Consider the following 125,189-nt stretch of genomic DNA (forward strand, 5'->3'; position numbering starts at 1 on the left):
CATAGCTGCTCCAAGAAATAACGATCGCCAGTGAGGGCTCCTGCCTGTGTGCATATCTGTTGTAATTGTGATTTGAGAGGAAAAGAAAGGCGCAATAACTATCTCACATATTATTGGACACCTCAACCAAGCCGGGAAGGAATGGAGGAAGTTTAAAGTTAAAGATGAATTACACAAAAAGAGGCCGTAATGCCGGTCAGCGTATCTCTTGGCTTCACACCTGTTCACCACAACAGCCCACAGATGCGCACGCGGTGGCTCCGCGGTTAAGGCGCTCGGCTGCTGAGCCGGAGTACCCGTGTACGCAACAGACTGTGGCGGCAGCGTTTCGATGGAGGCGAAACAGAAATCGACGTCCATGTGCTGTGCGATGTCAGCGCAGGTTAAAGATGCCCAGGTGGCCTAAATTATTCTACAGCCCTCCACTACAGTATCACTTTCTCTCCAATAATTCCCACTATCCTGCATTCCCTACGACACGCTTTGGGTGTCCACCGAGATGTGAGACAATTACTGCACCATTTCCTTTCCTAAAAAAACAAAATTTAAAAATTCTATCGCGCATAACAGGCGCTGGCGCGGTAGCGGCTCCATGACATATGTTGTCGCTCCATGCCTTGTACAAAACTGACGCATATAGCCTAGCGCCCTAACCCCTGAGCCACTGCGTCGGGGAGCCCGGTGGTAGCACGACGTTTTGGGCTCTGCGGGTGGTACGGCGGTTGCAGAACTTCGCGGCGTAGTCGGGCTTCAGACGGGTAGGCAGCCGTGAGCGGACGTAATATTTGGTTTTTGGGGCAAGGAAATGGCGCAGTATCTGTCTCATATATCGTTGGACACCCGAACCGCGCCGTAAGGGAAGGGATAAAGGAGGGAGTGAAAAAAACAAAGGGAGAAGTAGGTGCCGCAGTGGAGGGTTCCGGAATAATTTCGACCACCTGGGGATCTTTAACGTGCAGTGACATCGCACAGCACACCGGCGCCTTAGCGTTTTGCCTCCATAAAAACGCAGCCGCCGCGGTCGTGTTCGAACCCGGGAACTCTGAATCAGTAGTCGTGATCCGGAGTTCCCGGATTCAGGCCCGACTGCGGCGGCTGCGTTTTTATGGAGGCAAAACGCTAAGGTGTCATTGTGCTGTGAGATGTCAGTGCACGTTAAAGATCCCCACGTGGTCGAAATTATTCCGGAGCCCTCCACTACGGCACCTACTTCTCCCTTTGTTCTTTCACTCCCTCCTTTATCCCTTCCCTTACGGCGCGGTTCGGGTGTCCCAACGATATATGAGACAGATACTGTGCCATTTCCTTTCCCCAAGAACCAATTATTACGTCCGGTCACGGATGCCTGCCCGTCTGAAGCCCGATTACGCCGCGAATTTCTGCAGCCACCGTACCACTCGCAGGGCACAAAACGTCGTGCTACCACCGGGCTCCCCGACGCAGTGGCTCAGGGGTTAGGCGCTAGGCTACTAGTCTTGAGTTCCTGGGTTCGAATCCGACCGCGACGACCTCACTTCAATGGAGGCGAAACGCAATAATAATAATAATAATAGTTGGTTTTTGGGAAAGAAAATGGCGCAGTATCTTGCTCATATATCGGCGGACACCTGAACCGCGGCCGTAAGGAAAGAGATAAAGGATAGAGTGAAAGAAAAAGGATGATACAGGGGGCGTAGAGGGAGGGCTCCGGAATAATTTCGACAACCTGGGGATCTTTAACGTGCAGTGACATCGCAGAGCACACGGGCTCGTTAGCGTTTTGCTCATAAAAACGCAGTCGCCACGTTTTTATGCAGGCAAAACGCTAAGGGGCTCGTGTAGTGTGCGATGTCAGTGCGCGTTAAAGATGCTCAGGCGAAACGCAAGGCGATCATGTTAAATATCACCAAGTGGTCGAAACTATTCTGGAGTCCTCTAATTCGGCCTGACTTGCTTCCTTTCTTCTTTCACTCCCTCCTTTATACCTTCTCTTACGGCGGGGTTCAGGAGTCGGCTCATATATGAGACAGATACTGCGCGATTTCGTTTCCCCAAAAACCATTCTCATCACCGGCTTCCGCGTTCCGCCCGGGTGATGTCTTCGAAGATTTCGTTAATTGCCCGTCAACGAAAATGAAAATTGGATTTTGGGGAAAGAAAATGAGCAGTATCTCTCTGGCTTCTCGGCGGTCACCTGAGCCGCGTTTTAAGGGATGGGATAAAGGAGAGACGGAGAGAAGAAGGGAAGAAAGAGGTGTCGTAGTTCAGGGCTCCGGATTAATTTTGACCACCGGAGGATTTTTAACATGCACTGACATCGCACACCACACGGGCGCCTTTGCGTTTCGCCTCCATCGAATAGCCGAAACCACTGAGTCACCGCGGGCGAAATTGAAATCCGCAATACCTGTGCGGTGTCAGTGCACGTAAAACAACCCCAGGTCACCGAAATTACCGAAGCCCTCCACTACAGCGTCCCACATACCCTGAGTCCCCTTAGAATGTAACAATTGGAGGTTTGCTTAAGCTTCACCTTTAAGAGTGGAGCGCGACAGCGTGTTGCAACACTGCCAGGGAGTCGAGGGAACGCCATCGGAGCGTTCTCGGCGCGACGTCTTTCCCGTTTGACAAATCGCTATGCTTACTACTGTGAAACGGACGCGCGGAGCGGCAAACCACGTAGAAGCGCTGCCAGGCGCCTTGCCGAAACGCGCGGGACTCAAATTGCAGTCGCAGTTCGTCTGCACATCGTACTCGACAAACCCTTCGATCGAGAGATTCAACTGAAGACAGTCCAACTGGCCGAAACCACCGCTAGGGTCCGAGGACTCCTGGCCATCGTCTAGGTGGGAAGGCTTAAAGCCTTCCCTACATCTGTTGGACAAATAAAGTTTTACAATCCAATCCAATGGACAAACCCGATGCCACGAGCACTAGCATAGCTTCCGCGCCGAAAGAACGGGCAGAAAGCCCCAAGCTTCGTGGTGAACGCTCTTAGGATGTGCACTGCGTTGTTCGCCGTTCACCGAGTGTTTCCTGCGTGCCCGCACGGCCCCACTGCGACCGAACGAGACGAGCGGGAAGCGCTGGAAGGGGCTGCCGTCGCGCGCTATCTGTTGGACGGTGGGGTACATTGCGAGGTTGGTTGGTTGGTGAAACTTTATTTCCAGCGGATATAGAGGAGCGACACGAAGTCGCCCCCCGCTTAAAACGGCGGCCGCTATCCCTTGGGCAGCGGCGGCGTCTTCAGCCAGCTGGAGGAGCTTGATCTGTATCCCCGGGTCGGGGCTGAGCAATAGAGCCTCCCAATGAGCAGAGTCGGTAATGAAGTGACTCGCGGGTAGGGACTGCGGGCAGTTCCTGATCATATGATTTAGATCGGCTTTCGCATCACAATTTTTGCATTTGTTTGAGTAGAGTCCTTCCGAATAGAAGCTACACAATTGGGGATTTGGATAGGTGTTAGTTTGAAGTTTACGCCAGGCTTTGGCCTGTTGCTTGGAGAGCGTTTTATCTGCTGGGGGGAATCTGAGTCTTGCAAGCCTGTAGTGCTGCAGGATTTCTCTGTAAGAAAACCAACCTGTCCTTGCCAGAGTATAGGGCGGGTGGGCTGCACGACCCAGCTCGGCGGGACAGTTCTCGAGCTAGGTTATGAGCCGCCCTCATTACCAGCAAGGGAAGCATGAGCAGGCGTCCAGATTAGGCGAATGCGCCGCGTGGGCTGATAATTTAGCAGAATCCGTGCTGCTTGTGGGAGATTCTTCAAACGTGTAGTTACGTATTGCCAATTTTGAGTCGCTGAAAATGGTTTCTGCCGAGGATCCCACAATGGCTAGAGCAATGGCTGTTTCTTCTCCAACATGTGTGTGCTGAGTGCGTATAGTGCCCCCAGTTATGAGTGTACCACGTTCCGTGGTGACCACAGCTACATTGCGAGGAGGAGGGATTTTTCGCTCACGTCCAACGCCGCCGATGCCGACACCGGCTTTTCTGCGACACGAACTCCTTAACGCTATCGCGTTAAAAATCCTTAAACCTAAATTCAAACCGAACATGCTCATAACGACTGCTATTATACCTCACTGCAAGCTATGGGCATTTACTTTCTTCCGTACGACATAGATGGCGCTGCTTCTTACAGCTCATTAGGGTGCCTCGATGCCAGTGTCTCCTCGGGTGGAGACACCTTAAGCGACGCCGCCATAGTGAATCACAACTTGCCTCTCCCATGTACCGCGAAATGCTCGACTGGTAGCCAGTGTAGCTCTCGCTGCAAGAGGCCGTTCAAGTTAAAGCACTTTCAAGCGCGCCGAGAGCACGAACGGCTCCTTCACAAACGCTAGCGCCGCTGATCCCGTGTAATTCAATATGGCGGCGCCGCTGAACTTGTCTCCATCCGGCGGCGCTGCCATCGAGGTGCAGAGCTCATGGCAGTCAATTGGAATCTTTTATAGAGTAGAGCGCAATCTCCGTTCTATAATTCACACACTCATTATCACTCCCGTACGCCTCAGTACACAAAACACCTGGCGAAGTCAAAGGCAACGACGCGTTATCTAGGTCAACTTTAATTCATTTCAAACGAACTGGATCAGTCGGGCCGGAAACCGGTCAGGGTGGTAAGGGTGGTGTAAAAAGAAAAAAGAAATTACGCTAATCTTCGTCTTTGAGGAGTGTGATGCGAGAGTGTTTTTCAGCGTTGTCAAGGGGTCCACGCAATTACATCGGCCGTTCGGCAAGATGCCTTGCCCGCTGAACAACTTAAGCAAAGGAAATGGCGCCTGTCTCACGTATCTCTGTGGACACCCTACCTGAGCCGTAAGAGGAGTGAAGACATTATTGCCCAACAGAAGGAAACGACCTTGTATGTTCCGGCTTTCCCTCTAAGTCGAAAGATGAGGGCCAGGAGGGATTGAGGTGGACGGGGTCGCCGCGTCAGATGCTCTTCTGGATTCCGTGGAACCTGGCGGCCTCTTCAGCCAGTTGGACGGCGAGGAGCTGCAAAGCAAATGACGCAGTATCTGTCTCACATATCCGTGGACACCTGAACCGCGCCTTATGGGGAGGGATAAAGTAGGGAGTGAAAAAAGAAAGGAAGAGGTGCCATAGTGGAGGGCTTAGGAATAATTTCGACCACCTGGCGATCTTTATCGTGCACGGACATCGCACAGCGTAACGGCAGTCTTAACGTTTGCCCTGCATCCGAAACGGAGCCGCCGCGGTCTGGTTCGAACCGGGAACTCCTCCTGCCTGAGGATTTTGTGCGCTCCCAAATGTTATAGTCGATGGTCCCTCTGGCTCCACATTTCCTACATTTTTCATCCTATATTACCTTGATAATATATTTAACTAGTACTGAGTGCGCTTTTATCATTATTTTTGGGGGGTGAGGGGCGAAGGAAATGGCGCAGTATCTGTCTCACATATAATTGAACACCTGAACCGCGCTGTATAGGAAGGGATAAAGGAGGGAGTGAAAGAAGAAAGGAAGAAAGAGGTGCCGTAGTGGAGGGCTCCGGAATAATTTTGACCACCAGGACATCTTAAACCTGCACTCACATTGCACAGCACACGCGCATCTTAGCGTTTTGCCTTTTTGAAGTCGTTTTTACGCCGCCGCTTGCTTATTAGTAACTTCACACTAAGCGGGGAAGTTGCCAGCGTGTGTTGCCTGTAATAATAATTGGCTTTTGGGGAAAGGAAATGGCGCAGTATCTGTCTCATATATCGTTGGACATCTGAACCGCGCCGTAAGGGAACGGACAAGGGAGGGAGTGAAAGAAGGGAAGAAGGAGGTGCTGTAGTGGAGGGCTCTGGAATAATTTCGACCACCTGGGGATCTTAAACGTGCACTGACATCGCACAGCATACGGGCGCCTTAGCGTTTTTCCTCCATATAGACGCAGCCGCCGCGGTCGGGTTCGAACCCGGGTGCTCCGGATCAGTAGTCGAGCGCCCTAACCACTGAGCCACCGCGGCGGGGGCCTGTAGTGCTGACTTCTTGATATAATATGTTGCCCTTGTCTTCTGTGGTTCTTGAGGTGAGGCGCTTCTTGAGCTGCTCGGTGCTGGAGATCTCGAGCCAACTTATTGGCAGCCTCGTTGCTACTGACATTCGTGCGCGAGGGTCCAAATTATGCTAATTGGCCTGTAAAATTTTATTTCTTTTAAAACTTTGGCTGTGACAAGAGAGACCCTCCCTCTACCGAAATTTTGAATTGCAGTTTTACTGTTGCCGCTGCGTTAGCTCAGTGGTTAGGGTGCTCCGCTACTGATCCGGAGTTCAAGGGTTCGTACACGACCGCGGCGGCTGCGTTTTGATGGAGGCTAAAGGCTAAGGCGCCTGTCTGCTGTGCGGCCTTTTCAACGTTTCAGCGTTAAAGAGCTCCTGTCGCAGAAAAGCCGGTGTCGTCAGCGTCGGCAGTGAGCGCAGAATTCCTCCCCCTCCCAATGAGCGAAAAATTCCTCCTTCTCCTCTTCGCAATGTACGCCACGGCCCCAACAAATGGCGCGCGACAGCAGCGCCTCCCGCTAGTCTCGTTCGGGTGCAGTGGGGCAGGGCGGGGACGCGGAAATCACGCGGTGAACGGCGAACAACGCAGCGCACATCCAAAGAGCGTTCACCACGAAGCTTGCGGCTTGCTGCCTGTAATTGTTATAGATAAAACGGACCGCTTTTCGCTGCAGTGACTCGAGCATAGCTGTGTCATTTTGCTCGTACGAAAACCAAACTTTGTTCGGTCATTTCATGCCCCGCCGCGGTGGCTCAGTGGTTAGGGCACTCGACTACTGATCCGGAGTTCCTGGGCTCGAACCCGACCATGGCGGCCTGCGTTTTTATGTAGGAAAAACGCTAAGGCGCCCATGTGCTGTGCGATGTCAGTGGACATTAAATATCCCCAGGTGGTCGAAATTATTCCGGAGCCCTCCACTACGGCACCTCTCTCTTCCGTTCTTCTTTCACTCCCTCCTTTATCCCTTCCCTTACGGGCGCGGTTCAGGTGTCCAACGATATTTGAGACAAATACTGCGCCATTTCCTTTCCCTCAAAAACCAATTATTATTATTATTATTCGTGGCATCGAGTTTGTCGGAACGATGTGCCGACGACCTGCGAGTGCAACTGGAGTCCCGCGCGTTTCGGCAAGGCGCCTGGCAGCGCTTCTACGTGGTTTGCAGCTCCGCGCGTCCGTTTCACCGTAGTCAGCATAACGATTTGTCTAAACAGGCAAGGCGTCGCGCCGAATGGCCGATGGCATTCCGTGGACTCCCTGGCAGTGCTGCAACACGCTGTCGTGTTACACTCTTAAAGGCGAAGCTTAAGCGTCCCCTCCCGTTTTAAAACCGCGATAGCCTTAAGGAGCTCGTGCCCCAGAAAAGCCGGTGTCGTCGGCGTCGGCTTCTCCGGCCGTGAGCGAAAAATGGCGCATCTCGGTGGACAACCTGGACCACGTCGTAACGGAAGGGATTTTAACGCGACAGCGTTAAAGATGATTGATGGAGTGATGGATTGCATAATTGATTGATTGATTGATGGATTAGTAATTATTATTGTATTGCTGATTGATTGACTGATTGATTGATCGATCGATTGTTTGGTTGATTGATTGATCGATCGATCTATTTTTCCTTCGCTTACGGCGTGGTCCGGGTGTCCAGCGAGCAATGTGAGACAGGCGTCATTTCCATTCCTTAAAAGCGACTTTTCATATCATTTTCCGACCACTTTCTTACTTTCTTCTTTCACTCCCTCCTTTATCCCTTCCCTTACGGCGCGGTTCAGGTGTCCAACGATATACGAGACAGATACTGCGACATTTCCTTCCCCCAAAAAACCAATTATTATTATAATTTCATTTTCCTTCTCTTACGGCCCGGTTCGGGTGGGCCGCCGAGATATGTGAGACAGGCGTCCTTTCATTAGCTTGCCCAACCGGCCACGCGTCGCGCGAACGGGCGATGGCGTTCCGTGTACTCCTCGGCAACGCTACGACACGCTGCCGCGGTTTACTCTTAAAGACAAAACTTAAGCGTCCTCCAATTTTTTTCTCTTTTGTAGCGGGGGTACACTGGGCTACCAGTCGAGAATTTCGCGGTACATGGGAGGGGTCAGTTGGGGCGCATGCACCGTTACCATGGCAACAGAAGAGGAGCAAAGTACGGCGTGCGCTTCACATGCGAGGCCGCGCGCCCGCTCCACTGTCAAACCCGAGCGCGACGTCACGCGGATGAGCAGTTGTACGCATGCACCGATACCACGGTACCCAGAGAGGCTTCACAGCTGCGCCGCGTTTTTCGTCGCCACCTCGCCGCACGCCGCTCTAAACCTTGCGTCGCATGCGCAAAATTGCGTATAAAAGACGGAGATGTAGCGGGCGTCTGTATCGCAACGTTTGACACGCATACAGAAAAGGAGAGTCCAGTCGCTGCTAAACAGCGTTATAGACAAGTGAAGAATAACTGTTCCGATTCTGAGTTTGTCGCCTAGTAGTTGGCTTGAACAGTATAAGAACGCTGAAGTCTGTGTGCACGATAATGGTGAAGGCTGCCGTGTTCGGCTTCTGGCAAAGCGACATTATCACCCATGGAGCCTACGTGGTACCGGGAACACCTGTCAAGCAGACGATTGATGCGGTTGCACGTGTATGCCAGCTTATGGCAATGGTTTCACAGCTGTGTGTGAATTTGAGTGCTTTCAACAGTAAACGAGACTATCTAAGTGTGTGAAATAAAAGTTTGACTTTAATTTAGCTTCGGGCCTTAACGTCCAGATTACACAATGGGGAACTACTATATAGTTTGTGTACTAAAGATGCTCTACCATATCGAAATACTGTATCGACAAAATTGAGACCACTGCTTGCTACTTCACAGATCACCGCGCAGTCTACGTCTTTGTGAAGCAAAATGAATAAAGATGTGTATACCCCATGTCTCTAATTGCTAAGCTTACAGTGACCACAACAAGCTCAGCCAGAGAAATGTACCTCTTGCTAGGTATATCCCGGCATAGCCGAGCTCAGCCACTGCCAATTTTTTAGCCCTCTCTTTTACTTGTAACCCTTTGATTAGATTGAGGTTCTGCATCGTATATTCCTCCAGCTTCCTGATCGGAGCTCTGTTCTGCCCAATCGAAGGCATGTGCAAACCTAAGATTCTGATAGTTTCCGCTGCGGGTACGTTTCTGTCCCAACTAGGAATTACAATTTTGAAGGTGGCTTGTTCCTCAGTTCCTTGTTGTATTTCTGGCGCGCGGGGCCTACAGCCACTCAAACTACGACGCCGACTGCTTTTAGACCGAACGAGCTGAATACGTTGTCGCGCAAAAAATTATCCGCGGTTTAACTGCTTCAGAACCTGGTTAGAGCGAAAGCTGTGATCAGGCAAGTAGACGCGGCTTGGCGTCTGTAACGTTAATTGTGTTCCGTTCCGTGCACTAGATAGACAACGCGTCCATCCTCTCACCCTGGCAGGTAGAAGTTATATTAATGGTTGGTCGCAGAGGTTTTCCTCCCAGTGAACACGGCAGCCTATTGCTGCAGTGCTGCGTGTCTGCCACATTATCAGCGCTAATGCATGCAGCCCTCATCTCTCTCTCACTCACCACCGCCACGTACCTCAAGGCGCGACTAAGGCATCCACTGAACAAGGGAGCAAGTTATGCGCCCTTCCATTCCTCAAAATCATCGGATTCTGCATAGTTGTCAGTGCCAACGGCAGTAAACACAATGAATGGCGACGGCCTATAGAAACAGAGGCGAGCACTCGGGTTAGCAGGGACGGCTCATTGACGTCATAGCTGTCACGTAGTTTCTACTACATGCTGGAGTCGCAATCTGAATGACCTATGTTGAATTCTCTTTATATCCGCAAGAGTTTTGAGTTGATGGCTTTTATGTTGCAACTCCCAATGCAAACAACACCCTAATCAATGAGCCACCGAGACGGATCAGCTCGTGTTGCAGAAAACCTGGTTTGAGCGCTGTTGGGTTGTTGGCTAGGGTGCTCGGCTGTCGGTCAGGAGTACGCGAGTTCGAACCCGACCTCGAACCAGGCCCTTTGGCATTTGAGGCCTAGAAATCCGAGTTACTCCTGATCGACTGCGGCAAGAAAAAGAATAAGACACTTTTGCCGCTCGCTCCCTCTATCGCTGTTGCTGTCCAGGGCATGAGCATTCCGATCAAGAAAGAAATGAAGATCCTGGGAGCCATCATACCCAGCGTCAACACTAACACGACTACAATCAGATAGCTCCAAGCCTGCTCCGAGCAAGTCGCTAGAATGCTACGCCGTAAAATTTTGTGCGCGTAAAACGAAGCCAAGCCAGGGTGAAAACAAAATTCATTGCCTTTTGCAGCAGCCTGCATTTGTCGTCTTTGGCAACTGCCATCAATGCCAGCTCAAAGAATTCCCTGGATGTTTTTTTTCTCGGCAAACACGCACAAACCGGATATGCCATTTAGGACTATTGTTAGCGAGAAGGGCTCGTGGCAACACAACGTCAGCCAATTCTTGCTCAGCAAGCTTAAACACATTCCCGTTGATGACCCCTTTCTGATTAAGAAGTCACAAGAAGTTGCCGATTTTGGTGCAGACGAACGATCGGATGGATTTAGCCTTTTCCATTGATATACAAGACTTGATTTATTCTGTTCCACATCCTGAGCTGTTAGCTTCGGTCAGAGAAAGCATTGAATGCTCGGCGGCTGTGGCCTTCCAGAACTCAGCTGGAATTTCGGTAGATAATTATTTAAGATTACTAGAATACTACTTGCAGGTAACTTTTATCTCACATGACAACCAGTTTTTTCTGCAGCGTAAAGGTATCTGTATTGGCTCATGTGTAGCTCCGATTTTATGTGACATATTTTTATCTTCAATTGACCGCCTTCTTGCACAGACTTTTCAAGGGGGGCCAGTTTTTAAAGTTTTTAGATATGTGATGACTTTTTAATTATTTTAAGACCAGGGAACTCTACATCCCTTGACCATATTGTTTCACTTGTTTTAAATACTTTTAATCGACTCGGGAAAGGTTTAGTTTTTACCCATGAACTCCCTGAAAGTCAGGCGTTGCGTTTTTTAGACCTCAACCTTATGTTGCCGAGACCATATTTGCTGGATGTACTCCCCCGAAGCCAACAAAGAGCTGCTTAGCTACGACTCGGCTCATTCCAAGGTGGTAAAACGAGGTATTGCGTCGCTTTGTCTGGAGTCTGCGCTTCAAAAATCTTGCCCTCATAAAATGCAACAGGGTGTCAATGATCAGGTTGAGCGACTTTTATCAGCAGGCTTCCCTGGCCCTGTCATTTCAGCTATCGCTGAAACCCTCCTACAGAAGCACAAAGGCGCCCAAAAAAGATCTGAGCCCCCTTCTTCGAAGCCAGTGGTGGTCCCTTATGGACACCAACTCACGCACGCACAACCTAAAAAAAGTGGCTGGCAGGCACCGTGTGCCATTGGTGTTCTCAGCACCCAACAAACTATCTAAGCTATGCCCTCGCATCACGGGTTGTGTCGGTAGGGGCTGCTACAATAAACATGGGATCGCCTACATCAAATGTGCAATAGGAGTGGTGTACTGCATTCCCCTCTCATGTGGGGCTTCATACGTTGGCCAAACTGGCCGCTGTATTAATGACCGGCTACGGGAGCATGCCAAAAACATAGAAAATAAAGACACTAGTGCTAATCTCGTGCGTCACATTGCTTCGAGCACGTGTAGGGCAAGGTTGGAGAAAACCACGGTTCTAGGCAAGAGCGGAAATGATAAGGCTAGGCTCGTTCTAGAGGCTTATTATATCCGAAAGCTGTCTGCTCGTTGTGCCAGTGACACGTCTGTACACGTTTATTCATCGGAATGTGCCTTTTTAGATTCTTTTTTGATTAACTTGTGCGCATGCCTGATGTGCGGTTTCCGTGCCTTTTCCACGCGCATGCTCGACAATCTATTCCTATATAACCCCTGTACCACAGCATGAATAAACAGTTGGTAGTAACGCTCGTGAACCTGTTTTTTGTCCCTTACTCTGTCCGTCGTCCGGTATTTTGCGCTTCCTAGTTTACAACTTCTTGTTTGACCCGGCGATCGCTGGAGAGCACTCCCTCTCATTGCCACGCACTCGGGTTTGATATAACGGGTACCACGTCTATCTTCTGCATGACCACGTTATGTGATACATCATGGGTGTTTCGTGGCACTAGAGGCATTTGTCATTGTATTGTGTGGGATACATTTTGATGAGTACTTTTAGGTTCGGGTACGAGCCCGTATGTAGCTGCCTCCACGCGACAGAGGCCTCTTTGCTAAGGGAGTTGTGCGATGGTGGATCACACTTTCTGCAGCCCTTGTAGCAATTTAGTATCGCCGAATAATCTAGGGGTACAGGTTCGGTCCCCTCAAGGTCGCCTACGTTAGATGCTCGGTAATATGTGTACCCTCGAGCTATCCTGTCCGCCTCTTGGTTCCCTGCCACTCCCGTGTGTCCCGGCGTCCATACTATCGTATGCCTAATTGGTACTTCGGTTGGTTGTCGTTGCGTTATGTGGTCTTCGGGGTGGAGTATCCGGAGCGCTCCGTGCCCTATTCTTCCGCTTAGGTAGTTGCGGCACGCCGTTTGTGAGTCTGTAAGGATCATTAGAGTCCGTTTAGAACGATAGCCCTCCGCTGCCGATAGAGCGACTTCCACTTCTTCAGTCTCGACTATCGTACAATCTTGTATTGATGCGCTGGTAATCTCGCGTAGGTTCGAATCAATCACCGTTGCTACCGCGTTGCTGTTGCTCTGCCCCGCTGCACTGGCGTATGTGGCTGCGTCCACGTATAACGTCATTTCTTGGTGTGCTAGTGTCTTTTCTAGGTATTCAGCCCTCGCCTCTGCGTGTTTTGGGTACGTTCGGATCCATTTTCATGGGTATGGGTGTTACATTTATTGTGTTGCGATACTCGTCCGGAATTGTTTCGGTCCTAAATATCTATTGAAGTTGATTGGCGCAGCCTAGTTTCTTCAGGAGCTCCCTACCAATGAGGTCTGCTGTAGTCTGCGCAGTTGGAAGATTAGTTGCGCCTCTCTCAATTCCTCGAAGGTGCTTTGTAGTCCTAAGGCTAGGAGCGTTTCGGCTGAGGTGTGGGGAAGGTGGAGTGCCTGTTGTAGGCTTTGCGTAGAATCGCGTCCGCCTGTGGTAGCTCACTCTTCATGGAATAGTATTAAGGGAGGCTGTATGCCACTCGGCTGACCACTAGGCTTCTGACCAGCTTGAGCATGTCCTCCTCTCGCATGCCGTGGCATCAGAGTGAGATGCACATGATCATGCGGGCCACTTGTAGGACGGATGCCTTGAGTAGGGCGAGGGTGTGGGTGCAGCGTTGGTTTGCCTGTATCCACCTCCCCAGGATTCTGATGAGCGTCTTTCCGGTATCGCCTTCCCCTCGAGGTAGACGTTGAGATTTAACTCGTCGCTGGTGGGGACTGTACGGTATTGCTTTCCTCTCCAAACTCTCAGGAGCTCTGACTTCTCAGATGAGCACGCTAGCCCTCTTGCTCTGACGTAGTCTTCTACGCAGGTGGCTGCCTCTTGTAACTTCTTTCTCTCTGAGCGAGCCTGTGTTGACCCAGATGGTGATGTCGTCGGCATACACGGCATGGTGTATGCCGTCGATTTCTTTTAACTGTTTTGCCAAGCCAATCATGGCTATGTTGATAATCGTGGGGGAGATGACGGATCCCTGAGGCGTTCCTTTGTTTCGAGTAACGAACTTTGCTGATCGAAGCTCTCCCAGGCCAATAGCTGCCGTTCTGTTTGAAAGAAAGGCTTTGACGTAGCCGTAGACTCTCCTCCCGCAGTTCAGGTCGTTCATGCCTGTGAGGATAGCCTCGTGGCTTACATTGTCAAAGGTCCCCTTGATTTCCAATGCCATTATTATATTCTCTCTGCTCCTGGGAACGTTCCCGAGTAGTTCGTTGATTTGAAGCAGTACGTCATGGTTCGATAATTTTGCTCTGAACCCGGACATGCTGTGGGGATACAGTTTGTTGTCCTCCATGTACTCCCAGATTGGAAGAAGGTATTGATAGCAGAAAAGATTTCGAAGCCCTGCAGCTCAGCGAATATCCCGCTCAGAAGAAAAAATTCAGGGGGCACTTTGTTGGCCTAAAGTGCGGTGAGGCGAAGCCCTTTAGCCCGGTGTTCCTGCTTGTATCACTGACGTTTTTTATGTTTACTGTAAATAGTTTGTACATATTACTTCTCCCCCTGCCCTCTCTTCCTGACCCCTCACCTCTTTCATTTCATTTCTCCATTCTGCCTGCTATCGTTTATTTCCGCTGCCCCAGCTCAGGTGCTTCAGTATCAATGGCAGATGCCGGGGCTAGCAAAAATCTTTTCCTTTCTTTTTACAATTATTTTTAATAAAACCACTACCACTACCACCACCACCTTTTTTATGTGATTATTAGGGGCTTAATGTCTCAAAGCGATTCAGGTTATGAGGGACGCCGTAGTGAAGGGCTCCGGAAATTTAAACCATCTGGGTTCTTTAACGTCCACTGACATCGCCCAGTACACGAACCTCTAGAATTTCGCCTCAATCGAAAATCGACTGCCGCAGCCGGGATCGGACCCACCTTTTCGTGCCACCACACCACACCGTCACGAAGGAACAACAGACTATACGGAGGCAACTCCGGTCCAGAACGTTTACTTCACTGCCCTTTCTAGCACTAGTACACCCGGGTCAATAAAAGCCCGAATGCTGTCTTTGTGGGCCTCCGAGAGCAAACTTCGAACACATACTCTTCATATGCCGCGAACTACAACCACCATCTCGCTGGAACCTCACAGACCTAGCAGGTTGGGAGATCGCGTACTCTAGCTCAGAGCCGGCCTCACAGAAGACGATGGTAGAATGGCCGCAGAAGGTAGCCGGAAATCATGGACTGATGGCCGCCAACCGGGATTAAGATCCAAGCCAACCAAACCTACCCTAAAGCCTTCCCTTACTTGGTTCTCCAATAAAGTTTTTACCTACCTACCTTCGGGTCAGCAGCTGATCGCCATAACCACTGAGCCACCGCGGCGCCTGTGTCACTGATGTGCGGTTAAGATGTTGATTAAGTATCCAATTTGTCGTGAATCTTAAATGCTGGAGACACTGGAGGGCTTTTGGGAGGCATCCGTCTGATTCGACGCCTTTCCGCAAACACTATCGAGACCCCTCCTTTAGCGGCAGCTGCCCACACTGTAGACGGTGTCTTCTGACACCTATCGCATTGAGTGGGCCTGCGCTTCCAACCCGGCTATTCCCCCCTTCTCCAACCCAACACGTGAGGACTGGGAGGCGACCCTGCACGGCTCTCACGGCTTACAGGCCTAACAAGCCTTAGTCGGGCGCGCCGGGCGGCTGCCACTGGCACTGGTGTCCCAAACTAGGGACCTCCACCTAGTCCTTGTAAGGATCGGTCCTCTACGGGCTGATCCAAACATACCTCCTGTCCCTGCTTAAAAAATGTTTTCACCTCCACCCACCATCCTTACGCTAGAAAAAGATTATTGTGACAGTGTAAAAATAATGAAAATAAAGCGGTCCTTGCCGCCAGGCATATATTAGGTTGGGGCAACCTTAAAATATTAAGAAACAGTAAGGAGAACTACATACGCGTTAGCAGGAAATAGCGTAGTAGGAAGACGAAACCGTTCTGATCAGCTGTGTGTTGAAATGCTTCTAGGTGGAAACAGCGCATAGGCCGTTGGCCGAGGTCTCCCGACACCTGAAGTTGCCACGGATTCGAACAACGTAGTCCTCCCTCGACTTACTGCCGGTAATTTGTCCTCAACACCGTCTTTCATCATGCAGACCTCAAGGGTCGCCCATACCGTGCTCCCGACTCACTTCTGAGACGCGCTCGCACAGATTGTGCGCCTCCATGAGATTCTGTGCACTTGCCGGTACCAAATGAGCCACGTTTAGATGGTTACCTGCGAGAGCAGTTAATCAAAACAGAAGCTTACTGGCAAAGCAGAGTTCCACGTCAAAGGTCCAAAATGTATCGTGTTTGACCCGTACCAAAAACGTGAAGCTTAAGATTTATTGGCTCCTGCGCTATATGAAGCACCGGAGGATTGTGGAAGCTTTTGAACCTTTTGTAACTGTACAAATTATCGAGCGTGAGAAGTGGCGGTAACCAGGTTAACCGTGAAATTTTGCTCATGCTTAAGTACGGAGTGTCAGCAAGTACTATTCCTCACACGCGCGAAATTTTCAGGGTACATGCTTTAGTTATGATTCCAGGCAGGCCTCCACTGTGTCTTCATTGTTGTTGTGTAGGTCATGTGCGGCGTCATTGTCGTACGCCTCGATGCATCCAGCGCCGACGCATTGGGCACACAGTGGACAACTGTGTTATCAGTTATGCTGACAGGTGACGCCAGGCCAACTGTACACATGAGGATGAAGTGGTGTCAAAACTCATTTAGATGTGTCGGATGTTGTGGAAGCGTCGGGAGAACTCAGTCATGAGCTCCCAACCGAAGATGGACCCAAGTCGTCTGCACAAAATAACGGCAAGAGTCCGCCTGCAAGTACGGACAGGCCGGAATCCCCGTCTCCAGAACCAAAGCCGCGGGACCCGGTTCTGCCCGGGCCTGCTTCTTAGAGAACTGTGCTTGCTTCTCAGGAGCCATCTGTCACCCAGCGATCACAAAAGCAGAACACCCCCCTCTGTAGAGTCAGTGCAGGCGCTACAACCAGTGAATGTGCGACATGCCTTCTGTGCCGGCGATGCCCCTTCATCGCCGGAGTGCAGCAGTGTGTCGCCTGAAGTGCCAGCTTCTAGTGTGTTCGGTGCCCCGTCGGCTGTCAGCGTGGTTGCGAACAACGTGGTCCACTCGGCTTCATGGGCTGAAGCCTTGGCTTTCTCAGAAGAGGCAGTGGACAACAGCGCACCTTTGAAGCGTTCTGCAGACGAGAGGTGTGGGTTGATGGCGATGACCAGTAGGCATTTCGTGTGGTGGCATTGGGAAGGGTAACCTCAAAACAAAAGGCGATGTCTGCCCTACAGGCCGCCGATTTGCAAGCCGCCCACCCCAGTACAGGGGATGGTCTTCAATAACACAAGCACTAAAAATGGCGGGCGTTGAAGCATTTCAAGTCGCAACCCTTAACATTCAATGAAGTGAAGTAGCAGTCACTGACCATAGTCGAAAAAAGAAAGAAGTTTCGAAACCCGTACGGGTTTCTTGTTCACAGTGAGCAGGACAAGAGCGGTGGCGAATTTATATCCGGAGAATGTGACGTAAAGATCGGGCGTAGATGCCTGGCATGGGGCCAGCGTTCTTGTTTATTGTTGCTTGTGATGTTTGGATGAATAGCGATTCCAGCAGAAGGCGCGTCGTCAGGTTTCTTTCCTTAGATAAGATGGAGGCATTGCCCCAGTCAATCTGGTGGCCAGTGTCGTGTGCATGACCCGCCAGCGCATTTGTGGCATGCTTTTTGTTGTTCACATCACGTTGGTCTTCTTTTATGCGTCTTGAGAACTTCCCTGTCTCACCGATGTAGGCATGATTGCAGTTCAGGCATGGTATTTTGTAGACGACTCCTGGAAACTGCTCATTTGGTAGTCGGTCTTTCACATTCATTAGCTGATTCCGCAGCTTGCTGACAGGCATGTGGGCCACGCGTAAGTCGTATTTTGAGAACACACGAGACAACGCTTCGCTGATACCAGGCATGTATGGAATGCCTGCTCGTGTTCGATACGTCCTACAATCAGTGGTAGCTGGATGTGCAGCTCGTTCTTGTAGCTTTGATATGAAGCGGCTCGGATAACCGTTGGCTGACCGTTCCTCGTGAACTCTTTTTAACTCCTTTTCTTGATCTTCTCGGCTTTTGCAGACACGTGTCGCACGTTTGGTCAGTGATGTGACAACGGAGGCTTTGTGCGCAACTGGATGATTTGAATGAAAATTTAAGTACTGGGCTCTGTGCGTAGGCTTTCTGTACACAGAGAACGAAAGGCGATTGTCCCTCCGCTCGACCAGGACATCCAAGAAGGGAAGGCGGTTTTCTTGCTCAAACTCGGCCGTGCACTTCAAGCTTGGTTCGACACTGTTTAGTTCATGTAGAAACCGCGACGCGTCCTCTTTCCTTAATATGCAAAAACAGTCGTCGACATACCGGTAGAAGACCTTGGGTGCTGGAGTGAAAGCATTCAATACCTTGTCCTCTAGTGCTTCCATGACGAGGTTTGTTGTGGTGACCGATATGGAAGCGCCCATCGCAGTGCCTTGGGTCTGTCTGTAGAACTTTGAATTAAAGGAAAAATACGTATTGCTTAGGCAGAACCGTAGCAGTGTGCTCAGCTCTGGAACGTCGAAGGGCGTACGACTTGCCAGATTGCGGTCCTTCTCCAACGCTTCCTCGCACGTGGAAACGGCTAGGTCAACCGGGACACTGGGCCACGCGTAAGTCGTATTTTGAGAACACAATACGACTTACGCGTGGCCCACATGCCTGTCAGCAAGCTGCGGAATCAGCTAATGAATGTGAAAGACCGACTGCCAAATGAGCAGTTTCCAGGAGTCGTCTACAAAATACCATGCCTGAACTGCAATCATGCCTACATCGGTGAGACAGGGAAGTTCTCAAGACGCATAAAAGAAGACCAACGTGATGTGAACAACAAAAAGCATGCCACAAATGCGCTGGCGGGTCATGCACACGACACTGGCCACCAGATTGACTGGGGCAATGCCTCCATCTTATCTAAGGAAAGAAACCTGACGACGCGCCTTCTGCTGGAATCGCTATTCATCCAAACATCACAAGCAACATTAAACAAGAACGCTGGCCCCATGCCAGGCATCTACGCCCGATCTTTACGTCACATTCTCCGGATATAAATTCGCCACCGCTCTTGTCCTGCTCACTGTGAACAAGAAACCCGTACGGGTTTCGAAACGTCTTTCTTTTTTCGACTATGGTCAGTGACTGCTACTTCACTTCATTGCATCACCATGCCTGACCAGACGGATTGCCGTCGAACTCTTGACTACAACCCTTAACATTAGAGGTTTGCGTACCCGTCGAAGCCAACATCAGTTACGCGTTCTTTTATACAAATGGGGTGTGAGTGTGGCAGCCATCCAAGAAACCAACCTGTCCTCTGACGAGGACATTGAAGATGCTGTCGAGCCTTTTTTTGAATAATAATAATAATAATAATTGGTTCTTGGGGAAAGGAAATGGCGCAGTATCTGTCTCATATATCGTCGGAGACCTGAACCGCGCCGTAAGTGAAGGAATAAAGGAGGGAGTGAAAGAAGAAAGGAAGATAGAAGTGCCGTAGTGGAGGGCTCCGGAATAATTTCGACCACTTGGGGATCTTTAGCGTGCACTGACATTGCACAGCACACGGGCGCCTTAGCGTCTTTCTTCCATAAAAACGCAACCGCCGCGGTCGGGTTCGATCCCGGGAACTCCGGATCAGTCGTCGAGCGCCCTAACCACTGAGCCACCGCGGCGTGTGCCTTTTTTGTCAGAATTGATGGTTTTCGTTAGTCACTCGAGAGGCTTATCAGGAGTGTGCATGATTTTCCTGGCCGACGCATTGGGGATTACTGCCTTGTCGAATCGCAAAGATGATTACGGGAGACTGATCTGCTCTGACCTCGCAATTTCGGGAGCACAGTCGCGAATTTTTTGTGTTTATGCCGCTGCAAAGCAGCGTGATAGAAGGCCGTTTTTTGTCACTATTTGACCATATGTGTACTAATCGTAAAATTATACTGTTGGATGATTTGAATTATTATTGTAGGGATCACGACCGAGCAGTGTTAAGTAAGCATTATGACTCTCGTGCTGCTTTACTTAGTGATTTGGCATGCGAATACAACCTGGCGAATTTTGGGCAACATAAGAGACATAACATTAATTTCACTCATTTTCAGTGCTCCTCTAGTGCTCGGCTTGACCGGATTTACGTTTCAGCAGACATGTTGTCCAGCGTTTTTGGTTACTGGGTGCGGCCCATACTCTTCAGTGATCACTGCATGGTGTCTCTTCAGATAGGGAGGTACAGTCGGCGCATACTACATCCTCGATGGGAGCTGTGGAAGCTGAATAGCTGCCTGCTCTCAGATGAAATCTTCAAACGTGCTGTATCTACATGCTTGGAGGACAAATGTTCACGCGGTGGTCTCTCAATTTTGCAAAAATGTGACTTATTTAAACAATAAACAAAAACATTGCTTCTGAAGCCTCAGCAAGAATCGAGTTTTTGTAGAGACGTCACATTCGAGAGCTCGGCTGTATTTTGGTTGTGCTACATGAGATAGAGAGGATTAGCCCAGGTGCTTATGTGGAAGATATCGCTACCATAAAAGCAGAGCTTCAGCAGTTTGAAACCGAAAGACAAAAAGGGGCCTTGATAAGATAAGGCAGTATGAAGAAGGGAAATGAAAGAGGTAAGGGGACTGCAAGAAAGGAGATAGGGAGAGGTCATATATACACTATGTATGACCTCTCCCTATGTCCTTTCTCGCTGTCTGAAAATACAAAAAAGAAAACGAGAAATATTTAATTAACAAATAAAAATAACATTGAAATCACAAAAACTAGTAAAATTAAGAAATTAAAAAATTTAAAATGAAAACTGAGGCATAAATAGAGGAAAGTAACAGCTTTTCGCATTCTCGCTCTTAATCAGACAAGTGCAATCCTGTAATTTTTATTATTATTCTGTCACCATAAGCCTTCCACCCCGACGCAGATTGCTCAGTGTGAAAGGAGACGAAGACGCGAATATGAATTGGAATATGAAAATTAATTTTTGTGGAAAAGAAATGGCGCAGTGTCTGTCACACATATCGGCGGACACCTGGACCACAAGCCACACGGGCGCCTTCGCGTTTCGCCTCCATCGAAACGCTACCGCCGCGGTTGCGTTGGATGGCAACAACTTTTATTAGACTAAAAAAATCTTCCAGGGTGGTCCCCTACTTGTCCAGGAGTCCACGGGCTTGTGCTTCACACAAAGCCCGATCCACCAGCCATTTCGGGCTGGCGGGCTGAGTGGTCCGAAAGCAGCCTCCCAGGAAGAATGAGTGGGATTGGGGATGGGGTACTGCCTGTGGGGAAGGACTTTCCCAAAGGTAGAGGAACATTGTGAATCTGGGCACGCCACAGGTGTTAAAATAAAGAGGAAAGGTGGGCTGGAGGCATGAGAGACGGTAGGGTCAAACAAAGCAGCCTGTCTGTAATTGCCGCCATGTGGCGGCGATCCGGTTCGAACCCTCCGGAAACTCCGGATCAGTACCCGAGCGCCCTAACCACAGAGCCACAGCGGCGGGTGCGCCTATGAATTGAAAATTGTTTTTTCTTCTTTCATTCCATCCGTTATCTCTTCCCTTATGGCGCAGTTCAGGTGTCCAACGATATATGAGACAGATACTGCGACATTTCCTTTCACCCCAAACCAATTATTATTATTATTTTGGGGAAAAAGAAATGGCGCAGTATCTGTCTCACATCTCAGTGGGCACCTGAACCTCGCCGTAGAGAAGAGATAAGAAGGGAGTGAGAGAAGGAAAAGAAGAAAGAGGTGCCGCGGTGGAAGGCTTCAGAAGAATTCCGACCACCTTTGGTCGACAATCGCCCCGCCGCGGTGGCACAGTGGTTAGAGCGCTCAGATAATGATCCGGAGTTCTCGGGTACGAACCCGGCCGCGGCGGCTGCGTTTTTATGGAGGCAAAACGCGAAGGCGCCCGTGTGCTATCCCCAAGTGGTCTAAATTATTCCGGAGCCCTCCACTACGGCCCCTCTTTCTTCTTTCACTCCCTCCTTATTTCCCTCCCCTTACAGCGCGGTTGAGGTGTCGAGCTCATATATGAGACAGATGCTGCGTCATTTCCTTTCCCCAAAAAGCAATTATTTTTATTTAGGTAATAATAATAATTGGTTTTTCTGGGAAAGGAAATGGCGCAGTATCTGTCTCATATATCGTTGGACACCTGAACCGCGTCGTAAGGGAAGGGATAAAGGAGGGAGTGAAAGAAGAAAGAGGTGCCGTAGTGGAGGGCTCCCGAATAATTTCGACCACCTGGGGATCTTTAACGTGCACTGACATCGCGCAGTACACGGGCGCCTTACCGTTTTTCCTCCATAAAAACGCAGCCTCCGTGGTCGGGTTCGAACGCCGGAACTCCTGATCAGTAGTCGAGCGCCCTAACCACTCAGCCGCCGCGGCGGGTATTATTATTAGGTCGAAATTCGGTTTGAACGCCTCGGTTTGAATGCCTGTCTTGAGTTAGCCGCCAATCTAAGAGACGTAAGGTACAGGCAACGAAAAATCGTACACGCCATCCGCAACGGTATACGCAGTGTGGTTCCGGCCCACTTTTGATGCCGTCCCTTACGGCGCGGTTCAGGTATCTGCAGATATGTGCGACAGATGCTACGCCATTTTCTTTCCCTAACAGCTAATTCAAATCCAATTCAATTCTATTTTGGTACGAAAATACGACTGTGCAAAAGTGTATAGCGCACAATCAAGGGTAGGCAGGGGTAACCGGACCTGTGTGCGTCATGTTTTACGCGGGTGTCAACCGGTGCAATGTGATGAAACCCGTACCGCCCAAGCGCCTATGAAGTACGCGTCCATGCTCTTGTGGTCAGCGAGCTCGGAGCCAACCAGAGACGGAGGTGTCGATTACAGGCCTTCTTTCTCTTTCGCAGCACCTGTGTAGCAAGGGATTCTGGCCGACAGATAGGAGCGACGTTGGAGATGAACTTCACTCCTGTTGTTAATTGACTGCTGTTTCAATAAAGTTGTTTCTCTTTCCCGCACAGCATGGTTGATTTGTCCGCTGATAAGCGAGAGGGTTACGCGATGGCTCAGTGGATAAAGCCCTCGGCTACTGATCCGGTGTACCCTTGTTCGAACCTGAATGAGGCGGCAACATTTCGATGAGAGCGAAACACAAAAGCACCTATGGACTCTGCGATGTCAGTGCATGTTAGAGATCCCCAGGTGATCGAAATTTTTCCGGAGCCCTCCACTACGGCGCCTCTTCTTTTCTTCTCTCTGTCACTCCTTTATTCCTTTCCCTACTGTGCGGTTCAGGTGTCCGCCGACGTGTGAGACGATACTGCGGCATTTACATTCCCCACACTATATTCTAGATACACTCTATTCTGGACACCAGGATACACCGTAATAGAGGGAATTATGAGGGCTGATAGTGTTGCTCACGAGCTTACATACCAAGCGGAGCTAGCAATAGGCGCAATGATCTATATGACGGCAGAACCGATTAATGAAGAACTAATAAATTGCCACAGAGACAAAATATTAGTATATCCGCCGCCACACATATCACTAACGAACCACGAAGCAGTCAACTGGCGAAGATTGCAAACCGCAACCTTCCCGAATTTACAGACACTACTCAAAATGTATCCCAATCAATGTAGGGACACATGTCCGTGGCGCGGGGCGACACCCTCGCTATATCACATTACATGGGAGTTCAGGAATAACTTCCCACTTCACAGATTAGAAAATCTGAGTGCGGAGCAGTGGTAGAGCTTGCTCTCCAGCGGCGAGTCAGCCTTCCAGAGAAGACTGCTGCAACACGCTTAAAGAGTAGCCAAGCTCAGCGGCGCCTTGGAATAGGGGCGCTCACTACATGGAAGGGAAGATCCTTCCTTAAAATGGAAGGTCTCTGTTAGCCGCTGAACAACTCTGTAAATAGAGCAATAAAGTTTTTCAATGGCATTCTATTCAGGTGTTCGCCGAGATGTGAGACAGATACTGCGGCATTTATTTTCCCCAAAAACCTATTTTTCTAAAGACTGCGTCCCGGCTTCGAACCCGACCGCGGCGGCTGCGTTTTTATGGAGGAAAAACGCTAAGGCGCCCGTGTGCTGTGCGATGTCAGTGCACGTTAAAGATCCCCAGGTGGTCGAAAATATTCCGCAGCCCTCCACTACGGCACCTCTTCTTCCTTTCTTCTTTCACTCACTACTTTATCCCTTCCCTTACGGCGTGGTTCAGGTGTCTGCCAATATATGAGACAGATACTGCGCCATTTCCTTTCCCTAAAAGCCAATTACTATTATTATTAAGACTAGCCCGATGTATACGTTGAGGGGCAGCGCTATGCTTTAAAATACGAAGATACCATGCACTACCTCGAAACGGGCTCTGAGGGGCAAAATCCCATGCGCACAAAAGACGACATTCCGTTGTGCCGTCGTAGCACGACGGGTGCGGCACGGAATCGCGATGAGTGATGTGTGTGACGGATGCGGTGCAGTGGAAACACTAGAACATCTGCTCCTTCGCTGCTCCGCGTTCGCCGATGCTCGTCGCGATATGCTCGCGGCCTATAGGGCGCAGGGCATACTACCAGACTCCATCAAGACGCTATTGTGGCCGCAGGGCAGTGCGCGCACTCGTGAGCGAACTTTGGTGAGCCTCTGTGCATTCCTCGAACACACGGGCTTGACGTCCCGTCTGTTGTCCGTCAGGTAGTTACACGCAGTGACCGAACGCTCCGCGAGTTCTACCTTGAACGATTAATAACTGGACGCCCCACTCCAGTTGTAACCTACACAGTGCTGTGCGCGTGTGTGATTTAATTCCTCTAAACTGAACTAATCACGCGCACAACCTGGACATATTACTTATTGTGTAAATAGTTTGTACATATTACTTCTCCTCCTGTCCTCTATTCCTGTCCCCTCACCTCTTTCATTTCATTTCTCCATTCTGCCTGCTGTCCTTTATTTCCGCTGCCCCAGCTCAGGTGCTTCAGTATCGATGGCAGATGCCGGGGCTAGCAAAAATCTTTTCCTTCCTTTTTACTATTATTTTTAATAAAACCACTACCACCACCACCACCGTGTGCTGTGCAATGTCAGTGCACGGTAAAGATCCCCAGGTGGTCGAAATTATTCCAGAGCCCTCCACTACGGCACCCCTTTCTTCCTTTCTTCTTTCACTCCCTCCCTTATCCCTTTCCTTACGGCGCGGTTCAGGTGTCCAACGATATATGAGACAGATACTGCGCCATTGAAGCATGCAGCGATGGCGTAGAGGTAGAACATCCGCCTCGCGTGCAAGAGGACCGGGGTTCAAATCCTGGTGCCGCGCAATTCTCCACCGGGTTTAAAAAAAAATCCGCGTGTCGATGGAATTGCATAAACAGGCCTGGAGTGCGGCCTGATCTCGGTGACGAAAACCGACAACGCACTCCCTCACTAGAGCAGGATTTGGCCAGCCTGGTGTAGTACTTGGCCACAACCTTCTATGATCAAACCAATTAACCCTCGGCCCTCAGTCCCCAGCGGCTGCAGAGCAACTGACCACGGCGGCGGTCAGACCTGTGACGCAGCGGAGGGTGCTAAGAATCTCTGGCTCGGACAGGCCACCATTGGAATCTGAACCTGGCAACGTTTAACGCTGGAACTTTAGCTAGTGAGGCTAGCCTAGCAGTGCTGCTTGAGGAACTAGCGGGAATTAAATGGGATGTGATAGGGCTTAGCGGAGTTAGGAGGACCGGTGAGGCGTATACAGTACTAAAGGACGGACACATACTGTGCTATCGCGGGTAAGAGGATAGATGAGAACTAGGTGTGGGTTTCCTCATTAATAAGGATATAGCTGGTAACGTAGAGGAGCTCTACAGTATTAACGAGAGGGTAGCAGCTATAGTAATTAGGCTGAATAGGAGGTACCAGCTGAAAGTGGTGCAGGCCTACGCACCCACATCCAGCCATGATGACCAGACCGTTGAAAGCTTCTATGAGGACGTAGAACCAGCAATGAATAAAGTAAAATCGCAGTACACTGTACTGATGGGCGACTGCAATGCGAAGGTGGGCAAGAAGCAGGCTGACGACCACGGAGTAGGTGACTATGGGATAGGCTCTAGAAATAGCAGGGGAGAGGTATTAGTCGAATTCGCGGATAGAAATAATTTACGGATCATGAATACCTTCTTCCGCAAAAAGAGAAAACAGGAAGTGGAAATGAAAGAGCCCCAATGGTGAGATTAAAAATGAAATCGACTTCATACTATGCGCTAAACCTGGCATCATTCAGGATGTGGCCGTCCTCGGAAGGGTGTGTTGCAGCGACCATAGAATGGTAAGGTGTAGAATTAGCTTATACTTGATGAGGGAACGGGAGAAGCTAGCGAAGAAGAAGACCATTAACGAGTTAGCCGAAAGAGGGAAAGCACAGGAGTTTAGGATAGCGCTGCAAAACAGATATTCGGCTTTAACTGAGGAAGATGATCTTGATGTTCATTCAATGCACGATAACCTGACATCAATAATTACGAAGTGCGCAGTAGAAGTAGGCGGTAGGACAGTTCGAAAAGATACCGGGAAGCTATCTCAGGTGACGAAAGATCTGATTAAGAAGCGCCAAAACATGAAGGCATCTAACACTGCCGATAGAATAGAGCTAACGGAGATATCAAAGTTAATAAATAAGCGCAAGGTAGCGGACATAAGGAAGTTTAACATGGAGAGAATCGAGCATGCTATAAAGAACGGAGGTAGCCTAAAAACAGTGAAGAGGAAACTAGGCATAGGTAAAAACCAGATGTATGCATTAAGAGACAAGCAGGGCAATGTTATTAGCAATATGGATAAGATAGTTAACGTAGCCGAAGAGTTCTACACAGACCTGTACAGTAGCCAATGTAATCAGAGCGCTAATGAGAACAGCAGTGCACAGCAATGCGTCATCCCGCCAGTAACGAAAGATGAAGTGAAGAAAGCCTTAGAAGCAATGAAAAGGGGAAAAGCAGCTGGGGAGGATCAGGTAACAGCAGATCTGTTGAAGGATGGAGGGGACATCGGGCTAGAAAAACTAGCCAAGATGTATACGCAATGCCTTATGACCTCGACTGTACCAGAAGCTTGGAAGAATGCAAACATTATCTTAATTCATAAGAAGGGAGACGCCAAGGACTTGAAAAATTACAGGCCGATAAGCTTACTATCCGTTGCCTACAAAGTATTTACTAAGGTAATCGCTAATAGAGTCAGGGCAACGTTAGACTTTAATCAACCAAATGATCAGGCAGGCTTTCGTAAAGGATATTCCAAAATAGATCATATTCACACTATCAATCAGGTGGTAGAGAAATGCGCAGAATATAACCAACCTCTCTATATAGCTTTCATTGATTACGAGAAAGCATTCGACTCAGTGGAAACCTCAGCAGTCATACAGGCATTGTGTAATCAGAGGGTAGAAGAGCCTTATGTCAAAACACTGGAAGATATATATAGCAACTGCACAGCTACTATAGTCCTCCATAAAGTCAGCAATAAAATTCCAATAAGGAAGGGTGTCAGGCAAGGAGACACGATCTCGCCAATGCTGTTCACCGCATGTTTGCAGGAGGTTTTTCGAGGCCTGAATTGGGAACAGTTGGGAATAAGAATAAATGGAGAATACCTAAATAATCTGCGATTTGCAGATGACATTGCCTTGCTCAGTCACTCAGGAGGTGAACTGCAAATCATGATCAACGAGTTAGACAGGCAGAGCATATCGATGGGTCTAAAAATTAACATGCAGAAAACCAAGGTAATGTTCAACAGCCTAGCAAGGGAACAACAGTTCACAGTTGGCAGGGAGAGCCTAGAAATTGTGCCGGAATACGTCTACTTAGGGCAGGTAGTGACAGCTTATCCGGATCATGAGAGGGAGATAACTAGAAGGATAAGAATGGGGTGGAGCGCATATGGCAAATTCTCGCAGATCATGAGTGGCAGATTACCAATTTCCCTCAAGAGGAAAGTGTACAACAGCATAATCTTACCGGTACTCACCTACGGGGCAGAAACGTGGAGGCTAACGAAAAGAGTTCAGCTTAAGTTAAGGACAACGCAGCGAGCCATGGAAAGAAAAATGATAGGTGTAACGTTAAGAGATCGGAAGAGGGCAGAGTGGGTGAGGGAACAAACACGGGTTAATGACATCCTAGTCGAAATCAAGAGAAAGAAATGGGCTTGGGCAGGGCATGTAATGCGAAGGCAAGATAACCGCTGGTCTTTAAGGGTAACGGAGTGGGTTCCAAGAGAAAGTAAGCGTAGCAGGGGGCGGCAGAAGGTTAGGTGGGCGGATGAGATTAAGAAGTTTGTAGGCAAAGGGTGGATGCAGCTGGCAAAGGATAGGGTTAATTGGAGAGACATGGGAGAGGCCTTTGCCCTGCAGTGGGTGTAGTAAGGCTGATGATGATGATGATGATGACTGCGCCATTTCCTTTCCCCAAAAAACCAATTAATAATTAATAAAGATTGCGAGCCGTTTTTTCTGCGGCCAAGGCGTCGCGCCGAACGGGTTATGGCGCCCGTGGACTTCCTAGCAGCGCTGCAACACGCTGTCGCGTTCTAATATTAAAGGGTTGATACATAAAACTTTGTCTTTAATAATCTTGTGATGGGCTTCCTTTGTATGTAGGGTCACCCAAGGCGAAGTATTGGATGCAACAAACGCTTAAAAAATAGAGGACGTTTAAGCTTTGATAGTCGGACGCGACATCGTGTTGCATAGCTGGCGAGGAGTCTAGGGAACGTCATCGCCCGTTCGGGGCGGCAAATTGCCCGGTTCGTAAAAACGCTCGGAGTCTCTAGGAGGCCTCTCAATACACAGACGCTGTTCAACACTAGCACTCGTAGACGGTTGCGGTTCCATCAGACCTGTTCAGAAACGGACGACACTACTCCGACTCAGGAAGATCGATTACGCGCGCGCCAACTGCCGGACCAGCGCCGTGCTTGGAGAAGGGGGTTTTAGCGGGTCCCATACGATGGCGCTACGACTGCACACCAAGACCGGAGGAAATTTACCGGAAACAGGCCGTGGACCGGCATACCCGAGCTACGGTAGAGAAAACTGGTGTCCCGGAATAGGGACACCACATAATATCGTGAGGGGATGGCCCTCTAGGGGTCACCTCCTAAACAAACGAGCTCTCTGCATATATAATGTTTTTCACCGCCACCACCCTCTGAAAATGGTTCGGTTTGGTCTGGTTTAGTTATGGGGCTTAACGTGCCGAAGCGACTCATGCTATGAGGGAAACCGTATTGAGGGGCTCCGAGAAATTTCGACCAATTGGGGTTATTTAACATGCACTTACGTCGCACAGTACACGGGCCTCTAGAATTTCGCCTCCATTGAAATTCGACCGCCACGGCCGGGATCGGACCCGCGTCATTCGGGTCAGTAGCCGAGCGCCATAACCACTGAGCCACCGCGGCGGAAGCGCTTGTTAATGGCGTCTTGTATGGAATGCCATGCCTGTATCAGGGTCACACGGAGGTACTGTATAGTCCACGCTCTACAAAATCCTTTATAATACAGTTGTTTCTTTCTGCCCCCCCCCCCCCCCTCCCCGTCATGTCACCTTCACCTCCGCCAATCGGAGAGCGCGGCTCTCCTCCCTCCCTGCTCCTCTTATCCACTCCACTCTCGTTCTGGCACCTGTTCCTTAACAAACGGCGCGGTGGCTCAGTGGTTAGGACACTCGGCTACTGGGAAGGAGTACTGGGGTTTGAACCCGGCCGCAGCGGCCGTGTTTAGATGGAGTCAAAACGCAAATACCCACCGCGGTGGTTTAGTGGTTAGTGTGCTCGGCTACTGACCCTAAGGACGTGGGTCCGAATCCAACCGCGACACTCGTGAGCGAACTTTGGTGAGCCTCTGTGCATTCCTCGAACACACGGGCTTGACGTACCGTCTGTTCTCCGTCAGGTAGTTACACGCAGTGACCGAACGCTCCGCGAGTTCTAGCTTGAACAATTAATAACTGGACGCCCCACTCCAGTTGTAACCTACACAGTGCTGTGCGCGTGTGTGATTTAATTCCTCTTAAATGAACTAATCACGCGCACAACCTGGACACATTTCTTATTGTGTAAATAGTTTGTACATATTCCTTCTCCCCCGGTCCTCTATTCCTGTCCCCTCACCTCTTTCATTTCATTTCTCCATTCTGCCTGCTGTCCTTTATTTCCGCTGCCCCAGCTCAGGTGCTTCAGTATCGATGGCAGATGCCGGGGCTAGCAAAAATCTTTTCCGTCCTTTTTACTATTATTTTTAATAAAACCACTACCACCACCACCGCGACGGCGGCGTTTCGATGGAGGCGAAACGTAAAACGCGCCCTTGTGCTGTGCGATGTGTGTGCGCGTTAAAGATCCTCAGGTGGTCGAAATTATTCAGGAGCCATCCACTATGACACATTTTTCTTCCTTTCTCCGTTCTTTCCCCTTATCCACTCCTTACATCATGGTTCGGGTGTCCACCGAGAAAAGTGCGACAGTTACTGTGCCATTTCTTTTTCTCAAAAGCCAATTTTCATTTTATACCCATAAAATTAGCTGTAGTTTAACTACCGCTGAACCTGGTTAGAGAGCGAAAGCTGTGCTGTATCGGTCAAGTAGACGTTGCCTAGCGTCTGTAACGTTGAGTGCGTTCCGCACACTGGACAGCCAGCGCCCAACCTACCGCCCTGCAAGTGGTACTTCATCGCACAAGGTTGGACGCCGAATAAGCGATGCGGTCTACTCTACCACCCTCTCCCGGGGAATCGAAAGGTCAAAGGTCATGTAGTGCAACACCATGGTTTGACCACATAAGGTAAGGTCTATAGCCACATTTGACTTTTGGCTCACTTGAGGGTCAACCGGCAACGCACGGCGAAATCGGCCTTACTTAGCGTAATGAAGCTTTTGCTTCAAAAGGCACCCGTGTGCTTTGCGATTTCGGTGCATGTTAAAGATACCGAGGTGGTCGAAATTATCAAAGAGCCCTCCGCTACGGCTCCTCTTTTTTTCTTTCCATTTTCAATCCCACATTCCTCCCTTCTCTCATGGCATGGTTGAAATATACACCAAGAAGTGAGAACGTTACCGCGCCTTTCATTTTGTAGTAACATATTTTCTTTCACAAAAGGGTTCATCCCGACATGGACACTTTTTTCGTTAGAAAGCTGTTCAATTTTTGTCGCTGTAACGAAGAAGGTGCATATGTCAGGATGAAGCCTGTTAAGCAAAAAAAAATCGAGATCACTGCGGCAACCCCCATTGCAGTAATGCGAAAACATTGACGTCTCCTGGGTACTCGCTGCCTCTCCTTTCTTTTCTTTAATTCGTTTTTCCTCTCTCCACCTCTTTTTAAATGTGGTCTTGAAGTTGAAGGTGCACTATGCAATGGCACAGACGGCCTAAACATGATGCCACACGCCCACACAACGCGCAATTAAGCCCCACGGCGTCAGCGCGCAAACACAGCATCTGCACGCGGCAAGGGGAGAGAGTAACTTGCTTACAAGCGGTGCGCCGAAGCTAAAGGGGCGGTATAATAATAATAATAATAATAATAATAATTGGTTTTGGGGGGAAAGGAAATGGCGCAGTATCTGTCTCATATATCGTTGGACACCTGAACCGCGCCGTCAGGGAAGGCATAAAGGAGGGAGTGAAAGAAGAAAGGAAGAATGAGGTCCCGTAGTGGAGGGCTCCGGAATAATTTCGACCACCTGGGGATCTTTAACGTGCACTGACATCGCACAGCACACGGGCGCCTTAAGTTGTTCTTTTGGTGCGCCGTTACTTCGTGCGTCACACGTGATCGTGACGTCACTTCAGCAAACCGACAATGGCGTAGGAGCGACGCGTCGAAGCGGACGGGGCTTTATACTCATTTCACGTTTGGCGTGCATCGCTTCGCGCCGCACCGTTGCACCATTAATTCCCTTAATTCACCCTTAATTGACCTTAATTCTCCATTAACACCAATAATTCTTCCTTAATTATTCATTATTAACCATTTTTTCGCCATGATTCTACGCTTAACACATTTCATAAATCATTACTTAATTGAATGTATTTCGATTAACTGCGCATTTTCCCTCGCTGCCTACGACTCGGAACCAGATAATTCAATCAGAGGCGTGCTCTACTGTGCATACAGCTACGAGACGGACTTAGACATCTTTAACGAGTAGAAAACTCGTAACCCTAACCTTCCCATCGCGGCGGGACGGTGTTTGGGCCAGACTCGATCGTCACTTCATGATTACCTTTGCGAACACCACATTCCCCTGCTACGTCGGATATCTGAACTTCACACTCGAGGTCTTCCCATTTCGAAACAGACTGCAGGCGTGTTTTAACTGCCGCAAAACGGGACATCGAGCAGACGTCTGCCCGTAGCCAAGGCACCCAACCTGCCACAGATGCGTCATGGAACATGTGCCACCACAAGAAGGACTGGAACCCACATGCCAAGCGGTAACCATAGTGTGCGAGGGTGCACATCCGACCAACAGCAGGAGCAGCAAGCACCGCTTCATAAAGAATCGCAGTGGCAACTCGTCTCATCAGTCTCAGTCGAGCTCAAACTCCTGCTCAAGTGCAGACACAAGTGCCTGAGAGCCAGGAGCGTCAGCGAGCCAACGTCCCCCTCGATCACGGGTCAGCAGTCGACCGAATTGGGAACCAAGGGAGGACTCTTTTCCGCATATAAGTGGACGCAGTGGGAGCGCAGGTAGGACCACATTCTCATCTCGGAGGAGCAGCTCTCAGACCAACTCCAATTCCGGAGCTGGACAGACAGACCTGCCAAACATTCGGCGTGGAAAACGACACTTACCGACAACAAGCAACGCCAACAAGCATCCGACCCAGAGGAAAGGGAGCTGGCAGAATTAGTCGAACAGCGTGCGTCAATACATAATCAGGAAAGCGCCTTCATCTCAGCCGTGATATCGGGAGTTCACAGGAATCTCCAGGCAGCTGTTTTATCAGAAGAACTATATTATTTTTCTCCAGGTTCTAACTCCCGCGTTTTCATCAGAAATAATAGCAGATATACTCTATTTCGAGTTAAGTATTTTTAGGTTTGAGTGGCATGAAACAGCACTGAACTAAGGCTGTAGCATGCAGGTCAGAAGGAAGCAAGGGCAAGTTTTTATCCATTGTGGCTCCATGTTCTCTACGGAGCTTGGAATGCATGGAAAGTGTGGGTACCACTCGCTACCAACGACAACTTAAAGAAATAGCGCTTGTTCAAGAGGCTCATATGAAATCTTTTAAAATGAGTTACATTTAAAGAAAATCACTATGACCGTCCTTTACAAATATCGGCTATGCATTTTAACTGTGCCTATAGCTACCATAAGCAAGGGTGGCGCTAGATAAAGTTTATATTTTTATGAAGGACAACATTCTGGTGCGAAAACAAATATAATATTTTTTTGTCCCTACTGAATTCAGGTAGTGATACCGCGCAGAAAATGAAGGCAAGTGCATAAATGTGTAACAGTATTATAGTTCTAGCGTTAGGTTGCAGTAAAACAATGTCAGTGTCGTTTTTACTGCGAGGTAATCCGAACGAAGAAGAACAATGAACACTGATCCAATGTAGCTTTATTAATGCTTTGTGCTCAGTCAAATAATTTGAGTGCTTGACCTCCATGGCGCATCTGCCGTTGGATTTATTGGCCTGAAACGTAAAGAAGCAGCTACGTCTGACAATGCGCACCGACATCATCATGTTTGCACCATTACAGAAGTGGCAACCTTGATCAGAAGAAAGAACTTAGTGACATGCAGTTATTAGCACTTAAATTGGGCCTAGTTGGTGCATGATAATAATACAGATTAACGATGTGCGCAAAACATTAGACGAACCACGTACACGGGAGAAACACAAGGACTGGCGCCAGTCCTTGTGTTGTTCCCTGGTACGTAGTTCGTCTAATGTTTTGCGCACATCATTCATCCGCATTATCGCCATGCAGTAAATCTGAAGCGAAATGTGCCCGAATCGCTACTTCTCTGAACTTCAGTACGAAACAACTTCGGGCTCTTAGACTGAATATAAGCAGACGACTTTTCTGTACACGTAGCATTAAAATCATTTCGACTTTCCTAAGCTAATTACGAGGAAATGCGGACATAAATTTAAATACACTTTGGCGACGAAAGGCTTCGACTGAAATGCATCCCTCTGATCCAAATACTTTCCGCCGAAATTATAAACCACAAGGACAGTAACTGCTTACAATATATTCTGAAAATATGTGGAATAAATCACGTGAAAAATTCTAATCGCAAAAAGATCTTGGTCTCTCTGCTAGTCCTACTGTCATAATATGACCATTTCTAGCTACCAGGGTCACCTAAACTGAAGCGATGCTTTTGTTTTTTTGATCATTTTGTAATGTAAATGCACTGACACATTTACGATTAAGGTGGATATTTAAGCAATAACTGTGTATTCTGTATTTACTGCTCTAAAGCCAACATTGCAAATTAAACACAAACCACACTGTGGAATCAACGGGTGACGCAATCAAGTCTGACCATTCCGTCCCCCTTATAATTTATGTTCAATTTACGGCAGGCATTAGAGAATTTCAAACACCAAGGTCTACGAACTTGCAATACAATGAGCTTAATACGTTTGCATCCCTGAATGATCTTCCTTTCAACTACCAGCCCGAGACTTGCCGCTTATTTAAATATTTAATAATATTAATAATCCTGTGTCTGGCTAGCTCCCGTCGACAATATAGCCGTCCAGTAACAGTGGTGACAACGACACACACACGTAATGTTCGTGCGGCCACTACAACAAACAGGGCAGGTGACCTAAGGCTCATTTTTCATGAAAGGGGCACGCTGCATGGATATTTTGTGTATACCACAATAGATTCTGAAAGGTGCGCTCCACTTTAAAATGCCTCCGGTCCATCAGTTGCAAGTATTGTTTGTAACATCAGCATGAAATGTAACGCAAAGTGCGTAAGCGAAACACCAACACAAGGGCATGAAAATGTTTTCAGTGGGAAAACAAGTACAGCCGGATATCCGTTAGCATTTCACACAGCAGGTACGGTGCGACTGAAGTGTGAACCAAGTTGAGTTGTGTTCAGTTTTGTTCCATTAAAATCTTCTTGTTTTGATGTTCCCGTTACAAGTGCCTTTTTCACGGTTTATTAGTGTTTGGCCTTACATGCACTCGTTCATACTGTAGGCTTTCCATTACTCTAAACAAAGTAAATTTAGGATACATTCGGGGGCTGTCGAGGGAATCCCAGTTGCGAAAATTGCTAAATCACACAAACTTAATATCTGCTCCTCAACATTTGTGCCACTACAATGCGTAGGTCACCAAAACGTACCGTAGTTGGATGCTGCGAAGTGTGCTGGAATGCTCTTATGAACGTAGCTTGCGCTGCCCACGTACGCTGGAGCCGAATCTAGACAATTCTGAACTAGCAAAATATCGTTCATGACTCCAAGGGCTCATTAAAAATTCTCCTTGACGACAATGTGAGGTCACGCTAAAAGAGTCATGTGCAGGTCACCACCTGATAATTCAAGACAAATGCCAAATAGCGGATGTTCTGTTGGCGCAGTGCCTACGGCGGTGCCACCGTAAGACGGTATGCGATTCAGAACTCACGAATTCTGCAGTTTTATACACATATCTCTTCATCACTACATACGACTATTGCATGAAAAATCTGATGAAAACGTCGAATATAGGCGCGTATTCTAGTGACTTTCCGCATACTTACATGTTGCTCTTGTTAACTGCCTGTACATAATTGGCCCCACGAAAAACACGTTGTCGAATATAACTCTGGTGCCCCTCAGTATGTTGCACATAAGGTCTCGGATGTTATCCAGTGGGGACTTATCCATCCAGTCTTTGACCATGCACTGGAAAAAGATAGGTCACATCAGTGGAAGATTAAATAAGGTTTGGTTTCACTTATTGGGGTTTATCGTTCCAAAGCGGCTCAGGCTATGATGGACGCCGTAGTAAAGGGCTCCGAAAATTTCGACCACCCGGGGTTCTTTAAGGTGCACTGGCATCGCACAGTACACCGGCCGCCAGAATTTCGCCTCCGTCGAAATTCGACCGCTCGGCCGGGATCGAACCTCGTCTTTCGGGTCAGCAGCCGAGTGCCATAACCAATGAGCCACCGCCGCGGTGGGCTGAGATAAAATAACTACAGAGAAAGCTTACCAGATTTGAGTGAGAACGTGCAGATTTTCGCTACTTAAAGCGGCTCTGAAAGGGGCTCTAATAAAGTTGCAGCATGGCTTGGATCTTAAAGCACGCCTCTTCATGAATACTGCCCAGCAAGAAGTTTTCTAATGCGCTTTTTAGAAGCTGAGTTATCTGTAGACAAAAATTGAATTTAGGCGTCTTCGCGCCTTTCCGTCTCCTCTCGCCACTTTTTGCACGCTGGAAGGTCAGCGCTCCTCCGTCGGTCCCACCTCCGGGAGCGGAGCTTTGTGACCTGCCGAAGCTACGCGGCTAATTGGCCGCGGCCACGGTAGCTGCCTGACGTCTGAAAGAATCTAACCAGTAGCCACCTCTCAACACGTATACGTAGATGCGAGCGACGGAGGAGGGTGCGAGCATTAAAAAGTCGCCAGGAAGGGCTCGCCAACTTTCGCGCATGATTGTGGGTCGTCTGCTGCGTGTAGAAGTGTATTATTTGGCTCTGGTTTTCATGGAAACACAGTGCAGTGATTAAGTGAGTTAATGTGCTCTCCTCGAAAGGTGTTTCAGAGCCGCTTTAAGAAGACTCCGATTAGCGGGTAGCGCCGCAGGGGGACTGCTCGCGCTAGGGTAGCTGCGAACAGACAACGCGACAACGGAAGATTTTGCTCAGGGCTGGTTGAAATCGGATTAGTTCCTAGAGAATAAAAGGCTGTTACACCGGCCAAATTGCCCTCAGGTACGTTGGACTGGCGCTCAGGCAATACGCAGTGCATGAGTTAAGACTCCGCTTTCCAAAGCTGCTCCTGAGAAAATTGCGTCTTTCGTATAAGTGGCAAAAATACAGAAAAGGCGAAACTACAGATCATGCACAGTCCTTGCATTAATTTCATTCCCTGGAAGCAGGGGAAATCACTACAAAACATAGACATAAGGCGCCTATAATATATACAGAAATCTCGATCAATGGCGAAAACAGTCGCGCGCTGCTGCAGTCCTTGGATACAAACTTTGGCGTCCCCCGTGTGAAAATAATAATAATATGCCGATAACTGCCACTGCTCAGTAGAAAGTTACTCCTAACGTATCAGTGATGGTATGTTTATAATATACATTTTTAAAGTTTTGAAAATGCGTATTTGACACCTAAATTTCCTTCAACATTTACCCCTTCAGAGCACATAGTTTGCCGAGCTTTACTATGACATTTAGAGCAAAAATTTAATAAATATAATCTCTCCTATCTTTTGATATCACCTAATCAGTCACCTATTATCTCTAGTATTTAGATTGCGCTTAGAGCACTCTAATTCTCCAGAGGTCTCACGGCGGCATGGACTCTAGTTCGCACAATTGCCAACGCTTCTTTTTAAGTACGGCTCGCAGGGCGATGTTTTAGTCACAAGATAGGATATGGAAATAAAATGTGATACCTCACCGCAATTACATTTATCTCTCGAAAGTTTCTGTAAATGCTGTTCAAAAATAAAAATAAAGAAATTGAAAGATGCTCCTTTCACTGCACTGCTACGATAAGCCACTTTTTAATGCTAGAGCCTCTGAGTTGCTTAAAAAATTAGTTTTTCTAAAAATAAAGCCGCACCCGCCGCCCTTTGATTAAACCTCGCTGATGAAACCTCGCTGTCATTATTAAAACGAAAATGTGGCGTTTTTATTTACTTTTTTGCGCAATCTTGGCTGGAAAAAGCTTCAAAAATTGTACCGTATTCGGGAATGAACTCCCGACCGCGGCGGCCGCGTTTCGATCGAGGCGAAACGTAAAGGCGCCCGTGTGCTGAGCAATGTCAGTGCGCGTTTAAGATCCCCAGGTGGTCGAAATACCAGAGTAGTTTTAGAGCAGATTCTCAGAAGGTAATTATAGATGATCAAAGGCGAAATAAACAATTGAATATTTAAAGGAACACCGAAGACAACTCGAGGCACTTATTGTTCTCGGTAGAAATGAATTATGAGGCTGTTTCCAGCATTCGCCGCAGTGGCTCAGTGGTTAGGGCGCTCGGCTACTGATCCGGCGTTCCCAGGTTCGTACCCGATCGTGGCGGCTGCGTTTAGATAATAATAATAATAATAATAATAATAATAATAATAATAATAATAATAATAATAATAATAATAATAATAATAATAATAATAATAATAATAATAATAATAATAATAATAATAATAATAATAATAATAATAATAATAATAATAATAATAATAATAATCAATCAATCAATCTTTATTTTTCGGTGCCCAGGAACAACCCAAAGGTCTTGGTGCTGGTACACCATTCACACGCACAAAATGTACATTTGTCTTCCACAAAGGAAGAGACTCACGGGAGGTAATGCAGCAGTCAAGGCGATAGAAAAAAAGACACACAAACTAGGCGCGACAGCAAGCATGAAACAAAAAAGTGAAAACAAGAAAACAGCGAGAACAGCGGTAAATGAAAACAGCTAGAACAGGCAACAGACATATAAATAACTAATAAAACAATAAACAAAGAGAATGAACACAAGAACGACCGATAACAGCCAAGTACAGCATATATCAAAATACAAACAAGAATAAAGCCAATACTAATATGAACGAATAAGAGATCTCTGAAATACAAGCTAGAAATACAATCATACACAATAAGAAATGTAATTAGTGAACGCGTTACAGACAATCAGGCGTGAGTACACAGTATTAAAGAAATAATATTAATGAAAACAAGTACACGTGATGTACAATTAAGGAGAGAAAAAAACAATATAATACCGGTGCAAACGCACAAGTGTAGTAAACACAAAATGCATGAAAGGGGAAGTTATGTATGAGAAAAAGAGTGCTCAAAGTGGAACGTCACGGACATACAATATAAAGGAAGGGAGAGAATTTTCGAATATATCAAGGTGAGGACAAAGAGAATTAAACAACTTTTGCATTCTTTCCAGAGGGGAGAGGGAGTGCAGGAGCGTAGAAACTTGAAATGGTCTGAATTCCCTTATGCTCTTTCGCGGTACACGCAAAAGGATACGCGCTAGGAGCTGAGGGCATAGAATAATAATAACAATAATAATAATAATTGGTTTTGGGGGAAAGGAAATGGAGCAGTATCTGTCTCATATATCGTTGGACACCTGAACCGCGTTTAGATAAAGGCGAAACGCTAAATCGCCAGTGTGCTTTGCGATGTCAGTGCACATTAAAGATCCTCCGGTGGCTGAAATTATTCCGGAGCCCTCCACTACGGCACCTCTTTCTTCCTGTTTTCTCTCACTTCCGCCTTTATCCTTTCCCTTACGGCGCGGTTCAGGTGTGAGCCGATATGTGAGACAGATACGGCGCCATTTCCTATCCCCAAAAACCAATTTTCATTTTTTTCTACCCGCCGCGGTGGCTCAGTGGTTAGAGCGCTCGACTACTGATCCGGAGTTCCCGGGTTCGAACCCGACCGCGGCGGCTGCGTTTTTAAGGAGGAAAAAACGCTAAGGCGCCCGTGTGCTGTGCGATGTCCGTGCACGTTAAAGATCCCCAGGTGGTCGAAATTATCCCGGAGCCCTCCACTACGGCACCTCTTTCTTCCTTTCTTCTTTCACTCCCTCCTTTCCCCTTCCCTTATGACGCGGTTCAGGTGTCCAACGATATATGAGACAGATACTGCGCCATTTCCTTTCCCCCAAAAACCAATTATTATTATTCTTTCCTGCAACCGTGACGCTACCCGCCGCGGTGGCTCAGTGGTTAGGGCGCACGACTACTGATCCGGAGTTCCCGGTTTCGAACCCGACCGCGGGGGCTGCGTTTTTATGGAGGAAAAACGCTAAGGCGCCCGTGTGCTGTGCGATGTTAGTGCACGTTAAAGATCCCCAGGTGGTCGAAATTATTCCGGAGCCCTCCACTACGGCACCTCTCTCTCCCTTTCTTCTTTCACTCCCTCCTTTATCCCCTCCCTTACGGCGCGGTTCAGGTGTCCAACGATATATGAGACAGATACTGCGCCATTTCCTTTCCCCCAAAAACCAAGTATTATTATTCTTTCCTGCAACCGTGACGCTACCCGCCGCGGTGGCTCAGTGGTTAGGGCGCACGACTACTGATCCGGAGTTCCCGGGTTCGAACCCGACCGCGGGGGCTGCGTTTTTATGGAGGAAAATCGCTAAGGCGCCCGTGTGCTGTGAGATGTTAGTGCACGTTAAAGATCCCCAGGTGGTCGAAATTATTCCGGAGCCCTCCACTACGGCACCTCTCTCTCCCTTTCTTCTTTCACTCCCTCCTTTATCCCCTCCCTTACGGCGCGGTTCAGGTGTCCAACGATATATGAGACAGATACTGCGCCATTTCCTTTCCCCCAAAAACCAATTATTATTATTCTTTCCTGCAACCGTGACGCTACCCGCCGCGGTGGCTCAGTGGTTAGGGCGCACGACTACTGATCCGGAGTTCCCGGGTTCGAACCCGACCGCGGGGGCTGCGTTTTTATGGAGGAAAAACGCTAAGGCGCCCGTGTGCTGTGCGATGTTAGTGCACGTTAAAGATCCCCAGGTGGTCGAAATTATTCCGGAGCCCTCCACTACGGCACCTCTCTCTCCCTTTCTTCTTTCACGCCCTCCTTTATCCCCTCCCTTACGGTGCGGTTCAGGTGTCCAACGATACATGAGACAGATACTTCGCCATTTCCTTTCCCCGAAATCCAATTTTTTTATTATTATAACCGTGACGCTCGTCCGGCGGCGAAACACGGAGTTATTACCCAAACATTTCGTGGAAAATACTCTTGTCAGTTCGGTAAATTCAAACCAGTGGCGTCCATACCGAAGCGAACGTTTTGGCATTATTTCGGAGTGACTGGCGGTGTAGAGTAGCCTGTGGGATACGCGTTTAGAAATCATTGTCCACAAGTGTTTTTTTTTCATGCGAAACCCGCAAGAGTAGGCTACCTGTATGTTTCGTCTCATGATCTTTTCTAGCAAATGGTAGTTCTACTTTAAACGATAGCTTTACTACTCCAGCCAGCAAGCCATTTCGGCTCGTAGCACTGTGTGCCATATGCGTGGCCCACGAACGAACTTGAGCCGCCGTTGCCTAGCAACACCGCAGCCGCGCTCCAACAGATGGAGCCGACGTCGACGCCGCTTCTGTCGCCGCTCGCTCCACCAGATGTCCTCCTCTGGGTTAGAGAAAGAGGTGGTGTCGGCTCGCTATGGTATATATATATATATATATATATATATATATATATATATATATATATATATATATATATATATATATATATATATATATATATATATATATATATATATATATATATGTATATATGGAGAGAGAGAGAGAGAGAGAGAGAGAGAGAGCTTTGCCTCAGTCTATAATAGTCGTTATGGAGAGCGCGAAAGAGATGCAACTACAGAACGAAGCGAAGAGACAACGCGCTCACGAGAGAACGGTCGTAACGAAGATGCGGCAAAAAAAAGAGGTCGTGTGCCACGTACCGCAGTGACTCTAACTCCGGGAGAGACCGGTTTGAGTTCTCGAGAGCGTCTGAATGAGACGCGGCGTAGACGACGCGCCGAGAAAACGAAGCTTTCGAAACGAGCACCCCGACCCACGCATCGCAGGAGGTGAGCGCATCGACAGTATCACCGGCTGTCGCGGACTTATACGGTCACAACGTGCAATGATCCTCCGCGCTCATTGGCTGCGTGTGTCCCGGGGAACGACGGGTGCGTCACGGAATCGCGACGAGTGATGTGTGTGACGGATGCGGTGCAGTGAAAACACTAGAACACTTGCTCCTTCACTGTGCCGCGTTCTTCGATGCTCGTCGCGATATGCTCGCGGCCTATAGGGCGCAAGGCATACTACCAGACTCCATCAAGACGCTATTGTGGCCGCAGGGCAGTGCGCGCACTCGTGAGCGAACTTTTGTGAGCCTCTGTGCATTCCTCGAACACACGGGCTTGACGTCCCGTCTGTTTTCCGTCAGGTAGTTACACGCAGTGACAGAACGCTCCGCGAGTTCTACCTTGAACGATTAATAATTGGACGCCCTACTCCAGTTGTAGCCAACACAGTGCTGTGCGCGTGTGATTTAATTCCTCTAAAATGAACTAATCACGCACACAACCTGGACACATTTCTTATTGTGTAAATAGTTTGTACATATTACTTCTCCCCCTATCCTCTCTTCCTGTCCCCTCACCTCTTTCATTTCATTTCTCCATTCTGCCTGCTATCCTTTATTTCCGCTGCCCCAGCTCAGGTGCTTCAGTATTGATGGCAGATTCCGGGGCTAGCAAAAATCTTTTGCTTCCTTTTTACTATTATTTTAATAAACAACCACTACCACCACCACCAATTGAACTCGGGTTAATGAGAGCCAAACCACACCCAGTTGTTAGTGAGTGTGTATTTAGAACGCACTACCCTCTCGCATGAGGCGAGCGCCTCGTTCTCCCCAGTGTTCCTTTAGTGTTTATATATATATATATATATATATATATATATATATATATATATATATATATATATATATATATATATATATATATATATATATATATATATATATATATATATATATGAAGGGACCCAACAGTCACCGAAGCCATGGTGCTTAGAGGAACGTTCATTTTTTTTCGATGTGTTATGCTTATCGGTGAGATAATATTACTTAGATTAATAAATCGCTTAAAGAAAATTACTTATAAAGCAGCAGAAAAAACAACCATGCCGCCGGTGGGATCCGAACCAACGACCTCCGAATATCGCGTCCCGTGCTCTTACCAACTGAGCTACGGCGACGGCTGTCCAATCTGCTGCTATCGTGGGTATTTATGTTTACTGGGTGCAAGCGAGCCATGAGAGTGTTCACCAGCGCCACCCTCGACCATAGCGGTGCACGTAGCACGTCCTGTAATACCGCGAGCGTGACGTGGAACGTCATCTAACGGCGAGGGCGGAAACTGTGCGAGAGCCCTCTTATGCTACCTATGGCATCAAGACTGCCAAAACCGAGACCCTCGTTAAGCTACTAGTATACAAGGGAAAGGAAATGAGGGGCCCGTTTGACAAATTTGTGAAGGGAGCCAACAGTCACCGAAGCCAAGATGCTTAGGGGAACGTTCATTTTTTTTTCCATGTGTTATGCTTATCGGTGAGATAATAATACTTAGATTATTAAATCGCTTAAAGAAAATTACTTATAAAGCAGCAGAAAAAACAACCATGTCGCCGGTGGGATCCGAGCCCACGACCTCCGAATATCGCGTCCGGTGCCCTTACCAACTGAGCTACGGCGACGGCTCTCCAATCTGCTGCTCTCGTGGGTATTTATGTTTACTGGGTGTATATATATATATATATATATATATATATATATATATATATATATATATATATATATATATATATATATATATATATATATATATATATATATATATATATATATATATATATATATATATATTGACCGTGAGAAATCATTACATCTTCACCGGGAGGTATCGTCGGTAGCTGTCGGCAAGGTAGTGGCCAGCTGGACTCATTCGAACGTTCATCAGAATAATGCAAGTGAGGTCTTTTGTTCCAACGCGAAATTGGCATCAGAGAATTGGCAATTTGTTTTGAGGAAAATGGTCTTAAATGTTTGTTAAACAAGAAAAATAGGGCGGGTATTTGTACAGTGAAGACACCGCAAGCTTGGAAGGCAATTATTCAGCAGTTCACTTGTGACCACTGGGCACTCTACCGGGAGGCCGGAGCTGGATATCTTGTATATTGTGAATATAGGGTGCCAGTGTTTTTTTTTCTAAACAGACGGCTGTGGTAACGTATGTTGGTTGGAATAGAAGGTGATGATACCAGTTACCTCACTACAACATTTTCTTACAAAGAACCAGAAGTAATTGAGATATCGTGTGTACCTAAATGCTTCTACGGCTACGGCTGACGATGAGCTCTTGGAACGAAATGAGCGGTGGCGTTTATGTGTAAAAACCTATGTCGTAAAGAACCATTGTGTTAAATAAACCACTTTTCTACTAAGAAATATACCGTCGCTACATTCATACTCACCAAGTTGTAAGATTCCAAGGAGCGCACAAATGACACCTGAAATTGTTAAAAGCACAATTAAACATTTTGACTGAGAAACTACATTTTTGACACAACGCAATGCATAAATAAAAAGAATGTGTTCAAAAAAAGAATCCATTATAATTCTCAACAAATATTGGCGTAACGACACTCCAACAAAACTCCTGAGCAAAGCAAGTCTCGCCACTAATAATATCCGTGCTGAAATCTCGTGCCTCAAGTTCGGATTTCTTCTCTTTATCCACGCAATAAAGATAGATTTGGCCCTTTACTTAGCTCCCTCACACAAATTAACTACCTATTACAAAACATTTGCAGAATTTAGTACAGTACCATTTTTATACTTACGCCTGTCTTTTTTATTTTCTTCCGCAAGTGATCAGATAATGGAATATATTACTCGAGAATGTTAAGTCTTCAAAAAGTTTTCTTCGAAACATGGCATGATTCTTTTTTTAAAGCATTATATACTAGCCCTGCTTTTACTATCTTAAAATAAATTGTGTTTTCATATTGTGCGATTCGTCGACTTAATATTACAGCATGCGTTTTTAGACAGGGGACTACTGACTTCCTACGTTGGTATTTCGTTTGCGTGAACTTCCTTCTTGCAGGCTATTTTTTGTTTTCTTTTGTGACGTGTCAAAAAACATCGTATTGTAACCGAATCCTGCAAGAGCCTCGAAAGTGGCAAGAATTATGTTCCAAGTAAAATAATAACAAATCTCCTACTGCAATCATAATTGGCCATATATTCCAACACACTCATACCAAGTCTGTATCTCGCCCGCATTAGCGAAAGTTTTTTCGCTCGTGCATTAGAGCGAATGTTTTACAACATACGAATTTCTGGAAATTCTTTGTATAAAGCGCTTGTGCATACAACACTGAGAGCACTGTAACTCTGATATCAGGCCCAGAGCATTAGCATTATCTTTTTATTGCGCACCGGTTAAGTTATGTGTCAAGCACAGCTTGGAAAACCGTCATGCTTGTGATAATTATCCCTGTAATGAAGTCTCTCGTTTTCGCAGTATTAAAGTATATCTTACCGTAAAGCTATAAACAACTCATTAGATGCTAACAAAATTTTCAATCTCACTTCAAACCTTTTCTTGCTGAAATGCATTCATGCATTCTTTAAAAGCAGCCGGCTAGCTTGTGAAACAATAGATTTGATCCCAGTTCTGATTATGTATTAAAACTGTATACAAAAAAAGTCTTGGGGAAAACAACACGTATCCCGCTTTTCTTTCGCCATTTCTCTTTAAAAACTCTCCGTGTGCTTAATCACGATAGGAATGTTATATTTTCTGTACTCACGTCGACAACTGTTCCATTGTCGCAGAGCTTGAATGTGTTTCCCAGGCACTAAAGAAGGCAATAAAATTACGCTGAACCAAAAAGGCCAAAAGTGCAGCTCGTGCACAACACTATAGAAAGTAATGTGATTTAAATGATTACAAATATTGGCACTGCTCCTTGAATCACCTTTTCGGTTAAAATAAACTGTAGAAAGAGAGCCAATATAGAACAAGTGAAGGGAGGCATTGTTGCCACCCCGTCGCAGTAACATTTCGTAAAGAACTCCTAGTGTTTATTTGTGTTACATTGTCCTTAAAGTATTTCAAGGACATTACTTCTACTTCATTTGTGAATATGTTAGCAAACTTCACCATAATGGGATATCCAAAAAACTGTTTGACCCCTTAATATTACTGCTTTTAAAGACTTTTGTGTCATTTCTTCTCCATTCTTACGCTTAAAAAATTTTCTCCTCAAAACTGTAGCACGGTGATGTTACGTGTGTTCGCCATTTGCAAATCGTACTTGTCTTTGACAAAAATTGGCAATTCCATATATCATACAAATACTTAATATGATGTGTATAGCCGGCTTCAAGCCAAACGCACTGCGTTTTACTTATCCCGTGCATACACACGTTCTATAATTGCTTAGCTACAATCTAGTCCCTACCTTTCTCCTCAAGCACCCATATTCGGGGGTAACGGGTACGGACTGGGGTTAGACCTATCATAATACTGTTTGTTTTTACATTTATTTTGTTATTGTTGGCTTATAACACCACGATGGGTAGTCAGATGCCACTCGGAATAAAAAAACGCAGCTGAGAATGTGGGGATTTGGACGCAATGGTTGAGCAGGGCACAAAGAAATGTGGGAAACGTTCAACATGATGTGGCACGTGCAAATGAAAATAAAAAAACACTATTATGTCGGCGGCAAGTGTGACACATTTCCTGTAAACATTCAAAAACAGAGGTGCCTCTCGCACCGCAGTACAGAATACGACGTAAATTACTACGATACATTATAACCTAGAAATATATGAGTCACTCAACACATGCTGGGCGCCCCTTTGAAATAAGCGGCATAATTTTCACTATAATTTGTAATATTTTTGCGAAAACTAAATTTTTTCAAATGATGCGCACAGTGTGAGGGCCAGTTTGCAAACAAGAGGCACTATGCCATTTATGAAGCATAGAATATGCTTCAAACTATTGAAAATTTGAAGGATAAAGTAAACGTTGCGAAGTGCTTCTTATTCGCAGCAGTACTGCGTGCAAAAAGACCAAAATTTTGCCGCGGAATATATTCCTGCAGGGCTTCTGCCTGCCAATAAAGACAGCCTAGGGCATGAGCACGGGGTAGGAATACCATACATTGGATGCTGTACATTCTCTGAGAGAGGGGACATACCCAATGACATAAGGGAACGCAAGATTGTTTTTAGGTCACAAACGCGAGCCCAACGGGCCTCGACACGTAAGACACCGCTTTCGTGAGGGACAGTCCGCGGTGTACTGTGATTGTTTTTGTTCCTTTGAACCGATGTGTGGTATTCTCAATGTAGAGGACCGTTTACTTCAAAAGGCTTTCACATATGTGACATAAGTCAGACACCCGTCAGGTAACGAGCAGGCCCTTCCGGGAGCGCGTTACTGTGCTGCAGCTTCGTGCACGTGATCTCTCGAGCGAGACTCCGCATAGTTATTTCATTTTGCATCTTGAACCTGTGATCACATTAAAGTGGAGGATGCCGTACAAAGACTGCTTTCCTTAACGCCAGCCGTTATGTATAGACGCCAAGTTGGTATGAAAATGAGTGACTTGTGTATATTAGTAACACAGGCTCGGATGGTTATGCGGGTGGAGACATCACAAAGGAACAGACTGCCACTTATGGGCACTCACTAAGTCTTAAGGCTTAGGAAGAAGCTGCGTTCAGAAAAGGCTGCCTAATAACCAGTAGCAACTAGTTCTATTCAGTTGCGCTGTGAAATAGCAGCTGACTACATTTTGGTAGTCCCTCGCATTTATAGCACCATTCAGTTCATTCCGCGCACTTTTTAAAAAAGCGGACAAGAACCCATTAGATGCAGCAGGGGGCCTAGACGAAATGACTTCACATTTTGTCTTTTTTTACAAGCTATAATAAAACGAAAAACGTTCAGCTTTACTTCCAGATTATGCCAATATTTGTTGCTGTATTTTCCTCTGAGGAAAAACTGCACTCCTCTACGCTCGCTCAAGGAGCACCGTAACATTGAGTAAAGGTGAGCAAAACTGTACAGCCGTATGGTGACTGCACATAGGATGGTGTCACGATTGAGTTTATGTTTTGGAAGGAATATAGTAGGTACTATTCGTTGTAAGAAACGTCGGGACACGGACTGAAGGATCTCCTCCAGCCGCATTTGTGCATGCGGCATTATGAGAGCGCTCCTCCAATGTTTAAACCGCTGCACATACTCAACTGAGGCATTCTGGTGAGCCGGATTACCCGGGTTCGAATCTCGCCGCGGCGGCCCCGCTTCGATGGCGGAAAAACGAAAAAGGCGCCCGTCTGCTGTGTGATGTCAGTGCACTTTTAAATCGCCAGGTGGTCGAAAAGAGGAAGAGCCCTCAGCTACAGCACCTCTTTCTTCCTTTATTTATTAACTGACACCTTCCTCATTTCCCTTACGGCGCGGTTCGGATATTCACCCGTGTATCTGAGATAGTTACTGCGCAAATTCCTTTCCTGAAAAAAACAATTTATTCTCTGCATTGTCCGGGACAGGGCATAATAATAATAATAATAATAATAATAATAATAATAATAATAATAATAATAATAATAATAATAATAATAATAATAATAATAATAATAATAATAATAATAATAATAATAATAATAATAATAATAATAATAATAATGACAATAATAATAATAATAATAATAATAATAATAATAATAATAATAATAATAATAATAATAATAATAATAATAATTGGTTTCTGGGGAACGGAAATAGCGCAGTATCTGTCTCATATATCTGCCGACACCTGAACCGCGCCGTAAGGGAAAGGATAAAGAAGGCAGTGACAGAAGAAAGGAAGACAGAGGTGCCGTACTGGAGGGCTCCAGAATAATTTCGACCACATCGCACAGCAGGCGGGCGAATTAAAATTGTGACGGGATACGGACAACTACGCCAACGCCAAATCACCGGAGGGTGGTTAAGGCAGCTAGCGCTTGAAAGTCAAACCCTTTTGCTTGCAATTATAATGAGCTTTGATATTTATTTATGATGAGCTGACCCAATGACAATAATCTGAAAAAAGCAGTATGAAAAACAGGGCTGGCTTCCACAAAGTATATAAGACAGTCTGGTTCCTATTCTAATCTTATCTAAGGTTTAAAATTTCTTAGAGAAGCCTTAGACCGGGCATAAGCTAAGAAGTCCTCTTATACTTCTTATGAAGTCCTAGAATAAGCGCTTCAGTTGCCAGCATTAAGTCGGCGTTCGTAGGGCCCTAAGTGTCCACCGAAAACGCGAATCAGCTATGTTCCTTTCCTTTTATCAGAACGGAGAGAGGTTTTAAACCACGAATAATATTACACTGCCAACTAGATTGTCTTAATTGCTATGTGAAACCGGGCGGGGAGTATAGATTTTGCTTACTTTTCCTCGGGTGTTCGGAAAGCCGATCTTGATAGCACCACGACACATGTTATCTTTGATGCTGCTGCTTCCGAAGCTCAGGGGCGCTATGAAAGAGTCCAAAGCTCGGCCAACTGAAATCACGGCAGCAAAATTGTCATTCTTTTTATTTTCCAACCATCAAGTGTGAGGCTACGCCGATCTTTTGTTTTCTGGTCATATATTCTCTGTTGTGCGGGCATTTTCACGGAATTTTCAGATCTGTCGCAATATTACAGAGCTATGAAGTGCTGCCCTGTAATCCACATATAAACTACGAACCGTTGTCTCACAAAATATGTTCCGTTCCTTACTTAGAAGTCTTTGTAATAGTTTCGCTCCGTGTTTTAGGCCTTGGCTGTTTGTAAATATAGCGCCGATAGTTACACATGCCTGAAGCATATATCCAGTTATGACGTCCGACTGAGCATTGACACTCTGACTCTTTGTGCTGACTCCCATGTCCGTGAAACAACGCATCGGCATCAACATGAACACTACAAAGCACTTGCAATAAATCTCTTATAGCTTTATCAAATGTTCTCAGCAGGAGAAAAGCTCAAGGCTTGTGCCGTCCACCGTGGCAAAATGGTCACTTATCTGTGAGCAGCCTGCGCACTGTGACAGGTGGCCATGGATTGGAAAGTTCAAGAAAAGCAACGCAGCTGGCCCTCATCACGCGAGCAGAAGAAGTCGTCCCCGACTAGAGGTCACCCTGTACTAATTCCTCTCCTTTTGTGGGAATAAATTTGAAACTACCACCACCTCAAGGTTTGAGGACAAACGCAGTCTCTCAGCCTGACGGGATTAGTGCTGCTCCGTTTGACAACCACAGCTAAGAAATACAAGTGAGACACCTAATTTATAAAGAAACTGGGCCTTAAACGAAAAAATGTAGTGAGAATAGTGGAATTGATTGAAGTGAATAATGTACTTTATATAGAATGCGCCGTCTAACCCAACGCCGGTCACCTAATGTGCCTGTAAAAAAGTACGTCTTTGATAAATATTCCCACACCAGAAAAGAGTCGCAGTTTTCAAAACACAGTCAGAAGAGGGGAAGTTTTTTTTTTCTGGTTAAACGAATATCGAGAGGATGCAGCCAAGTATCAAGTCTGTTTTCTCTGCCTAAATCAAACCATTCTAATTTCCTTTTTTATTAGGGCCTACACTCCAGAGTGGCAGTATTTAAAAATCATCAGCAGGCAGTAAAAAGTATTAAAATATGAAAAAACTTCGCTTCACTATCGTTTGCTACTTTAGCCGTACATGCGTAAGAAGTTATTTAATACGAGCATTTATTCCTAGGTTTGAATCTACCTACAGGTTCTGATATTTCTCAAATCTCACACTTTTCAACGCCGAAATTTTTGCTGCGCCAGTAAGCTGTCTGATGCACACTTAATGAAATGATAACAGGAAATAGCACTTAGGTTTCATTAAAGGAACACCATGACGCACAATATACTTTCTTTTTGACGTATTTTGTTCTTGAGCCCATGGTTTCAAAAGTGCCGTGCATCTCCTTCTAAAACTGGCTGCTTCTTAAATACATGAAGCTGTAAACGCATCAGAAGGTGCAAGAGAACCTAAAAAGTGTAGAAAAGTAGGTGACCATCAATCAGAGGCTGGATGTGTCATTTGTATTATGATGATAAGGTAGATTCCTTCACCGGTGAAAGTGCACAAAATAATGGTCCGCTCTCCTCCTTGCTTTGAGCTTGGTAGTGGAACGTGTAGGAGTGTCGTCTTCCTTTCTTTTTAACTAGATTTCCAGAAGTAGCCTGCAGCTTCAAGTTGTGCATGCCGAATGCGCGCATATGATCACTTGGACCTTGTACTGAGGAAAGCATTAATTCAGCTCTAGGAAAAAATGGCTGGTGTCGAATAGCACTTCCTACAATCTCTCGTTTTGCCTTCGAAGTTCAAATGAAGCGCTGTAGTGATCTGCCTTTGTAGTGGTAGGTACTGGGTGGCGTTTCAGCTTTTTTGCTGTCATTATATATGGCAATGATAGTACATCTTGACTGGAGTGCTTCATTTACCAGCTGCATCAACCTGCATTCTCTATGTCTGCAATAAATAAACTAAGCCTTGCGCACATGGCTTCCATGTTTTACTCTCTTAACGGCATTGCATGCTTGTCTAGCATATCAAGGGTCTCTCTTTTGCTTACACTAGAGAGTTTTGATAAGGTGGCCTATTCTACAAGATGCATCATTTCTTGATGCGACTACAAAAATGAGAACGTGTGGCGACCTGTCAAATGCTATCATCACTGTGTCTCACAATGTTGTTTAAATTCTAAGCACTGTCCGAGAAATGTAAGCTATAATAATGGTGGCTGCAATTCCTCCACTTCTTTAATTAAGCGATAAAGAGCACCAACGTTTTTCAGTTCTCTATCACATACTTATTTTATTACTTTAGCCATATCTGCCGGCCATCAATTTGGTACAAACAGGAGGGGCTATGCATAAAATTACATGCAGCGATGATGCAACAATAAATGTCCAACAATGTATTGAAAACATATATCTGGTTCATTTAAAAAATGACCCCAAAATCATTGAATTGTACGAGATCAATAAGGATAAAATTTAAATCTGAAACCAAGTGCAGCCTGAAACATAACTGAATCTTAAGGAAGCCACTCAAGATATTGTTTTTCAACGTTGACAAAATCTTACTTACGGACGGGGGAAATCTTGTACGTGATGGTAACAAGTAAGGATTGCATGCTGCTGAGTGCATTGAGTGGGCTCAGATTTCTGAAGATGCCTTGTGTTGTGCACTGCAAAATGTCGAGATGTGTAATTTATAACGCTGACCAATAGCAACTAGCGATATGTAGTGGCCGCCAATAGTGACCACCGCGCCGCTCAGTTGCGATATTTTAAAATTTTAATTTTGAGCAATCTGGAGTGTCCCGAGAGAATGTGCGCGAGCATGGGGATTAACATGGTGATATGTTCCGCCTTGTAGAACATTCGGACCTTTAAACGGCTTTCTGCGCTCACATCAGTTAATTGCTACGGTTGTAGGAAATTATTGGCATGCAACAAACATGCAAAATCCGATTCCTAATTTTGAGCAATGCTAGCGGAAGCATAAGTCCAGATTTTTTATTCTCGCATTTAAGGTAAGTTAAATTTGCTTAGAGCTCTTCTTAAGCTGAATTTGTCTAATTTTTAGTCTGAAGTGCGAAATTATTCTCACTTTCAAGCCCGCCCTTCTCTTAGCAAAATATTATGGATGTATTCCTAGCATAACGCAGCAGTTAAGTTAAAATATAAGACAGCATTTCATTTCTAAAATTAATAGTGAATCATTGAAAGTTCCACACTCATTTTGTCTTCAGAGGCGCGTTCATCAAAAGTTCAGACATATGAAAAGAACATGAACATTAACTACGTTGAAACTAAAAGCACACTCTACTTCTAGTCTTGACAACGCAATTAGGAATCTCATGTCTGCACAACCAGCCGCATTACCATTTGCAGTTAAAACATGTTAACTCACTTTCGTGAGCATTAATGCTAATTTCGGGGTTACTGTCTGCTGGCCTGTAGTGTCTGCCAATATAAACAAGCGCTGATTGTGTAAAGAGAAGTCTATATTATCCTCTGCCGGCACATTCCCGCATACGTGTGCCGGCTACGTGAGCGCTTCGCGTTCTCTTATTCCGATGTGATGTTTTCAATTTTCTAATATTCCTCCGTTCCATTTGCTTTTTTTGTAGCGTTGTTTGCCTGTTTGATCCCCTCTGTAACACTAGCTTCACGTAGAGAGTAGATGCAGTTCCAAACGCGCAATGTCCGCAGTGCCTCTTCTGATAACTTTAGTCTCAAAGCAGTCTGCCGAATCTTATTTCATCTGTGCTGTCTTTCCAAGTATGGCAGCTCTCTGCTTAGTGGGTTAGTAATTGCACATGCCGAACTAGGTATTAGTATCTAGCATACCAACGTAGCAGCTTTCTTAAAATTACGTTTTTCTCGTGTTAATGTCTCTAACATTTGTTTGTCCCTGTCTTCCTTCCACTACGAGCAATATGTGGTGCTTTCTTATGCCTTAAAAATTTAACATAGAACTTCAAGAGTACGTATAGTTAGGCGAAAAGAAAGCCCTGTTTTCAATTTTTGCAGAACGTTTTCGGAGCGCGTTTTGATAGTTTTGGCGCCTCCTCGAAAGCGTCAAAACCAATGAGTGAGCGGGAAAAAAAAGACTACCAGATCCCATTCAAAAGTTTGAAGCCACTAAATCTCTGAGCAAATTTTTCTAGTTCCACTAACGCTTTTACAAAGAGAAACACACACATGCTATCTCTAAAACGTTTTGAAATGCTCGAGAAGTCAAATCAGGGAACCGGGTTGTTTTAACCCAATGTCGTTTAGGCTCCACGTCTGCAGAAAATCTCATTTCGTCGTCGTCTGCGGTAAGCGAAAAATTCCCGGAGCAGCAACATTTCTGGGTCGCCTAGGTCACGTGACATTGACGTGTCACCACAAGCTCTCCACCAGGCTGCGAGAAAACTGCCCACGATAGTAGTGGGCAGTTAAATCATTGATTTGTCCTGAGGAGTTGCTCGAGAAGAGTCTGCGTGGCTTAAACGCATGCGCCACTACGACAGGAGTGAATGAGGACCCCCATTGGTCTACGAGCGAAATTTCGAGAATGACCGCATCGTCACTTATGGATATTAAAATATTACTGCTACTACTCGTGCCCTTTTTCCTTTCAAAGTTCGATCATAAAAGGTGATATCTATTTAATTTGGTGCAGGCTGCAAAAGGAAAAATTTGCTGGAATTATTTTGCGATATTCTAAAGACACTACATACAGCGTGACAGTACACGTGAGACATTATATTTTGCTTAAAATCTCAAGTTAGCCCGACATTTTTTATGCCTGTAATTCTCCTAAATTAAATGCACTGATCTCCTCAAGCTTCTCTTCTCTATAGCGATCTCATATGTAAACAGGCACTCGTCTTCATTGTTTATTGATAGGTTCTCGTCATATCAAGAAAGGTCTTGTGATAAACAAAAAAAAATATATATTCGCCTTCAGAACTTGTACGCACTCACCCTAGTGAGGGACATCGTGAAGTCCCGTAGCGTCTGCAAAATGAAAGCACATGTAAATAAATGGGGCTTAAAATTATTATAACTCTAAGAACGCCACTTGCAACGAAATAAGGATTCTGCATACATATGCAACAGACATCTGAAAAACTATGAGAAAATGCTCCACCGCTAATATTTGGGCCTAAAATGTTCATTTGTGAAAAGCGCAATATATACAGGACCTCTTTTTGGAGGCTGTCAGCAATCTTTAAAATATTCCTTTTCAGTCAGAACAGCACTGCTTTTGCTTAGTAATGTCAAGAGTGGAGTAGATCAGAATACAGCTAACTTAAAATAAATATTAAAACAATTAACTAATAATTATTTATAACTGTATAACTGTTACAGTCTGGCTCTTTAGTTATGGCGAATTGCGCAGCCCACCGTATGTAATGTCTCCAATAAACTTCACAATTCCAAGACGTGATTACCCTCGCCGCCATGGCTCAAGTAATTCGGGGCGTTTGTCTTTCCATTCGAATATTGCGAGTATTCGGAAATCGAAGCGAACATTGAAGTCGAGCTTACCGCGTCATTCCGGACCAGAGATGCCATGTGACAATCTGTGCCCCCGCCCCACGCTGGAGCAGCCAATTGGTGAGGAGCTATAATCACCGCTGCCGTAGCGGGGTATACTTTCACATGGCATGTGCACTTTTCAGTGATAATTATTGATGGTCGTCCCTGCTAATTGTCCACAAACGCGCGACTTTGGAATGGTTCGAGGAATGTCCTTATTTTGTGAACTCACAGCAGTGGGAAAAATCGCGTTTCTGAAATTTTGTACAGTAATATGGATATCATATGGTGAGGTGCACGCCACTCAGCAGTTAGGGAGACTGATGGTAATATTTAAAAAAATGATTACGTATTAGTTAACATGACAGCAAGATAGAACGTCTCAGCTGCAGCTTATGACCACAACGCTTACAATTTTTTGCCAAAAAAAAAGCGCTCTTTTAACTGAAATTGGCTTGGGCGAAAAACATTTGAAAATCTTTTCTGAGGCATTCAGTATACAAAGAAACCAACAGGCTAGAAGAACCCATGACCCGTTAAAATTTTATAATGCCAACTATTTCAGAAAAAGAAATGTATTATTTAGGAAAAGTTTAGAGATCTTAATCTGTCATTATTGAGGCACAAGGTAAGAGGCGAAGGTCTGTTAGCGACCCTCTAAAAGCACTTGAAAGTGAAACGGCACGCAAAGGATACAAGAACGCACAATGGTGGCCACCATGGTAGCGGCCAAGATATATGCACAGACAGTAGACGGGAAGAGACGGATGAGAAGGTATGACAGCATTACTTTTTTTAAGAGTGATAGTAGACGGGAAATATTGTTGAGGCAGGTTTCTAGGCAGGACCGAACACGGCTTCCACTGGGTGGGCATTTATGCATTTATCTCAACAGCTGGCCGCCGTGCCTGAGCGGGCGCCAGAGGGCGCCGCAGAGAATATATTGCATGCGTCGACCGAAGCGTATGTGTTCTGTATATGTATATATCTGTTCTTCTGTGTCGCCAATATCTATTTTCCTCTTATAAAATATAATCGCCCAGGATTATTAAACAACAACTCTAATTATTGTGAACGCCCCTGATGCAAAATTAATGAATTTCGTCTTAACTCAGTAATCTTCTTTACGAATGATCTAGTTCTCGGTCGATCTACTTTTTACTTACGCATGTTCAAGAACAATATGCGGTCGTTTTTGAATAGCCTTGATAAATGGCGCTCTCTGAGATGTTTTCTTTTAGTTTTTTTTGCCCCTGTTTAAAATAAGCTGCAATTGATTGCTTTCATAGAGATTAATCATTATGTAGGGTGTTTTCAAACAACCACAAGACGTGCCTTCCTCCGTATAAGACTGAGGTTTCATTTCCTGCATTTTTACGCCATAATTTATCTTTATATTTTTCGGTGATTCTATACAACGTGTACTAAAAAAGCGCCTCACAGCAACAAAAAAGTTATGGCGTATATTGCAAGCTGGCGCTGAAGTTAATACATTTTGAGGTGTCAGGTGAACATACCTCTTTCCATTAGATAACAGTCAATAAAATTGAGGGTGTACAAAAGCCTACTACTTTGAAATGAAATGGGACAAATGCAATGGGAGCAATTCGTTACCATGTCACGTGTTGCTTCGAAAACGCAAAGTGTACTATACCACTTACCACACTGTAGCCAGCTTAGAAATATTCGGCCATTTTGAAAACTTTGGTGTACGCATGTTCTAAATTTAAACGGATTATTCAATTGCCTAAATATTCCAAGGCAAACTCTACCCACATACATACCTTGTCATCGGTACATAGGTTGAGGTTGTCTCCGAGGCACTGCAAATAGCGAGGAGCTTGACGTTGAAAACTGCACAACAGTTACGTGCATTTTCAAAAACTATTGAATTTCTACCATCGACGAGACTAACAGTATCTTAAAGATCTGTAAGGTTCGGTGTTGCTTGTTCACAATGCGTCATTTAATATAAAAAGAAGTGCCCTAACTGCGATTTGTTTGAGTTAAGCGCATGATAACCATATATTCTTATGTGCCGCTACACCCAATCGAACACATAAGTGAAGGTATTTTGTGTCAGAATCTTTTCAGACAGCTTCGTGGAGTGCTAACAGCTCAAGAAGATCGGCCGTAAAAGTGGCAGTGGCGGACACATAACCCCCTCTGTAACTCGAAAGCCTTGAGGGCAAAATAAATGAAATGAAATGAAATGAAAGCAGGCGAAACAGAACACCGGCAATGCCTTTGTGGGGCGCTTCGTTAGGGCACATTTCAGAACCCTGTAAGATAGAAATTGATACGGACCCATTCGCTAGGCTACATCTCGTAGCCTGTGTGCAGATTTAGGACAACAATGCCCTACTTACATGGCACCAATCCCCGGGCATGACCGAGTGCGGTGACTTGTGTATTTTCTCACTGTGCACATAGCATCCGGAACTCAAGCCTGCATGGTGTCACACATGCTTGCCTGTTCTGTTCCTACCACGCTTTTTCGGGCGTTGTTTCATTTCCGTGGTCAATAGCTAGGTGACGAGTCTGCGCACAATACTCTGAGCACGTTACGTAAAAAAAGAATCTCTACTTGACGCCCCTCAAATCCGATGCTGTGTTTGACAGAGACAGCACATCTTCAGTACCACCTAATGCAACATCAGAGTGATCCTCTCCGGTCACATCGCAAGCAAATTGAGCAAGATAAAAACGTCGTCTCATTAATATGGTCAAAACAAATATTGTGCAGTAAGGCTTATGGAGCAATATTGGTCATGTTTTGAGTTGGAAACACGTATTGCGGTATACATACCTCTGCTCTTTGTTCCGTTGAGACCTGTTAGTTTTGTTATGTTTTGACGCTCTGACGCCTGCACGGCGCTTTTAAGTATCCATGAAACTGAGATGCATGACGACTCAGGCAGGTGGCACTCTTAACCGCTGTGGCATCAAGGGACAAACATATAGTCCTCGCATACGCAACGCTCGGGATTTTTCCTGCTGAATAAAGGTAATGGCTTGTCATTTGTGTGTATGTACTGGCAAAACGCTGTGTGCAAATCAGAGCGTAACTACACTTTTCCTTCACAGAAGTCAGATCAAATATGGTGTAATTAGAATGGGGTATCTTTTCTGTAGAAGCTTCGATTAACCCTCCTCTATCGTAACGTACTTCTGAAAAGATGCATTCCTTTCCGATTTCATTTCAGTCTAAGGACATGGGTGTATTGATTAGCGGTGTAGCCTTGTAGAATGGATCCAAATTTCACATAAAAATCAACTAAACTGCTTGTCATGCTCTGTAAGACAGTTCAGCAAAACCCAGGATATTTTATATTTCGCATGCGAATGATTCGTTTGCGGGAAAAGCTACAAGATATAATTAGAGAAATGCAAGAAATAGAAATGTTTGGCTCTTAATCTGGCGGTCTATGCTTGTTCCCTAAAAAAAATGTTCGTTTTTTTCTCACCTCGCTCAATCCAAGAACGTTAGGTATAGACGCCTCGACGCAGGAACCTTGGGAAGATGTTGTCATTGTTGTTGGTGACGCCGCAGTAGTAGCAATAGCCGTGGTAACCGTGGCTGTGTCTGCAGAAGTGGCTGGTGCTTGAGTTGTAATCTCAGCGGTAGGAGCCATGGTCAGTACTGCAGAGGTACCCGCTCCTTGAGATGTCCCTTCAGATGGCGATGGCGTGGTTTCAACTGTCAGCGTAGTCGATGCTTGGCTTGTGGTTTCAGCTGAAGGAGCTGCAGTTGCATTTAATGGAGTAGTCGCTCCTTGGGTTGTAATTTCAGCTGAAGGAACCGTCGTTGCGTCTGCCAGGTTAGTCGTTCCTTGAGTGGTGAATTCAGCCAAAGGACTTGCCGTTGTGTCTCCCGGGATAGTCGCTCCTTGGGTTGGGGTTTCAGCTGAGGGAGCTGTGGTAGCATCATCCGGAACGGTCACTCCCATGGTAGTGGCTTCAGGTGAAGGAGTAGTTGCTGCAATACCCAAATGTGGAGTGCTGTAGCGTCAAAGCAAGACGCATTGCGCGGAAAAAGCGTCTCCCATATCATACTGCACACGCCGATGTTCCCTTCCATCTATAGACGTATTTCTTTCCAATTTCATTCCCCCACCTGATTATGTGCCGCGGCACATAATCACAGAAAGTAAGCGTGCTACGCTTACTTTCTCGTGGAATCATCTCTATTGCCCCAAGCAGTAAACTGCTCCCTTTCCTTCACATTTCGCTTCCTGCAAAATTCCTGTTAATTCCCTTGATTTCAACAAGATCCAATATAACTCCCGTTTGTTATCTGCACCTGCAATTTTAGTATCAATATATGGATGCACTTATCGCAATTTCGGCCCCTAAATTTTCCTTCGCCTTCGAGGTTATGATCAGTAAACGAGTACTGGCAAGCCAAAAACGCTATTTGTTTTTCGTTCGAGGATCGCAAGTAAGCTGCTATTGTTTACCATATAGTACTTAGCAAATGCACTCCACCCTATTTCTATTCATCTGGCTGTATGATTCTCAAACCCTCGTACACTGCCACCTACTAGGCCTAGGTCGTAGATGCATTCCATACTGGTGTCATTTCTTTACTGGTTTTCATTAACTGTTGTTTCCTGCCTCGACATTGCTTGACATTGCTTGAAGGAGATTGTTTATTGGAGAGATAAGGCAGAGGCATTTCTCGTTGAGTAAACATAGTTAGGCTGATAATGGTTGGTAATGAAGTTAATTTCATTTCATTCCTTCTCAATGCGTAGATCACCAAGTTCGGCTAACCAACTTTGCTCTTGACCAATTTTGGTCACTGTCTGTTATTGAGAACACGCTGGGTTCTCTTCATGTCCTGTTTCATGTCAGTTGCCTTGCGCTTAATTAGGACCTTTGACAGTTGTTACAGTTATTTTTTTCTCTGCGGATAGGCGCTTCCATATGTATGCGTTTCCTAATCGGAATTTTCTATTCCTGCGAATGCTTGCCAGAATACAGTTTAGGTACCCTACGCACTGCTTGTAGGCGCAAACCTTAATTCATTTATTATATTCCTTTTCATCAACTGAGCACTAAGCTCAACGTCGTCGATTAAAGCGCAATATCGTTTACCGAGCTAGACCTTCGATTGCAATACTTTCCCACTTACCATTTAGTTGTTCGCGGGGTGCTTCCCTACAAGTCTGCTCCGCTCCTATTTTGAAGTGTAGGCTGATTCTATACCTCAAGAATTTAATGAATGCAGCCTCTACATTATGCTTCTACTTTCATGTAATGCGCTTATATTCCATCTCAATGCTTAAAAGAGCGTCTCAGAAGCTAGGAGCTGAACCGGGGTGGTGATGGAGGTGAAAACCATTTAATATTATTTACAGGGAGGTTGACAGAGAGGCAGCCTCTAGTGGGCCGCTCCCCTTAAAATACTAGGTGGAGTCCATTATTCAGGGACCCCATTGGTCTGTACCGCCACTCGAGCTCTCCGAACCAGGCCTTGTTGGGCTGTTGGTCCAGGCAGCCGAGCAGGGCCGCCTCCTGGTCCTCTCGGGTAAGGGAATGGGTTAGGGGTGGAAGAGAAGTATTTTCCTCGCATGTCCAGACCACGTGGAAGGCGCCAGCCGCCTCCCCACATAAAACGCAGAGGCCAGAGAAGGAAGCATCGAAATGCGCTAGTACTGCTGGCCAGAGTAGAGTGCTAGGAAAGAGTCTAAGAAGTTTCTACGGTGATGCTCTTCTCGAGCACTCACCAAGTAAATCTTTGCGACTGAGAGGCCGCTAGGTCGTAGCAGTAGATTCCACATAATCCTAGAAGTATACAGGTGAAACACAGCTTTCATAAGACGAGGTCTAAAACTTTCATAAATAGAAGAAAACGTGTAGACATTCAACACGTTCTAAGTACCACAAGGCAGCGAGAAATAAAAGGATACTAAATAAGTTGTTGCTACGCTCAGAAGTTGTTGCTGTGGTCAAAAACATTATTAATGTTCTCAGCAGCACATATTTCCTGCAAGAATGTCCTGCATATGTAACCGTGATTTCTCTGGTAGCCTGTTCTCCAGGTCATGCAAGAAGCTTACTATTTGTAACAATGGTGCGAGATATTCATAAGAGCGAGCAGTTTGGGCGAAACTAAGCTAAAAATACTAGAGACGGCTTGCGCTCTCCTTTTATTTGTTATTGAGCCAAACTTGAATATCAGAAGCAATAATTTGTGAACACTAATTTTTTAGCAATTTCTTATTCCAAACTGAAGCTGGTTGAAAAAAATATTGTCTTAACTGCTCTCAGATATTTTTTGTAGCAATAGCTACATTACGGTAGCATTTCGAGCCTTCAGCGTGGCGCCGCCACCCCTGTCTGCGCCGCCACGCTGTCATGTGGTTGGTCACGTGATGCGGAGCAGCTGCCGGCAGCGCGGCGCCGTGGCTGATCACGTGGTTCGTCACCTGGTTGCTCACATGACCAGCCACGTGGTGGGGCGTAGGCGAAACGGAGCTGCCACACCTGTGCGCATGCGCCGTGTCAAGTGGGACGAAGATGAAGAAGGAACGCCCAGCGAAACGGAGCGGCGAAAGACACTGCAATTCAACTTAGCAAGCTCCACTCGGCCAGCTGTAGCTTTCGCGTCACTCCAGGTTTAACCAAAGATAAACCACCGCCAGTTTTTTTTTCTGTTTAGGCGTCCCTGAGCGATCCACTACCTATACTTGAACGACTTAGCGAATGAGTCCTCCAACACTGCTCCGGTGGAGGCATGGCACGCGCACATTGTTTGCGCCACCTTTCTTCGCTATGAACGAGGCCTACTTCATGGAATCCCGACTAGGTCGCGTGTTGTTGCGGAAGATTTCTCTGGGCGCGTTCGTAAGAACAACGGTACTCCTGCTATAGAACACGGATTGATGCAGCAATAAAAGATAGAGCAGGTTTAACCACTTAAAGCTGTGAAAGGGCTGTGAGAGACGAAGAAGTATACAGCTTCATAACAAGTTCGGCCATCTGGGGTATTATAATCTGAAGCAACATCGCACACGTCAACGGCATTTTTTTGCATGCCGCCTGGACAAGAACGTCCTTGTTCTGGCCCGAATGCCATCCGACGTCTTCGGCTTCGGCATCATAACGCGACAGCCACTGAGCCAAAGTAGTGGGCTTCCTGTTGGGGGTGTCAAACGCCCTGGTTAGAGTCAATGGGAACATGCGGACTGTGACTAAAGACACAATGCAAGAGAAAAAAAAGAAAGCCATGAAAACACGGACTTCCGTGTGATAATTGCTAAGGATAATGATATTCGGTCATTAAGAAGAGTAGTGCACGAAGACAAAAGGGGGCATCAAAACGAGGGATGTGAAAACTGTTCCCGTGCTTCCGGGGATAGTCAAAGAACAGTGTCCAGATCACATTGCGCTCAAATTAGTTTCTCGATCAGTATATACCGGCCGCACTTTGCAGGTAAAGTACTATGCAAGTGAAGACGCGTGTGATACCGGGCAATAGGAAAATTGGGAGTTCTGGAAGGAAATTTGACAGGCGAAAGACATCTCTTACACGCTCCGTGATGCCTGTAGTGATACTACGGGCTCGCGAATTCTACACCTTTCAGCACCGCAATGGGGGCGCAAAGCACGTCCATGACGAAGGGCAGTGCCCACGAGAGGAAGCGTTCACATTTATAGCGTGTGATTTCGCAGTTCTGTGAGCTTTCAGATCCACCCATTCAACTTACAGTGGCTGCGTTGACATTGAGCGCACAAAACTTTCAAAAATATACATCGGCAGTTCCTTTTGTGTCTAATCCACTAATTAAAAGCTGTTTCATAAGATCGAATTGGGCGACATTTATTGATTGCATTACTAACAGTTCATGCTTTTTTTTAAGGCGACGGACGGGCAATCTATGCCACAACAACCTCTATCAAACCTAATATTATAGGGGAGTGTTCAAAAGCTCGCTGCTGTATTGTGGTCTATAGAGTTGTCTTAACTGCGTCGTCCTTTTACCAAACCCCATCATTGGGTGAAAAAAAAACGCCACTTGCAATTGCGCGCGTCACACAAAGAAACACCGACAGCGTGATGACAAAATTACACGCAGCCGTTGGTCACTAAATAGTGCGCCAAAAAGTTCCTGGTATTAACTCGAAATATAGACTCCCTTTAATGCAATATGCGATTTCCATTTACACTGAAAATAAAGTGTGCCGTACTGCACCGTCCAAAAAGTTATCAACACGAAGTACTATGAAATTTGCTTCCTCGTTCTCGAAATGTATGTAAATTAGGCCCGCCAGCAGTATAGTAAGCGTAGGCAAGAACCTTCATTGAACGATGTTAAACAACATTTACGGGAGACTTAAGCAAATACTTACTTGTGCTGGCACCAACATTACATGGGACCATCACAAGGCCGAATGTCAAGGCAAATGATGAGAAAATCATCTTTACAATTTTAAACCTTTCAAGCGCAGCACGACTACTGGCCGACAGTTAGTGTCTCTGTCATCAGACGAAGCTCCGTTTTATACTCTTACATATACACGTTCCCTACGTCATGGCTATAATAATGAATATCTTTGAGTTCCGCGAAGGCTTCATACGTTAGAAGACTGGAAGCCTGCTATGCTTGCGTCAGGTCCTGCGTCATTCCCAGCTGACAGAAGGGTTAAGTTGAAATCTTGAAACCGATCTATCTTTGGTGCCATTTTACATGGGTGGGCGTGTGTCCTGTAGACCGGCTCCATTTATTAAACCAAGCTTACTTCTGACTGTTGCCTAGGTGCTGTTGCTTTATTATTACGGATCCAACTACCATAACTTGGTCTTATAACTTGGCTTTTACGTCGTTCGTTCTGAGCTGTGGTGCATAATGTATTGCTACATCCTGTTCAGATTGTAAGCGTGTGCTCATATTTAAAAAAGAAACACCTGAGAAAACTAGACGCTGACTTGACACAAGGAATATCCGCTTATGTTGGCTGCTGTATTTGAAACGCTTTTGCATGCCCCATGGAATGACTGAGAAAACTTAACAAATTGTTGCTTATATTAGTTTTTTCTGCATCGTCTTACGGCAGGTTTGACTTTCTAGAGCAACGGGTTGCAAGCAGTTATTATCTTCACTGTTGTGTCTAATTGCGTCTCTCACCCCTACAGTTTCAATAAAACATTCCTATCAGAGGCACAGCTGGAGTGCATTCAATCACACCACTACTCATGAATGAATCATCGCTATTTGTTCGGTTTACTCCATAAGCTTTAAAATTTTAATTATTGAGGTCGTGTTATATTCAGTTCAATGCAGTTTTGTTTCCTTAAAGCCCCCCCCCCCCCCCCTAAGGGGGGATTATTCTTGGAATAAGAAACCAAAGCCCTAAAATTATTTAGCATCCGCCTTGCATTCGCTGGGTGCTAGGCTCGATTCCAGTGCCCAGTGTAGCCGCAGGTACAAAGCGATTTTCTAAAAGCTACAAGATTTCCGCCTGGCCTCGTGCTCGGCTTTTCTGGGGTGAAATGCTTGGGCAAAGGGTCTTCGATTAAACCGTTGCGTTGATGGGACCGTGATTCGTTATGCCGTCGCACAACTATAAATCCTTTTCGTGTGGTAAAAGCCCGCTTGTGGCCATTTTCAACCGAAGATGTGGCCTCGTGTAGAGTATCCGCGTCACATTCGGGATGTGCAGTTTGATCCTAGTACCACCGGGTACCCGCCGCTTTTGTGATGTGTGCAAGATTTGCCCCGGCCTGGTGCTCGGCTCTTCTATGGTGAAGAAATGCTCGGGAAAAGGGTATTCGACCAAACCGTAGGGCAGGTAGCGACCGCAGATACGAATCACGAGAGCGAAATAACTAGAAGAATAAGAATAGGATGGAGCACATTAGGCAGGTTCTTTGAGATCATTAATGGCTGTTTACGAATATCCTTGAAGAGAAAAGTATATAAAAGCAGTATTTTATTTATGGGCAGAAACGTGGAGGCTAAAGAAAAGAACTCAACGTATGTGAAGGACAGCATAGCGAGCTATGGAAGGAAAATTGGTACGCGTAACGTTAAGGACGGAGTCTGGGTCAAGGATCAAACACAGGTTAATACTCTCATAGTCGAAATCAGAGGAAGAAAGGGCTTGCGCAGGACATGTGATGCGAAGGCAAGGGAAATTTCGTCCTTAAGATAACGGAATGGCTCCAAGTGAAGGCAAGCGTAGCAGGGGCGGCAGAAAGTCAGATGGGCGGATTAGATTAAGTTGGCGGTAATAAGGTGGCCGCAGCTGGCGAGAGGGTTAATTGAGGAGAAATGAAAGAGGCCTTTGTCCGGCAGTGGGCGTAGTCAGGCTGCTGCTGCTGATCCGTGTATTCCCGTGATGCGTAGATATATTCCGGAAAACTTTTGTTTGATCTAGCTTATGGTAACATCGCTGAGCGAAAGCGACCGCCTTAGAAAAAAAAGGAAGAAAATACTGTAGGGCAGGAAGCGCGCCACAAAGCCTACTCATTTGTTTTCTCTAAGAAGCCTGTTTAAACCTGTGAGGGGATTAGACACACCAGCAAACAAATCCAGAGCGGATTCGAAGAATGATGAGGTACACGAGATTGGATTCTTTCTGCTATATCTTAACTTATTTTGACTCGGATTTTGTTTAGTTTTTTCTGCTATGTCTACTCATACGTAGCTATAAGCAATTTTTTTATACAAACTTAACCAGCTGGTATTTTGACACACGTCTTGCCTGGCGTTTGTTTTTCTGCTTTGTTTCTAGCACCGTTGCATTCCATAGTCAATGACACGAATGAATTCCACTAAAAATTCGTAGCAATATTCAGTTCTCGTTCTGTTGCTCTGTGTGACGGTCTCAATTTCAGCCCGGGATAGAAAGTATATTTCATCAAATAAGGATCCTGTATTATTGTTTGAGAGTTCTCCGGCTCGCCTAAAGTTTTGGTCAAGTCGAAAGCATAGTTTTCGGCTGCTGCTACACTGGTTCTCATGACTTCAACACTATCTTCGTGGCCTCACGTTAGTCCGCACATCATCTCTCAGCAGGTTCTACACAAATTGGACGATTATTACCAGGCAGCGAACATAGGTTTCTTTCAAGGAGAGAGAGTCGCGCTGAGTGGTAGAGTTTAACTGAACCAGATGTGTAGACAGGAGGTTAATAAGAATCAGATTTGCACTTAATCAGTTACACGGCATTTATTATTTGTAGTCTATTGTATTTTCTTGTAATTTTGCAATTGTTCGCCTAGCTTTTCTGGTTGTGTCGTGCCGGGCAAATCAGTCACTTTTCTTTTACTGATCACAAGTTATCAGTCAAAAACACGTTGCCAACCGTACAGGCTTGAGAACTTCAACCTTACAGCCCACACTGTTGCAAGCAGGGATGTTTGCTTCGTGACAGTTTGTGACCGAGGTTACTGCGAAAAAGCATCGCGTGCGATCATGCTCGCACCACGACCGTGCCACCGCTGTCCTTTACGGCAGTTCTCGGCCCGGAGAAACAGCCCGTTACTGCCCCGTAGGGGCCCTCCGCCATGACAGATGGCTCCCCATGGTGATGGCGCCACACAAAGCATTGAGGCCGAGATAAGCTCAAGAATGCGCATAAAGCAAGGAGTGTATTGAAGCCAGCACTAATCCCAAGCAGCACAGATAACCGGACAATATTGGAATTGGATGGTTTTACTCTAGTCTTTTATAGAAGCGTCCTTTGCCAAAACATTTCCAATATTTGGTTGATTAAGTTGTGCTGCTGGGAATGCGACATTTTTGTATTATCAAAAAGAAAAATATGTGGATTACGTGCGCTTTTAGCGTGGAAAAAACAGGTGGGCAGCAAAAACAAAGAAGAAAAGAGCCAACATGACGCCTTGTATGTGTTTTATCCTTGCCTTTCTTACAGTTTTATGATAATGCGATAAAATCAGAAAACTCGTTGGAAAATAAACAGTGTCATACAATTCCCAAGGGGCGGGTGGCGTCATTTGCCTTGTGGCAAAAATGGAAGATGTACGTTGGTGCAATGGAGGAGCTCGGGAAGAGCATTGGGCGGGCACCAACATCTTCGAATGCTATTGCAGTGCCGCCACATGAAGGAATGAGGTGTCCAGAGGAATTTTTTTTTCACTACTGAAAACTAACTACATCGAATCTCGACATTCGGTAACTGCCAGCGTCTAATGTAGGTGCACCTAACAAGGTAATCAAGAAAAGAGGAATTTGTGAATGGTCTTTCACCAAAACAAGCATATTCCTGTCCGAAGAGTAGCCTGCCCCGCAATAGCAAGTCACAAGGAAGAAAAAAAATTAATGAGCATCTGCGGTATATATACTTTTCTTGTCACTTGTACAAATAGATATGCGCAACGAACGTCAATAGTAAAAATATGAGAATACGTTTTAAACATTATTAGGCACGGGCTATTCCCGGTCGTGCCTTCATTCCATTGAGATAGGTTAGATTATTAGATTTTGGCACTGAGTGGGGCTTGACCCATGACACTTTTTTCAAGGATTTCACCCCAGAAAGCAGAGCACCATACTGTGCGAAAACTTCTACCTTCCAGATGGTGCTGGCCTCCTAGAATCAGATACAACTTAAGAACGCAGCGGATTTTACCCGTCAGTGGACCTCCTTCTAGCCAATGGCCCCGACTAATTCCCGTTACCCTGCTAATGTGATAAAGCAGGCAGCGGCAGATGAAAGGAGATAGCCCCTCCCTACATACTTGCAGATATACATCTCTCTCCATTGGAGCCCCACTCATTGTATTTTCACGCCAGGAAGGTCGTGAGAATCGGACGACGCCATTGGTTATAAGGGGATCTTTTCACATGGCAAAGCCGCTGCGTTCTTAAGGTGTACACGGCTATGGCGGCCAGCGGAAGAAATTGCCATCCGCCTGCTGTTTCAGCACTGCAGTGATCCCGGTATATAACGAATTCTTCAAAAGGTACAAACCACAGCCTGGTTTCATGCTCCTGTGTCTTTGGAGCACGACTTAGCACAATAACCAGCGCCTTTAAGCTTAGCCACTGTGGGCGACCTTAATGCGGGTCTCGCGATTAATAAATATTTAAGTTATTGGCTGAGTGTCTGGTTCTCGAGATGTCTTAATAAACTGTGAGCGGGAGACGACCGTCAGGCGAAAGGCGCGAAAAAGTCTGTATTACTGTATGGACGTTCGGTTTTCAGTGCGGCTCAGCAGATAACAATCGCGTTTCACGGGGCTCCTGCAAAAATATTGAAAGCTCGTTCCCAATTTCGGAGCATGTCACCCACAGCAGGACAATAAACCACGAGGAGCACGCGGCCAAAAACTACCACAGTCAATCAAACCCTGGTGCAACCTGGCGAAAAGGTACGCTTGTTGGCAGCGTCACGCTGGCGTGGTCAACCCTGCAGCATCAGTGAAGGCGCTGGCAACGAAGGGAACAAAAACAAGTAAAAAAATAAGCAAGGCATGTCATTGCAGCCCTTCATCAGTAAGCCGCTTTCTGTTGTGGTATTAGCTCCCAGGCATGCAGGCCCCAGCCGGCCAGATTGTGTTCCCAAATATTAACTTGTGTGAAAGGTGTTCATAGGTTATAATTCTACCCTTCTCTCCGGCGCATACATTGAGACTTATCTGTACAGCTGCCGATTTCTTCGCGAGGAAACGTATGATGATTAGCGACAACTGCTGGAAACAAATGTTTAAAACTGACAATGTGTAAACGCACCATTATATTGCTGTAATTAAGGTAAATTGGAGATATGGGAATAAAATTTGGAGGCCAACTATCTCGATGGTAGTCAATTACTTTTCTGCACATGCTCAGCCAGTTCTGTGGGCATTAAATTGGCCCCTCTAAGCAGTCACATTTCAGATTGAGTAATGATAATCGGTTAGTTATTTCCTGAACCTATGTAAGTTGCTAAGAATGTGATCAAAAAGAGATGACAAGAAGATGGGCGATACTGAGAGTCCCGAAAAATTCTTTCTTGCAAGATGTGTCATTTGAAAGAGAGAACGCTCTATGACAGATGAAGGGTCCTTAATGATTCGGTTTTAACGGGTTTATTTAATATTTCAGAAATGACTCTGACCATTTTGCATTAGCTAGGCATAGATATTCTCTTTCTTTGCAATGTAGATTTCATCATTGCAATTTAAAAATGTAGACAACTAAATTATATTTGCCTCGAACATATAGTTTAAAATAGTGTATGAGGATGTCAGGCGGGCCAGCAGCTGGAGAATTCAGGCGGAAATGATAAAAAGGCTCAATGGTTTCAAAGCCCCGTGCTGTTTCACGCCAACTGCTTGTACCTCTACCCGTATTCATTGATATGAAGATCCACTTTATGCCGCCGCGTTGGCTTTGGAAATGTGGCGCTCGGCTCACAACCCTAAAGACACGGGTTTGATCCCAGGCGCGGTGATGAAATCTTGATGGAGGCGAAATACTGGTGGCCCGTGTACTGTACGATGTCAGTGCACGTTAAAGAACCTTACGTGGCCGAGATTTCCAGAGTCATTAAATGCGCCTTCCCCCATAGCCTCAGTCGCTTTGGGACGCTGAACCACCATAAATCAACCTAAATCACTCAAAATTTCCGCTTTAATCAGTAAACAAGTGGATTAAATCGCTTTAATCTCAGTCATTGACCACAACTGCAGGCCATTAATAAATTTTAATCTGCGCCAGCGCTTCTTCCATCACTACACTGGAATCGTGCTGTGCTTGTGTAGGACCTTGCGTTTTTTGACTGGCTCCTGCAGAGCGATGTTCACATCGTGAATTAAATCTTTTTATGTCGGCTGGAGCACAGTGCGAGAACTGCAGAGCTACTCCATTTATTAAAACATGTCCGCCTTAGGCCTGCACATGTGCCCCATCTTCACAATTCCGGATTCAGAAACCGCAATCTGATGTACATTATGTGCATAGTCTTGTTGCAGATGAAAATGCATCACCTCCAGCTGCACACTGCCTGGAATATCAGCGTGCGTACCTGTGTGTGCGAACCGCAGCTGCGAACAGCGCTTGCTTGCTGGAAACAGGAAAGATCCGCTTCTGTAGACTACGGTGTTTCACTTCTCTTGCAACGGAGTTGTCCATGGGAGAAAGAAATACTGCATTATAGAGTTACTGCAACACTGTCATGACCGCTATGACAGTGGTTAAAAACGCAGTTTAGGTTGTTCATTCTACCTGAATTTTTCTACGACGGGCTTGTCATTCAGTCACCGGCAACGTTGGGCAAGCAGTTATCGTGCCAATTACTTTTATGTTCGGGTTGCCTGTGGCACATAGGGTTTATTTGCTTATTTCACCCTCACGTCAGTATCTGAGAAGGGAGTAAGAAATACACAAAGATAGCATGAAATTGCAGAAGGCCAGTGAAACAACTACAAAAAAAGAATGAGAGAAACTAAAGTAAGCACGTAATTTAGCAACACTCTTTCAAGGATCAAGAATTGTTGGATTGAAAGAGATAAGTGCTTTTATTTCTATGCAGAATGAAAGTGCGAAATCCAAAAATGCATTAGTTTTCCACAGAATCATGCCGACGTGATGTCTATGATAAATGCGACGCGAAAGAAGCCTAGGTGAAACGCGCAGCCGATTTTCGATGAACTCATGAAGAACTCATGATGGAGCGCGTTGCCAAAAGGACAAAGACGTGGTATTTCATTCCTTGATGCAACCATTCTTTGGTCCGAGCTAGCCTGCACAGTACCGACGCTGGCTGCGTCATGATTAATAAAGGGAAACAAGGGCGCTGGTTTTGGTTACATCATGTGCAGATTTTTAACCTTTCGATCCTCGATGGATTAAGCATTCTCGAGTTGTGACCACATGAATTTGCATCAAAAAACTTTGGCGTTCTTGGTGGCTGTGGGAGAACCATGGCTCTGGTATCGTAGTACATTATGATCATTGTTCTTGACATAATTCATGTGGGCTTTCTGGCTATAGGGATAGGTGACATCCACTGCTGTGTACTTCAAATTATGGTGGCCGAAAAATATATGAATAGAAAACAGCCCTCTTGTGTTACATCACAAATGTCTTACAAGCTAAATTAATAAACAACCATCCAGTTGTGTGAAGGCAGTCGGAACCAGAGTAACTCAGCACGCCTATCAGTGCTCATTAAACAACATTCGTTATGGAAATAAACTATCATAAGAAAGGTTTCTTTCCGCGCAGAGTTCCTGACTTGAATTCTCTCCACATTGGCGCAATGCATTGAGGGAAATGTTGAAAATCAATTTATTCACTTCTAGAGAGAATCAGATGCCTGTTCCAATCTTTTGTGTGACATTTCTTATGCGACTGCCGCTTGTTATATCTGTATTTGATCTAAAGATTCGTAATTATATAAATAAACAAAGTAATATCAAACACACTCTTTAAGTGGTTCGACCATAATACTAGAAAGAGTAAAGTTCAATGCTTACATGATAAGCCGGAATAAATATACACTTCCCTAAGTTGTACGGATTATATTAAGCTTCACACCAAGAGTATTTAGCGTTGAGGTTGTTTTCAAGTCCTTGCTTGGTATTGTACGTTACCGTTTCCCAAATTAGAGCGTTGGCGTTAGCAAATAAGTGTAAAGGAAGCATAAATAAAACTACATTAGTCGTTTATACAAATAAAGAATAGGAGATCTAAGACAGTGCCTATTGCATGAAAACAGTGCCTATGGGAACGACAGAAAGAACTAGTTGAACGGCGGAGATTGTCTGCCATATACTGCTGACCATGAGAGAGGCTTTGTTCAAGCCATTTTAGAGCCTTAGAGCTAGGCCTACTATGTACAAATTTTGTGTCAGCATGTAGGAAAAGCTAAGTAACAACCTTCGTGAGACCTAGAAATATCTGTGGCAGAAACTAAGCCTGATTCCTATATTTTGATATGACAAGTGAGAATGTGTGTTTCGCTTCAACGAGATTACCTGAATCCGTGCTACCCTGCTGAAAGTTGTGAAAAAAACGTTTGATTAAAGGAAAGTTCTAGAATGTGATAACAGTATGTGCTCGAAGATTTTACATGGGCTGCTGGCAGCAGATATGGGTCAGTAATTAAAATACCTATTTTCGTTTCCACATTTATGCAGAGAACCCGCGTTCGCTGCCTTCCAGTTAGCCGGTATATCACCAAGTCTAATCACTGCTGCAGTGCTTTGCTTAAGATAGAGGATGATAGAGTTTACTGCTTTCGAGGAATTTTGGGGCGACCGATGTCTTAATAATGGCAGTTTTTAACTGCATCATTATGGTTGCTTATCACAATATACAACGAAAAGTAGCGATAATGAGCAAGTACAAGAAAAACCGACGTTACAGCTCATTGAAATTGCATGAAAGTCCATCCGTTTATCACATGCTCACCTTCACTCTCTAGTATGAGTTTGTTTGAATTCTTTACCGCAATTCTCCATGCTCTAGAAACGCTTATAATTTTGAAAATTTTCGTAGGTTTGACAGTCGACAACCACTAAAAAATTAAGACTTTTTACCATGAAACCGCAACAATCAGCAACGGGACCGAAGATGCTTGACAGCGGCTTTTTTGCGGATGTGTATAAATGATTTTTGCGGTTTGATGTGTTTTCGAAATGTGCATTGTAGCACGCGCGTGGGGGTGATGAATGATAATTGCAAAGGATACGAAGTGATTCGTAAGACCAGTGTCGTTGCTCTGCGCTGTAATCTAGTTTTAGTTTTTTTGTTCCACTTATTATCAATCGTTAGTGCAACCTTATAATTTACAAATTGCATGCATCTGTTGACAAAGGCTCGCCTCGTATTCCTTCACATAAATATGAATGAGATGGGCACATGATTGCACGCAGGAGCACAAATATTTTATTACATATTTTATGCAAGTGCAAAAACAAATTAATAAAATAACCAACTCTGAGCGAGAGGGAGCTAAAACGTCCAAGGAATGATTTCAGTTCACTAGTAATGCTGCTTGAATTGATGTGACTGAAGCATAAGAATTGTTTTAGTGCTCTTGACAGATGTTCGGGCAGAAATGTATTAAGCTTGCGGGAATCGCTTACTTAGCGATTTAAAAACACAGGCAATACATTACCGACACACGCACAAGGGACACCCGCTAGTGATGTAGATATGTGTCTTTGCTTTCAAACCACTAAGCAAATGATTCCAGCAAGCAGATACCAACCAGGGAAACTTAAGGTTTTAAAGAAAATGTCGTAAGAGAATGTAAGGAATTATCGCCTAACTTCGGGCATGTACTCTACTTCTGAGCACAGTTGGAGGGCTTGTTATTAAATCAAAACGGAGTGTGCCGGTTGTACCTTGTGCAACTCCAGCAAGCTGACTGGTGATTTGGGCGCGGCTAGATAGCAAGCACAAAATAGTGAATTCCTGTTGAGCCCGTCAGGGTGATAAATGTGGGGCTGTATACCAGGCGATACCCGGGAATTCGATGTCTTCAATTAAGACAGTGGAGGACAAAGAGTGGCGCGTACCGACTATGGTATTAGCGCAGTAAAGCTCTGCAACAAATAAATATCATCACTAGGAGGTCGGTATCAAAGACCTAAGATTATTCTCAGTTTGACTAGTTCATAGGCTAGATATTTCTTAGCATTCTAAAGCTCAACGTTATATTAAAGTATAATTCGATGCTTATCCAAATGGGTGTTAACTGATCATCTCCTGGCATGTGTATTCAACCACAACGATGGAACATAAAAGCTTAGGATAAATCAAAGTTGTTGCAATAGCGATATGCTTAAACAGCCAGGTTTCTGTGAGGATCATAACTTCTCCAGAAAGCGCGCGCCATTAACCGAAGGCAGTTATTTGCTCCTGAAAACACACTCGAGGTTGGTGAACAAATTTCGTATTTGAGGAAGAAACGAACATTGGCCGGTGCCCCTTCATGCGCTTCTTTTTCTGAATCAGAAATATAGGTTCGGAAGGTGGACAGTAAAATTTGCTTAGATTTCTGCTGGATGCAGCCTGCGTTAACCTCTAATGCATTATCAATAACAGAGTCTTACATGTAGCATTTTTTATTCGCCAGGGCTTTGTTTTACTGAAATTGAAAATACGGGGAAACAAGGTAGTCATTTGGTGAAACGAATCTGTTTTCGCCATGTTTAGCGAACACCCCCCCCCCCCCCCCCTTACAATGATGACATGTGCAACATACCAGAGCACAGACAATACTAATATCGGGTTCAGTCAGATTGTCTTGAAATCCATCTTTTTGCGCGGGGGGGGGGGAGGGGGGGCTTCGATTTCAAATTCAAAATATGGGGAAGTAAGGCAGTCATTTGGTGCAATCAATCTCTTTTCGCCATGTCTTGTGAACGCCCCTACAATGCTGCTATGTGCGACATACCAGAGAACAGGCAGGTTCAGTCAAATTGTCTTGAAATCCATCTTTTTGAAGAGGGGGGGGGGGGGGGGGGGTGTCTTCGATTTCAAATTTAAAATACGGAGAAGTAAGGTAGTCATTTGGTGAAATCAATCTCTTTTCGCCATGTTTAGCGACCCCCCCCCCCACCCTACACTGATGGTGTGTGCAACATACCAGATTACAGACAATACCACTAACGGGTTCAGTCAGATCGCCTTGAAATTCACTTCTTTGATGGGGGGGGGGGGGGGGGGGGGTGCTTCCACTTCATTTAAACGAGTGGAATTTTGATGTCTCTATAACCGCGATGCTGCAAGCACGCTTTTTTTTCACGCCTGTACAAATTTCCCAGTGTGATGAGGCTGTTCTCTAATGTAGTACCCGCAACTAAGACAAATATAGATGCTAGCGCAGAAGTATGGCCTTTCCTAAAGTCTGTACGTTTGGGCGCTGCTGGTGTGGCGCAGGTAGTTTTCTTTTGTTTATGAAGAGACTTTCTTTAAATCTAAGTGTTTGCTTTTTTGTGTTTTTTTGCTTTTTCCTACAATCGCAAGCTATTGCTGCGTCAAATATTTATATCCACATGTGCTCCCACGCCACAGGCGTCTCGCTTCCTGTCTTTCCCTGCCATTTGTATGGAAACGATTCTGCTTTGCTTATAATATTCTCGCGTATCATTTCTTTTTGCATCTCTATTTTATATGCGTGTTCCTTTCCCGCTTCCGTAAGCACACCGAAAGTGTGGTTGCTTCTATGACAGTCTGTAATCTTTTCTTCTCCTTTTCGCAAACCTGTATATTTAGTCCTTTATAGATCATTAAAAAATAAATAACGTTCTTTTTATGAGCCCATATATCCCTGGAAAACAAGTTTTCAGGGATATGATTATTACTAATTGCTTCCTTCTAAAGCCATAACTGCAACTGCCTGTTTGTCCTACTCAACCATATAGGGTCTTTATGAAATGACGACAAAGCCACGGGAGAAACAAACCATCAACACTTGAGATTTTCCTTTGCACAAGTTGAACGTTGCAGAACGGTCTGATTTAGGCATATTATGCTGCACATTCATGAATATTTGTTTTGCATGTTTATTTCGAAAACAGCAATAGCAGCACTGTTGTTTCAGTAGATTTATAGCTATTTTACAGCGATAGCTGTCATGTGCCCCTCCCTGGCTTGCACATCGCCATCGCCAACATCGTCGCCGTCGGCGTAACCGGTGGCTGCGTTAATGATGTCCACCACTTTGTAGATGTTGTTAACGCACTCACCTTATATCGCGGTCAACCTGGGTCGCATAAGCCTGCGGGTGGCTCTGTTTGAAATAACCACCTGCAGCTCACGGGGGCATCACGTGATCACTACATCACCTATCGCTGAATATCGCGTTACATAGTCGTAACCGTCCTATGAGATTTTTGACCCTACGCACAAAAGCGTCCGCCTAGTCGCTGGAGCATAGCTTCGATTCTTGTCAAAGTGGGGTCCGGGATTCAATCTTTCGTGGCGCCGGTTCTAACTTGTTCTAAAGTTGTACAATATCCTGATCAGTGCATGTCGCTGTCTACAGCAGAATGCCGGAAAAAAGTGAGTACCATAAGTTCCAACCGAATACGAGAGCCGCAGCATTTTTCGATGCAGGAGCAGTCGGGCCACTTTTCTGAAACGTTCACTGACCCAGTAGCGTGACATTGGCAGTACACGGCAGTGAAAAATGCACCAAGGTGAAAAGCGTGCAGTAAAGCACATTTTTAATCATCCTAAAAAGTATTGCAATAACGTAAAGAAATAGCCATGACGTTAAAGGAATTAGAGTCTAAGATATATCAGAAGCAGTCGTAAGCTTTATTCAAACCTGTAGCAATCTGCTCCACGACGCGCTGCCAGTACTTTATTAGCGCTTGACGGTCGGCCAGTGGTAGTATTTATCGTAATGGCACACGACTCCCTGCATTTAAGAGCCTGAAAAGGAAAAAAGAGGTAATGTCACAGAATGTTTACTACTGCTTCCTACGTGGACTCTAAATGATGCGCTAATATTGGTTGTATTAAGTAATTCACAGCTATAAATGTAGTCTGGTGCGTAAGATATCCGGATGACTACTTCTATCAACATCATATTCAAACTACTGGCGTCTTAATAAGAAAACGGTGTATGCAGCTGAGTGCCTGTGGGCGTAAAAATAATACGGACTCGACTTCCAATACCGATTTTTTGAGCTTCCTTTTATTCGAAACACTGTGAAAGTGAACGACTTCATGTTCCTGTTAGATCATTTTCGGAAAAACGATTAAAAATTTTGCAATTGGCTTCTGTCGTGAATGGTTTCAGATGGACTACAGTTTACTGGCTAAGATGTACTGCGTACAAAAAAATTATTCTGTATTGCTGCTAATAATCATGCGATGTTCTGAAAATACTGCGACATGCATGGCATAAAATTTTGGATTGGGCCTTCGCGGTTTATTCTTTTTTCGAGTCCTTGTCGCATCTATTTCTCGCCATTCAGATGTCTGAGTATAGCCTTTGCCAATACAGAGGTGTAGCGCTTTTTTGTAGGTACTTTTGTAACTGCAGCCCATTATTTCTGATTTGGTAGGAACATACATATTGGTACTATCGCCGAGAAAAAATTGCGGAACGCGAGTTCTTGGAAAAACGTTTATTGCAGCTCAACCTCGCCACCCATTCGAATGATAAGGTTACCAGAGGAAGAAGAAATAAGTCCTTTAATACATTGACACAATATAAGGCGACTTGGTAACAATGTGGAGCTACACTAAACGTTTTTACAAGAACTCGCGTCCCGCAAACTTTTCTCCCCGATAGCACAAGTTTGTATATTCCTAATTTTGTTAAAGAGGCAGAAGCGCTGTCTCTATTCCAACCATTCGGTACACATGACACATGACGCATGCCAAACTGTTCGTCCTATGTCTTGGTTATCTCAAAGTTTACCTGCGGCTTACACTGGAGCCTTCCAAAAACGTAAGGACTACAACGTTGCGCTACACCTCTATTCCTTCTTGTGTTTCCTGCTTTTCCTGCGTTTGCTCTCTGTTCTCAAAATAAGCCTTAACATTAATATAACGACTGTGCCTCTGCGGGTCCAGTCTACAATTGAACAATGAAATTAGTAACAAGAATTAGAAAGAAATACAACTGCAATGCTTATTGTGTGACATCAACAAGTAATCTCAAGATTTAAGTCTGCAGTTCACCGAATGGGCGCGCTCATATGAAAGGTTTGCAGATGTCGCAATAACTTTTTCAAAGCTCTTTTTATGACCCTGCTTAACCCCATATATTGGAAAGTGGCAATGTAAAATCGTTGTTATCCTAGTGGATGTTTCCGACAAGAGTTGGTCTCGTGTATCAAGTAGTGATACGTATTGGAAATAGAATTATTGCAGTCGTGTGCACTGTGTTTCATGAAACTAAGCAAAAAATTCAGAGGGCACTTAAGACTGCTTACGCGCTGTGGTGCCGAAAGCATTAGTGTGTCATCATGAGCGCTCGACCTCGACGCAGGTTACGCACTAAGAAATAAAACGAAGTCGCGCCTCTGAACGCTGATTCCACACACGCTGAATCCACAAAGGTCAGCGTGGAACACTCGGACACTCGCTTTGAATACCTGTGGCGAGCTAGCTTCCAATCGAAGAGACGTATGCTGTAGCTATTGCTCTAAGAAGCAGCGCCGATAAGGATTTTAAATGTAAGCTAGATCCCGAGACACTAGGAAACCAGTAAGAGCACACAAAACAAAGGAATCTGAGGGATAACAGAACGGAGAGTCAGGTGAGTTAAAACTGCGCATTCTCAAAAACGAAGACGATGTAGGTCTAATCAAAACGAGTATAAAGAGAGGAATGACGAAAGTGAAAAGTCGTTACATGAATTCGTGCCGGTTACTAAATAAGAGGGGTGCTGACAGACTGGTTTCCAGCTTTGGCAACCTGCTAGCAGAGGCTCTATGATAACCCTTTTGGTTTCAGTCCGAGCACGTGCTTTGATTCGCGTCGTGGGTACAATAACTCACACTTTTTGCATGTCTTAAAGTGGTCATCCAAATGGCTGCCGGGCTTGTTTCTTATAAACCGGCGGTGTTCTAGTAAGCAGTCTTTTCGAAACCAGCCGGTTTTTCCATATACCACGCAACTATTGCAAAGCGACCTTATATATAACACACGTGGTACATTCCGTGAAAGGATGAGCGCGTTTCTTTGGGAACTGCTTACCCTCTGTTTTTACCAGCAAAACACAGACCTTTGCAACTTTGGAAGAGGTCAAAAAGAAATTATTCATGCCTCTTCGCTTCTCTACGTTCTTTGTGTGAGAACTTACGAAAGTAGGGTATACCAGCTAATGGTTTCCTCTTTGTTTCTTTTTGCTTGTGTCCCTTTTTGCTTTTGGCCTACAGCTTTTGAGGGAGGTTTTCCGAAAGTGTAGCCGGCGCTGCACAGACGTTCGGCCCCCGCAGCGACTCAGCTGTGCATAGTATATGGGGAACTTTTTGTCAGCGCTGCTTGAATAGGAGAAGACACAATAACACGCCTAATTAACTTCAAGTGCGTGCTATCAAAGAAAAGACGTTCGTTCGTTGAACAATGGTGCTGTGTCCAAAATGACTCACGTTCAAAAATGAATAACAAATCATTGAACTGGACAGAATTGCCTTTCGGAGGCTCCCACGTGAAGTTCAGTGAATAGTTACGAGAATAACAACATCGTTTACGGTCCGGCCTAGGCATTTAGTGCAGCTAGCTACTTTTGAGGATAACAAGAGAATCGTCCATATACTGAACGATGGACTAGACCTGCCCCTGGAAGATTTTGTCGAATACGCTTGCCTACTGCGGCAAGGGAAATATCGCAAAAAACTGGGGCGATTGAATGCCCGGTGCAAATTCCATTCTTTTGCACGAAGTGCTGCCCACTGTATTGTAGAACTGGGAATGCAAGGCAGAATTCCAGTACATGGAGGAAGTTTTCACAGGTAGGGCCTGGGTGAGCCACGATTCCAGAACTCCTTGGGTCTCAACAGACAAAACATCCTGCGTCTACTACTTAGGAAGTATGATACGCTTCTCTTTCTGCTAACTTCTACTGTTGATTTTACGTCTCGTTTTTTACACTTCTCTGGCTCGCGCTTTTAAGGTCGCGCATTTTCATTGTTTTATATTTACCTACTGCTCCCGATTTTGGCTCACCGGGTGAGCTGCATATTAAATTCTTGCTGTACGCTAGCCAAAAGTCTGATAAGGATCATGGTGGATGGTATTTTGATATCAAGTTTTGTTGCTTTATGTGCTGTTAATGGTTTTTAGGTGTCACGTGAGTCCTGGCTTGCATTTAAGAACCTGCTCGTCGCTCGCAATAAATTGTTAGTAGCTAGGTGCTACTCCTGTTAGCTATCGGTTCGTCCTCGTATTTTCGCACTGCTTTCTCTAGCAATGCAACGCAACAAGACCAACAAGCCCAAACCGCAACTCAAGCTTTATGCAGCAATAAATCGAATGAGACCACCAGCGACAGTAATTGGTTATTAAGGAAAATAATTGCGCAGTAACTATCTCACATCTTGGTGGAGACCTCATCCGCGGCTTCAAGAAAAAGTTGAATTGCCTGGGAAGGCATGCAATTGCAGGTGCATATCTCTTAGGTTCGAACCGCTGTCGCAAGCTAGCCTCCAACTTAACTGTCACATGTAGGCTATATGCAACAAGAAATCTTATGACACCACCCAGATTGCTGCACGACCGACGGTTCCTCAGAATTTTGGTACCATTCTAGTCGGGAAAACGGGCCCCACTTAGACGTCAGCCAGTGGGGGGTTTATATAGACGAAAGAAGATGCATTTTATTTGTGAAATTGCGTTGCTTGCATTGTCGTTTGTGTACTGTGGGCGTTTGGTGACGTCACCTTATTTTCTTGCGTTATCTGGAACTTTGTGCATTATCGGCGAGTACACACATTAACACGCTCCGCTGGCTTTTCTCGTAATGAGATTAGTAACGCTGTCGCATTAAATTTTAACTTCTCACTCTTTGATGGTCTAACTACAGGTCAGGCAATGAAGATTTTTTTGAGGACGCCTCAGGGCAACCTTGGGCTTTTTGCTCCGGTGAAGTTTTCTAATCTATCGCCTAAAACAAGGGTGACCGGCTGACAGCGTTCCAAGAAAATTTCGCAGCGACCGCAAGTTGTCCCAGATATGCCTGCGGTCGAATATTACACAAATATGATTTATCATGGTGTAACAACCAAATCGGGGTGCACGGCATCTTTTACTCAGTTTGCACCCCCGGAAGTGTGCCACCCTACAGAACGTGTTCAAATCATTATAAAACATCACCTCGTGACCGAGTTCCTAAACCAATTGAGTAAATTAGGCTTTCCAATGTGAATTGACCCATACTTACACGTGGCACTTGTTAGCAGATTATAAATCCCTGGCCCTATGAAAAACACGCCATTGAACAAAGCTTTTGTGCCTCTGAGAATATTGCAGGCAAACTGTTTTATGTTATCCAAAGGGGTAGAGTTCATCCAGTCTTCCAGCATACACTGTAAAAAAAAACAGATCATTAAGAAAGAGGAGAGAAATTTTATTGTAGTAAATAAATTGCACTCTGATATGTCTAATATACGCTCAAAACGTAAAAAGCCCACGACATTGGCTATTAATCTCTCCAGTGTGCCACATTGAACAATATATTTCGTAATGAACAAAAAAAGAGGTTTATATAAGCCGAAAGTCAGAACTGTGCACAAATTTTTTACCCTTTATATATTGTGGATTAGAATATTTTTTCATGTTAACTCAACCTTCTTTAATTAGTATCGATTTTGCATTTGCGTAAGTCGCGATCAGTGAGCACTCATCAAGCAGTTTTTTCAAGTTTCAACACCTGAAAAACATTCAGTTGAACGAGTTCTCTAAAGTTTTGTTCTATTTTTATAACAGCTATGTGCATTTCCGAGAAACATATTTTAAAATTTTGCCCGCGCGGATTTACAACCTTCTCCGTTCGGTTACGGAGCATATAGTTCCTCCAACCTTAGTATACCTGGAGAAAAACTTCATTGAGAGTAGCTACTTGATATAAAAGCATTGTCCACGGTGTGAGTGTTTTGCTCTTTTGTGTTCATTAATAGAATACATCCTTACTTTCAATTGGATGAGAGCACTGATTAGCCACAAGTCCACTGGCAACGTATTGATATGACTGTGCGAGACGTCATATATATGTCAAGACAAATTCACCGAAAGGAGAAAAATATTTCCTTGGGCAACAATACATTGAACGGAAATCTACGACACCCCTTTCCAGCACATCATTGATTTGCTGAATATATCAAAATTTCTTTGTGACTCTTCAGGTTACGAAATATAAACGTGTCCTACTGGATTGCTTGCTACCAACGCCCGTTCTTTTAGCCTTTCTGTGCCGTCGTAACTGACGGCATGGGAACATTATTGAGCGAGGCGCTTTGCATTACTACTCGTTGTCGCCCCCTTGTCAGCTAACTTTGACTAATTTTGCCTGATTTATCGTGTTAATGATATCATAAGCGCCAGTAATAATTTCAACTCTAATCTAAAACTGTATACGTAACGCACAAAAAAGAGATGGCTGCAAATTCGGTTAATGTACTGATCTTACATTCTGAACACAACGCCTCAACTGCGTGTGAAATTTTGATGAAAGTAATCTTTCATATCACTGTATCGTTTGGACCCCTAAAGCAGGTTTTCCCAATCAAAAAACAGATCGTGTCGGAATGGACTTTCGGATATATTTAACATTGAATAAGTTTGTGGACACGGACAAGTGAAGAAAACGTCATTATTATACACCTGCTATACAACGACCCCCCTAAATGTACCCCGTGTTTGCTCGAGTTGTCTCTCATTGAACTGAAATCTGTATTAAACCGGAAAATATGAGGGCTCTGTTTTCTCAAAGTATTGCATGGAGTGAGGCACTCGCGTCCAGAATAATAAACGCTCAAAGCACGCTGTGACCTTAAAGTACCGGTGTTCAACCTGTATATTTTCCTATTGTAGAAATATGACAAACTTATCTTCTGAAATGAAAGGCGCGAATTCCGCTTTCTGAGGACAGAGCCAGACCCGCATTCATCTCACTGGCAATCAACTGCGTCGTTCCCTTCAGCAGTCTCCACCACCATTTCGTCAAGGCACATTAAACAGAAACGATATCTTCATCTGACGAGGGAGTGATAAAGGAGAAGTGCAGTGTTTTTCTCCTCACAGTGTGCTCTACGTTTCTTTCCTGGTTTAATCAAAAGCTTTCCAAACCCTCTGCAGAAGCTCCAATCTATTTTCATTCAATTATTTTTTTTACTGCGCAGCTCTATTATGTAGGGTTTTGGAGAAGCGCCCACTTTCCACCCTGATAGCCCCAGGTTTTCCTTCCTGCCTGCTTCAGCATCAAGATTAGGATCAAGCCGACATCGAGGTAATCAGTTAAGCTTTGTCTTGAGATATTCTTACTCACCACATTGTAAGACACCAGGGATCTCACAAAAGACGTCTGAAAAATGTCAAAAAGAAATATTGAGAAGTACCCTTTTCCATGGATTTATGTTTTTCTGTTCAATTAATTCAGTACAGTGAATGAATCACTCTTATTCTAAGATACTGACAAATTTCTAACTCAGCGGAATTAGAAAATGCGCGTTTATAGAGCAAAAGATATGCTTGAGAGCAACGTTTTTCTATGAACGCACCGAGCGCATTGTAGTTAAAGAAAGAATCTACAGGTCGCATAACGAGAGAATTATTGCGATAAAGCTCCCATAGAAATAAAGTGACATCCGTATCTTCAGCCCCATTTAGTGACGCTATTTGTGAACCCTTGGACATAGGCTACGTTAATATAATTAGCCATTCTACACATCTATTTAGCCATATTAATGCTCTTGTTTGTAGCACAGATACATCAAAATTAAGTGAAAGATATCACTTACTGCAGATTGAATAACTATTTTCCAGTCAATTTAAGGTATATTTCAGAAAATTTCATAATATCAACTTTTTATTTGCCCACAAGAGATGGCATCGGCGTAGTTTTCTGTACTCACATCGACAACTGTTCCATTGTCGCAGAGCTTGAGTGTGTTGTCCAGGCACTGCCGAGTATACCAGATAACAGTGTAACATTAGAAAACAAATTCCCGCTTCTACACAACGCTTTGTAGTAGGCACTTTGTGTTCGTATATAACCACCATTTTTTTTTCAATATAACCAGCCGATTTTTTTCATCCAACTTCTGAGGTCTTAGCAACCTGTCTATTGTGTAACAAAACACAAAGTGCTATTAGGCAACTGATCTTCATTTAAAGTCGCAATAGCATAAAGCAAATAACATGATAGTGGCTCTTTGTTAAAGCATGAATTCATTATAGCGTAAATTCGTTTTCAGTTTTAAAAAATCGCAATCTCCGGTAAAGCGTTTTGCCTCCGAGCCTTTGCTACTCTTTAGGAAATTTTCACATTTTTTTGCCAACCTGTACCGGTTCCCCTCACGTAGCGTAAGCAAGAGAAACGCGATGCGTTTCTAGAAGCTGACAATCATTTCTACCTTCCTAGACCACAAGGAAAAGTGTATCAAGAAAAAACTATTGCATGCAGCAGTGCTTATCGCACACCAGAACTGAAGGCCTCTGTGTTTGCTTGGGGCCTTTGTACTGAAGCACTGCAATAATGCACGAACGAAAATGTTTCTTCTACACATTGCACATGCAATAGATGACTTTTGCACGACAGACTAATATTCTGGTAGAAGAGGTTCTAAGTCATTGGAGACTGAGTCGTCCACTGAAAAGCATGCTGCGAGCCACCATAAAGACAGATGTTATATCCCACTAGAGCTGATAATGTTTGGGCTGGAAACAATGAGTTTTGTGACAACAACAAAGGTACCAAGGAGACTACTACAACAAGCAAAATGATTTTTACGAAGCCCAGATAGCGCTCAGTGTAGCTTCGAGATACATTCGAATAACCTCACGTATCCAAAGTAATGGCGGCATGATACACGCAGGTACCAGTGCAGCATGCACGCTGCAGCTACCCACACATGCAGATATGCACACCTTATACGAGGGCAGAAATCATGCTAAGCCTTTGTTTAACAGACAACGAAACGTAGGCATAAGCACATAGCGGAAATGCGCATAACCTCAGTCTTAGAAAGAACGTTCGTTTTAGGGACTTGGGTGCAGAAATAAGATAAGGGAACCAGAACATACGTCACAAATCGAGGAGGAAAGAACCGCAGCATATCGTAAAAGGCTCCGAAAGTCCAAGTCAATTATTGCAGCTACAGTATTTTTTAAGGAGCTTAAGCTGGGCAGTGGCAGAGACAACGTAGAGGGCCGTTCTATTGAAAGGTTTGAGAATGTGCATGCTGTGGACGTAGTTTAGTAGGCCTGCCCGTCCGTATGTATACCGCGATACAATTGAAAAGCTATATGTAGGCTACATCCATAGACGACTCAAAGCGGCTGATACGCCTCGTCGGCCCTGGCAATTTCACCGCAATGTTGCCGCCGGGAGGTGCCTTTTTCGGAGCGATTCTCTGTTGATATTTTGCACGTTCTTGCTCATCTATTCCGTTTCACACTCCCGTTTGTAAAGGGAAGAAGGAGGAGATGAGATGTGCCCAGGGTTAAAGTGAAAATGAGGGCGACTACACGAAACAGCAGGATTTAGGCCAACACATATAACTCTTCGAAAACCTCGATGATATATATTGACCGCCTCGTAGAGAGGGAATATATATTTTGAAAATTGATTTTCTGAGCCGGTTTAATGGGGGTGCGTTCAGCTCTTTTCATTTGGTTACAAATTTCCAAAGAAAGAATAAAGCGTACGTAGTCCTACAATCTACAATGCGTTTATATTTCGAATTTCCAGCTTCAGTCAGAAATGAAAAACGTGTGTAAGTCGAACCTGGCTTATTTATTTATTTATTTAGTTGATACCTGCTTCGCCTTTGCAGGCATTACAGCAGGGGGATACATAAAAATAAGCATCATATTTGAGACAAATAAAGAAACTAATTACAAAAAGTGTGGTAAAAATCATTAGAAACAATGGGCCCAATCATAGACATTAGATTATTCCATTCCCGTATAGATCTAACAAAAAATGAATGGCGCAAGACGTCACCTTTATGGAAAATTCATGTACTTGGAGACTGTGGTTTCTTCTTTGGGATATGTAGGACGGCGCTTGGATGTACTTTTTCTTATCGATTTCAGTTTTGGGATGGTAGATATTTGAAAAAATTTCCACCTGAAGTTTTGTCTGCAATCTTTCAAGTCTTCCCATATAAGTTTACTTTTACTTTCTTTCATACTAAAATGACGATCCCAATTACATAAAACAAAGCGCAGTGCTCTATTCTGTATTTTTTGAAGCGTATCGGCCAGCGCTTTGGTATACTGATGCCAGAAAACACATGCATATTATAACAACGAGCGCACATGAGTGAAATACAATTGTTCTTTTAAGTTATATGGAAGTTCGCTGAAATTTCATCTTAGAAAACCCAAAGCAAGCGCAGCCTTAACTTTTATGATGTTAACGTGGCTAGACCACCTCAAATCACTTGTTAAACAATCTCCTAAATATTTGTATTCCCTGGCCGTGCTTAAAGCAGCGTTGTTTGCGGTATACATAGTCAACTGGTATGAGCGTTTCTTTGTAAAGGTGACGTGAACAACACACTTTTTAACATTCAACGACACTTCTAAATGGGCACACCATGATGCTATTACATTCAAATCGTGCTGCAGGTATTGAGAATGACGTTCATCTTCTATAGTCATGTAAACTACACAGTCAGCCGCGAACAATCTGAACGAAGATTTGAGGTCAATGGTAACCTCATTTATATACAACAGAAACAAAAGAGGGCTCAGAACTGCCCTGAGGAACTCCTTAGGTCACAGGAACATATCCGGAAGAACAACCATTGAGAACGACCGACTGCTGTCTTAGAGAGAGATACTCGGCTATCCATGCAATAAGAAATGCATTCAGTTTATAGCCCCGTAATTTACTAACAAGAATGTCGTGAGGAACAACATCAAATTCTTCTTTGAAGTCGAATAAAATACAGTCAACTACTTTACGCTTATCTATTGCACAACAGAAACAAAAGAGGTCTCAGAACTGCCCTGAGGAACTCCTTAGGTCACAGGAACATATCCGGAAGAACAACCATTGAGAACGACCAACTGCAGTCTTAGAGAGAGATACTCGGCTATCCATGAAATAAGAAATGCATTCAGTTTATAGCCCCGTAATTTATTAACAAGAATGTCATGAGGAGCAACATCGAATTCTTCTTTTAAGTCGAATGAAATACAGCCAACTACTTTAAGCTTATCTATTGCACAACAGAAACAAAAGAGGGCTCAGAACTGCCCTGAGGAACTCCTTAGGTCACAGGAACATATCCGGAAGAACAACCATTGAAAACGACCGACTGCTGCCTTAGAGATACTCGGCTATCCATGCAATAAGAAATGCATTCAGTTCATAGCCCCGTAATTTGCTAACAAGAATGTCATGAGGAACAACGTCAAATTATTCTTTGAAGTCGAAGAAAATACAGTCAACTACTTTACGCTTATCTATTGCAAGAGTCAAATCATGCGTGGACTCAAACAGCTGCGTTGAGCAAGAAAAACCTCGCCTAAATCCGTGTTTACTAGGATGCAGAAGATTATGTTTAACCAAATGTGTCATTAAAAAACTATATAGGACATGTTCGCAGATATTACATGTTATACTAGTTAAAGACGCCGGCCTGTAGTTCTCAATGTCATTTCTTGGTCCATTCTTATGAACGGGTGTAACCTGTGCCAATTTCCAACCACGAGGTAGTGCTTTTTCAACTGAGCACTTCACAAATAACAGTGAAAGCACAAAGATAACGTTGCCGAACAGTGCCTTATTATCGCTGCTAGAATAAGATCTGGGCCCCACGCTTTAGCTGCCTTGACGCTTTCTGTCAATTTTCGTATACCAGGCACACTAAAAGTGACCTCAGGCATCACTTCTGCTTCAGTGGAAGAAACCGTGTTAACAACGCCCGAAAACCTTTGCCTTAACACGGACGAAAAATAGTTACTAAAGATGGCTGCCTTAGCCGCATCATCGTCAACGATTGTGGGATAATATATAAGAGGAGGAATAGATGTATTTTTCTTACCATTGACAAGAACGTATCTCCTAAACTGTTTCGAGTCCTCGACCAACTTAGTACCTATAGGCTCCAGAAGTAAGAATCCTTGTCTAGTTTAGCTAGACTTTGAAAATTAAGTGTCAGTCTTTTTAGCACATTCTTGTTTTCCAAAGAATTATTTTTTTTTACATTTCCTGTACAGTTGCCCTATACGTCGCAGTAGAGTGCGCCGCTGAGTGTTAAACCATTGTTTATCTCTAGTGCGCTTAGATGACAAGACACGAATGGGAACAAAATTTTCACACAGGAAAAAGAGTTTTTCTTTAAACGCGTTCTATAACTGTTCGGTATTCAGTTCATCTGCTACTGTATCAAAAGTGCGCAAATAAGTTTGAAATGCCGAATTTATTGTGTCATAATTTGCTCTACTATATGCATCCACCTTTCTGGAAACTTTTTTGGGGAAGAGATACATTCTCAACGTTTACAACAAAGCGTTTACAAAATTTACAGCATCTACAACAAAGCATTTGGCAAAAGGTAAAGGAATTCAATCTGTGTTGTATAGAGATGAAACTATGTTATTGTACCTTTCCTCGGCTGTTTGGGAAGCCAAGCTTGATCGTTCCACGGCACACGGTGCCAGTCACGGTGTTGGTTTCGAAAGGCAACGAGTCTATGAAACGCTCCAGCGCTCTGCCAACTGAAATGATGGGAACGTACTTGTAGTTCGTATTTTCGACACATCAGGCATCTTTTCTTTTTAAATATGTGTACTACGAGTCCAATTACACTTGAAGCATTGACTTTCGGTGTTTTATGGTATTTTACTGTGGTCTCAAAACTCGACGGCTTTGATTAGCAGCCGACTGAGGTGCATATGACGCCCCGGGCGTTGTCTCAAGAATTATGCCTACCTAGCACCTTTCTACAGAAGTCCCTCTTATAAGTTCAAGCACTTTGTTATTGGCCCTGGCTCACTCTGAATCGTATGGTATTTACTGTTCTTGTCTATGGAATGTATATTATAAGGCAAAGTTATGGGGTTTTTAAACATTTTCTCTTTTTGTTTCCTTTGCCTTCTTTCTCTCCGAAAGAAGTGTTGAAGAGTGGCCTCAACAAGGTTTTAAAATTTTTCTAATGTCCCTAGTGCGATAAAAACTATATATTATAAGCCTAAATACAGTGATTGAAGGATTTCTCAATTATCTTCACTGTATACAAAAGTAAGCACTGCAGCTGAGATATGCAAGTGTATCGCCGAATCGATAAACTGTTCGAAGCCTGATCGATGTTAAGGTGTTATCGTGCTCTATTTGTATCTTGAGGCAAACAACCAACCTAACCTAACCTAACCTACGTGCCGATTCAAGTGAAATGCTGTCATCAACGCTGCAAACACGAACTCATAATAGGAAGCAATGACAAAGAGCCGTGTTCGATTATTGAAACTGAAAATGAGCAGCTGTTGCATTCTTCCATTGTATTTCAAGATTTTGTTTAGTTTTGTGTATAATCGGTGTCCCTCTCTTTTAGTTGGTGCTGATAGCATAGTTTAGCTTTCGCGCTGCGTTTATCTGCCGCCATCAAGATCCATTAAGCTGCGCATTCATTGCTCAATCCCTATCTGAAGCTATTAAATTGAATGAGGTTTAAACAATTCGGCAATTTTAAAGCCAGCTTATGCCTTCCTTGTAAGGCGGGTAGTTTACTCTGTAGATACTCGCAAGTTTGCGGGGGCATCTCTTGTAAAAAGAGCTTGGTCTCTGGATCCTACAGCCAAATTAGGACACCTAGACGCAAAGGGCTTCAGAGCTGCCAGTGTTTATTTCGCTTGGAAGCACGTTTACAATTTTGGCCTTCCATGTTGGTTAACACAACTTGTGTATAGCTTTTTACGTAGGCTCAGATCTATTTTTTTTATGATCCATACAGCAACAGATTCAACACTGCTCTCAACACGAAAGTAAAAAAAAAATGTTTTGTCGAGCTTTTGAGAGATGGCAAAATATTACTTACGGAATGGGGAAATCTTGTGCACGAAGGCAACAAAAAAAGTCTGCATAATTTTCAGTGCGTTCATGGGGCTCAGATTTTTAAAGATGCCCACTGCAGTGCACTGAAAGAGGTAAAAATGAGTGCTTGTGAAATTTATAATAACTTAAAATACAACCTCAGTCACTAATTTTTTTATCTTATAGACGTGTCTAGAGTCATGAATGTAATGCCAACTGCAGTTTTAGCGAGGTATCAGTGTGTAAAAAAGTCATGACTTGCAACACCAGAAACAAAACAAATGAGTAATAAATTTGAGGCATGCATACAAGAAGAAGCAAGCAAAAGTACACGACTTATAATGTTTAGCAGTGCCTTTACAGCTAAGCTAGTACATACGAAACTAACAGAATATACATTAGAATGTCTGGTTGTTGTACATGAGAATATGTGCATCCGCATAAAGAATCAGGCATCACACGACGCGAAACGTGATATTATGCTAAAAACAATACCCAGTAGGGGTTGAAGTTAAAAGACGCTCAATTGGCTCAGTGAGCTTGGAAAACTGTTTTTGTGCTCCTTGGTTGCCGACATGAATGGTCTCAACATTCATTACGTTAATTTCACAAAACCCTCAGCGGCCTCTTTCCTTCATAGACTGTCTTGCACCAGGAGCGCTACTGTCCCAGTGATATCGAAGTGGTGCGGGGTTCACTTGTATTTAGAAGCATTGCATTTTCCTCTGTTAGACAGCAAAAGAGCCAGATGCGTGGTTCTTTTGAATTTGCCTTTATTTCAAAGCTGTTAGAAATCGTCTTTGGAACGCCTGCTTAGCATGAACATAGTGTCTTATGGATCCATTGACATGGTGGCGGGTTGAGGGGGCTTCGTGGGATAAGTGGAGTTTAGCTAAACACCGAACTGGGTGATGTAGTTTTAGCAGTCGCCTGTAGTATCTGGGTTGTCTAACGTAAGGTAAACTCTAACTGCGTAAACCAACTTGGCGAAAGACAGGTAGGGGCAGCCAGCTTAATGAAAGTGTCTAAGGATATCCAGAGTATACCTCGCTTCTTTTTGATACGGGAAACGGCTTAATGGTGATGATTATGAATTTTTATGGCGCAAAGGCATCTATGGCCAAAGAGCGCCATGGGACTAGGTATCTTCGATCACTCAAAGTGAGGTAGCGCTGAATAAAAAGTCGGTACATTCAGATTTTGTGTCACGTGTCGCTCCCACCATCCCCCAGTCTGCTTACTTTAGATACTCCCAAAATCGAACATAAAAACACAGGAGTGCTAGGTTGGACAACAATAGAACATAGTTTAAATCTTGCATAGTGCTTTAGTTGTGCAGTTGCCGCCATGTAATGTAACTTTTGGGAAAGATCTCTAGTTAAAACAAGAGAACAAACACACAAGAATCCTTTCCAGTAATGGCGGAATGTGTTTAACATAGTATGGCAGCCTCCACTCCTAAGAGTAAGATTTTCTGGTTCCACTCAGATGTTCAAAACAAAAATTTACTCGCAGATTCTGGTGTCTTTCAATACAGTCGAGTGTTCCCATCAGGCAGGCAGTTTTTTCTTCCCCTTAGCATGAAAAAAACAAGCTGATATCATATTCACTTCATGCAACAAGTCGACGCACGAGGATGGTAAAATGTTTCCAATATTTTTTTTATTTTTAACCAGTTACGCGATGATACAAAAAACTATGTCCTGCAGCTTGTCGCATCTCGGGCTGCTATCTGTCGATTATTTCCTTCTCGGAACTTAATTGGAATTGTTTCCTGCATTGTGTATCAATACAATCTGATCCAAGCACTAGAAGCTTGTAGTTATAGCTATGTTTGCTTCTCTTAACTTCAGCACGTTTCGTCGGATTCAGTGTCAAACACAGATTGTTTCCTGAACTTTCAAGGACTTACATTTATGAGAGTCTTGATGCCGTCACCGGCCGTCTGGAACAACAAAAACAGGATACAAAAAGAGCCCAGTAGACACAGTAATCTGTTAAAACTTAACAAAAACGTTACTCGCTGTGAAAGTAAGACCCGTGTGCGGCAATATAGCTTAATTGGACTGAAAAAACAATTTAAAAAAGTAACTCGTCGTTAATCACAGTCCTAGGCAGCCAAGCTCTCGTCCGCTTCAGTCGCTCTTATATATATATATATATATATATATATATATATATATATATATATATATATATATATATATATATATATATATATATATATATATATATATATATATATATATATATATTTTCAAAAATTTTCAAGAGTAGTTTTCTTCTGTTAAAAATATGGCTCTTGCGCTGTATTGTTAGCAGTCTTAGCTGACACCAGAAAACCTTTGAATCGACTTATGTAGTAAGATAGGTAAAAAATTTTAATAATTAACTTTATAACTAGCTGAGTTAGGCACCTAGTTACAATTAGAGATTTGAAGCCGATCGTCAGTGATAGTCAGATCAATATTTAGAATTTTGAAAACGCGATTACGCTCTCCGCAGTGGCTCGACAAAATACGGCTGCATCCTGCGAAAATACATGGCCTTTCGAACGCATGCAGGCAGAGGAACCCCTCCAGGGAGCGCAACAAGTCGGAAAAGCCAAATTTTGTCGAGCCACACTGACAGGATAATCGCGTTTTCTACATTCTAAAAACTGATATGGCTATTACTAACGACCGGACACAAATCTCTCATCTGCAATTAGGTGCCTAAATGTAGTAGTTAAAATGTTATTATTAAAAATTAGCTAACCAGCTTTCTACCTAAGACTATTCACCGGTTCTCTGGTGTCCGCCGACAGTCGTAGTACTATACCACAAAAGTCATATTTTTACCCCAAAAAGACTATTTTTGAAAATGTTTTGAGTGTGTTCGTTGACACACCGGGTGTATATATATATATATATATAAAATCACCAAAAATTGAAGAAATATAACAGGATTTAATTCACGACGTTTCGGCTGGAGGACCAGCCTTTTTAAGGCCTCGAAAAAGGCTGGTCCTCCAGCCGAAACGTCGTGAATTAAATCCTGTTATGTTTCTTCAATTTTTGGTGATATATTATATTGACCAAATCAGCTGCCAGAAATCACTTTTGGTATATATATATATATATATATATATATATATATATATATATATATATATATATATATATATATATATATATATATATATATATATATATATATATATATATGCAGTATAGACAGATAAACGTATTTGGTTGCTAGAGGCAAAAATTCAAAGTTGAAAACGCTTCATTTAGCCATAGATTTATTTTGAGTCGACGTTTCGGACAGAGCCTGTCCTTTCTCAAGACTGAAGTTACAGGGGTCTTCTTCCTCTTCTTAAGGAGTTGGCACTGGCACACATGTACGACACATGAACAAAAGAAACAAACGGTGGCAAAGAATACTAGAAAAGATACAGATAGAAAGGGAAAAAAGGGGGAACAAATAAAAAAGAAAAACGTGTTGTACCCCGCCGCCCACCCCGAAGCCGCGGGGAGCCGACCCCGGACGAGGGAAACAAAAAAAAAAGGAAAACACGGAGCGGGAGAGGATAATGGCTACCCATCAAGGCAACAGAGCGGCGGCGTGTAAGGTGGACAGGAGCAGACGGTGGCGGGATCGCCCTACACACAAAAGTTAAAGACGCGTGCACTCGCGTGCCCCGTACACAAAGAGTAAACAAATAAACAGAATACCAGTAACCCGCCTAACGTAAACAACATCCTCAGAAAACATTTCAACATCCTCGAACAAAGCGAGCGCCTCACCAAAATTTTCACTGCTCCCCCTCACGTGATCTACAGACGACCAAAAAACATTAAAAATATTCTTGTACACTCAAAAACAAATAACCAGCCGGTTTTGGGGTGCCGGCCCTGTGGAAAAAGTAGATGCCAGGTCTGCAAACACATACAAACATCAAGCTGTGCAGTAAGCACAGCTTCAGGCTTCAAATGGGAAATTAATGGCAACTTTGATTGTGATTCCTGCAACGTAATATACCTCCTAGAATGCAGTGTGTGCAGTATGCAGTACATTGGACAGACCGTCAACCCTCTACGAATTCGCTTTAATAACCACCGCGCGCATATCTTATCCCTATCCAACCTTCCCTTGTCAAAACACATTAATGAGCGAAACCACCCATTTGATGCAATGAAGTTAACAGTCCTACAGGGTGGGTTCCACAACACCCGGGAAAGAGAACAACGCGAGTCGTACTTCATTTACAAATTTGAAACAATTCCTCACGGCATTAATGAAAGTCCAGGTGTATTGTCCTCCATCCGCCCCTTGCAGGGCCGTTGCTGACATTACGAGAGCCAGCTTGACATACCTCGGTCGTTTCTTGCCAGCGACATCTTTTTCAAGCTCACACAAATTTCTTCATTCCCTACCCCATCCTGCCCCTATCTTCCCAGTTCGATTACCTTGACGACGGGGTGCAATTGAAGAACCCTTGCCTAATTGCTCACGCCATTCACATTTACCTCCCACACCACACTTGGCCGAACTCGGATGTTTTTCCACTTTTTTTTTGTGGGTGTTTTCAGGCACAGTGCACGTGTGTGTAGTTAAGCTCACGGCGCCGCTGATTCTACCTTGACTCGGGCTGCGGAAATGGTTCCAGATGACGGAAGTCTCCTGTCCTGTCTGCATTTTATTTTGTTTATTTGTTTACTTTTTCTGGCCAGGTCACGCGAGTGCAAGCATCTCCAATTTATATATGTTGGACAATTCCGCCACCGTCTGTTTCTGTACACCTTACTCGCTTAAATGCTCCCGCCATTGTCATTTAGCCGCCACACGACACTGGCATGAGCTCGGATGTTTTACTGCTGTGTGTCTGGGTGTTTTCATGCACAGTGCACGTGTGTTTAGTTAAGCTCACGGCGCCGCTGATTCGGCCTTGGCTCTGGCTGCCGAAGTGGTTCAAGATGACGGAAGCTCCGACCCTGTCTGCATTTTATTCTGTTTATTTGTTTACTCTTTGTGTACGGGGCACGCGAGTGCACGCGTCTTTAACTTTTGTGTGTAGGGCGATCCCGCCACCGTCTGCTCCTGTCCACCTTACACGCCGCCGCTCTGTTGCCTTGATGGGTAGCCATTATCCTCTCCCGCTCCGTGTTTTCCTTTTTTTTGTTTCTCTCGTCCGGGGTCGGCTCCCCGCGGCTTCGGGGTGGGCGGCGGGGTACAACACGTTTTTCTTTTTTATTTGTTCCCCCTTTTTTCCCTTTCTATCTGTATCTTTTCTAGTATTCTTTGCCACCGTTTGTTTCTTTTGTTCATGTGTCGTACATGTGTGCCAGTGCCAACTCCTTAAGAAGAGGAAGAAGACCCCTGTAACTTCAGTCTTGAGAAAGGACAGGCTCTGTCCGAAACGTCGACTCAAAATAAATCTATGGCTAAATGAAGCGTTTTCAACTTTGAATTTTATATATATATATATATATATATATATATATATATATATATATATATATATATATATATATATATATATATATATATATATATATATATATATATAGGTTCCCTCTCTAACTGACCCATTTGACTACCACAAAAGGTTTCACCCAAATACCTCCAATTAGCTTGCTCCTGCGCTAGGTGCGCCCACCTTCTCCACGCAAATTTTCTGTCATTCTTTCTCCTATATGCCGGCTCCTGCTATATATACATCTATATATATTTTGGAACAGCACGAACGATGCAATACGAGAACCTGACCAGTGTGGGGGGTAAATTTTGCTCACAGTCCTAAGAATGCAATGTATTCTCTCCTTCGTGACATGGTTAAGTCTCAGACACCACTTTCAGGCGCAATATAAGGGAGGTGGGAATTCTGTAATGAAACGCTCTTTAAGGTCAGCGCAAGGGTTGGTGTGCCAGCCCACAGAGTAGGAATATTTCAGGGGGAGGAGCAGCTTAAAGGATCAGCAAGGTCACATGAAAACTTATTACAGCTCAGAGTACACTAAAGAAAAAATTTAAAAAGCGACAAAATAAAATTCTAGTGTTTTTAGCCTGTCAAATAGAGCAGACGTGCAAAGCATGTGTTTAGCCAGACTGCTTAACGGTTTTGCTTCGTCGGGTCAGATGCACGTTTGGGCGGCGATATTAGACTCAGGTGAAGCTCTCACCGAGTTCGAATTCAAATTCGTGCCCCCGATTGCTGTTGGTGAAGCCGAGTATGTTCAATGCAAACCACGAGACGGTGTTGTTGTTTAACACGAGGCGTGATCGGCGGCGGCGATAGCAAAGTGCTCTCGTGCAGTGGCCAGCGAAGCTGATCTCTACGCGTCGCCACGGTTTCAAGTCCTACCTGCGGCAACATTTATATTGTTTAATAAAAGTTAAGGACAAGGCTTCCTCGATGGTCTCGTTTTGGAGCTTTGGTTGAGAAGTAGACCTTTCGCTCTCAGTGAAAAGGATTGGTAGGCTGGGTAGAAAAAAGCGTCCCCAAGAGCAGGCACTTAGCCCAGCAGGGGATAGATAACCGGACTTATAAACCAATATATCATCCTCGTCTAACACAACCTCAGCATTACTGAAGATACCTTTACCTGATACGAACGCAACTCAAACTACTACATATAGACAGACAAGAATGCAAAATGCCTTTGTTACTTAAGGAATCTACCTAATAATAATATTATTATTATTATTATTATTATTATTATTATTATTATTATTATTATTATTATTATTATTATTATTATTATTATTATTATTATTATTATTATTATTTCGGAGTGGCAAAGACTGTATTTGACACAAATGTGCATTTGAATTTTCTATCCTTTTTTATGTTTTCTGTGTTATTGTTGTTGTTAACCTGGCCTGTAAATGACTTATGCAATGTTGTGTTTGAGCGCGTGTATGATTATGGCGTTATTTAAGTTTTGTACATAACTGCCTGTTGTCTGCTACAAATGCCAAGACAGGGGCAGGAACCCCATCAAGCTACTAGGATAGTAGCTTTTTGTTCCTGTCCCAGTGTTTTTTTCCTGGCTTATTATGGAAAAAAATGCTGAATAAAAGGATTTGATGTGATTTCATTTGATTTGAAGTCTCCTAGCAAGTTCTCTGCACTCGCTGTTATCTATGCAAGGTATTTAGAATATTCTGCTTTTATTTCTTTTTGTGCTGTGCTTCATTTATTGTGTACTTTTTTTTCTGGTAGTTCCAATTCACCATAACTTCCTATCTTTCCGAGAGCTGAAAAGAGGTTGTGTGGTAGGTTAGTAAAATACAACTACATACTACACACCGCAGAATATAGAGGTTATAAAACGAAAATTACATTAAAAACTTATTTCTATCACTGATGGCGGAGAATGCAGGTTTAAGTTGCGTGACAAAGAAGGTATTAACTGACAACCACCCAATCCTTGACAAAGCAGGTTGCTATTGCACACTGAAATATTTTTTTACCCTTCTCGATGGGCGCTAGAATTCCACTTTAGACCAAGTTTTGAAACGGTAAAAAAATCCAGCGGATATACAGCCCACATACGTACATTGCTATCCGTACACAGGTTGAGGCGGTTCCCGAGGCACTGTAAGGAACAAAGAGTGGAATGTGAAAAAGGCGCAAAAAATTCATGCATTTTCAAAACGACTTCCTGTGATGCTAATAAACTGCACCTGAAAGCTTAGTACGGCTTTCTGTTCTTTTTAATGCGAAAAACAATGTATGTTGAGAAACAGGACGCTAACTATCATGTGTAAAAATTCTTATCGAAATAATGTCTAACGTCAGTATCTCTGTTATAAGATTTGCAAAGTCCTACATTTAGATGCATCACCCTGCACTAAGTAGATGATGAGTGGCTATTGATCAACAGTTGCCTCGGTTAAATTTTCTGTAATGGTTAATTTGCTATCGCGCTCGAGAGGTTCGAAATCGGATGCAGGACGAAATCGCAGCTGTTAGGAACCCATTTAAAAAGAAACAAAATGCAAAAATATCTGTGTACTCTGCGGTGCCACTCTAGGTTAGACAAATTACCCCAGATTACCAAGATTAATCTGGATTTCTCTAATATGGCGCGTCCACCATGCGCACCTTTCGGGAGACAAACCGCACATGCTCCGGTTTCTAGCAACCTTGCTAGCTGTGAGCAATACTAGCCAGGCCGGCTTCTCATTTACAGTGTGCGCTAGGCACTCAACGATAAATCATCGCTGTAAATTAGGTACACCAGGCACTAAATGTCATCACCGATGTAAGACTTTCCGCCTCTTTCATTTCCGTAACAATTAGCGACACAGATTTCGCAATTCACATCTTTAAGCTGAAAGTGCAAAAACCTACTGAAGCTCTCGTTTACGCGAACAATAGTCAGAATAACAATGAGTTGTTTTCTTCCGTTTCCGTGGTCGGTTGTTAAGAGGTGAACGCTTTAGTGATTCGCTCCTATAAGCGCAAGTAATGAAACTTACCTCAATTCTCGACGACAGATCAACTATTTCATGTCGGGCCCCGGTCGTTATATTTTAGCAACTCTGATACAAAATATTTCACGATTCATACCGATTAGTATTAGGAGAAAAACTCTTCTTTAAAGCCTGAACAACGTTATCACTAGTCGAGGAAATCCTTATTCACTCTTGTTACCTTTCCGTAAATACGAGCAGAGAGAGGATACTGTCCGGGCTCATTTCAGTTTCCGTAAGGATTAAAAACCTAAGCGCTTGTCTCCTCACCCAACAGTTACTAGCAGGATATGCCGATCACGTCACTACTGTGCAATACAACAAAAGCCTTAACTACTCACTACTCTCCACACGCGATCTCAGCGTGGTGAAGTGCGCTGTCGACAGAGGTTAAAATGAAAGTTTGTGTTCTATGACCTATAGTGTAAAAAACATGTCTTCACAATTAAAGCACGCGTTTTGGTATTCCTCACCTGTATCGCTTTTTCCTACATACATCTCCGGATCGGTTTCGAGAAAATTTAGCTCGCGTGCTGCTGTGCATGTTGGCACAGGGAGGCTGTGCTAGTAGCATCGCCGAGAAATGTAGCATCGTATCACTAAAGAGAGCACAGAGGTACCGATCCGCTGTTCCTTTTGCTGGAGCGAGAGTCATGAAACTTTCATTGAATAAACACACTAAAAAGAAAGCTATGGTTAACCTTAGCACTAAGATCAACATAAAGACCGTCTGTTATGAAGTAAAACCTAAAGCATCGACATCTATTCGCGAAATTCTCACAAATATTGTTCTAGAGTGACGAATTTATTTTCACTATGGTGGACTCAACACCCCCAGCTAGTCCTGCCAAATTTTTAGATATTATTGTGGCGGACTATGCTTCCTAGAACTCATATGCAGGTACCGATGCGCAGTACACCTGGAGTATACTGCTGTGTTCCAATATGAAGGTGTACCTCGCTGAGCCCTAGAACATCTGGTATATTCGCCTCGATGCAGGAGCCGTCAGAAGGCACACCGCCCGAAGATGTGATGGTGTCACTTGATTGCGCTGTGCTCGCTACGGACGCAGGTGTGGTTGCAACCGCCAAGGTAGTCGCTCCTTGAGTTGTGGCTGCATCTGAAGGAACTAACATAGCGTCACCAAGTTTTGATTAGTTCTCGTTCAATCTTATTGAGCTAAGACTGGGCAATACGTTAGTTTTATTTTCCAAAAGATTTTTTTCAAGTGCCCATTCCGCTTTGACTTTCTGGATCCACAATTTCGATCTGAAGCTCCTCCCTGTGTTTTCTTAGCACAACGGTATCATCAGAAAGCTTGAGGTTACATTCGCCTCCTTCATTATTTCTGTTAACGGATCTTCCGCAATAATTTCTCTGAGTAACATATTAGTGGAGATACAGAGCCCAACTACCACACCATTCTTGAATGGTGTCTTATCAACTTCCCTTTGGGGTACTAAAATTGCTAAGCACCATTTATTAATGGTTTCCGGGATTTTTTCTGCGTATATCTGAGACAATCCGTAATAAATCAACGGTGCCTGAAATCTCAGGCTTCGATTCAGTCAAGTCACTGCTGCTAATCTAAGGAGGGTGTTGGTAAGGGCTGGTTGTAATCTGCTGATTTGTGTACTAGCTTACTGGTGGCGTAAAAAAAAAGATATAGCTTTCGTAGCGCAAACAAAGATGCAGAGCCGGATTGGTCCTGTGATTTTTTCACTAAATATTTTACAATTTATGCTTTTGCACAAGTTGCAAATTTAACTGATCTGTCTTTCATAAATTACTTCGGTCTCGCCAGATATATCCAACGGATGCCGGCGTCTGTCATGGGGTTCTTCTGGGCTAGTTGCCAATTCCCATGAGTGGCCTGCAGCTCGACCGTCCGCATTTTGGAGGTTTGAGCGGTCGTTGTATTTTCTCCGGGCCAAAATATTTCGAGTGCATAGAATTGCTTTCTACTACTACAGTGACGTCAAAGAACGTTTACTGGTGGACAGTGCCGTGCCATGAAATAAAAAAAAAGGCCGGCTCTCAGGATTGGGCACAACGTTAGCGCATGGCGAACTATTTTAAAGGAACGTGGCGTCGTCACAAGATCTCCCTTCTGTACAACGTAGGACACGAATGCTGCATATCAAATTTTAATTTTTGCGCCGCAATTAGGTACCTCCAGACATGATTATACAACAAGCAGCTCCTACGACGAAGGAAAAATTCGGTGATCTGCGACCGTGTGCGATGCAAGGTAAGAAAATTTGTGTCGACGCCAAATTTGGTTTACGTTTTTCAAGGGGCTCTTACAGTCTGTACATCCACTGTGTTCCACTGCATACTGCACCTCCGCTATCTTGCAGATGCGCTCCGTATGGCGCATAAACATACTCTTCATGTTTAAGAATGCAGTGCTATGAGTATGCTGGGAACCTTTGCCTTGAGAGCTACCGCTTCGTTGTTCAAGTTTACTGTTTCTGGATCGTTTCATAGAGTATGTTATGTGCAGGCTGTGGCTGAAAAGTTCAGGAGGGAACTAAAAACTATTTACTTGGTATGTATGCGAGAGCAAGCACGCGGGAACTATAGGATGTAGGTATCCTTGGACGCTCCGCTAATGCCTGTAGTGATACCGTGCACTCGAGAGCGCTGCAATCTTTCTCATAAAATATGGTGTATATAGCCGTCCATGATGAAGTGGAGCGGACCGACTCTTCGAAATTCGGTTTAGCCGCTCGGTGGGCTCTCCCATTTTCATGTTCACTATTACGTGTTTCGGACTACAATGAGCTCATGAGGCTGGTTTGTAGCTTCATAGTCAGTCTCTGTCATGTCCATAGAATGTGTAAAGATGTTGCTCCGATGCGCACAATACAAGATATTGTTTTTATGTACGCGCTCAACTCTGTGATTCAAATTGAAAAATGAAGACGAATTGAGTTTGAAAAATATTGTTTTGAACTTAAATAAGTAGGGACTATTGACAAACACTCTATTGCTACACTGCTAGTTTGCAGTGTTAGGAAAGTCCGGAAACCAGGAAGACTGCAGGGTTAAATGTGTGGTGGCGCTTCATTACTTACCGCGAATTTACAATTTCAAACCCCTTTGCTTATGGTCGTCTGCCATCAATGCGATGTTTTGTCACTCGTATCACACAATTTGGAGAGTTATTTAGCTTTAGTCAATGTAAGCATGCTAAGATATGCGTAAACGTCAGAAAAAGTGTCCTGCTGTGGCGAACGCCGCATTAAGTAATACATCCTTTTAAAAACAAAACATAAAGGAAGGTTAACTTTCTTGTGGGCCGCTGGGTTCCAAAAAAAAAATTGCTCTTACTAAACGCACTGGCGAGAATGCCAGAGCTAGTTCGTCATTTTGATAACGCAGTTAGGAAAGCACTGCCCCGAAACTAGTGCATGCTGCATTTGCTAGGCAGCCCGTCCAGATCCCCCCTGGCCGTTTCACTTACACAATTTGTGCTCGTTGAAGAGAGCCTTTGGTAGGCGAGGGTCAAGTCTACGCGGTGCCAATGGTCTCTGGCCCGGCCAAGTGCAATAACTCACAGATAACATGCCTAATAGTTTACCGACAGCCTCGAAACATGAAGTATTTATGCCTCAGGTATCATAAGAGGGTTCTCGCAGAGTTTCCACCCTCTTCGTTTGACCACGTTCCTACATATCATTCGCGGTAATACAGTACGTGCTACGTCCAGCACAATGGCTCACGGTGGGGGTGGTGAACACTTAAAAGGTTTGCTTACACTACACATAAATACCCCCCCCCCCCCCCAAAGCAGATGACTGGACATCAGTCGCAGTAGCCCCAATGCAATACAGAAATAAGAAATGGCCGTAGCTCAGTTGGTAGAGCACCGGACGCGCAATTCGGAAGTCGTGGGCTGGGATACCATCATCGACATGTGGTTGTTATTTTCTTAGGCTTTATAATCCACCATTGATGAATAACCATATATTAAGAAAGACATCTCATACGCTCCTTGGTTTTGGTGGCTGTTGGCTGCCACCATGAATGACAACTGATTTTTACAAATAAATTTTCATTTTCATTTTTCCACAGCGTTTTATGATTTACCATTCTTTGCTTTTTTAAGTGGCCTTAGCATCGTTCTACAAGCAGCGCTGTATGTTCAACCAGTTATTTTCTTTTTGAGGGTGAGTAGGGTGCTCGTTTAGACGAAAACTCCAAGCTAGCGTTTAGCGCATGGAATACAATATCTAATTTAAAAGAGCTGAAATTCCTGCACCAAAAAATGCATTGGTTGCGCAAATGTGAATATGCGTTCTGATTTAGACACTCACAAAAGTCTGGATTTCGCAAAACACAGCAAAGAAGAACCGAAAAGTCCATCTCCTCATTATGTTTCTAAATTTGTTCGCTGTTTTGATTTGTCAGCCTTGAAACATAAAACAACCTTCACTGACCTTTATCTCGTATACCGGTGTTCAGTAACAGCTCCTGAGCGATGGTTCTACAGGGGTCTATATAATCATATTACGGCAATGGTAGGCATTTAACGCTTCTTGTAACTGCCTCACCATTCATCAAACCCTACAAATCAAATATAATGCGCAATTTTCTGTCTGATCAGCTGATTAAACACAAACACCGAAAACGGGCGAAAAGAAATTTCTCGAAACAATCGTAACAATGCAAAAACAATTTCAAATCACTCGCTATAGACATGAAATGGAAAAAAGGTTTATTGTAAGTGACAATTTATATTTACATTGAAATCAAGTAGTTTTTATAGGAGGGTTGAAAAAAGCTGAAGTCAAAATTTAAGCGTTATCTCGTCGCCTCCAAGCATACAACAAGATGCTTAAGAATGGTAGTCGGGTATCTAAAGCAATATTGAACAAAAGACACTCGAGACACTTTACAAAGAACTGAAGGCAGTTCTTACCTGTGCTAGCGCAAGCTCGGTAGGGGACCGTCAGAAGGGCCACCACAAGCACAATCGGTGCGCAAGTCATTTTTACACTAAGAAAGTTTCAAAGTGCTCCTCGGTTACTCGCACTGCTATGGCCTCTAGTGATGCCTCGTGAGATGAAGCTGGCTTTTATACTTTAATGAAACCTAAAAAACTGTGTCTGGTGCTATGGCTCTTTTCCTTGAATAAATTTTCATGGTCTGTCAGCGCTTGTACAGATGTTACACTGGAAGCGCACCGAGCTTGCATCAGGTACTGCGTGTTGGATTGTCGACCAGAGGTTGGTTCAAATCTTGAACGAGATCTATTCGAATGAGTTGTGTTAGAGTCTATGCATCGGACGTACGATGCATTTATTTCCCCAAATATGTGGCTGGCCGCAGCTGCGCAATTCCGGCTACGCTTGCCACAACTTACTTGATGTAATGTCACTGATAACGTTTTTGTTCTGAACTGCTATGAATCATCCGCAGCTGCGTGCTCTTTCGATTTTCAACATAAGCCGATCTTTCAAAGTCTGCTGTTGTGAAAAGCGGTTGCTGGCTGGAAACAAGATCCGCTTACGTTCGGCTCAGCTTTCCGCTTCTCTTCACGTGGACAGTTCCGGTTATAGATTCAAACTCACACGGCTACATTATACGGCCAAATGCGTCCCTCGCGACTTCAGTGACAAAAGACGATGAAATAAAACGCGGAAAATGGCAATCCCAGAAGACAGTACTGCGTTGGGCCTGAGTTTTTCTACGACGAGGATAGCTGCCCTTAAACAGCAGCTTCATGGTACTAAATGAAGGCACAGCGCACTAAAGGCGGGACTGAGAAAGAGACAAACACAGCGCTGACTTACGGCTGAAAGGTTTTATTGCTCGCACGCAATAAATAGGCGGAAAGGAGCACAATCAACAGAAGAACAGCATCAGTGATGATAGTCAAAAAAACACAACAAAAAAAGCAAACCATCACAACCTACACAAGCTGTCTCTTTCTCAGTCCCGCCTTTCGTGCGCATTGCCTTCATTTAGTACCATGTACCGACTAGCCCAGACAAACACCTTATAGCAGCTTCATACAAGTGGTTATCGTCTTGACTTGTTCTCATCCTTGACCAATCATTTGGAACTGCATTGAAACTTTTTTTGGGCTAGATGGTGCACACTTGAACTGAAATTGGCCTGTGTGTAGTCTTTGTTCTTTCGTGTGGTTTGCATGGTTTGGCTCCATTCTTTCACCAATCATTTGGGACAGCGAGTTCAATAACAGAATCAGAACAGCGTTTTTATTAGCAAGCCTTAAATCACATATAACATCCTATCTTCTACCAAAGTTTTTCTGAGGATGCCCAACAGTCCATGAAAGAATCAACATTTTTTTCTGTGGCGGTGTCAACCTGCGATCACTCACTAATATATGAGGTTGTGAAAAGCGATGACGTCTGATCCAGGTAGGCGAAGCCGACCTCAGTTGTAGCAGGTACTCATATATTAATTTTTCGTGATCATGTTATGGCGGATCTACCTCCAAAAATACAGATTGCTTCGTTTAGTGATCTGGAGGGCCGGGTGCCACAGCTGCCAAAACAGGCTGCAATGTATAGAAAATATACGAGGTACTGCAGCCGGGTGTGTGCGCGATAACTAGACCAGAGAGCAGTAGAATATGTTTATGTCATCTTCTCATGCACTGGTTTGAATTCAAATATTTTTTTCCTGCATATTCTATTCTTCTTCGCCGCTTAAAAGCATGCGTAAGAGCCGGCACTTGCTCCCAAAATACAGAAACTTCGGCAACGAGTGCTTGGCTTTCAGCCAATACCAGTGTTTTTTCTCTCTTGTTTAGTGCCATCCCTCCTTTCCAGTAAAACGCTATTGATTCATTTATTCTAATATTCTCACCTTCTCGCTCTTTCACAAAGGCGAAAGTTCCCTAGAGTCTCGCCGACAACAAAACAAAAACTTTAAAAAAGAGGCAAATTCCTCGCGTTCTGAAAATAAAAACTTCGGAAGCTGGACTCGCGGCAAATCAAAATACCAGTCACATGTACAGTTATGTACAGGCGCCTTTCGTTTAGACCGTGAGACTAGCCAGACGGATTATCCAAGGTTACTGGAATAAAAATACAAGAATTTCGCTGTCATAATACATGAATTCCAAAAAAGCAGTGACGTAATGGGTTCACCATTGTCAGTATGACGGCGCCTAATGCAAGACTCTCCCATTTCTCCAGAGTTAAACCTGTTTGTGCCAGCCGCGGCCGTGTTATTGCATCAAATTCTCTAAGCTTGTCAGCTCAGCCGACTTTGCGCCGCACCTGCTAAAATTGCATGCTCTAGTATGTGCAGCCCGAAGTCGGCGCAGGTGCGGCATGGGTGTGCTCTGGTACAAATGCACATGGACTTGATCTTTAGGCTAAATCAAGTAGTGACACAAATAACGGTATGTCTAGACATGTTCATGCATTTTCCTTTTTCATTACATTGACTGTCAGTTTAGTGAGAAGAGCCGATGTCCGTCCTTCTGTGCCGAAAAACATGTGGTCCACCTTCCCACCAGGGTGAGGACGACCTGCCCATCACAGCACATGGCAAGAGAATTCTAGTTAAATGCATTTCCCACACTTCCGTTGTGGTGCCGCGCAGCAGCTAACTATTTTAGAGATAGGCAGAAGCAAGAACAACTCTCTGTGCAAGAAAACACCCTTGCTGGAGCTCGGGATGCAACCTGGGTCCACAAACATCAGCCGTTCCTGTGTTTGCAACTTTCAGCACGCGTGGTAGTGACACGTCGCTTAACCGCTGCACCACTGCAGCAGCAGTAGTATGAGAGCTGCTCGCGGCCTATGAATGTAGGAAACAGAAGGAGTACTTGCGTCGTCAAATTTTATTTCCACCTCTAATTTTCCTTTCCTTTTGTTCGGGCATGATGACAATCGTTTCGTAAGCAAAGGGAGGTAGCGATCTATGCAACTAAACGAGGCAAGGTAGATGTGGACAGCAATACGCCGGTGGCAACCCTTCTGCAAACGCATTCATTCCTAGTGTGCCAGAAGGAATACGCAATTCGTCTCACAGTAATTTCATAGTTTCTTTCCAGACAATGGATTAGTACAGGTGATGCCTGGCAGATGTTTAGACATGGGTTCGTGCTGCGTCATTCGTCGGCATCGTTGCCGCTTCGCCTGTGACATTGGTGATAGGGGCGTAAAGAGAAGTTGCATCAAAAGCGTACTGGTGAATTCCCAGCATGCCGTTAGCATGTGTTACTTACGTCTCCAAGAGAACGTAGAAATGGAAGTGAACCTACTAAACATAGAAACGTCACACAAAAGAATACGACCGCACTTTCCTGTTAGCACTCGTTTTCCTGATTTGCATAATGCACTTTAGCCATTGCCAGTTTAGTGGTCTTTTCCTAGGAAAAATGCGCAGACGTCACCTAAAACATTCGACTGCTTGGGTAATATAATTTTTCATGCCCGCGCCACAGCCCTAAGGGGCATGCGAGACAGGATGCGGGTACGCGTGAGCGCATTGCACCAATATTGCACATTTCTCTCGTCTTGTACAAATGGGGACGACGTGTGCGAAAGCTGTCACGATCGGTTTCGCTGCCAAAAAAAAAAGAGTCTGTAGTCTTGCCAGTTTTTTTCTCCGTAGGGCCGCGAGGAATGCGTGCTTGCCATTGGTTATGGTAGGAAGTCGTTTCCAAGGACTGAAGCGTTCACGTGCCGTCCACATATAGTTGAGAACAACCGAAGAGATATTCCCTAAACAGCCTTCATTCAAGGTCCTTCAGCCTTTCGGTGGCAGTGCCCTTGTATGAAAACATGTTCATCCTTCCGCCACGATCGCAAGCGGAATTCTTCTCAATGGCATTCAGAGCATGTCAATTTGCGAAAGCCTGCCTCGACTAGAACTAAGAGGTTATGAGACTATCACGGCAATTAAAGCTTTGAAATGAACTCTTGAGCGATGCGCAAAGCATAAAAAGTAGCATAGAAATACAAACAGTAGGTTTTAATCACAACGTTACAATTTTTGTGCTCTGTGTGTTTCTGTTTCTATTTTCTTAAGTTTTTATCTTAGCTTCATGACGCAATAATGATGAGTTGTGTTGTTCACACTGTTTATGTCAGCTTTGTGCACAATCTTTCCGACTGTAATCCCTGTTGGCGCTGCTGGAAAATAAATAAACAAATACATTTCATATTGTCATCCTGTGTTCCATTCATTGCTGCGTAGTCGCCTTTTAATTGGGCAAATGAGCCATAGTGAATGACCATGGTTTGAAGCGAAATTCGGCGCTGACTATAATAAAAGCGCCCTGTCTTTACCGTACCCGTCATCAAACAGTGTTTACTCAATGGTAGTAGATTTAGTATTTAGCATTGCACTGTTGAGCTAAGAATGATTGTGCAGCCCAGCTGTTGGTGCGAACAGAATTGCGTGCGTTCTATGCTGTATGCGACAGCGTTCAAATGGGCTTTTCTTCCAACGTGTCTCTCCTTGGTGCCGTGTGGTAATATGTCTGGTAATCGCGCCCCGACACTTTCTATGAAAACTGCACGTTTCTGTTGGGGATGTAATTAGTGGTTAGAGGTTTTTGGAAAACAAAATGGAGTAATAGCTGTCCTAATTCTCTGTATACACTTCAACTGCGCCATAAGAGAGCGGAGGAAGCTATATATATATATATATATATATATATATATATATATATATATATATATATATATATATATATATATATATATATATATATATATATATATATATGTGGCATGGTTCCTTTTTCTGCTGCTTTATTAGTAATTTTATTCAAGCTATTTATTAATCTAGGTAATATTATCCCACTGATAAGCACAACACATCATTAAAAAAAAAAATAACGTTCCCCTATGCACCTTGGTTTCGGTGACTGTTCACTCCCTTCATAAGTATATATATATACATGATTTAAGGTTAGAGAATCAACAATTCCACATATATATACATATAGATATGAACGCTCAACTTAAGTATGTCCAGCAATTTTGTTGTCACCATACAGTAGAGAGTAGTTATTGCCTCTCTCGGCGTTGTCCTATATATATATATATATATATATATATATATATATATATATATATATATATATATATATATCGAAGTATACCGCATCATTTAAGGAAACATTTTTATTTGACTCGACGTTTCGATCGGAGGACCGATCTTTTTCAAGAGTGACCATACAGTGCACGGGCGCGTGTTCTTATTGCATGGGACTTGACACACAGAAGGCTTAAAAAGAAAAGAAATAAAGAAAAGTAAAAAAAGAAAAAAGGGGGAGGGGGCGGCCGGGAGACCGGAACACAACTGACACCGATGGCATATTAGGGAAGCAAAGATGGCGCGTCGCGCGCGCGTGAACACACTACACACACACACACACACACACACACACACACACACACACACACACACACACACACACACACACACACACACACACACACACACACACACACACACACACACACACACACACACACACACACACACACACACACACACACACACACACACACACACACACACACACACACACACGAAGCGAAAGAGGGAGGCCGAGCTGGGTGCGCACGCGGCTACTGGGACAAGAAAAAAGAAACAAGAAAAAGAGAGAGGGAGAAGCAAAAGCAGAGAAAAAGGGGAAAGCAAAGAAGAAACGTGGTGGGGCTTAAAAAAAGAAGGGATACGTCCGCCAATTGTGGGTTTCGGTATGCCTCTGTCCGCGCATGTGCGGCCCCGAGCGGCTCCGAAAGGTGGCCCGGACGAGGCGGAACAGGTTGAGACCGCCCAAAGTGGCTCCACATGGTGACACGCGAGCCGCTAAAACCAGATGAGGTTCCCATAGGAGGACCAGATGGAAAGGCTGGTTGACAGGAATGCAAAAAAACAAGAAATATAGCAAAGAAAAATTTCAAAAAATAAAAAATATATATAAAAATGACAAAAAAAGAAGAAAGAGAAGGGGGCATATGGCCCTCGCGGGACCAAAGAATCAGATGGAAACAAGCCGAAACTGACATGCAACAGGGGTATGACCTCAGACGACTCGGTCAGTGGTGGTACTTTGTCTATTAGGGTTGAAATTTTCTTTGGTTTCTGCCATCGAAAGAGACGATAGGGTTCCATGGCTTTCGTTGATGCCCTTTTGCACTGTGTTAAATTTGAAAATAAAGTATGATTCGCGTTGCTCGCGCTCCCGGGTGTTTTTAAAGCTACTCTGCAATATCGTTACTTTAAGTTTGTCAAACTCGTGGCCTTTTTCGCGGAGGTGTCTCGATATTGGGAGGCCAGGGAGAGATTGAGTATGTGAGCGGTGGTTATTAAATCTTAATCGGAAGGAATTGTCTGTTTGGCCAATGTACTGCATCTGACATTCGCCACACTCGAGCATGTAAACAACATTATTGGAATCGCACTTTAAGTCCTCTCGGATAACATGTTTGAAATCTGAATGGGTACTTTTAGTCAGTGATGTGGTTTGCATGTGTTTGCAAACTTGGCATCTGCTCTTTCCGCAAGGTGTGCAACCGGATCGCTCTAATCTAGTACTGACATTCACAGAAAACCTACCGAATATTAACAAAATCCCGCAAAAACACTTCAACATCATAGAACAAAGTGAGCGGCTCTCAAAAATTTTTCTATTGGTCCCCCGGGTAACATACAGAAGGCCAAAAAATTTACAAAATCACCTTGTGCACTCACCGGTTAATAAACCGAGGCCGGTGGGTTGCACACCTTGCGGAAAGAGCAGATGCCAAGTTTGCAAACACATGGAAACCACAGCACTGACTAAAAGTACCCATTCAGATTTCAAACATGTTATCCGAGAGAACTTAAACTGCGATTCCAGTAATGTTGTTTACATGCTCGAGTGTGGTGAATGTCAGATGCAGTACATTGGCCAAACAGACAATTCCTTCCGAGTAAGATTTAATAACCACCGCTCACATACTCAATCTCTCCCTGGCCTCCCACTCTCGAGACACTTCCGCGAAAAAGGCCACGAGTTTGACAAACTTAAAGTAACGATATTGCAGAGTAGCTTTAAAAACACCCGGGAGCGCGAAGAACGCGAAACATACTTTATTTTCAAATTTAACACAGTGCAAAAGGGCATCAACGAAAGCCATGGCACCCTATCGTCTCTTTCGATGGCAGAAACCAAAGAAAATTTCAACCCTAATAGACAAAGTACCACCACTGACCGAGTCGTCTGAGGTCATACCCCTGTTGCATGTCAGTTTCGGCTTGTTTCCTTCTGCCGTTCAACTCATTCTTTGGTCCCGCGAGGGCCATATGTCCCCTTCTCTTTCATTTTTTTGTCCTTTTTATATATTTCTTTATTTTTTCAAATTTCTCGGTGCTATATCTCTTGTTTTTTGCACTCCTGTCAACAAGCCTTTCCATCTGGTCCTCCTATGGGAAGCTCATCTGGTTTTAGCGGCTCGCGTGTCACCATGTGGAGCCACTTTGGGCGGTCTCAACCTGTTCCGCCTCATCCAACACCACCTTGACTTGACAAGGCCTGTTCATGTCCTCCTCTCCAGACTGCCTACGTCACGCTAGTTGTCCGATTCTCCTGTTGCCGGCAGGCGCTCTCGCGACGGGGGGACGGGGCGAGTCAAAAATTTTTGACAAGTCGGAACGTGTTTGCCACCCGCCTGTCCTTGCTTCCTCTGGTTAGGTTCAGTTCTGCGTCGCACTGCGCTGACATTCTTTTTGCGCTCTTTTCGTTTTTGGTGAAGTGTATTATTTTACTATCTTTGCGTTTGTGTGCGATCGTGCTTGTGTGTCTGTGTGCAGAATAGTTGCGGAAGTGTTGCGTGCAACAATCCTGTGGCTTTGAGCAAAAGCAAACGCCTCACTTTGTGCGACATGGGACGGTGTTGTGTTCCGGGATGCCGCGGGAATTACGACAATAGGCCCAAAGTGCGGGTTTTATCTTTCCCCAAGAATGAAGGTCGGAGGCAATCCTGGATTAGAGCCATTCCGCGCAAGGATTTCACACCCAGCATACACTCCAAGGTGAGCAGACGATATTTACTTCATTACATTGTGCATCGCATGACTCGCGTTCTCGCTTAGTAACTCTTGAAGCAATTAAGTATGGTTTGTGGTCAAAACGTTCGCAGTTTTATTGCGCTTCCGGATGGACAATGCGGTGTAAACGAGCAGAAATATTCAGGACAGTGTCAAACTGCATCATAACAGATGTTTCATAAAATAGTGTGTCCATGTATCGATGATAATTCAGTCGTTTTCACGTGTGGCGCAGGTTTGCGAACTTCACTTCCAAGGGAGTGAACTCATCACGAAGCTGTCACATTTCGATGCAGCGTCGGGAAAAACTGTGACAGTTGACAGCGAGAGGGTGCACCTAGTGCCAGATGCCGTACCGTCGATTTTCCCTAACTGTCCAGCGTACCTGAGCACAAGCAGTACTCGTCGCGAATCTCCAGCCTCTAAGAGGGCACGAATGGAAGACGAGGCCTTGAGCAAGGCAATCAAGAACTCCATAGACACAAAAGGAGAAGAAGAGGAGAGAAATGCAGTGTCACCACTTGAAGACTTGAAGGGCAAACTTTCTGCTGTCTGCAATAGTCAGTTCTGGACCGTCAGCGTCAATAATCGCTGTGTAATGTTTCTCCGCATCGAGGATAATCCTGCACCGCATGTTAGGTTTTCCGTCACAGTGTGTGCTGATCTCTCAGTTTCAGTGTCAGCAGGTATGATTAAGCTTATTTCATTACCCTGTGGACGCTCAGTGCCAGATGCAGTGCGTGACACCCGTACGTTGTCCTTAATGCTCGAGCAGCTAAAAAATCACATGACGGAGACGCCAGAAGCTACAAGTGCGTCAAAAACAACGAGAGTGCTGCAGCAGATCAGCTCCTTGCTCAATGAACTGTCTGAAGACAACGATACAACCAAAGAACAAAGTGCCTTGTTTCGTCTTCTAAACGAGCAGATTGCTCTCACACTCGCTGCCCTCATTCGTCGATACAGTGCTGAAACTTTAGTGTTTTCTAGCATCCTGCACTCCATTTCCCCGCACGCTTATAACTTTGCGAGGTCGGCGTCGATGTTGACGTTACCCCATCCTTCAACACTGCGCCGCGTTTGCTCCAAGTATGGAGGCGATCCAATGCAGGAACAAAAACAAGCCCACATTCTTTCCTACATCAAAGAAAGGGTGAAGTGCATGGAGCCGCACGAAGAGACTGTAGTGCTGATGCTTGATGAAATTCACATCAAGCCGTACTTCGATTACAAGGGAGGCAGCATAGTAGGATCATCAGCCAATTCTCAAGAAGCAGCCACAACGGCCCATGTTTTCATGGTTCAGTCGCTCCTGTCAGCCAACAAAGATGTGATACACATTCTGCCCGTTTCTAAAATGAACTCCGAAATCCTACTTGAGTACTGCAAGAAGATAATTTTGGAGGTGGAATCTATGGGCCTTAAAGTCATAGTTGTAGTTACTGATAACAACTCGCTCAATCGGAAAATGATGTCGCTTTTCTCAAGGAACCATGAAGTGAACATTGTTTATCCCCACCCAGCCGATAAAAGCCGTCCTCTTTTTTTTGTCATCGACCCTGTGCACATACTCAAATGCGTCAGGAATAATTGGATCAACCAGAAAAACGAAGGAACATGTTTCTATTTTCCTGAAATAAGCCTGTCTGGAGAACTGCCCGTAGGACCTCCCAGAATGAAAGCTGCATCGTTTGAAGCCGTGCGACAGCTTTATTCATCGGAGAAGACATCGCTCTTAAAGTTCGGCTACAAGCTAAATGCCAAAGCAGTCAATCCAACGCCTATGGAAAGACAAAATGTAAAGTTGGTTTTAAACGTCATGAACCCGTTTATCGCAAACGCACTTGAAATGCGTGGCGAAGCCTTCCAACTCATGAGCGCCAATTCAACAGCCTCTTCATCAACATTATAACGAACTGGTGGAAGGTCGTCAACGTAAAGAGCCCTTCCAAAGGTCGCCGACTGAACGACTCCCTGCAGAATCCTGTGACTACGGTGGTGGATCAACAGCTGACTTTCCTGAACGGCATGGTAGACTGGCTGGACGCTTGGCGCAGTGTCAACATGACCAGTGGCTGCATGACGAAGGAAACACATACTGCTTTGAGGCTAACTTGCTACTCTCTTGTTGAGTTGTCGCGTTACTGCCTAGAAGACCTGAAATTCAGGTATGTTCTCCTAGGCAAATTTCAGACGGACACACTTGAGGATCGCTTCGGTCGATATCGTCAGCTTGCTGGTGCACAGTATCACATTTCTGTGCGACAGCTTCTCGAATCAGAAAAGAAAATTCGTCTACAAAAGCTGCTGATGCTTCCGCAGCCAGAGAACAACAGCGCGAGCGACACGGAAGAAATTCCGCAACACAACTTCTCCCTGCTGGTCTCTGATGAAGAAATTTCCAGCCCGAAGCACGACATGGAAGTCGTCGCCTACATCGCTGGATACTGTGCCCATTCAGCTCTCAAGAAGGTGTCTTGCACATTTTGCCGCAGCGTTCTCATTCTGGAGAATCGGGATATAGAAGTTGAATCCACGAAAATGATTGCCAACTTATCAAGGGGAGGATTAAAGTTCCCGCAACCATGCACTGTGCATATGGTGCTAATTACAACCCTTGTTGTGGAAAAACTCACCACGGGAGAAAATGCAAATTCTTTCCTCGCATCAGACAACCAACGTGCCATTGTCAGCTCCATTTCCGCCTCTATTATTGGAGATGTTGATCCAGAAACGTGCGAAAATGGACACACTACAGAGACTCTCGTGCGACAGGTAGTGCGTGCTGCAACGAACGTAGCTTTGAACAACTTTTGTAGACTACAAAATGATACGATTCACAGCTCTGCACAAAAGAAGGCTGCAGAGAGAAAGATGAAAACATTAAGCAAGAAATGAAAAGGGTCAGTTCTAGCCATGCTTTCCAATAAAGCAATTCATACAAACGCATTTGTGGCACTGTTTCAGTATGCTGTCGTAAAGACTAAAAGCAGCCTCACATATTCGCGTTGCATGCCTTGGAGTCGCAAACACTATATTCTGCTACAAAAAAAAAAAACGCACCCCGGTTTTTATCCTAACAAGCACCCAAGACATATCTAACGCGAATGCGTGGCGACCGAAAGGAGCGGCCGAGGGGGGGCTGCCGGGCCACTGGAGTGACGTCACGGCCTCCGTGGAGGGGCCTTGTCTAGTCTTGGTGGTGTTGCCTCATCCGGGCCATCTTTCGGAGCCGCTCGGGGCCGCACATACGCGGACAGAGGCATACCGAAACCCACAATTGGCGGACGCATCCCTTCTTTTTTTAAGCCCCACCACGTTTCTTCTTTGTTTTCCCCTTTTTCTCTGCTTTTGCTTCTCCCTCTCTCTTTTTCTTTTTTTCTTTTTTCTTGTCGCAGTAGCCGCGTGCGCACCCAGCCCGGCCTCCCTCTTTCGCTTCGTGTGTGCGTGCAGTGAGTTCACGGGTACGTGACGCGCCACCTTTGCTTCCCTAATATGCCATCGGTGTCAGTTGTGTTCCGTTCTCGCGGCCGCCCCCTCCCCCTTTTTTTCTTTTCTTTACTTTTCTTTATTTCTTTTCTTTTTAAGCCCTCTGTGTGTCAAGTCCCATGCTATAAGAACACGCGCCCATGCACTGTATGGTCACTCTTGAAAAAGATCGGTCCTCCGATCGAAACGTCGAGTCAAATAAAAATGTTTCCTTAAATGAAGCGTATACTTCGATGTATATTATTTTAAGCAGTCATGTACCTCATGTTATCACAGCTATATATATATATATATATATATATATATATATATATATATATATATATATATATATATATATATATATATATATATATATATATATATATATATATTGGATTGAAGTTTAGAGAATCAACAATTCCGCATTTATATACATATAGATATGAACGCTCAGCTTAAGTATGCCCAGCAATTTTGTTGTCACCATAGAGAGCAGTTATTGCCTCTCTGGAGTTGTGGTTTTTCGGCGTTGTCCTTTCGCCCGGTGTTGTTTCAATTTTTTACAAAAAATTTTTTCCCACCTAAAATTTTCTAACAAAATTTTTTTCACCCGGGTTTCCACAAAACTGTCTCAGCGCCGATTTTTCCCCGGTCTGCGCTCAAACTTCGCGCCCCACGCCTTTCGTGTTTCCATGGAGCGCATTGCTTAGGCGTCGTTTTCTGCCGGAAGTCGTGCTACTCCTGAGGGATTTCGGACCGGGCGTGGACAGCGTTGCTGCAGAAACGCGACGCTAGAGCATAGGTTTCCGGAGTACTTTCGGTAAATGGGCTGTGATGGTGAAATAGGCGAATACGGGCATGGCTGGCTGCCTGGGTGAGTGGACACCTGAATCGCGCTTTGAAGGGCGTGGCGCGGGCGTACACCGCTTAAAAACTTCGCTTGCGCACGGTATTTCGTGCTTAGCAATGCTGAAGCGCGGGACAAATTCTTTCAAGTCCTTGACACCCCCTCTATTGTTATTCAAGACAAGGTTAGCCTTCTTCTAAGCATCTTGTACGGTCGGGATAACATGTCATTGTGCATACAAGATGCATATTTTTTCTAGCTCAACTGCCCCACCCTCGTTCAACAAGTCTTCTTTTACCGGACCCTCACCACCTGCCTCAAACCTTTGCATTGGTCTTAAGGCGCCCTTTATTTCGTCTTTCATCAGTTGCAGCATCTCCCATTACTATATGATACTGCCTATCTCATTTACGTCCTTCTATTGACTACTGTGCAGATTTATCAAGAACTCTTAAGGAAGTTTGACTCTCCTATGCTAATTTCTAATGAACTTGCTCTGTTTCAATTCACGCATGCACCTTATTTTTCCAATGCATTGTTTCCTATTCATCGTTTTAAGGCTACCTCCGTTGTTTAGAGCATGCTCAATTCTATGCATAGTAAACTTGCTTATGTCGGTTACATTGCGCCTATTGATTAATTTTGATAGCTCTACCAGTTTTACTCTGTCGTTGGGGTAGGATTGTTTGATCCTTGAATGCTTCTTATTCGGATCTTTCGTGTCCTGACACAGCTTGCCGGTGCCCTATGGAACCACACTACCGACTACTTCCGCTGCGCACTCTACAGTGCTAGCGGTGAAATTATCGATAACTGTTTTGAAGCTATATCCTGAATTCCTCTACTTTTCCTTTAACTGTTAACTCACTAATGAGATTCCGCTGCACAAATTTGTTCCTTCCCCTCTTAATCTCTAGGCTAATTCGAGACGTTACCTGCCTTTGGTGTCTACAGCGCACATTTCGAGGGCCACAGCATCCTGCACGATGCCATGGCGAGCGCATACTCCGAAGACTATTTCGTGTTTCGTTTTACTAATTGGGCGTTCGACGTCTACTTCCAGATTTTTATATTGCGGAGTAAGGTATTCATGAGCCGTAAATTATTTCTTCCGGCGAACTCCGGTAGTAACTCCCACTGCAATTTGTCGAACCCATGCCAAGTGCCTTGCCTCCACCTTGCATCTTGCGTTCAATCTGCTTGCGATTCTAAATGCGACAGGATTATAAGCCTCACCCCTGCAAAAGACCGCCTCAGTGGCTCTTCGGTTATTGTGCTCGGCTGCAGACACAAAAGACGGGGGTTCTTAGACGGCTGTGGCGGTCGCATTTCGATGGAGGCGAAATTGTAAAGACCCGTGTACTATCTTTTGTTAGTGATCGTTGAACAACACCAGGTGCCTGAAATTTCTCGAGCAGCTCACTATGATGTCCTTCACAGCCTGACTAACTTTCAGGACGGACACACGATAAACATAGCCCACCAATCAAAGCGAAAGAAACCAAAAGCTGTCGTTTGGCACAAAATTTCGGGAAAAAAGATATTTTTGTCTGACACCAAATCCGTCCACTAATTTAGAAAGCACAAAGTCATTACGCCAAATTACGAGCCATCTGTCGCCTCTCCCCCACCTCGTATATTTTCATTGCACAAAGGACAGCTTCATCGCAAAGAAGACCCGGTGGTCTGTCTTAAAATTCGCCGATTGGTCGAGAGCGTTATGAAGTCGTCAGGTCACGTGACGTGCCAGCTTTATGGCCATCCTCCTCACCAACCCCAACCGGCGGTGTGTCTGTCCTAAAGTTCGCTGATTCTATTGCTATTGCACTCTACACTCATAATACGTAATCATCACCACAATCACTTTCTTGTTACGGGCACAGTCTTCTGCTTCCCATACTTCGGGTGAGCACTCCTCATTGTGCAGGAACGGAAGTGCTGATGGGAGGCGGGCGAGGGGTGCCGCCAAGTGGGGGCCTACATCTTTACTATCCGTAGGCTGGCTCATAAATTGAAGCCAGCTCAGTAACTAGAACTTGTACACAAGGCGTCGAAGGGCTCTGAGGTTGTTGTGGCTGTGGAACAGGATGCGTTTTCTTGTATCAGTTCGTAGGCCGGCAAGCAACTCTCCTGAGTCGCCTCTGGGTAGCTGTTTAACGCGTCGCAAATTTAGCTGCACTTTTCACGGTCCCCATTCTCTGGCGCAGTTCATTTAGGTCGCTGTCAGGAGCAGTACCAGACTGACGAGACTATTGCCTGTGATCAACTAGGCCATGTGTGTAGTCTGTTCACTATTTCCTACTCCATTATCGCCTCTTCATAACTTCGGAATCCGCAACTAAAAAAAAAACACTCGTCCTAACAGAAATCATAGCGGGCCCAGTGAACAATAGCTCGCGTCTAATGAGACTACATCAGCTCAGATTGGTAATGAGCAAAGATTTATGTGGATTAGCCCCAGCTAATCTAGGATATACAAAGCGAAAGCGAGTTTGAGGTCTCCACTGACCCACGGAGCCGGTTGTGCGCCTTTCCTTTCGTGAAAACGAACGGTCTTTGCAAAGTTGTCAACGCCAAAGAACTCTATGAACGCCGTCGGCTCACTTGTTTTGTTTCGTTTCTGAGGAAAGGAAACGGCACAGTAACCGTGTCACATACCTCGGTGGACACCCGAACCGCGCCGTTAAGGAAAAGATAAAGGAAGGAGGGAAAGAAAGAGAAAACTGAAAATTGAAGTTTGAATTTTGAGGAACGGCGTGGCGCTGCGCAGCGGCGGAACACCTGTGGCTCGGTGCTACTAGTGGCGCATGCGCAGTAGTGACTAGGGAGCGAGAGAGAAACAGGCGGCGAAGTCGGCGGCGGCCACCTGCGCCGTGCGTGACGTCACTCGTGCTCCAACATACGCCGGGAAGGAGGTCTTGACTCTTCGCGGCTTCGGTCGCCAGGCGGATGCCTTTTTGCTGTTGAGCAGAGACCTCTTTCCGCAGCAGGGCTTCCCAGGCTTCTCTACAATTTACGTTTGCTTTAGCCCCTGGGGAGCTAGCGCATTCCCAGATTATGTGGTCGAGGGTCCCTCTCTCCCCACAGTGCTTGCACTCTGCCTACTTGTGATCGCGGAGGTCCCCGCCCCCGTCCTCTATGCCTGCGTGCCGGGGTCGGGGAGTAGGGGCCTCCTTATCGGGCAGAATATTAAAGTTGTTATCATCATCATCATCATCAACATACGTCGGCTTGCGCGAAGCGCGGTGTTGACTAGCGTAGAGAAGCTTTTCGCTTCAAAAATAACTCAGATATTAAAGTTGCTGGTTGTGAGGGTGAGGAAAGGGTCGACAAAGTAAAGTGAAGGCGCGGGAGGACCACCGTGTTTTACGAAGTGAGGATGCGGGAGAGAGAGAGCCAGATATTTTTACAAGAGGATGACGATCACAAAGGGCCAACGGTACATTGGTGAGGATTAGGGAGGAAAGGCGAAATCAGGGGGTTTAGCCATTCCTGATTACAACTGTGTTATGCAAAGTTTTAGCACCAATTACAAGAAACATTGCATAGAAGTGGAGACAACTATTATTCTCGCAGAAACGATTCATTTGAAACGTACCAGTGGTATTACTAATCACGTAAAAATACCACAATCAAAACATAAATTAACTTATGAGCACTGGATAGCCTGTACTGATGTAAAGGAAGCTGCACACATTTTTCTTTCCAGAATGTGAAAGCCTATACGACAAGATGTGTCTCAAGCAATTTACGTGAACATTAACCGAGAGGTTTTCTTTTTCATAATGCTGCTTTATGAAAGAAATATTGCATGAAGATAATGGGCGAAACTTGGCGTTCTTCAGTTGCCTGAAGAGAAACAAGACTTTAATTCAACTTGAATTATCATTGGTGTGAAGAGAGTGCGATTAGTGTGCACATCATATATGCATCTCATTTTCGGTAGTTCCGGCTTGTTAGATATGATAAAAAGTGCACTGTTTACTTCTTGATTAATTTGAAATGCCTAAGCATCGGGTACACTAAGATGCAGCTGCGGATCCATTCAGAGCGGTTGACCGCTAGCAGAGGAGTCCAAAAAAGATAGAACCAATTTCTTGAGCACAGGGATTTGTTATAATAGTTGAAATCGAGATTACAGGTTGGTCTTGAGTGGAGCGTAAAATGAGAATTTCAGAATCTTTTTGGTCGTTTCGGAAAGCAGGCTGCTTTCCAGGGGAAAGAAAGCACAGGGGAAGAAAGTGCAAAGAATGAGGGAAGAAATGCAATAAAAATATTTGCCCGCACAATGTCGCCGCAGCTAGCTCAGAAGCTTTATAAACTTAGGTCAAGCAAGTGCCTCTTTTTGCTTTATGCGGAACCGGCCTGATAATAACAATTTTAAATATATCGCTGTATCGAGCACCCCATGGACTGCTGTGGCAGAACGTTCATTCTCATTTATACGAGCATGCAGAGATGACAGAACGGTATTTACTATTTCAAAGCCAAATAGTTCATGCTCGATTGTCATGTTGGCGTCCTTTTTATTGCGTGTAAAACAAGTGCTATAGAACAAGCGTCAATCTCCGAGGAATGATTATTCTAATTCCTTGATTAGTTTTATATAAGGGCACATCAGGATAGATGAACGAAATCGAAATAATGAATAGTGGATTAAAGAAGCACGAATCATTCGTGTTCTGCCGCACTTCAGTTCATTCTGTGCTGCGGTTTGTTACAATAAGCACTTAATTTTTTAAAAACGCATTCGGAAAACCTGTTTATTCTGCTTGTTGAAGAAAGAGATTCTTTTCTATGCACAGTTTGTGATTCCGGCCCCGTGTTAAGGAAAATGGTCATTTTCTATGCGCCGTTCGAAACTCCTGCATGCTTTTTTTTCAGCTGCAGACAAAACTCCAAATGGCTGAAGGTATCTTTATCAAAACATACACTTGACGAATCATTCATGAATGTCCACATAATTTTGACTTGTTGAAAGTGGCTATATATATACAGGGTGTTTCACCTAAGATTTCTCAAAATATTTAAAAAATAGGCTGTTTCAGCTAGAATGGCGCTTTTTTCGGCAGAGAATTGTCAGCGGTGTAGTATATCAGAACACAGCTAAGACGTTGTAGCTAGCACGCTGGTTCAATATTATTGAAAAGTTAACTTTTTAACTCTTACTATAAAGCTCCTTAATCATTGAGAGGTGTGCAGCCCACGGAAAGTAATATCAATTCCGGTTTTCAGGGTATCGAAACGCTGTTACCCTCAGCTCTGTGGCCCAACAAATTTTGGTCACATCGCGGAAAAGTACATTTCCTTTCGAAGACCTTCCAGACAAAGCAACCTTGGTAGCGCAAGTAACTCGTCGAAAAAGCCAAAATGCTTTGAACCACAGCGTGAAAGGTAATCGTGTTTTCGAAATTAAAAAAAAACTTAAAGAGTATTACTCGCGGTGGGATACAGCCTGTCTATTATTAGGAGCCTAACTGTGATAGTTAAAAAGTTGACTGTTCAGAATTAGTTAGCCACTCTGCCAGTAATCATCTCTTCGGTGAAATCAGGTGTACTACACAGCTGACAATGCATTGACACAGAAAGCTTTCTTCGAACTGTAAAAGCTTTATTTAAAAATTTTGACTAATACTGAGTAAAACGCACCGTATATTGCTCGCCAGCTACGGTTTTTTCTAATGACATACTTGGCTGAACCGCTCAAGCCTCATTACCGTCGCTATCCACTAAAACGGCGATATGAGCGAGTAGGGACAAGAAAGAAGATGATGGGACCCCAGGCGCTGTCCCGTCTTCATCTTTCTTTTCCCTGTTGCAGCGCTGCTTTTGTTCATCAAGAACCGTCGTTATCAAAAGCCCATTTACGGTCAATTCATTAAAAAACGCAGCCAATGCTGAGCATCCTATAACGAGAAATTTTAGAATTTCATCTACCTATCAATTTTGCAGACACCTGCTACGTTTACATTCTCATGAAATAATGTTAAATGCACTAAGCGAGAAGTTCTTATCTGTTGATTGCCTTACACGTCCTGCAGATGTCGTCTCTCTTCCCCATTTCAATATAATTTAATAATTACTCTCTTTTAATCCTTTATTCTAGTGCCCTGTTTTCTCTTGTAGTTGGCGTGAAATTCTTCTTTTACAGATTTCTGGGCTATGAGATATATTCATTTATTTCTTTTAGGTGCACTTCTTTTTTATGCCAAGAGTTGGACTTCAGAATCTGTGTCCTGTCCCATACTCATCATCATCACCATCATAAACATAAGCCTGACTACACCTACTGTAAGAATAAGAGCCTCTCCAATGTCCTTCCAATTAACCCACTCCTTTGCAAGCTGCGCCCAGCCTATGCCTGCAAACTTCCTAATATTCCCTACACTTACACAGCGCCATTACGGCTTCATACGGAATTATCCCGAAAACTGTGCTGTAAAAGAGAGCTTTTGAGGCCCTCAGCAGGTCACATGTTAAGGTGCGGATCATATCCAGCGGAGACGTAGTAAGCAGGTCAGTAAGAATACACTGAAAGATAGAAACAAAATATACGTGTCGTCAAATATACAACGGTTCTACAAGAAACTTTGTGATTTTACGTACTAAGATCAGTGAGAAAACCCTGGAATCTATTTCTGTCCCCAGCGAGAGTTATGAATGCACTGTAGCCCAACGCAGGTAGAACGTGCACACTCCTTTTCATAAAAAAAAATAGGCATTCGAACCTAAATGTGAAATTGGGCCAAAATACGTATTAGCACATAATCAATGCAATGCAAGTAGTTGTGAGAATTTTCAATTTCTATTGCACAAGTTCTGCAAACTGAAAGTTGATTTTTCACAGCTATACCTCACTGCTCATGAGTGCTCTGAATATCGCATTCTCTGTTTTATTGCTACGCATACGACTCACACTTAACCACATTGTACCTTGGATCATGTTCTTGCTATTACTACAATAGAAATATTTCTCCGCACACCTGAAGACGGGCAGGTCACCGACCCGTTTTTGCGTGTTTAGGCCTCGGTTTGGCACTTTGTACATGTGCTCGTTATACGTTTGCCTGATATGAATTTGTGTAAACTAATTTTTTTTGTGGGGGGGGGGGGGGGACTTATGAGTACTGTAATCGTAAGTGCAGACAGCTTAGTCATTCATTACTGGAGACAGCTAAAGCTCTGTGTAGATAACCGCACTTTGCCTAATTCTTTGAAGGCGTTTTAGTTTGCAGGTCACTGCCATCTAATTTCAACATTCTCAGCCGTTCGACTAGCATCCTTAACATTTTCATGGCTTAGTAAATTTCCTTCCCTTCGTGAGCAGTTTGCATTACTAAACAATTTATGCTCGTTGTCTTCTTAGGATACCTTAGGTGTAAGTCAAGGCGGTGTTTTTGGTCTTTTGCGCTTATTTTAGATATAATTATATGCCATATATTAATCATAAGCTTGCTTGCCGATAATTTGTTCGTCTACACCATGTTAGCTTTGACTGATCACCATGACGTTTTTCAGCAGAATCTGATTAGTACCTCTTGGTGCGCTGAAAAGCATCTATTATTAATTCCCTAAGTATCATAAACCTTATCCCAAAGAATATCATTATTCTCAGAGTAAGAAGGAGCCCGTTCGCTTCCTTCCACACAAATAAGCTTCTGTACCAGAAGACCTAACCAAATATGAAAGAATCCAAGCGATAGTACTTGAAAAAGCTGAAGCCATTCTTGCCACGTACTCAAAACGCAAACAAAATCTATGCAACAGTCATTTCTAGGGTGCGTTGAACAAGGGTTAGAAAAACTGAAAAGCTTAGGCCGCCATTTTCAAGGTGTTCAAGATGTGGCTCTTCTTTGTACGGCCGTCGACTCGGTGTCTTCACAAGAAAACGAGCCACGAAAGTGCTCCTCATTTTTCGTTACATTTTATGCCCTCAAGTAAGAAGCAGTCAAAATGATTGGCTTTATTTAGTTTCTGAACCGTAATTTACTTTCATATCTGCAAAGTAAAACTATCAGGCCCTATTCCTCAGTAGATTTCTTTCGACTCTTTTCGCGCGGAAACAAGCATACGCCCTTCTCGACCTTCGGGGTGTTGAGGAGATTTAAATTTTTTGCTCCCAAGATGGTTAGCAATTTTATTCGTTTCTTTGTTATTAAACCTTATTGGCCCCAGAGGCCATTGTGTACAGTAGTTACAATATCAAACTGACTCTCAATACACAAAGGAGAAAACAGTACTGAGTGCGTAATTTCAAAAAGCACAAGGATTCCTAAGCTTTAACACAATTATATGTGGACGCTACGGAAATAATTAAAGAAAATCATAGAGATGCGCACAAAAATACAAGACTGCATAAAAAAGCAAACCTAGCTTGGTAACAAATAAATACATGATTTTTCTTGCAGTACAAGCCATAATCGAATTCACGAAATGAAGCAGTATTAGTTCACGACGAAATTCAATCAGGAACCCAGTTTCAGTGCAACGCGGTGCGATGAAGTGGAGTTGAACTGAGAGCCTTTTTGCGCCCGAAGTTGATGATAACGAACATGACTCGCTGGCCCTTAGAACGGCGCTGTGGAGTGAAGTTAGGCAGGGACGAAGGCGCGAAAATGAAACTAACCTGCGCGAAAATGAGAGAAAGCAAACTTTGAAGCTACTTACTAAAGGGGGAAGATCGTCGTCCATTTTTCAGTTTGGTCACACTCGATCAGCAGCTGCAGTTTTTCATTAGGCTGGAACTATCTTTTGCATGGTTTCTAATTTTTACTAAAAGATGCCTCGCGTGGGGTTCCAATTAGGAATCGCGAGCTGGGAGCTTATACTGGATACGTAAGCTAATTGTTTGTCATGAACTGGCGCTTTATTAACGCTTTGCAGGGACAATCAAGTGAGCGGCGTGCTCTCCCAAACAGCAAGTGGTATGCTCGGGCATGGAGAGGTCTATTGTTAAACGAATGGCCACGTATTTGTAAGGCGAAGTCTTAGACAGAGGCACAATAATTAAAAGATAAAAACATGGAATTGGTACGCTTACATCTGAAAGTTGTTATTTTGCATTTCAAGAGGTTAACCGTTTTGAGCAAGTTTTCACAGCGCTAAGAGATACTAACCAGATCCTGCTGAAAAACGTCATTGTCATTACTGAAAGTTAATATGCTGTAGATGAACAAATCTTCAGCAAACGATCTTATCATTATTATATGGCATATCATTATATCTAAAATGTGCGCAAAATATCAACAACACTGCCTTGAGTAACGCCTAAGGTAGCATAACCAGACAACGAGCAGAAATTGTTTGGCAAGATAAACTGCTTACGAAGGACGAGAAAATTGCCAGGCCATGAAAATGTTAAGCATTCAAGTCGAACGGCTCAGAATGTAGAGATTAGACGGCAGGTGCCCTGAAAACTAAAATGCCTTCAAGAAATTAAGCAAAAAGTTGTAATCTACACAGATCTTTAGCTGTCTGCAATACTGAATGACTAAGCTGTCTGCACTTACGTTTATAGTACTCGTAATTTCCCCCCGCCCCCCCCCCAAAAAAAAAAAATTAGATTGCACACATTTATATCAGGCAAACGTGTAACCAGCACATGTAGAAAGCGCATAGCCCGGGCCTAAACACGTAGAATCGCGTCTGTCACCTCCGCGTCTTCAGGTGTGCAGAGCGATATTTCTCTTGTATTAATAGCAAGAACATAATCGAAGGCACTACGTGGTTAAGTGTGGATGGTATGCGTAGCAATAACGTCAGAGGATACGATATTCATTTACAAGCTACGACAGGTGCTATGGACGGTGCAGGCTTTCCTAGGAAATAAAAAGCATTTTGACAAAATCGGAAGGCCTAAACATGGATCTCATAACACGAAGCGCAGCGTTTGGAGTCTTGTACATTACAAAAACAATATCGCGTTTGTATTAGAGCGAAGCTGCGACCAATATCCTGTCAATTCTT

At 44.5% G+C, this 125,189-nt stretch overlaps 1 protein-coding gene across 1 annotated transcript; it reads right to left on the minus strand.

The window, feature by feature from the left end:
* Window positions 1–15,835: 15,835 nt before the first annotated feature.
* On the minus strand, window positions 15,836–102,907 carry LOC144102356 (uncharacterized). Its single transcript, XM_077635647.1, has 19 exons — window positions 102,789–102,907; window positions 98,818–98,990; window positions 96,942–96,980; window positions 91,310–91,342; window positions 89,402–89,501; window positions 87,973–88,085; window positions 83,264–83,311; window positions 82,678–82,713; window positions 80,575–80,719; window positions 61,779–61,958; window positions 58,227–58,738; window positions 56,544–56,582; window positions 54,202–54,234; window positions 51,809–51,908; window positions 49,097–49,209; window positions 45,447–45,494; window positions 44,103–44,138; window positions 35,596–35,740; window positions 15,836–15,954 (listed from the first exon to the last, which is right to left on the minus strand). The coding sequence occupies exons 1-19, from the start codon at window positions 102,856–102,858 to the stop codon at window positions 15,836–15,838; spliced, it is 2,082 nt and encodes a 693-aa protein (XP_077491773.1). The 5' UTR covers window positions 102,859–102,907.
* Window positions 102,908–125,189: the final 22,282 nt, after the last annotated feature.

The sequence above is a fragment of the Amblyomma americanum genome, chromosome 8 (assembly GCF_052857255.1).
Source record: "Amblyomma americanum isolate KBUSLIRL-KWMA chromosome 8, ASM5285725v1, whole genome shotgun sequence".
Classification (NCBI taxonomy): domain Eukaryota; kingdom Metazoa; phylum Arthropoda; class Arachnida; order Ixodida; family Ixodidae; genus Amblyomma; species Amblyomma americanum.

Bases quoted from the DNA above. Each gene is read 5' to 3' on its own strand.
- LOC144102356 (XM_077635647.1), bottom strand. From the start codon at position 102,858: ATGACTTGCGCACCGATTGTGCTTGTGGTGGCCCTTCTGACGGTCCCC. The intron at 98,991-102,788 runs GTAAGAACTGCC...ACGCTATGTTAG, and splicing joins CCGAGCTTGCGCTAGCACAG to TTCCTTCAGATGCAGCCACA. The intron at 15,955-35,595 runs GTAAGTATGCGG...CTGCTCTCGCAG, and splicing joins GCAGTTAACAAGAGCAACAT to GTAACCATCTAAACGTGGCT.